The following is a 125,787-nucleotide window of genomic DNA, read 5'->3' on the forward strand; positions in this document are numbered from 1 at the left end:
ATTATTGGTGAGGACAAAACATCTTTTAGGATTTGTCTTCTGTGCCTTACCTGGCCCTATTTTTCTGTTGAATTGTTTTTCTTATTGATTTGTAATTCTTCCTAAATCACAGTGATTTCTTTTGATCAGTTATCTGTGTTACAAACATTTTCTCCCAGTGTGAGGCTTGTTTTTCATTTTGTTTTATGGTACTTTTTCATGAAAACTAGTTTTTTGGGTTTTTTTGTTTTTTTTTTAAAGGGTCGTTTTTGTGTGATTTTTTTTTCTAATATTTTATTGATTTTTTACAGAGAGGAAGGGAGAGAGATAGAGTCAGAAACATCGATGAGAGAGAAACATCGATCAGCTGCCTCCTGCACATCCCCCACCGGGGATGTGCCCGCAACCCAGGTACATGCCCTTGACCGGAATCGAACCTGGGACCTTTCAGTCCGCAGGCCGACCCTCTATCCACTGAGCCAAACCGGTTTCGGCTAGTTTTTAATGTTATTGCCAAATTTATCAATCTTTTATCATTTGCGCTTCTTTTGGTGTATATTGTCTTTAAAAAAAAAAAATCTTTCCTGCCAAAACCGGTTTGGCTCAGTGGATAGAGCGTCGGCCTGCGGACTGAGAGGTCCGGGTTCGATTCCGGTCAAGGGCATGTACCTGGGTTGCGGGCACATCCCCAGTGGGGGATGTGCAGGAGGCAGCTGATCGATGTTTCTCTCTCATCGATGTTTCTAACTCTATCTCTCTCCCTTCCTCTCTGTAAAAAATCAATAAAATATATATAAAAAAGAATAAAAAAAAATAAAAATCTTTCCTACCCAGAGATCACAAAGATAATCCATCTATACATTTTCCTGAAACATTTACAATTTTTCCTGTTGTATATGTCTGTTTGTGTTTGATTATATATATATATATATAATTTTTTTTAAGTTGATTTCAGAGAGGAAGGGAGAGGGAGAGAGAGATAGAAACATCAATGATGAGAATCATTGATTGGCTGCCTCCTGCATACCCTCGACTGGGGATGTGCCCGCAACCAAGGTACATGCCCTTGGCCAGAATCGAACCTGGGACTGTTCAGCCCGCAGGGTGACGCTCTATCCACTGAGCCAAACCGGTCAGGGCTGTGTTTGCTTTTTAAAGCACCAAAACTATCTCTGAAAGGACACATGGGAATGAGATTAACATCCGCTGTCTCCAGGCCATAGAGTTCGTGACTGAAGATCAGAGAGAGAGGAAGACTTTTTTCACTGCATACTTTTTGTTGCTTTTGAGTTTTGAACCATGTAAACATTAAGATCTATTCAAAATTACATAAATAAATTAAATAAAAATTCATTTAAAAGGGTTCTGTAAAACCAGAGATGGTTTTTCACATTTAAATATCTACTGTACCTAGAGTTCATTTTTGTGTACGGTGTGAGACAGGGATCCAATTTTAAGTTGTCTACTCAGACAGTCATGTCCTTTCTACCATTCTTCTTCTTTTTTTAATTTGTTTAAAATATATTTTTATTGATTTCAGAGAGAAAGGGAAAGGAAGAGAGAGAGAGAAACATCAATGATGAAAGAGAATCATTGATTGGCTGCCTCCTGCACGCCCCCCACTGGGGATCGAGCCCGCAACCCAGGCAGTCCTTGACTGGAATCGAACCCGGGACCTTTCAGTTCACAGGCCAACACTCTCTCCACTGAGCCAAACCAGTCAGGGCCTTCTTTTTTTTTTTTTTTTTTTATATATATATTTTATTGATTTTTTACAGAGAGGAAGGGAGAGAGATAGAGAGTTAGAAACATCGATGAGAGAGAAACATCAATCAGCTGCCTCCTGCACATCTCCTACTGGGGATGTGCCCGCAACCCAGGTACATGCCCCTGACCGGAATCGAACCTGGGACCTTTCAGTCCGCAGGCCGACGCTCTATCCACTGAGCCAAACCGGTTTCGGCAATATTTTTTTTTTTTTTAATATATTTTTTTTATTGATTTTTTACAGAGAGGAAGGGAGAGAGATAGAGAGTTAGGAACATCGATGAGAGAGAAACATCGATCAGCTGCCTCCTGCACATCTCCCACTGGGGATGTGCCCGCAACCCTGGTACATGCCCTTGACCGGAATCGAACCTGGGACCTTTCAGTCCGCAGGCCGACGCTCTATCCACTGAGCCAAACCGGTTTTGGCTTTTTTTTAAATATAAAAAATAGAGCCGAAACCGGTTTGGCTCAGTGGATAGAGCGTCGGCCTGCGGACTCGAGGGTCCCAGGTTCGATTCCGGTCAAGGGCATGTAACTTGGTTGCGGGCACATCCCCAGTGGGGAGTGTGCAGGAGGCAGCTGATCGATGTTTCTCTCTCATCGATGTTTCTGACTTTCTATCTCTCTCCCTTCCTCTCTGTAAAAAATCAATAAAATATATTTAAAAAAAAAAATAGAGAGGGAGAGAGAGACAGAAACATCAATGATGAGAGAGAACCATTGATCGGGAGCCTCCTGCATGCCCCTGCAGTGGGGATCGAGCCCGCAACCCGGGCATGTTCCCTGACCGGAATTGAACCCAGGACCCTTGAGTCCACAGGCCGACGCTCTGTACACTGAGCCAAACCAACCAGGGCTTTTTTTTTTTTTTTTTAAACTTCCTACTATTCTATGCTTAGCTTATTCTTATTCACGCTTCAAGATTCAGTTTAGATCCCTATATTCCAGCTCTGCTGCCACAATACCCCACAGAGCAGTGCTGTCCAATAGAAATACAAGACTTTCTAGCAGACACATTAAAAAAGAAATAGGTGAAGTTAATTTTAATAATATGTTTTATTTAACCCAACATGTGTAATCAGTATAAAATTATTGAGGTGTTTACAATTGTTTTTTCATACTAAGTATTCAAAATCTGGTGCGTATTTTACACTTACCGCAGATCACAGCTCAGACTAGCACATTCCAAGCGCTCATGGTCACTCTTGCTAGTGGCTTTTGTATTGGGCAACGCAGCTATAAGACTACGATCGCAGAATGTGTTGCATTATATTGAAATGATCTCTTCTCATATCAGCCTCTGTTATCAGTCAGGAAGTTTCTGGAGGGTGGGCCCTGAGTCTAATTCATCTCTGTATTCCTCCGTGTACCCAGCTAGTGTTGAGGTACTCAACTTTTTGTTGAATGGCGTGAACTCTGACTGTTGACACACTCTTCCTTATATAAAGCTGAACTTTGTCCACTGGAAAATTCTAACCAGGGGGCCTACCTCTGCTCCCAGGAACCTCACAGAAGTTGAGGTTCCCTGGTGTGGGGGGGAACAGGGGGATATAAGGACACATATGTAATACCTTAATCAATAAAGAAAAAAAAAAGAGTGTAAATTAGGCAGAATGGTTACTACTGATGGCTTGGGTCCTTGCCAACTAGCAAAAGGAACAGAGATCTTTAACACACATTTCGTGCCCAGGTGGGTCCCAGCCACACACTTGGCTCTGAGCTCTCAGGACTACTGTTTAGAATACATCTCCGTTTTTCCTTCTGTTCAGATATTTTCTCCACCGACCTTTCAAAACCATAGAATTTTAGGGCTTAAAAAGCAGAGATATTCCAGTTCCATCCCTTCGTTTTTTAATTGATTTTAGAGAAAGAGAGGAAGGGAGAGAGAAACATTGATTTGTTATGCCACTATTTATGCATTCATTGGTTGATTCTTGTATGTGCCTTGACTGGAGATCGAATCCGAAACCTTGGCATAGCAGGATGATGCTCTAACCAACTGAGCTACCTGGCCAGGTCTCAACCTTCATTTTTAAAATTTTATTTATATATATATATATTAAAATATATTTTATTGATTTTTTACAGAGAGGAAGGGAGAGGGATAGAGAGTCAGAAACATCGATGAGAGAGAAACATTTATCAGCCGCCTCCTGCACACTCCCCACTGGGGATGTGCCCTTGACCGGAATCGAACCTGGGACCCTTGAGTCCGCAGGCCGACGCTCTATCCACTGAGCCAAACTGGCCAGAGCTATTTATATATTTTTATTGATTTCAGAGAGGAAGGGAGAGGGAGAGATAGAAACATCAATGATGACAGAGAATCATCGATCGGCTGCCTCCTGCATGCCCCCTACTGGAATCAAGCCCACAACTCAGGCATGTGCCCTGACTGAGAATCAAACCGTGACCTCCTGGTTCATAGGTGGATGCTCAACCACTGAACCATACCAGCCAAGCTCATCCCTTCATTTAAAAAATTCTTCTTACTTATTGATTTTTTTTCAGAAGAGGGAAGGAGAGAGAGAGAGAGAGAGAGAGAGAGATATGGATTTGTTGTTCCACTTTTTTATGCATTCATTGGTTGCTTCTTGTAGGTGTCCTAACTGGGAATCAAACCTGCAACCTTGGCATATCAGGGTGATGCTCTAAGCAACTGAGATACCCAGCCAGACCATCCCTTCATTTTTCAGCTGAGAAAGGGAGGAACCATGAGAGTTGTCTTGCCCCAAATCCCAGTTAGTGTCCGAGCCAAGGACCAAGAAAAAACCAGAACCCCAGTATTGGGCCAGTGTTTTCTCCACTCCACTAGCCTGCCTCTGGGGCCTCCCCCTGCAAGACTCTTCCTCAGTCCTGACTCCCACCTGGGCTGGCCAGGGTGCCCTCTGGGGGTGAAACCTCAGGCAGGGAGGAAGGCCAGGGCCTGAGGGAAGGCCTGGTGGAGCAGGGTGTGTGTCGTAGGGGTGCATGGAGGAAGGGCAGCAGGGGGTTAAAGTTAACACCAGACAATGATGCAATCGCAGAATCTGAATTGAGTGCAGGTCGCTTTAAGACAGGAGTAGCTGTAATCTGAAGCCTGCTGGAAGCGGGATTGGGAGGCAACAGAAAAAGCTCCTGTGTTTGCAGGAGCCCCCTCAGTGTGCAGACTAGGCTGGGCACCGAGCTGCAGCGCACCCACAGGTAAAGCAGCCCTGTCCGGCCTTTGTGTCAGGAGAAGACAGGACAGGCTCCCGTGGGCTGCGGGGCTGGGGAGAGGCAGGGCACCCCAGGGAGTGGCAAAGAGAGGTGCCAGGGAGAGGAGGTGGGAAACTAGCCTCTGCAGCATGGGCATCAGGGCTAGTGGAGGAGAGAGGGCAGAGGGAGTTGGGGGTCAGAAGGCGGCAACCCAATCATCCCCGAACTCCGGGCGCCACTAGGAGAGGCTGGGAGAACTTGAACCAAGTGGGTGGGAAACAACGGAGAGGGCTGTGGGGGGGAGAAGCAGGGAGCTCAGCTGCAGGGTCAGGTCTGAGCAGCACCTCCAAGAGGCTCTGCAGCCCGGAGGGGAGGAGGCTGCCAGGAGCAGTGTTTCCACCAGGGCCGCTGGGGAGGCAGCCGATCCTGCAGCCCAGCCTGAGCTGGGCTCAGCTCGCTGCTGCTTTTCCAGGCAACTGGTGCTGATTTCAATGGTAACGTCCCAGCACTGCCAGGCAGCTGGGCTGTTAAGCGGTGCTGGAGGGCTGGGATGGAGGACAGCTGTGTCCTTCTCCCCTGTGCCCACACTTTTCTGTTGGCCAAGGGAGCTGCCAGGAAAAGCTGGCAGGTCAATGGGGTTCTGGCCTCTCACACACAGAGATTGTTATGGAGCCCAGCCAGTGTTTGGGGTTTGGGGGCTCAGCTGCCAGTGCTGGAGAGAATGCTGCCCGCACCCCTTCCGCTCCCTGAGGCATGCCACAGCAAGGCGTGGGTCCGGGCCAAAGGACAGCTGCAGGCTTCCCAGAAACCCCATCCCTGCCTGGCCCATGCCCATCTACTGGGAGTTCAGCCCCAGGCTGAGGGTGGGAGAGGCAGGGGCCGGGGAGTACTTGCCCAAGGCTGGTCCTTCTGAGGTGTGGGGAGGGGCAGCTCATGGGCACTCTGGTTCCTTAATCAGGTCTTCGTAGGAAACATTGACTGGGGACTGATGGAGTCACTGTAGGTGGGGTGGGCTGGGAGGGGACCCCCTGGAATCCCCCTCCCTGAGCCAGGGGAGAGGGTGTGCCCTTCCTTGCACTGCCCATGTGGTCCACCACCCTGTGGCTTGAAGGCTCTGTGGTTCTGGGAGGAGGAGGAGCGGGTAGGGGGAGGAAAGAGAGGGGGAAGAAGAGGAGGAGGGATGGTGTTTGTCTCACAATTGGGTTTAATTAGAAACACATGCATTGGCTCAAATGGCTCCTTCTAGCTTGAAGTCAAGATCATGAAACCCCAGTTCCTTGTGCCTTTTGATCTGGGCCATGTGGCAGGGAGTAAGGCCTGACCTTGGCCCAGCAGAGAGGTATCTGCTTCCTCCCCTGCCCTCCCCAACCTGGTAGGACAGGAATCTGGCTGGAATACTGCCCTTTGGACAGGATGGCATCGTTGTCCCTATGCCCCTGGCCAGGCAATGGCTGCCTGCCCCAGGCCATGAACGATCACCCTGGACAGGGCATCGAGTGTGCTCAGAGGGGCCCCCCATGCAGACCCTTACCCTTGTAGGGGGCTTTCAATAATCTCTCCACTTCCCTCATCCCCAGGGCTAAGGTGGAGGACTCAAAGAGGTGCTATTAATACTACACATCCCACTGCCTGGCCCTGGGCCAGCTGTGGAGCCACGTGCCTTATCCCACCAGGGTCCCTCACTTCGTCTTCAGTCCACAGCCCACCCACATGGTGATCGTGATCACGGGACTCGGGGCTTGGGCTCAGACTCTGTAGGGATCCCCACAGAGAAGGCCCCACCTTCACAGGGACTGGAATTGTGAACTTCGTTTGCTTAAACACTGTCCCAGGATGACCCCTATCCCTGGCTCCTATCGCAACTCCCTGCTGGCCAGAGCAATGAGAGCTAACAACTTTTCCTCTGGCCTCGCTGCCTGCCTGCGGATCTCACTGAATTTTCAGCCTCCAATAAACCAGTCCCCTGAGGCTCAGGCAAGGAGGGCTCCCGCCAGCTCTGGGTGGGGCTGGCTGGGTGGAGAGCGCAGCTGAAAGCTGGGTGGTGTTAGGTCTCTATCTGGCCTTGCAGAGAGCTTACCCCTTTGTCTCCCTGAGCGGCAAGGGCAGCCACGTGGAAGGGCAGCTGCTGAGGAGACAGGGCTCCTCACTGAGACGCGAGCTCCAGATCGGGGTTTACAGGGAAAGCGGGTTCCCACGGGCAGGCCAGCCAGAAGCTGGGCACTCAGGTGTTGCCTTTCATGCTCTATAACGTTGCCCGGTGGATTATCAGGCTCACTTTTAAGATCTTCAGCCAAAAGTCACACACTGCACTCCCAACTTTCCTCTTTGTTCTGAGAAGTCAGAAAAGTATGTGTTGTGTGTGGGGGGTGTGATTGGGTACATGAAAGGACAATGAGAGGTCTCGAGACCCTTGGCCCGTGTGTGTGTGTGTATGTGGGGTGTGATTGGGTACATGAAAGGACAATGAGAGGTCTTGAGACCCTTGGCCCGTGTGTGTGTGTGTGTATGTGGGGTGTGATTGGGTACATGAAAGGACAATGAGAGGTCTCGAGACCCTTGGCCCGTGTGTGTGTGTGTGTGTGTGTGTGTGTGTGTGTGTGTGTGTTGCAGGGGAGGGGAGGGGCAGGCAGGGAAGACAGACTGTAAATTCTTTTTTTTTTTTTTTTTTAATTAAATCTTTATTGTTCAGATTATTACATTTGTTCCTCTTTTTTTTTCCCCCCATAACTCCCCTCCTCCCAGTTCCCGCCCCACCCTCCGCACTCACTCCCCACCCACTGTCCTCATCCATAGGTGCACGATTTTTGTCCAGTCTCTTCCCGCATCTCCCACACCCCTTTCCCCCCCAGGGATAGTCAGTCCATTCCCTTTCTATGTCCCTGATTCTATTATAATCACCAGTTCATTCTGTTCATCAGATTATTTATTCACTTGATTCTTAGATTCACTTGTTGATAGATGCATATTTGTTGTTCATAATTTGTATCTTTACCTTTTTCTTCCTCTTCCTCTTCTTAAAGGATACCTTTCAGCATTTCATATAATCCAGGTTTGGTGGTGATGAACTCCTTTAGCTTTTCCTTATCTGTGAAGCTCTTTATCTGACCTTCAATTCTGAATGATAGCTTTGCTGGATAAAGTAATCTTGGTTGTAGGTTCTTGGTATTCATCACTTTGAATATTTCTTGCCACTCCCTTCTGGCCTGCAAAGTTTCTGTTGAGAAATCAGCTGACAGTCGTATGGGTATTCCCTTGTAGGTAACTGAGTTTCTTTCTCTTGCTGTTTTTAAGATTCTCTCTTTATCTTTTGCTCTTGGCATTTTAATTATGATGTGTCTTGGTGTGGTCCTCTTTGGATTCCTTTTGTTTGGGGTTCTCCGCGCTTCTTGGACCTGTAAGTCCATTTCTTTCACCAGGTGGGGGAAGTTTTCTGTCATTATTTCTTCAAATAGGTTTTCAATATCTTGCTCTCTCTCATCTTCTGGCACCCCTATAATTCTGATGTTGGTACGCTTGAAGCTGTCCCAGAGGCTCCTTACACTATCCTCGCATTTTTGGATTCTTTTTTCATTTTGCTTTTCTGGTTGGGTGTTTTTTGCTTCCTCGCATTTCAAATCATTGACTTGATTCTTGCGCTCCTCTGGTCTGCTGTCGGGAGTCTGTATAATATTCGTTATTTCAGTCCGTGTGTGCTTAATTTCTAGTTGGTTCCCCAATATAAAATCGAGGGTCTTATTAGTTTTCTTGTAGATCTCATTAAGTTTATCGGCGGCTTCTAAACAGTTCTTGAGAGACCTTAAAAGTGTGGTTCTGAACTCTATATCTTCCATTGACAATTTTGTCCTGTTTCTTTGTCTCCGCATTTTGTTATGCTTCCTTGGTCCACCCCCTAGTGGTCTTTGTTCGCAGTCTTATAGTTAAATCTTGATTGTTGTAGCTAATTCCAGGGAGGGTTTGACCTCCAGGCCAAGTGGCTATGAGAATCAGCTGTGTCAGCAGTGAGAGAACTTCTGTCCTCTAGGGAGGTGCTAATCTAGCCTTTGCCTGAGGCTATCCGGCAAAAGCCTCTGTGCAGGGCTTGGGCGGGGCGGGTCGCACAGGATCAACAGGGTGGGCCGGAGAGAGCAGTTATGGCGGCTCTCAGTCCTGTCCCCAGGGGCTCTGCCTCTCAGAGTCCCAGCACCCGCTGCAAAGCTCAGAGAGAAAGCTGCACTCGCTCTGACCGAAGCCAGACAGTCCCGCTTCTCCCGTTTGAGTCTGGGTTGCTAAAGACTCGCCCGGATCTGGAGCTCAGAGTCTGCGACTCCCTCCCGATTGAAAACGCCAACCCTGCCCTCCACCGCCAGCCCGCTCGCGCACTCCGCACCTCAGAATTTGACTTCAGCACTGAGCCTCCTCTGAGTGTCCGTATGCGTTTCTCTTTCCTCCTAGTTGTAGGACTTCCACTCAGCCAGCGTTCCTGTGGTTCTGGGTGATGTCCCTTCCGTTTTTTGGTTTCACTTTTGAAGTAGTTGTTCAAAGCAGCAAACTCCGGTGTTAACCTATGCCGCCATCTTGGTTCTCCCCAGACTGTAAATTCTTGACTTGACAGTGTGGATGGAGGGAGGACATGCACCAGACAAAGGTCCTGGTGGTCGAGACGTTGTCCCACTTTCTAACCAGAAGGCCTCTTGAAAGATCTGATTTGGGAACCCCCACCCGCAGCTGCCTCATCCTTTTCCCCCCACATCATGATCCCAGGGTTGAGCCCCGATGTACAGTGAATGCAGGAGGGTAAGGGATGGTGGAGCACCCAGAGCAAGCATGTCAAACTCAAAGGCGAACATGGGCCAAATAAAGGAGGCATGCTGCCTTCGGGGCGGAAAGTTTGATATGACTGACCTAGAGCCCTGGACCCTTTTCCCTTGTGGTCCAGGGGCCAGACCAGAGCCAGGTCAGAAGAGACCACGGCTGGGGAGTCGAAGGGACTTGGGTGGTCTTCCTAAGAGGGGTTTTGCTTAACCTGGAGGAAGGAAGGCTTCGGAGGAGTAAGAGCTATTCCGAGCTGGTAGGGGGAAGAAGACCTGGCTCCCCAGGGGAGAAGGCCCCCCCCCTCCAAATTGGAGGGACACGTTTTGACTCAGGGACCACTGGAACGCTCCCCCTGTCTCTGGAACTGGGAAGTGCGATGAAGGCATCACCTACTTTAATCCTCATCACAATAGTTAAGAACTACTTGATTTCCATTTCAGTAGAGAAGAGATTATGATTTAGAAAGCTATTAAGCCCTAGCCAGTTTGGCTCTGTGAACTGAAGGGTCCAGGGTTCGATTCTGGTCAAGGGCATGTACCTGGGTTGCAAGCTTAATCCTCCTGCCCCGGTCGGGACACATGAGGGAGGCAACCAATAGATGTGTCTCTCTCACATCGATGTTTCTCTCTCCATCTCTCCCCCTCCCTCCCATTCTCTCTAAAAATCAATGGAAAAAATATCCTCAGGTGAAAATTAGAAAAAAAAGAAAAAGGAAAAAAGCTATTAAGACACAGAATTGAAATTTGAGCCCAGGCTGTCCCACCCAAGGCCCAGCACTCCTAACCGTGAGAATCAGGGCTCTGTCTAGGAAGGAAATGAATCCCTTATGAGGCCACAGCTTCCAGGCCAGAGGAGTTCAATGAGTTTGAGAACTTCCTGGGGAGAGCAGGGGCTGGACCGGATGCCTCCATTCTCTGTATTCAGTGATTCTACTCATGAGGCCTAGATGTTGCCCCAATTATGTTACTAGACATTGCCCCAAATCCTGTATCATGAGCTGGCCCGGTGCCTCCAGGGGAAAACCTTGGTGTGCAACCCACACACGGGAGCCCACCGCTGGGTCTTCACTGTCCTGGGCTTTAGGCTCACAGGTGGGTCTCCTGACACAGACCATGGAGTGAGAGCCCAAGCTCACCTGGTGTGACTGTGGGCCCTGAGGCAGGTGAGGTGGGGAGTTGCTGAGAGGGAGGGATCTAGCTGAGCGCCCACTTCCAGCCTGGGGAGGCTGGAGGGGAAGGTGCCCAGGGTGGTGGGTGCAGGGTGGGGGTGAGGGACGCAGCCTGCCACTTCCCGCTTTCTTGCAGGCCCCGGGATGCAGGCCCTCATGCTACTCCTCTGGACTGGAGCCCTCCTCGGGAGCGGCAGCTGCCAGAACAACGCTGGCAGCCCGGAGGTGAGTGGTGGTGGGTGGGGGCGTGGGAAGTGGTGGTGGGTGGGGTGGGGGCCTCTCCTTTGCAGGCACCCAGGTTCCAGACCAGGCCGCTACACCTAGACATCAGCAAAACAGAGAAAATGTCTTGCCCCACCTTTCAGAGAACAGAATGGGGACAAAAATAAGATCCTCAAAAGTGAAAAGCAAAAGCACTCTCGCAAGCCTGGGGTGCCCCTTCAGTGCAGACCCTCGTATCGCGCCAGCATGGCCAAGGGTGACCCTGGGTGGGGGCGGCGAAGGATTTAGAAAAGACAAGAGAATAGAGCTGGGTCTGAGGGGGACGCTGCCCTCTCTGATGGAGAGACTGCACCGCAGCCTGTAAGCCGTGTCTTGATAGCCAGATTCCACGAGGCAAAGTAAGGGTGGGCGTGGTCAAGATGTTTACCACATTCTCATGGGTTTCAGAGTCCAGAGTGCTAACCATTACACAATGGAACCCCCATTCTCATGGGTTTCGAGCTTACTCAACTACATGCACCTGAACTCTATCAAGCCCACATCACTCAGACCACGTGTTCGGACCGTAGGTTCAAGCTTACAACCATAGCTGTTGGCTATAATTGTGCTGGGAGGGCTCTGCCCTCCAAGCTGGGACTTGCACGTGGCCACGAGAGGACTGTGCCCTCTCATTAGTCCGAGGCTTGAACCTGTCCAAACGCGGTAGCTGCTCTCCACAGACCCTCCCTCATTACCTGCGTTGCTGCGGGTCTCTTGAGTGGGTGCTTTTCTCAGATATCTGTTCCCGTGTAAAGCTGTGAAGAGGCCGCTTTCCTGTGCGGAGGGAGTGCATTTGGGTTGCAACGGCAGATGCTAGGAGGCCGATGCTATGTGACCACGAGGCGTTATGGCCACACGAGGGGCCAGGGCAGCCAGGGCACACTCACTGACTGCAGGCCTGGACTTTGTCGTGAGTTCGAGTTGAATTCTGGCTCTCCCTCTCACTAACTTGGTGACCTTAGACAAGTCACTTGTATCTATGAAATGGGATTTAAAAATACCCATCATTACAGGACCATGTGGCCTGACACTTATATCTCATCTATGAACACCTGCTCTGCAAAAGGCAGTTCTTGCCTTTAAGGGACTCCGTCTTTTGAGATATTAGTCTGGGGAGGTCATCAAATATGTCAACAAGCATGAGATGAAGCAACTCAAATGAAAAGAACTAGCACAGAGCCCAGTCAGTACAGGGCAGATGGTTAATATATGGTACTGAACTCTGAAAAAGGTCAGAAAACCAAAAGGTCCCTTCCGATTGGGGCAAACTGGGGAAGTCTGTGGTGGAGGAGGTGATGTCGGATCAGGGCCGTCAAAGACAGAGGTTTGATGGGTGGAGAGAGACCTGGGAGCAGTGAGTGAGGGAGAGCAGACAGGAATCTGGTCTGGCCTGAGAACAGCGTTTCTTGGGAGAGGAGGAGGCTCCTCTTCTCTCCTTGGATTTAAAATTTTTTTAAATTATTTTTTAAATTATTTTTATTGATTGCAGAGAGAGGAAGGGAGAGGGAGAAAGATAGAAACATCAGTGATGAGAATCATTCATCCGCTGTCTCCTACACGCCCCCTGCTGGGGATCGAGCCTGCAGCTGGGCATGTGCCCTGACTTCTATCACACAGGTTCATGGGTTGATGCTCCACCACTGAGCCACACCGGCTGGACTTTTTTTTTTTTTTTTTAAGTGTGTCACAGGCCTGAGGCTCGCAGGTCACTAGTGTTGAAACCTGGTCAGCTAGTCTCTCTTCTGGGCTGCCTCTCCCCAGCAGAGAGCTCCTGCATGGTCACTCCAGCGTTAGCCTAAAACACACCACAGTCAGGCGGGGGCCAGAACCACAGTCCCACCCAAAGCGCTGCGGAGGCCAGTCACCCACTGCTCATCTCCACTGGTCCTTGTACTCAAATCCAGGGCTCCCCAGACCACGAGACCACAGCGGGGTCTGTGGAGGAAGAGGATCCCTTTTTCAAGGTCCCGGTGAACAAGCTGGCAGCGGCCGTCTCCAACTTTGGCTACGACCTGTACCGCGTGAAATCCAGCACGAGCCCCACGGCCAATGTGCTCCTGTCTCCACTCAGCGTGGCCACGGCGCTCTCTGCCCTCTCGCTGGGTGAGTTCTCTGACCAGAAAGCCCCAGGGTCCCAGAGCTGCCATGGGGCCACCGCACATCTCTGGCTCTCCAAGCCCCAGAGCGCCTGCATCTCAGGGAGGGGCGTAGAGATGCTGAGACTAGTCCCAGCAGGTCCCAGCAGGCAAGTGCTGTGCACACACAGGTCCCTCGCTCCCCCGGAGGGTGCTGACACCGGTGTGCGGCTTCAGGACCACTTACTGACATGGGGACTTTGACGCTCATTAATTCCTTAAATGAGCTGCCACTACGTGCCAGACGTTAGGCTCAGTTCTGGGGATGTAACTGCACAAAAGTGGGCACAGTTTTTGCCTTCACTTGGGTCACGGGGAAATGAATAAGTGAGGCCCTGGTTGGGTAACTCGTTGGTTACAGCATTGTCCCAATATGCCAAGGTTGCGGGTTCAATCCTGGGTCAGGGCACATACAGGAAGCAACCAATGAATGCACAAGTAAGCAGAACAACAAATTGATGTCTGTCTCTCTCTTCCTCCCTTCCTCTCTCTAAAAATAAAAAATCAATAAAAATAAGTAAACAACAAACCGGCAACTACAGAACAGTCTGGTGAGGCTGTGATGGGAGAAGCACAGGGACCTGTACCCTCAGGCCCACCCTTATCTCTCTCTGGGCCTGAGGCCCTTAGTCTGCTCCAGGAAAACCTCTATTTCTTCTGTTGCCTTCAAAGTCCTTCCTACCTAAGAATGTCTCCGATATCGGGAGACAAAAGACTAAGGTACAGTGCTCCTCTCCTGTCCTGCCCTGGGAGCTGGCCTGAGCTGGCTGGTGCACAGTCATCGAGCCCACATCCTTGTCTCTCTGGCAGGAGCTGAACAGCGGACAGAATCCAGCATCCACCGGGCTCTCTACTATGATCTGATCACCAACCCAGACATCCACGGCACCTACAAGGAGCTCCTGGCCTCCGTCACTGCCCCCCAGAAAAACCTCAAGACTGCTTCCCGGATCGTCTTTGAGAAGAGTGAGTGGGCTCGCCTGAGCTGCGGAGGAGCAGCGTGGGGGGTTTCTTTGCATGTCTGCCCCGGCCAGGCCCAGCCCTGGTAGGCAGGAAGTGGCCCTGTGAGCCCAAAGGGGATCCGAAAGAGGAAGTGGGCTGAGGGAGGGTCAGGGGAGGGCAGTAACACGAAGAGAAACAGCAAGGAGCAGAATCTGTAGTTCCCTGCCCAGTGCCGCCTGGGGAAGCTGGCACGAGGTCCCAGCCAGTTACGGGAAGACACCGGGAGGGAAGTCAGGGCCCGAGTGTAAACTAGAACCTAAGCCTGGCATGCCTCCAAGGAGGGGATGCGGGTTTCGCTCTCAGACGACACTAACCCTGCGCGTCTCTCCCCAGAGCTGCGGATAAAATCCAGCTTTGTCGCACCACTGGAGAAGTCATATGGGACCAGGCCCAGAGTCCTGACCGGCAACTCCCGCATGGACCTTCAGGAGATTAACAACTGGGTGCAGGCCCAGACGAAAGGGAAAATCGCTAGGTCCACAAGGGACTTGCCCAGTGAAATCAGCATTCTCCTTCTGGGTGTGGCTTACTTCAAGGGTGAGGCCTTCTCCACTTCTCTGTAGGCCAAGGGTGGATGGTGGGCGTCAGACAGGACCAGGAAAGAGGGGAAGTCAAAGACCTAGTTCAATAACTACCCGGGGGCGAAGCCAGAGGAGGGCCTGAGAAACGCACTTGGCGGAGCGTTATCTGGTGTGGTAAGATTCCTGGCCTACGAAGTGTAAAAGGCTGTGAGGAAAGAACACATGACCACCTTGTGCCTGTGTGGGTTGGGCACTGCTCGGTTTCTGGCTGGGCCAGAGCCCGGCTCTGTCTTTTCTGGCTGCAGAGCCTTGCCGACCCTCCGTAGCCTCTCTGGGCCTATTTTCTCATCTCCAACATGGGGACTCTAGGTCCCTCCCATCCTCACATCAGCCCTAGCGCTGTGCCCAGGAGCAGGTACCAATAAGCCCCTGCTGGCTAACAGCATTCTTCCAGGCTGTGGTGATAGGCCCAAGACTTCCCCGGGCCCATGGGAGGCCAGCCCCATTCTGATAAGCCTCGGGTGGGTTTTCGGGCAACCTCCCCTTAAAATACTTTATAACCATCTATGGAGCAGTAGCAAGAATGGACCCCTAAACTCCCAGAAAAATGCTCAACCTGCAGCACTGATCCCCACGAAGCGAAAGAAGCAGTTCCAAACCAGCCTGTTAAAAGGCAACATTGAACGAAGGGAGCTGATCATCAACTCGCTGTGTGACTCTGGCAAGTCCCTTTGCCTCTCTGGGCTGCAGTGCTTTTCCAGCTGTGAGGGGTGATGAGAGGAGGTCCAGGCCCCTTCCAGCTCTGACCTGCTTTGATTCTGTCTCCCGGACACACCACTGTAGAAGCGTCGACCAGGTTACTGTTCTCCCCGGTGGTCATGGAACTTGTACCATCCATCCAGTCAAATGAATAAAATCGACGTATTTCCTTCTGAGCTTACGTATTCCCTGATGTGTCGGGGCCTTTGACACTGAGGTTCCCTTAGCTAGGCTTTGGTCTTAGCCTGGTCCTAGCCTTTCTGTCTCCTGGGACTTAGGGTGCTCCATGTGTTTCATTCCAGGGCAGTGGGTAACAAAGTTTGATCCCAAAAAGACTTCCCTCCAGGATTTCCACTTGGATGAGGAGAGGACTGTGAGAGTGCCCATGATGTCAGAGCCCACAGCTGTCTTACGCTACGGCTTGGATTCTGATCTGAACTGCAAGGTTTGTAGGTAGGGGTGGGGGTGGGGGGTGAACATCAGACGGCAATCTAAATTTTACCTACTGCGTGACTTTCCGCAGTAGCTTCTCTGTATCTTTTTTTTTTCTTCTTAAAATAAAAGTGGGTAGAAACTTACCTTCTCAGGGTTACGTGTAAGAGTTAATGAGGTAATGTGACATTACCTTCTTGTGAAATTAGGGCCCTCCAGATTGGGTGCTCAAATGTTGGTTTAAAAAACCTTTTCTTTCCTTTCTTCGATTTGTGTGTGTGTGGGGCGAGGGGGGTACTTTTATTTCTGGAATTCAAAGCCAAACTTTCAAAAACTGCCACAAACTCCAAATTGCTGACCTTCTAAGTCTTTCACATATACCTGACTTCTTTTCATTCTAAGTCAGTAGTTCTTAACCTTTTTCTTTGGGAATCTGACAAAGCACCTGAAATACTTGAAAGAAATGCCATGTATGCACACACACACACATTTCTGTATATAATTTCAGGGGCTACTGGGGCCTGGGATGCAATTTGTCACATGGATCTTGGGGTAAAAACCTCCGGTCAAAGGACCCACTTTATGGTGGCTTCTGTGTTCTGTACCCACTGCCCCCGTTCCTGGTCCAGGGCTCCCTGTGTAACAGATGATTAGTAACTGTTGGCAGATAAACCTTGGGAGAAGACAGAGACCTAGAGTTCAATCCCACCTCCTGAGAACCACAGGAGAAAATTCTTTCAGCAGATAATCAGTTGGTATTGGGCCAAGGTAAGAAAAGACGTCAACTTTTTGAAGGAACATTAGTAAACATCTTGCTGCATGAACGCAATAGCCTAGAGGGACAACTGTGAAATAGATTAGGGGCCGGGGAAAGCAGGCCCAGGGCCCCACTGTGTAAGCATGTGCGTGTGCATGTGTATCCCTAGGCTCCTAAGCTCTAAAGGACTAACTCATGTGGTCTCTTCCCTGTTGTTTCAGATTGCCCAGTTGCCCTTGACTGGAAGCATGAGTATCATCTTCTTCCTGCCCCTGAAAGTGACCCAGAACTTGACCATGATAGAAGAGAGCCTCACCTCTGAGTTCGTTCATGACATAGACAGAGAACTGAAGACGGTTCAAGCAGTCCTGTCCGTCCCCAAGCTGAAGCTGAGTTATGAAGGCGAAGTCACTAAGTCCCTGCAGGACATGAGTATGTTTGCAAGGCTCCTTTGCCTTGGGGGTGGGTGGGGTTGAGTCTTGGAGCCTTCTGACTCGCTAAGTAGAACTCCTTTGTAGGGAGACCCTAGATGATTCCTTAATTGTCAGACATGGTGCTGGAGAAGACTGAACTGCCTTCCTTATCAGACTCATTCTTAGCGCCATGACCCTACATCCTATAAAGCCCCATGACCATACATTCTATAACAGGCACTCAGAACATTGCCTCTCAAGACAGATCCGTAGATTTGGTTTCTAAGCTTAACCTCAATTGCTGTGTACTTTTGGGCAAATCACTCAGCCTTTCACTGGAGCCCTATCTATCTCACAAAAGGTCAAAAGAGCTGTTCCACTCCCCGCTTGCTTTCCTCTTTGAATCAGGATTTAGGAACTAGGCGGTATTCTTCCTTGGGGTGTTGGCTAATGGAAATCTCTCTCCATCTCTGCAGAGCTGCAATCCTTGTTTGATTCACCAGACTTCAGCAAGATCACGGGCAAATCTATCAAACTTACTCAAGTGGAACATCGCGCTGGCTTCGAGTGGAATGAGGATGGGGCAGGCACCACCCCTAGCGCAGAGCTCCAGCCTGCTCGCCTCACCTTCCCCCTGGACTATCACCTTAACCAGCCGTTCATCTTTGTACTGAGGGACACGGACACGGGGGCCCTTCTCTTCATAGGCAAAATTCTGGACCCCAGGGGCACTTAATGCTCCAGTTTAATCTTCCAGTTACCCCCCCCCCCAAAAAAAAAAACAACAACCCTAGCGGGATGGCAGATTACATATGACATGAAGGCTGCCCCAATGTTTCAATGTATACTTTGCAATAAAAGTGCTTTATCCTTAATTTTTGTTACCCTGTTCCTCTTCCTTTTTTGAGCCGTATTAAGTTTAATCTGAAGATAAATAGCCCTTTGGGAATTTATTGGTCCTGCACTTCTAGCCTGGGTCTCTCTAAGCTCTGCAGAAAGTTTCCATTTATAAGGACTTTCAGTTATCTGAGCTGTATAAGGCAGGGACTGATTCTCTGCTCTGGGAATTACGAATTCTCTACTAGGATTACGAATGCCCCCAGGAGGGCATTTCCTGGCTCCACAATCTTAAATAAACCAGACTTTTAGTTTTTTTAAAAACTGAGAGAGAGAGAGAGAAATATGGATTTTTTTTGTTTGTTTCAACCATCCATGCATTCATTGGTTGAGTCTTGAATGTGCCCTAAGGATTGAACCTGCAACCTTGGTGTATTGGAACAACGCTCTAATGAACTGAACCATCCAGACAGGGCCAGACTTTAGTTTTGTTTTTTTAATCCTTATCTGAGGATATGTTTTTATTGATTTTAGAGAGGGGGAGGGGGAAGAGAGAGAGAGAGAGAGAGAGAGAGAAACATCTATTGATTGCTTTCCACATTCACCCCAACTGGAGATTGAACCTGCAACCCTTTGGTGCATGGGATGACCCTCCAACCGAGCCACACCGGCCGGGAAGATTTTAGGTTTTAATGCAAGCCCAGGTCTCTTCCAGTCAAGTCAAGTCACCTGACAACAGGGGATAACATGGATAGGTAAGGAAGTAATTTGTAATGTCAAAAAATAATTCTTTATTTTATAAAGCATTTAAAGAAAGCTCTCAAGTACACGTAAAAATGGGACCTGATATGTAAAAATTCTAAACATATTCTTTTTCGGGAAGTATGCCTATTTTACAAAATACAACAGGAACATAAAACGTGCCAAATGTTTGAAACATTGTCCACAGATTTTCTTCTTGAAAAAGTTACCTCTACAGAAAACTCCCACTGGCCACTGCCTTGCCAGAGTGAGTTAGTAGAAAAGAAAAGAAACAGATTCTGCCTGCTCTTCGTTCAAATGTTTCAGTACGAACCATGTTCCAAACACTCCGCTTCCTGAGGAGCCTCTGCCAAGCATCTTCAGGGCTATTCATTTCCTGGTGATAGCGCCGTGGCAGCCAGAGGGCACTGCTGGGGCACGGCCAGGGTGAGCAGCTCTCACAGCTGCGTGGGCCTGGCATTCCTTCCCTCTCACTCATCCGCCCCACTTGGTCACCAGTGGTGACTCAGCCCCTGGGGTTCAGACCCAGGGAGACTCCAGCCTTCTTAATGGGCGTGGTCGAGACCATTGCTACACATCCAGGTAGAAGAGAGTTATCACCCCTACCTCTGTCTTTTTAAAAATTTACTTAAGATTTTTAATTGATTATTGACAGAGGAAGGGAGAGGAAGAGAAAGAGAAACATTGATATGAGAGAGCTATACATCGATTGGCTGCCTCCTGTACTCCCCCTACTGGGGATTGAACCCCTGACCGGGAATCAAACCAGAGACCTTTTCGGTGCAGGAGAAACACCCAAGCAACTGAGCCACACCAGCTAGAGCCCTGCTTCTGTCCCTTAAGTTTGAGACCACAAGCGGTAATGGCCACGTCCTCAGTATCTTCCGACGCTTTCCCCCTTCTCAGTACTTATGTAGTCCGTATTTCATTTGCCAGCTTGGGGAGGTCTGGTAGAAAATAAAAAGTCATCTCTTTGCAGACTTGCTAATCAACAGAACTCAGGAGGCACACGTGATACATAGTCATTGCTACAAGCCCGATTTTATTAGTATTTGGTCAGTGAGTCTGCCAAGACTATAAAATGAAAGCCAGATAATAAGGCCTAGAAAACTGGTAGGAAACAAATTTAGAATTGCCATCCTGGGAAGAAATTGCCCAATCATAAAACATTCCCATATTTATTTCTCTTTTCACAATTTATACTTTACCCGTTTTAACAAAGGATTTGAGGAATACCATAAATGAAGATGTCTCTAGAGGCAAGGAGCCTCCCTGATTTCTTGCTTTATAATTATTTTTCAATTATAATACAACTACTAAGAGTTTGAGTTCCCGCTGGAGTAGTATACAACATTCATGACTCCTACAAACCATAGGAATGTTCCAAGGAAACAGATTACCATCATTTAGGGAGGTGGCGCCTCGCCAAAACCCCAGGCCGACATCCAGATGCCTGTGGATCAGCTAAAATCCTTATAAAGGGTTTAGGCTCTCCGGATACTAGTTTTAAGTCTTTTATGGGAACTGGGAGCTTTTACTGAAGGGCCTTTAACAATTTCAAGAAACATTCATCACAATAGGTGAGCATCCCTCCAACTGCGATGCTTTCCAAGTCCTCCCCACGCCTCCTGCCCGAGGCTTGTGGCAGTCAGGCAAGTCCTGCATTCCCTGGTGCCAGCTCAGTGGCAACAGAACCTCTTTAGCTCACCCATGGGTCCCTTTCTGTGGGTCAAAGTCCCCTTGGGACCCTACACAGCAGGCCCCTCAGGGACGGGCGGCAAGTCCAATAAGCAGGATTTCATCTTTTGTAGCTCCTGGAGCTCGTCATTCCCACGGCCATAGTGCACCAGTAGAACCTTTTCTGCCTTTTGTATTGTGTTCAGAGCTTCGGGTATGGCGAACCTGAACCAAAGGAGGTGAGGGGAGGGAATCCACTCATTCAATCAAGCAAATTTTAATTGAGGGTCTACTCACACCCTGGGAAGAACATTAAGATCATTTTGCCCTCAAGGATCTTAGAATCTAGAAGGGCAGATCAGATAACTTTCACAAACACACTGCAAGGCAGAGTTGGAGAACAAAATACTATTTAGAAAAAAGTATAAGGTGTCTAGGATCCTGAGAAATAGGCAAATTTCAAAGCATTCATCTGATATTTACGCCAAGGTTTACTCAGGGTAATCAAGTCCACCCATGACATCAGTCTGTAGCCCCTTTCTCTCTCTCTGGCCACACGGACTGCCTCTGTGCCTCGGAAATCAGGCCTACCCACCACTCATAAGCCGGAGAATTCTTGGCTGTAGGGACTGTCCTATGCATACACAGGATGTTTAGCAGCAACTCTGAGTCATGACAATGCAGAATGTCTCTAGACACTGCCAAATGCCTGCTGGGAAATTACTCGTGGCTGAAAACAGCTGCTTTAAAAAGAATAGGACTAGGGAGAGGGAAGAGCCCCCTGGAGCTGAGGGTGTGGAGAATGAGCCCGGGGGAGGTGAGAGTAACAGGGAGGCCTGAGAAGAACGTCTGTGTCGGTGGGTGGGGGACTGCATGGCAGTTTTCCCTAGGAAACTCCCTCAGAGCTAAGATCTCTCAGGAGAAAATTATAAAACTTAATCAGCAAAACAGAAGGACAGGATCTCTCCTAATGGGGAAATAAAGAAGTTGCAACATGCTGAAAAGCACCACAGGAAAAAAGTAATATCTGGAAGAGCCCCATAAAAGCTAGAACAGCATGTGGTCTGGCCAAGTGCTAGGAAGCAAGAGAAAGACTTACCCATTGAAAAAGATCTGGGCCAGTTTGAAGAGCTCATGGCCCATTTCGACACTGGCTGGCCCGTGGCGAACCTCAACCACTCGAAGACTCTTCTGCAGGTGGGCAGCGGACTTGTGCCAGTCCCCTGGAAAGAAATAAACATCTGGATTCAGAAAAGAACCACAATCAACTGTGGATGAACACTTCTGGGGTCAGGAAAGCTAAGTGGAAGGGAGAGCAGCCTCAGTTGAAAGACTAAGAGATAACGAGCCAGATGAGGTGGGGTCATGGCCAAACGCACCAGGCCAACTTGTTCCCTGGAGCAGAAAATAAAGACACATGCCGTACCTAAAGCAGCATAGGCCTGGGCCAGGGCATCCTCGATTTCTCCCACCAGGCTGTGTTCCGCGGACAGGAAGCTCTCAGCATCACGCTGGCACCCCGACAGCAGCTGAATGGCTCGCTCTGTCAACTCAAAGGGAAGGGACCTCATTACAAATACCAACCCAGCCCTAGACACGCGAACCCAGCTCTTAAATGTTATGTTAGCTGGGCTAAATGTGGAAACCCCACCTTGTCTCCTTGTGACCAACCCACAGTGTTTGTTCCAATAAAGCTGTGTTCTCTTTTTTAAAAATACATTTTTATTGATTTCAGAGAGGAAAGGAGGAGAGATAGAAACATCGATGATAAGAGAGAATCACTGATTGGCTGCCTCCTGCAGGCCCCACACTGAGCCCACAACCCTACCATGTGTCCTGACAGGGAATCGGGAATCGAACCGTGACCTCCTAGTTCACAGGTCAATGCTCAACCACTGAGCCATACGGGCTGGGCAAGCTGTTGTTCTCTTATGCTTTCTCTTTCAGTAGAATAAGGTTTGGGGCGAGGCCTCCTCACATTTACTCTGCGTTTCCAACGTCAGTGTGAAGTGGAATAACACACCCACATATGGTCATTGTTTCTCTTGACTCAGAGATCTAAGCTGAAGGTCAAATTTCATAAACTAGGGTAAATAAATTCCCATGACATGGAGCTCTAAGGCAGAGCTTTCGAGGGTAATGAGGAGTTCCACAACTCCCTCTCCAAAAAAAGCAGGATACTTATATCCACCAGGCACTGGCCCCACTGGTCTTAGAACAGAGATGAGGCTCTGATGAGGGCAGAACAATTTCTCCAGGAAATTAGGTCATTAGGGCCTGGAATTAAAATGACACTGAACTTCTGGACTATGCGCAAAGATCATGGGTGTCAGGGATAACCCTTTAGTTGTCATGGGATACCTGAACTTAGCCTGCTGATGCATCAGAGAACTACAGCTTAAATCCTCTGGCCCCTGTTCCAGGACCACACAAATTGAACTGGTTGGGTTTTGGTCTCCTTGGCCGACACAGCCACCTTGTGGCTGGCATGGGGATAATTAAGTGCAAGTCTTCAATCATTACTGAGTATCCTTGAGTCATCTCAGAATGAAGAAAAAGGAAGAAGGGACCCAGCCTCACCTACTTTGCCATTCCTGAGAAGCTTTTGGGCCTTCCCGACCCGCTGCTGCAGGTCCTGGAGCCGAGACACGAGGCGGTCCCTGCTGGCCGATTCCGTACAGGATGCGCTGCCACAGTTCAGCACATCGTCTCCCTGTGGAAGTCAGCTTTGTCTTTATTCCTGTGCCAGAGTTGGTTAGCAAGACTGCATGTGCTTACGTTACAGGATCGCACCATAGCTTCTGACTGATGGGGGAGAGACTCCGGCAATAATACACCGTGACCGAACCCTGACTGAATTTGGCTGGACAGCAGCAATTCTAATGAAAGCGGTGACCAGTCCCTGCAACATGGCCCCTCCCCACCACGATGTAATTTACAATTAAATTGGTGAAGCCCACAATTTCTTTCCATCTTGGCACCCCCTCTCTCATGTCTCTTTGGGGCCAACACTGTGGATGACAGACACATTGCTAGTAGTTATAAAAAAAGCCGTAAGAAAAGGTGCTAGGTGAGGCCTCCCGACATTTGACCGTGAGTTTGTAACTTCAGCTTTCCGACACAAGCCACTTCCACTTCCATTTCCACTTCTACATTCCACTTCCTGTTCCCCTAACAATGCCTAATCCTCTGGCGGACGAGAAAATCTCAGAGGTGAACACTTGCTGTGTTTTTAGATGCCAGTACCGATGCCCACATTTGGCAACAGCAACCTGCCCCCTCCCGGGGATCCTCTCCCACCTCCCACAGTCAGCGCCCGGTAGCTGAGGGGTGTGCATATAGCTCCGATCTGGCCCTTCCTCTGGCCCAGGTGGCCGGAGGAAAATCATTTGACTCTGGTTTTCCTCCAGCCACAGGAACCGGGTCAATGAAACGCAAAGCAATTTTTGCCCAGCCCTCTGTTAGACCAGTGCATCGGGTCGTCTTGCCACCAGCAGAGGGAAGGCTGCCTGAGGCTGGGCGAACACAGACAAGGGAGCTGAGGGGGCACAGAGAAAAGTGGGTCTGGGTGACATTACTAAGCCCCTGGATCAAGATGTATCTGATGTGCCTCTACCTATGACGTTTTAGCGATTTACTTGAGCAAATAAATTCCCAGTGTCCCCTCCCGCCCCTTAGGCCAGTTTAGGAGGGATTTTCTGTTATTTGCTCTTGCAAAACTTTTTCTTGTAAGATGACTAAATCCGACCTTTCACTGTGGTTCCTGGGGGGTGGGGAAGGGGTGGGTGATCAATGTGTGGGGAGGATGCGCTGAAAGGGAAGAGAGTCCTGCTCTCGGCACCTGTAAGCCCCAATGGCTTCCTGGTAAAGTAAAGGTTTACGGCCTTTGGGCTGGATGACGGACCTCCAGGAGAAGTTGAGAAGAGGGGAGACCCACCTGCATGAGCTCTCCGCAGCGGTGACAGCAGAATGCTTCCCACCGGGGCCCTGCAGCCGCTCTGCGCTTTCCGTTCTGACAAGCCAGGCAGTCGCAGTCAAAGAAATACTGAGACCTCAGTTTCTGCTGCCTCTCAGCAACACCCATCCTGCTCTCGTGAGGCCCTGCAGAGAGATCACACGGGGCCAATATTTAAAGCAAGAGAGAGGCACTGCTTTATTATTATTATTTTTTACTTTATTTATTTATTTATTTATTTAATTTATTTATTTTTATTTATTTTTTACTTTTTGAGAGAGGCACCACTTTATTTTTTTTAAAAAAATATATTTTTATTGATTTTTTTACAGAGAGGAAGAGAGAGGGATAGAGAGTTAGAAACATCGATGAGAAAGAACAATCAGCTGCCTCCTGCACACTCCCCACGGGGGATGTGCCCGCAAGCAAGGTACATGTCCTTGACCGGAATCGAACCTGGGACCCTTGGGTCCGCAGGCCGACGCTCTATCCGCTGAGCCAAACCGGTCAGGGCAGAGAGGCACCACTTTAAAAACTTCGGCTTAGCAGAGGGTCTGGTCAATTATTCATCATGTGCCAGGTCCCCTTTACTCAAACATTTGTGGAACTAGATATAGAAATAAGCCTCCAACTTGTGGGGACAGGAGAAAAAAGCCAAAAAGTTGTTTCTAGCCCATTTTCAGAACAGGAAGTTAATGGGGATGAAGCAGTGAGATACGCGACAGTTTAGACACGACGGTGCCCAGTAGGAAGGCCCCCACCTGGCCTAAGTACGCACTATTTCTTCCAGGAAACAATCACTGGCCAGGAGAAGACACCTGCCCAGCGGTTTGCTAATTCCTTTTCTGCGGGACAAGGTAACAGGAGAGAGGAGGGAGGGCTCACCGTAACAGTGGAGAATCTCCTGCCCTTTCCCAATCTGCTGTGAGGCCCGAACGGTGGCCACCGTGCTAACGAAGGACACGCTGGTGTTGGGGCTGCAGGAATGGTTCAGGAGGCTGACCACGGGGAAGAGGCCTGTGGCAAGGCGGACCTGCGTGCTGTCGGTAACGATGTTCTCTTTAGATCCTGAAAGGCCAAGAGGAAACATGAAAAATGTGTCAGGACATTAGTCCTGGCCTCGCCATCCGTTTCTCAGAAGATGAGCTGGGCAGTTGGGCCTGACGCCCATCTGAGTCACAGCTCCACAGCCGGATCCAATATCAATCAGATGGAGCATGACTCACTCACAGCAAACTCTGGTCCCCAGGAAGCGAAGCAAATGAACACATGAAAAGTCCACCGGAATCCTGGGACCTAACCATTGTGTCTCAGTACCGCAAAAAGCCCAAAGATTAGAGTTTATAAAAAAATAGTAAAAAAGGAATTATCAGTAGGGAGCTGTCTAGGTGGATGTTCATGAGAACCCAGAAACCAGAGTTCCTGCTGAGTTTATTTCCCGAAGATTTTTATAGTCTAGTGCTTTTGTTTAACTGGTCTTTGGCTTGCTAAGTCTAATTGGTTAATACAACAAGTAACCTAATTACTATCTGAAACTAAACAGCCTTATCATCTATTTTTAAAAAGCCATAGTTCTGATGCTCTCCTGTTCATTCTGCCCTACGTCCCAACTTTATGGGAAATCAGTCAGCAGGTCTCACTGAAAAAATATTCTGGACGACGTCTATTCAAGATAGCCTCATGCCCCAAATAATGTATTTTTTTTCTTAACAATGTCTTCTTTGAAACACAATTAACCAGCAATTTAACTACATGACTGAAAATTAGGAAGGAAGGAAGAAAAGGGCCTCTCAGAGGTGGGGCTATTTCTGTGCTGAAGCTCATGCACTTATATTCATTCCTCTGTGAGTCTTTGTACTCTCGAGCAGGCCTACGTGCTCTTATTTTAGCCACAGTCCTAACCGGCTTCGTTATTCAGTTTCTCAGCCCACAACAGCCCAGAAACAGAGAACTAATAAGAGGCAGGTTTTGACAATGACCAAAGAGATAGGTGACAGACTGGAGGAGGAGGCAGAGAACTTATACAAGGATAACAGCCTTAGGGCAGACAGAAACACTGCACCACCGGGAGTTTTACTACAACTGCAACGTTTCACTTACCTGGAGGCTGACTGACAGCACGCCTGCGTGGGTTTTTGTCACAGCCATAGCTATCTCAGGAACAGGCACAACCTACAGGTAAGCTGGGGCATCCAGAAAAGGCCTTCGATTGTGTTCAGTGGCCTTGGTTTAAGTACGAGGAAATCATATTTCCAATGAAACTGGTTGCCATATGAAAGATATTGATACTTAAAGGGACACTTTCAGTTTTCTGGAAAACTGAAAAATCATCAGATAATTGTGGCATCACTGTCTATGCCAGGAATCTCAATATACCTATTTCCAAAGAAATAAAGTAGTCTAGGTACAAATGTAATGAAAAGAGAAAATATGAACCGTCATGTGAAAACGTTCTGGACAGGAAAACAGGGAATAGAGGAATAGAGTCTCTCTGAAGACCATCCTATTATCTGTTGTTACGGAGGACAAGAATGGGACAAATAAAATTCACAGAGAATCCAAATGATTCCATTTCAGTAAACAATTTTACTAACTGTATTGCCATCTTTCATCAGAGCTTCTCCTAAGTGCTTACTGAACTGTGGCTTCCCCTCCGCCCCTCGTCCAATGCCGCGCTCCGGGTGTACGCGCTAATGAGCAGCGAAAATGCTAAAAGGTAGGCGCAGCACAGGAAGGAGCCGTGCAGGGCAGGAGCCGTTTGTGGTCTGAATAATCAGCCTCTGCATAATTAAAAGTTGACTTGCATTCCCAACTACTGATAACTGGCAATCTATATTAGAACAGCTGCGAAGACTTTCCCAGAAAACATGATCACAATACAACGAGTAATGTCAGCTTCATGCATTATTTATAGGCTATCTTCGAACAGAAGTAGGCCCAGGAACTGGGTGGGGTGAGTATTTATGTCAGAGTTGAGTCTCTCTAATTATTTCTAAAAAATTAAGTATTGATTTAAAAAATTAGTCAATATTTTGAGTTAGTCATCTCTCAGTAGATAATAGAAAGTGAGAATATGTATGTACCTTATCAACCAAATAGAATATGTGACATTTTGTGCATAAAAGAAAAAAGAAGAATGATTTTTTATTTTACCAAAGTACATCTTGCTAATATCCTTATATTTATTTTTATTATTATTTTTTAAAGAATAGTGTATTGAGCCCTGGCTGGTTGGGCTCGGTGGATAGAATGTTGGCCTGCGGACTGAAGAGTCCCGGGTTTGATTCCGGTCAAGGGCACATGCCTGGGTTTGGGGCTCCATCCCCAGTGAGGAGTGTGCAGGAGGCAGCCAATTGATGATTCTCTCTCATCATTGGTGTTTCTATCTCTCTCTTCCTCTCCCTTCCTCTCTGAAATCAATAAAAAATACATTAAAAAAAAAAAGAATGGTGTATTGAGCCCGGCTGGTGTAGCTCTGTGATTGAGTGTGGAGCCAGGAACCAAGAGGCCACCAGTTTGATTCCCGGTCGGGCCACATGCCCAGGCTGCAACTCGATCCCCTGTGGGGGGCGTGCAGGAGGCAGCCGATCAATGATATTTCTCTCTCATCGATGTTTCTATCTCTTTCTCCCTCTCCCTTTCTCTCTAAAATCAATAAACATACACATGTATATATTAAAAAGAAGTAATCAAGGATCCCAACTGAAGGTAGATTCCTTGGTTGTTGACGAGTGGAAACAAAGGGCAGTGAATTGATCTAACTCAGCCGTGGGCAAACTACGGCCCTCGGGCTGGATCCGGCCCGTTTGAAATGAATAAAACTAAAAAAAAAAAAAGACCGTACCCTTTTATGTAATGATGTTTACTTTGAATTTATATTAGTTCACACAAACACTCCATCCATGCTTTTGTTCCGGCCCTCCGGTCCAGTTTAAGAACCCATTGTGGCCCTCGAGTCAAAAAGTTTGCCCACCCCTGATCTAACTCCTATAGAACCTCATTAAGCCTTGTTATGAAGGGAATTCATCTACATCTCCAATGTGCCATCCCACTGAGGTAGAACCACACTTACCAAAGTCTAGAACTTCATCAATGGTCAGTTCTCACCCTTAAGTACCAAAGAGAGGTTTCTGAGAAACTTTGATTAAATAGGATTTATGCAAAGATAAAAACATACATTTTTGTAGGTTTTTGTCAAAATCTATTCTAGTTAACACTTTAATCCTTCTTCTGTGCTACTAATAGAACAGCTGCTAATGAAATTCAATGAGAACACTAACTTGGGAGGTGCTAGAACCCCAAAGAAATAATAAAAAGGGATATAAGATTAGAAATATGAGCAGACTACAACAAAATTTGATTGACTTCAAAAATGAAAGTGAACATTGCTGGTGGGCGTGTAACTGGTCCAACTTTCCTGGAGAGCAATTTGGCAATACGTATCAAGTGCCTAAAAAATGTTCATATGAAACATATTTGAGCCCTGGCCGGGTGGCTCAATTAGTGGAGTGTCACCCTGGGCACCAAAAGGTCACTGGTTTGAATCCTGGTCAGAGCACATACCTAGGTTGTGGGTTCGATCCCCAGTAGGGGGTGTGCAGGAGGTAGCTGATCAATGTTTTTCTCTCTCTCTTCCTCTCCCTTTCTCTCTAAAACCAATAAAAACATATTTTAAAAAAAGAGCTGGTTACTTCCTGCCATTATAATCTGGAAGCCCATATACTATTTTTTATATTCAGAAGAACAAAACAAAATGTAAACAATGTTTTTTAAGATGCTAGTGAATGTACCCAAGGGAAAATTTAATTCTAGGAAAATACTCAAAAGACATATTCTAGAAGGTAGCAATGGCTCAAAGAAGCAAAAGAAGGCAGAGCAGAAAAGGGAGACTCGCTTGCCATGTGATTGGGTAGAACCATGGGATGAAGCCAGTGCTTTACTGGATGTCCATGTGCTACAGGACGGGGAAGAGAGTCTTACCCCAAAACACCTCTAGTGAAACGCCTATATGTCACATAATGTGACAGCTGAACTAAAATTAAAGATAAGATTCTATAAAAGTAAGGTTGACAAAATTCTATATGACCTAATATGAGGAGATCAAAGAGCTAAGCCACATTTAATACTAATCTGTCTATAAATCCTAGGTTTGGTTAATACCTAATTTGTCCCCTCAATAGTTAATCAGAAAATTCAGAAAAATGTAATAAACTGATTAAATCAAAAGACATTATCTGCTAAAATGGAGATCATATGATAGAAGTACTGGAAATAGCATTTCTTTTGTAATAATAGGTCTGTTGTCAGTACATTCATATTAGAGATGTCACTTATGATGCTGGGCACATCCAGCCTCCCCATCTACCTTAAACAGGCTTATCTATCCTGGTTCATAAAAGCAGGGCTGGGCTGGGCTGTGTCTAGAAGTGGCCCCTAGATTTGTGGCCATCTGACCAGTGGACACCCCAAACAGAGGCTGGCCAACAGCTTATGTTAGCATGTGTGAAAAGTTGTGCTCGGCCGGATTCCTCTCTTGAAAATTTAAAACAATTAGAAAATTTGTCCAGCCGTAGGCGGTTTGGCTCAGTGGATAGAGCGTCGGCCTGCGGACTGAAAGGTCCCGGGTTCGATTCCGGTCAAGGGCATGTACCTTGGTTGCAGGCACATCCCCAGTAGGGGGTGTGCAGGAGGCAGCTGATCGATGTTTCTCTCTCATTGATGTTTCTAACTCTCTATCCCTCTCCCTTCCTCTCTGTAAAAAATCAATTATTTTCATATATATATATATATATATATATATAAAATTTGTCCATTGGAAAGAGAAGAGCCAGAGTATCCGAGCCGCATGAGGAGCTAAGTTTCTGATACCTTAACTATAGGCCCCGTTCTTTCTGCAGTCTTGTTTCATGATTGTTTCAGTTTTCCTTCACAATAAAAAATAGAGTAACAGCGTTTTTAACTTTAAAGTATTTTTACAAACAAACATGTCACCTTCACAACTCTCAAAAGTGATGTGGGGCCGAAACCGGTTTGGCTCAGTGGATAGAGCGTCGGCCTGCGGACTGAAAGGTCCCAGGTTCGATTCCGGTCAAGGGCATGTATCTGGGTTGCGGGCACATCCCCAGTAGGAGATGTGCAGGAGGCAGCTGATCGATGTTTCTCTCTCATCGATGTTTCTGACTCTCTATCTCTGGCCCTTCCTCTCTGTGAAAAATCAATAAAATATTAAAAAAAAAAAAAAAGTGATGTGGGATTAACTCCCCCCGTTTAAAGATGAGAAAACTGAAGCAGAGTGGGATCAAATCATTTAAGGTCACATAACTCTCAATGGCATAATCATGACCATACAAGACAACTGTGTTTCCTCATGAAACTACCGGAGGTTTCTTTATAGTTATTTCTCCCCAGACAGCTACATCAAGAACAATACTGTGCCTGGCTGGAGGGGCTCCGGTGGTTGGAGCATTGACCCATGCACCCAAAGGTTGTTAGGTTGATTCCTGGTCAGGGCACATATCTGGGTTTCAGGTTCAATCCCTCGTCGGGGTGCATGTGGAAGGCAACTGATCGACCGCCACCCCTCCGCCCCGCCACCCTTCTACCCCTCCACCCCTCCGCTCTTGCTCGGCTTCCCTTCTCCTAGCATGTCCTCCGCTGAGGATTGGAGAAAAAAAAAAAAAAAGAACAATATAGTGAGCAGAAAAGTTTCCCTTACCTGTTTGCTGTATGGTAGTTATTGCCTGCGCATTACACTGTAGCTGTAACATGTGTCTCAGCATGGCCACTCCCCAAATATGCAATTCTTGACACATCGCAGGAACCACTGCTGCTTTGGGCTGAGAGGATTTCAGGTTTGTTGTGAGGGTCTGCAAACCGGCTGCTTCCAGCTGCCTGCACAGTGCAGCAACACTCAGAGCGCAGAGGAATTTGTGCTCTGGGCTGTGATTCCGAGTATGGGGCAAAAGGTGCAAGACAGCATTATAATTACTTTCATACTTCCCGTTAATATCACATCCAGAAACTGGGGGCTCATCTGTTTTGCTATTTTTCTCACTCTCCCCTCCCAGGTCATGACTGACAGTTTGCACCTGATTCTTGCTTTTAGGTAGACAGATGTCCCTGTTACTAATCTCCCCACAAAGCTTCCTTGTGACGTTGCCAACATCCTCACATCTAGCTAAGAGAGTTGCCCTCAGGGCAGTGTGGCAAAAGACCCCCAATGTGAGCAGCAGCCCGCCCAGAGAACACTCTGCACTATGGTAGAGATCCCAGGCCTGCTGCACACACTCTTGGCTGCAATACTTGGCATAGCTGCATCCATCGCAAGGAACCATGGCCACAGTGTGCTTCAAACACCGGTGACAGTAGAGATCCCCATTGGTAACTCTGGTATCCCACTTGCTCTCCAGGCCATCATGTCGCGGTGGCGTTTCTCCTGGGTTAAGGACACTCACGAAAGCCTCCTCTCTCACCAGGAGCTCTCCCGGGAGAATATCCTTTGTGGCAATCAGACTGCGGCCTTTTAAAGGGTTGGTGCATAAAGTGACAGATGATGATGCACAGGAAATCTGTTCATTCTCTTCCCTTAGGTTCATATCCTCAAAGCCAGTGGTTAGAGCTGCTGGGAAGGTTTCTGTGGGGTTGTCCTTTTCTTGTACCTTCCTTTTCAGACGACAGAGGGTACTCTGCAGAATTTGAAACTGGGAAGCTGCTACGGTTTGTCTGTCAGTGAAATGACTCTCAAGATCACTGATGATCTGGCTTGCCTCCTGTAGTTTCCCCAGAGTCACCAGACACTCTGCCTTACGTAACATCATCTTGAGTTGCAATCTTTCTGGATACCCATGCATCTGTGCTCTGGTGATGTCTTTAAGACATGTCTGAAAACAGAAAGGAAATCCCAAAATGATCTTTGGTCCCTACTCCTCAATATCTACTGAAAGTCTTAACAAAAATCTAGAGGAAAATGCAAGATTATTAAAAAGGGAGCAACTGCAAGCATATGCTTATTTCTTTAAATCATATTCTACCATGTGATCTTTTGAGTGATTAGAAATCCATGCTACAGAGATTATATTGAACCATCTTATTAAATATTTCTGCTTTTCAAGGAAAATAGTCTTACAGATAGAAGAATTATAGTATGGTGATTAAGAGGGCAGGGCCTGCATTCCAGTACCAACTCTGCTTCTTACTAGCTGTATGACTTTGTGCAAGTGACTTAATTTCTCAGTGTCTTAGTTTTCTCATCTGAAAAATAGGGAAAATAATCGCTCTGTCTCCTAGGGCTGAAATAAGGATAAAAATAAGGTAATCTATCTAAAGTGCTGAAAAGAGTGCCTGCAACATTGTATGTGCTCAATATATGGTAATCATTACTATAAGAAGGGAAATAGAAATAACCAATACAAGGAAGATAAAAAGGGTTAAATGTTTCACAAGTCCTTCCGATCACTGTCTTTAGTAGTCCAGGACTTCCTTACTTACGACCCAGAGTCTTGCTCTTCTTTTTTAGTCCAAAGGGCAATAAGTGTAAACTTGTAATTATTGAAATCATTCTTATTCTAGTGCATAATTTTTAAAAATATATATATTTTATTGATTTTTTATAGACAGGAAGGGAGAGGGATAGAGAGTTAGAAACATGGATGAGAGAGAAACATCCATCAGCTGCTTCCTGCACACTCCCTACTGAGGATGTGCCCGCAACCAAGGTAGATGCCCTTGACCGGAATCGAACCTGGGACCTTTGAGTCCGCAGGCCGGCTCTCAATCCATTGAGCCAAACCGGTTAGGGCTCTAGTGCATAATTTAAATTTCTGTGGAATTCTGAAATGGATGTACCAAAGTGGCAATTTAGAGCTTATCCTTGGATCTCAAGTATGGAATGAGAAGAAATCCACCCCCAGCCAAAGCTGATATACACAGGCATTTTGGTGACACTTTTATTTTCCCACTCGAAATGCATATTAAAGCTGAGCTGTTATTGCAGGAATCATCTTGAACACGCTCTACTTATTTTAAAAACACACACACACACACAAGTAAATAGTTTGCAAACACTTGGAACCTGAAGTATTATTAGCAACTTATCTCACAGCTGATCTCAACACTGAGAACTGCTGACCCAATGGATATAGTCCAATACCCTGTGGAATGTGCCATGATCTCTTATCAACCCATATAATCACCTCTGACAAGTAAAATGAATCAGGAGAAAGAACAAGTTTGGTAGGAGATCAATTTGCTTCCAATTCAACCAATTGCACCATGGCTCAATTTTATTTTTATTTACTTATTTTTAAATAGAATTTTATTGTTTTCAGAGAGAGGACAGGAGAAAGAAAGAGAGATAGAAACATCAATGATGAGAGAGAATCATTGATTGGCTACCTCTTGCACGCCCCCTACTGGGGATCAAAGCTGTAACCAGGGCATGTGTCCTGACCGGGAATTGAACCGTGGCCTCCTGCTTCATAGGTCCACGCTCAATCACTGAGCCACGCTGGCCAGGCTCAATTTTAGTGTTCTAAAGTAGAAGCAGAGACAAAAGTCTAGTCCTCCATCAAACCTCCTCCAGATCCTCTCCAATCACACCAGGCATCCCAATACTCACTTCATACTGACCCAGGCGGAAGAGGGCTGCAGAGCGATTGGCATAACACAATGAAATGTCGTCAGTGTTTGGCCTTGAATGCGATACTCCCTGCAAAACAATGAACCAGTTAAGGTATAAATGGAGAATAGCATCTTTAAAGTATTTTGTTTGCAGATAATAGGGGCTCTACTACTAAAGACTGTATGCAATTAGGAAATTTTAATGGATTTCTTTGTGCTTCACCTGCTTCAGCTTCATTTCTAACTACTTTTGAGCAAAGCTGCGAAGAGCAAGTGAAGAAATAAATATTTAAAGCACTTTGAAGATAACAGCATCAGACACAGCTTCTTCAGGCACAAACAATACTAAAGGTAAATGAAAAGCGAGGAGCATAATCCTGTACATAACAAAGAGTGAGTGGCACAAATAGAAATTCACAAAAGAAGAAGCACTAATGATACTTGGGAAACAAATGGGTAATTCATATAGAGATAGCCAAATATATGAAAATGAAAGCAAAGAAGGGCCACGTTTGTTCTACCACCAAGGATCTATACATATAAAAGCCTAAGTGACTGACCGGTCAACCCGTCGCTATGACGTGCACTGACCACCAGGGGGCAGACGCTCAATGCAAGAGTTGGCCCCTGGTGGTCAGTGCGCTCCCACAGCCAACCTCCCGCAGCCGGCCAAACTCCTTTGGTTTGCCACTGCCCGCCCCGCGCCTCCCCCCCCCCCCCCCCCCCCCAGACAGGCTGAGGGACTCCACTTATGCACGAATTTGTGCACTGGGCCTCTAGTTAATAATAAAAAGGGTAGCATCTCAAAGCACTGGAGAAAAGATGGGAATTATTCAGTAAAAACTATTGAGGAAAATAGGTAGCCACTGAGGAAAAATAAACTTGGTTCTCTATATATGATAAGACTTTCAATAGGATAAATTCCAAATGAATCAAAATCTTAATGTAAGAAATGAAACTATAAGAGCACTGGAAGAAACTACAGAAATAGTCTAACGGGATGTTGGAGTGAGGAATACCTTTCTATTTTTTTTTAAAAATATATTTTATTGATTTTTTACAGAGAGGAAGAGAGAGAGATAGAGAGCTAGAAACATCGATGAGAGAGAAACATCGATCAGCTGCCTCCTGCACATCCCCCACTGGGGAAGTGCCCACAACCCAGGTACATGCCCCTGACCGGAATCGAACCTGGGACCCCTCAGTCCGCAAGCCGACGCTCTATCCACTGAGCCGAACCGGTTTCGGCAGGAATACCTTTCTAATTATGACACAAAACCCAGAAGTCATAAAAGGTTAATAAATCTGACCACATAAAAATAACAAATTTCTTTACAGCAAAAACCGATAAAAGCAATATCAAAAGACAAACACTGAACTGGAAAAATATATCTGCAACTCATATTATAGGCAAAGGGCTCATTTCTTTACTTTATGAACAGTTCCTACAGATCAATAAGATGACAACCAATAACTCAAATGGAATATAAGCAAATTATATGAACAGTTCTAATGGGAAATATAAATGGCTCTTAAACATATAAAAAAATACTCAACCTCATTCATAATCAGCAAAATGCAAATTAAAACTTTACTGAGATTCCATTATTTTACCTATCAGTTTGGCAAAGAAAAATAAAATTGCTAGGACACTGAGGTGGTAAAGAAGTGGGATAGTAATTATTCTCATGTGCTGCTAGTGGGAGGGTAAACTGGTCTCATGATTATAGAGGCAATTTAACTATACGGATCCATTGACCCAGCAATTTCTCTTCTAGGAATTTATCCTACAGATATCTATTTATCCTATAGATATGTGCAAAATAACATACATACAAAGTTTCGCATCATAGAACTGTTTGAAATAGCAAGATAGAAAACGACAAATACTCATCTATAGGACATCAATTAAATGTAAAAATGATCTTTAAGATATTATTAAGTGGCAAAAGGACAGTGCTAAAGACTGTATAAAAAGAGTGTGGCCCTATCCAGGTAGCTCAGTTGGTTAGAGCATCGTCCCCATACACCAAGGTTGAGGGTTCGATTCCTGGTCAGGGCACATACAAGAATCAACCAATGAGTGCATAAATAAGTGGAACAACAAATTGATGTCTCCCCCCCCCCCCAAAAAAAAATAGAAATAATTTTTAAAAGTGTGTGTGTGCAGGAGTAGATTATTTGTATTATTTATAGAGGCCAAAGTAGCTCTAGAAAGATACATTTAATACTGTATCTTCTGGGCATAGGAAATGAGGTGGCTGGGGACAGAGGAAGTAGACTACACTGTATAATCTTGCACTTTTTGAATTCTAACTACATAAACACATTTCCTATTCAAAAGTAACTTGATAAAATAATAAAACCATAATAATCCAGTATTGCTTAGGATATAGAGATATGAGTATTCCCATAATCTGCTAAAGGGATGTTAACCAATTCTCTCCTGGAGAACAATTCAGCATCAAGTACCAAACGCCTTAAAAAACTGCACTCAACTGACCCAGCACCTGCTCTTCTGGGAACTTAATCATAAGGAAGTAAGCAGATGTGTACAAATATTTACATCGGAAGATGCTCCTTGCAGCTTTATGATACCAAACAATCTGCCAACATTAGATGTTAAATCAAGTGTAGTTCTCTGTAATGGAACACTAAGCCAGCCGTAAAAAATCATGTTCTAGTGGAAAATTTAATAACACGAGAAAATGGTCACCATAAATTGTGGCGAGGAAAAAGCAGGTTACAAAACACTAAGTACAGCATTATCCCAATTTTGTAAAAGAAAAATGTATTTTCAGAGGAAACAGTGGCTGGATGGATATAAGCAAAAATGTTAACGATGCCTATTATTGGCTATGGGATTTCTTTATTCTCTGTGCTTCTCTATATTTTCCAAGTAAACATATGTTGCACTTGCAATCAGACAAAAGCAACAACTATGGTTATAAAAAAGAAAGAAAATCACTTATTAAAAATTGCAAAGTATCATAGTCATCAAAATACCAGCTTCCTGAAATAGGAAGGTCCGTCTCCCTCCACATCCACTCTTTTTTTCAGTCTGATTTCACTTTTTAGTTTATGTTTTTTTTTTTAATATGTTTTTATTGAGATCAGAGAGGAAGGGAGAGAGAGAGAGAGAAACATCAATGATGAAAGAGAATCATGAATCAGCTGCCTCCTGCACGCCCCACACTGGAGCTCGAGCCCACAACCCGAGAATCGAACTGTGACCTCTTGGTTCATAGGTCATCACACTCAATCACTGAGCCACACAGGCTGGGCTTACATGTTTTTGTTGAACAACTTCCATGGGATCACATTTATGGTGCACACACATAAAGTGGAAGAGATTAGCTCTGAAGAAGAACTAAGCCATCTATCAGTGGATCATTACATCTAATGAGTTTTAATTCTTCAGCAATCACTAACACATTATTCAGCTAAATACTTGGTTACAATGTTACAAAGCAGGGCTTCTTAGCAATTATTGAAGCTGCTGCTGTAGGTCTGATTGTTTTTGGAAAAAAAATTCAAAACTTTAAACACAGGCCTGCTAAAGATTCACAGTAATAGTACACTTTCAAATATACACTCTTGCCCTAGCCGGTTTGGCTCGGTGGATAGAGCGTCGGCCTGCGGACTGAAGGGTCCTGGGTTCGATTCCGGTCAAGGGCATGTACCTGGGTTGCGGGCTCATCCCCAGTAGGGGGTGTGCAGGAGGCAGCTGATCGATGTTTCTCTCTCATCGATGTTTCTAACTCTCTATCCCTCTCCCTTCCTCTCTGTAAAAAATCAATAAAATATATTAAAAAAAATACACTCTTCTTTGTTTTTTTTTGTTTTGTTTTGTTTTGTTAATCCTCACCCAAGGATATTTTTCCATTGATTTTTAGGAAGAGTGGAAGAGAGGGCAAGACAGAGAGAAACATTGATGTGAGAGAAACACATTGATTGGTTGGCTCCTGCACGAGCCCTGACCAGGGCCCAGGCTAGGGAGGACCCGGCAGCCAAGGTTCGTGCCCTTGACCGAAATCAAACCCGGGACCCTTTGGTCTGCAGGCTGACACTCTATCCACTGAGCCAAACTGGCTAGGGCTACACTCATTCTTTTAATATACAAGATCACAGACCTGGTGCCAGGGAGTGATTCATCTTGCTTTAAATCTATATTTATCTTTTAAAAGTTATGGGAGGAAATCTTTGAGGGCTCTTGTTCCAGTTCCTACCATGAAGGAGGACAACAAGAGCAATAGGTTGATAAAAGCCAGTATTCCTCCTCAAAATCTAGATCATTGATGGTTAGTGTAATTTTCTATTTAAAAAAAATATATTTTATTGATTTTTTACAGAGAGGAAGGGAGAGAGATAGAGAGTTAGAAACATCGATGAGCGAGAAACACCGATCAGCTGCCTCCTGCACATCTCCTACTGGGGATGTGCCCGCAACCCAGGTACATGCCCTTGACCGGAACCGAACCTGGGACCTTTCAGTCCGCAGGCCGACGCTCTATCCACTGAGCCAAACCGGTTAGGGCGGTTAGTGTAATTTTTAAATATTTCTTGATAACCTTCAAAATGGAGTTCAACTGGGCTGTGGCAATGGAGCTTGTTTTCCTTTCTAACTTCATCTGAGTCACACTGTGGCTAACCAAAAATCTAGCTGCTCTCTAAACTGGGACTATCAAACAGCCTTATTTAGACAAAAATGGCATACAAGCCCATGGAAGGTGACAGACATGAAAAAGGTAGGGGTAAGGGTCCAATACTACTGCTACAGGGTGTACGAAGGAATACTGAATTCAGGACATATACTACAAACTACCCTTTGTTTCAGAATATAGCCAACAGTGGAATTCTGTCAGTTTTCGTTTTCAAATCCAACCCACAAATTATAGACAAAGCTACCACTGGCTACACAATTCGGCATTTGAAGAAATATGCCTAGTTAAATTGTTGAAACAGCCCCTTCCCATTGAGCTGGGAGTGTCTTACCTTGGTGTACAGCACTGTGGCTCCCATATAATCCTTCTCCTGAAATTTTTTGTTTCCTTCCTCTCTGTAGAAAAGGGGAGCACCGGGGTCCTTTCCCACCAGGTAACCTCTAGAAAGCTTTTTTAAAAACATCTCATCCTCAGGTCTTTATGGAGAAAGAAACAAAAAAACCACAACATATTTCAAGGAAGGCTTTGTTATTTCAAGGAAAACTTTTAACCATTGTGTTAGGGGCAGAAATAGAATATTGGGGATCAGCTCAATGATAAGAAACATTAATCATGCCCTGTTAACCAGGATGGTTTTGCTCTGCTTAGAGAAAGCACATTCTAACCTGGCTGAGAGCTGTACGCCCTGAGACCTGGGAGCAAACATCGGAATGCAGTCCAGCCAGCCTCCTTTTGAGAGAACTGGCTTTATGGAAAGATTTACAACCTTGTGGCTGAAACAGTCTAGTCCCGGAGGCACCCGCCCTTTACAACCCCAGCCCTATTGCCTGTACCCATTATCCCGTGCCTGCTTTCCCATGCCTGTAATTCTTACTTTCTTATGTAACTTTTGCCTTTCAACCCAATATAAGCAGCTGGTTTATAGGAAGGGTTAGAGCAGTTTTTGTGGATGACCTGCTGCTCTCCCCTACTGCCAGCATTACTGGAATAGACACTCATATCTGATTCAACCCTGTCTCTGCTCAATTGGCTCAAGGCGTGACAGGCAGCCCAGACCCCTTGGTTGTCTGGTTACAGTTGCACTTGAAAATGATGATCTGCAAATCACTGGGACACATGAGGTTTTATTATGTAATGTGATGGGAGTGGCAGGGGGGTGGGGATCTTGTGGTCTCAGAGACTTAGGGACTGGAATTTCTATTTAGAGGATGGAGGGCTAAATTTTTATTCTTTTAAAAATATATTTTTACTAATTTCAGAGAGAGGGAGGGAGAGGGAGAGAGAGAAACATCAATGATGAGAGAGAATCATCGATCAGCTGCCTCTCGCATGCACTTTACTAGGGATCAAGCCCCTAACCTGGGCATGTGCCCTGACCAGGAATTGAACCGTGACCTCCTGGTTCATGGGTTGATGCTCAATCACTGAGTCATGCCAGCCAGGCAGAAATTTAATTTTTAATAAATGTAGCATTTTGAAGCAATGGGGAAAGGATGAGCTGACTATTCAATAAATACTGTGAAAAAATTATCTGGAAAAATACATCCAGTACTCTCTCATGTCATACAGAAAAATAAGTTCCAGATGGATTAGAGAACTAAAACAAAAACACACAACTAAAAAAACATGTTAGAAAAAAAAAAGGGGGTATTTTTTTTTCATTTTTTTAAATATATTTTTTATTGATTAAGATATTACATATGTGTCCTTATCCCCACGTTACCCCCTACCTCCCCCCCGCTCATGCCCTCCTCCCCCCCCCCCCCCCCGTTGTCCGTGTCCATTGGTTAGGCCTATATGCTTGCATATAAGTCCTTTGGTTGATCTTTCCCCTTTACCCTCACCCTCCCCTACCTTCCCTCCAAGGCCCGACAGTCCAATCAATGCCTCTCCGTCTCTGGATCAGTCCTTGTTCATAAGTTTATGTTGTTCATTATATTCCACAAATGAGTGAGATCATGTGGTATTTATCCGCTCTCCAGTTCCATCCATGCTGTGGCAAATGGTAAGAGTTCCTTTTTCTTCTTCCTCTTCTTAAAGAATACCTTTCAGCATTTCATATAATGCTGGTTTGGTGGTGATGAACTCCTTTAGCTTTTTCTTATCTGTGAAGCTCTTTATCTGACCCTCAATTCTGAATGATAGCTTTGCTGGATAAAGTAATCTTGGTTGTAGGTTCTTGCTATTCATCACTTTGAATATTTCTTGCCACTCTCTTCTGGCCTGCATGGTTTCTGTTGAGAAATCAGCTGACAGTCGTATGGGTACTCCCTTGTAGGTAACTGACTGTCTTTCTCTTGCTGCTTTTAAGATTCTCTCTTTGTCTTTTGCTCTTGGCATTTTAATTATGATGTGTCTTGGTGTGGTCCTCTTTGGGTTCCTTTTGTTTGGGGTTCTCTGTGCCTCCTGGACTTGTAAGTCTATTTCTTGCACCAGGTAGGGGAAGTTTTCTGTCATTATTTCTTCAAATAGGTTTTCAATATCTTGCCCTCTCTCTTCTTCTGGTACCCGTATAATTCTGATGTTGGTACGCTTGAAGTTGTCCCAGAGGCTCCTTACACTATCTTCATATTTTCGGAATCTCTTTTCTTTTTTCTTTTTCGGTTGGGTATTTTTTGTTTCTTTGTATTTCAAATCTTTGACTTGATTTTTGGGATCCTCTTGTCTGCTGTTGGATCTCTGTATATTATTCTTTATTTCAGTCAGTGTATGCTTGATTTCTAGTTGGTCTTTTTTCATATCCTCCAGGGTCTCACTAAATTTATCGGCAGTTTCCATAAAATTCTTGAAAAACCTTATAAACGTGGTTTTGAACTCTATATCCAGTCGTTTGCTTTCCTCCATTTCTGTCATTTGTGACCTGTTTCTTTGTCTCTGCATTTTTTATGCTTCCGTGTTGGTAGAGTGGTTTTGTGTGCTAGGTGTCCTGTAGGGCCCAGTGGCTCAGCCTCCCCAGTTACCTGAGGTGGACACTCTTGGTGCACCCCCTTGTGGGCTTTGTGCACAGTCTTGTTGTAGTTATGCCTTGATTGTCGTAGGATCACTGGAAGGAATTGACCTCCAGGCCAATTGGCAGTGAGAATCAGCTGTGTCTGCAGTGGGAGAACGTCTGTGCTGAAGACACCCTTCTGGGGCAAGACTTGCTTCAGTGGGGCTTTGGTGCTCACTGAGTCTGCCCCCTGAGTGTGTCCCTTATGGACCTGAGGAGTTGTAATCCGGATGGTCCCCCTCTGACAACTGGGTACACTGGCTCTTGGATCTAAGGAGGTGCTAATTTAGCCTCGGCCTGAGGTTACCCGGCAGGAGCTACGAAGAGAACTGCAGATTCCCCTTCCTTTTTTGGAGTTTGGAGGTGCCCTGATGAGGCCCAGCTGTGAAGCAATGCAAGCTGCTGTGGGGCCTTGGGCCTTCTCTTGGAAGTTCTGGGTCTGTCTGGCCCAGCTGCAATTTTTTAGGTAATTTTCAGGTTGCAAAGGGCCGGGGCATTCATATGCAAAAGCCTCTGCTGCAGCCTGGGTGGGGCGGGGTCTCAGGGAATCAAAGGGCGGAGCAAGCAGCTATGGCGGATCCTCAGCCCTGCCCTAAGGGGCTGCGTGTCTCAGTGTCCCGGTAATTGCTGCAAGCACCTCTGAAGGAAAGCCGCCCTCAAGTTCAGAGTTCTGCCTGCTGCCAGACAGTCCAGTTTCTCCCCGTATGAGTCCTGGGTCCCCAGAGACTTCCCGGAACCAGAGTTCAGGGCAGTCGGGAGCTTGTGACTCCCTCCCAATTCAAAAAAGACAGCGGCGTCCTCAGGTGCCAGCCCCTTTCCGCGCACACAAGCTTCCGTACCTCTGCACTTTACTTCCACAGCTCCTCTGGCTCTCAGCGTGCTTTTCTTTCCTTCTAGTTGTAGAATGTCCACTCAGCCAGCCTTCCTGTAGTTCTGGATGATGTCCGTTTTGTCTTTTCATTGTATTTTTGAAGTTGTTGTGGGAGGCAGCAATTTCCCGGTATTTACCTATGCTGCCATCTTAGTTTCTCAAAATAAAGGATATTTTTATAATCTTTGAGTATAGTAGACTATCCTAACTAAGACACATAACCCAGAAGCCAAAAAGAAAATGACAGACATGGCTGTATAGAAGTTAAAACATATGCACACAATTTATACATAATGCAAGACACCATAAGTAAAATAGATAAATAATAGACTAAAAGAAAAATTTGTAGTATATATAACAAAGAATTACACAGCCAGATTTACAAATTAATAAGAGAAAGACAGATAACCCACTAGAAAAATGGGCAAAAGACAGAAATGAACAATTCACAGTTGATATATTAATGGGTAGTAATACTGGAAATGGTGAATTACTTGAGTAGTAATCAGAAAAATGAAAATTAAACAAGATTATTTTGTCCTTGTGGTTGGCAAAATTAAAGACTGTTGCTTTTAATGTTGGTGAGGACATGGGGAAGTGATTTTCATATGCTATTTGTGGTAAACTGGTAAAGCGTCTTTGGAAGACAATTTTGCAGTATTAATTTAATTTTAAATGCTCATAACCATTGATGCAACAATTCCTCTTCTCAGGTCCTATGTTAAGTTCTAAATGTATGTACAAAAACATATATAAAAGTTGTTCACTGCAGCACTGTTTGTAACAGTAAAAAAAAAGAAAAACAACATAGAAATAACTAATTACCCAACAACAGGGAAAACAATAACTAAATTTGCCATATTACACTAGCAATACCATGTAGTTGCTAAAAAAGATTAAGGTGTGATGTTGGAAAAAACCTCACAGAACAAACCACATAATATAATTTAACAGAGAATAAAAGAGATATGTGCATATTCATCTACAAATGAATGAGAATACATAAAAAGAACTAGAAAGACACTGTTTTAGTTGCTGGCACAAAGATGAAATGTGCACCTTGAACTTGAACCATACGTGTTTATGTGTCTGCTCAGATGAGGTCCTCATTTATGTGTCATATTTAGCATTAATATTGTCAGTCACTGAACTAAGAGCTTTATACACATTATCAAACTGTCATTCAATCAGTATTTGAGTACCTGTGTTTTTGACACTGCACTGCTCTTGTCTAAAGAAAGACAAACAAATACTGACAAGGTCCTTGCCCTTATGGAGTTTATAGTCTAGTAGTGAAGACAGATACTAATCAAATGATTACACAAATATAAAAAGGAAAGGTATGCAGTGTTGTAAATGTATAAAAAATGAACATGTCTTAGCTGGTTTGGCTCAGTGGATAGAGCGTCAGCCTGTGGACTGAAGGGTCCCGGGTTCGATTCCGGTAAAGGGCACATGCCTGGGCTACGGGCTCCATCCTCAGTAGGGGGTGTGCAAGAGGCAGCCAATCAGTGTTTCTAGCTCTACCTCCCTCTTCCTTCCTCTCTGAAATCAATAAAATATATTAAAAAAAAAAAAGAACATGACCCAGCTGGGATCCAAGGAAAGCTTTCCTGAGGAAAGATTTATATGATTCTGAAGGAGGAGCAGAAGTTAATTAGTTCTTAGGGCATGGTGGAATAGAAATGAGACAGAAAAAGAATTTCAGGCAGAAAAAATGTAAGTGGAGGCCATGTGGTATAAAGAAGCATAATGCATATCAAGAATTGAAATAAGGGGAGGAGGCGGGAACAGAGGGAGGGAGTCAATGAGGAAAATAAAGGGGGACGTCTATAATACTTTCAAAAAGAAAGATAAATTTAAACAAACAAACAAACAAAAGAATTGAAAGAAGGCCAATATGTCTGAAAGGGGAGTGTGATGAAAGAGGAGGCCAGAGGATAGGCAATGGTTAGGTTGCAATGTCTTTACTGACTATCTATATGAAGAATTTTAGTCTTTATTATAAGAGCAAAAGCAACTCCTGAAAGGTATTAAGTGAGATCAATAAAATTGATTTGTGTCCTGGGTGGTATGGCTCAGTTGGTTGAGCATCCCCCCCGTGCACCCCAAGAAGTGGTTAGTACTTTTACCACTTCCCAAGTTTTGAAAGGTATTTTCATTAGGTAGAGAGTTCTAGATTGGCAAGTTTTATTTTGCGTTGTTTTCCTTTTAGCATTTTATATGTGCCATTTAATTGTCTTTTGGCTTCCATAGTTTTACTGGAAAAAAGTCAGCCATTGTCTTATTTTTACTTGCATATGGGTAACATCTTTTTTTTCTTCTTTGGTTGTTTTTAAGATTTTCTCTTTTCCTTTCTTTCTTTCTTTCTTTCTTTTTTTTTTTTTTTTTAGAATTTTATGGTTTTCCTAACACAAATACAATGTATATACAATCTGTCTATTCATTTTCTTCGCTGTGCAGCCTGGCATTGGAATTAGTGACTCTGATGGCCAGCGGGGCTGCTCTTTCCACAATAGCTTTGTGGTTCTTTGAGGATACATTGTGTGCAATCTCAGCACACACAGTAAGAGTTGTTACACATCAGCAGCACATCAAGTTCCTTGAAGTTGTGGACCAGAAACTTCCAAAAGCCACTGGGCGGCATGTGTTTTTTTTCTGGTTGCTCCCATAACCAAGGCTGGGCATCAAGATCTGGCCCTTGACCTTCTGCACATCCTATTGTCAATGCCTCTAGGCTTTCACCAGTTCCGCTTAATTCTGACATATGGGTTTGACTGCAGATGAACCTCGTGGTCCTCTTTTTGATAATCTTGGTTTCATAAGGGTCTGAGGGCAGCCATGGTGCCAAGCAGGAGATGGCTGCCACCTACGATTTCTTCTTTTTTCTTTAGTTTTTGGCAGTTTGAGTCTGCTGTCCCTAGGTGTGAAATTATTTATGTTTACACTGTTTGGGATTTGCTAAGCTTGTGGAATCTGCGGGTTGACGTCTTTTTATCAGGTTTAGAGAATTTGTGGCGCAAAATAGGTGATCCATAAAAATGCACTGAACTTGTAGGAAACTCTGGTTTCAGTTTTTCTCTCTCTATATGTGTATGTGTACTACGGTGGGACGTAAAATATTTCTTACTGAAGAGAGTAGTCAAGAGAGTTTGAAAAATACTGGAGTTAATCCTCTAAGGTCCTTTCTGAATTTGAGCACTTAGCAATTTCTATGTACAGCTGGTAAATCTCCACTACAACCTCTGGGAAATGGTAATGTTCACAGCCTAGTGACGATATAGCAAGGCACTGATTATTGAAACATAACATTGATACCGAAAAAGCTACATAGCATCCCTACCTTTTCTATGATAGTAGGTTAGGAAACACTGGAAATAGCAAGAACTGCGGAATGTCCCAAAATATAAAAATCTGAATTTAATCCTTCCATCAAAAAGTTAACTTAAGAGCAAATGACAAACGGGAACATTTTCCAGATCAAAATTTCCCTGGTTGAAGCTTCCATTTACTTACTGAAGAAGCGAAGAGGAGTGAAGAAAGATATCGCTCAAAGTCTCTGCTGTACAAATTGTGACCTGAATGGATTTTGGGAGCAAAGACCACTTCTGAAGTACGTATGATTTCCACTCATCCACAGGCAGATCCATGGTACTTTAGATCTACAAAATGAGTAAGAAAATAAGGAGCCCAGATTTCTACTGATGTGTAGTTCTAGCAAATCAAGATTTCATTCCAGCAAGCATGAAGCCACAAAATCAATTCTTGTGATCTTTTTCTTTTAGTCCTCACCTGAGGAAATGCATTGAGAGAGGATGGGAGGGCGAGAGGGAGAGAGAGAGAAGGAGGGAGAGTGAGAGGAAGTAGAAAAAGGAGAGGGAGAGGGTGAGGGAGGGGGAGTGGGAGGGGAATGAGAGAAAGAGACATTGGTGTAAGAGAGAAACACTGATTGACAGCCTCAGTGCATACCCCCTACTGGGGATGGAGCTCCCAACCCAGGCATGTTCCCTGACAGGGAATCACACCAGCAACCTTTCTGTGCACAGAACTATGCTCAACCAACCAAGCCAATCCAGCCGGGCTATTCTTGTGAACTTTTTCAATAGTTATTTATATGCTGAAGAAGGATCTAGATTCTCTCACACCAGTTCACTCAACTGTCCTTTCACTTAGAAATGTTTAGCCCTGGTTGGCGTGGCTCAGTGCATGGAAAGGCTGCTGGTTGGATTCTTGGTCGGTGCACATGCCCAGGTTGCAGGCTCCATACCATTAGGGGGGGCCTGTGGAAGGCAGCTAATGGATATTCCCTTCTCATATCTATGTTTCTCTCTCTGTCTCTCTCCTTTTTCTTCCTCTAAAAAATTCTTTAAAAAAAGAAATGTTTATGAAAAGCCTCCTCTGTTCCAGGCACTATGCTAGGTGACTAGACAGCCACCATTCCTGTCCCCTTAGACCAGCAGTTCTCAAACTGTGGGTCGCGACCCCTTTGGGTGTCGAACGACCCTTTCACAGGGGTCGCCTAAGACCATCGGAAAACACATATATAATTACATATTGTTTTTGTGATTAATCACTATGCTTTAATTATGTTCAATTTGTAACAATGAAATTGGGGGTCACCACAACATGAGGAACTGTATTAAAGGGTCGCAGCATTAGGAAGGTTGAGAACCACTGCCTTAGACCTTCATCTATCCCAGTTGCTTAAGCCAGAAACCTGAGGGATATCCGAGATTTTTCTCTCTTTCTTTATTTTATTATTATTATTTTTTTAAATCTTCACCCGAGGATATTTTTCCCATTGATTTTTAGAGAGAATGGAAGCGAGAGGGAGAGACATACAGAAACACTGATGTGAGAGACATCAATTGTTTGCCTCCCACATGCCCCCGACCAGGACCAGAAGCCTGCAACGGAGGTCCGTGCCCTTGATCAGAATTGAACCTGGGACCCTTCAGTCCGCAGGCTGACGCTCTATCCACTGAGCCAAACCGGGTAGGGCCACCTTACTAGTTTTTGCATAGATTACTCATTTTCCTGGGTGCATCCCTACTCTCACTTGAAGCGCACAAGGCAAATGTCCACACACCCTTCAAGATTCAGTTCAAGTGGCACCTCCTCCGGGAAGCCTTCCCTGATTTCCCATCTGTGTGATTCCGGCACACTTGTCTCTTTCCGGGGGCCGATACCATGTCTACCTGGAGTTAGGGCTACTCACAGTGGAAGCTCCCTCGACAGACGGCTCGCCTCTGAGGTCAGGAACCGGGTCTAATTTACATTCAGAAACTCCCACTGTGCTAAGCTCAGGATCCACACACAGCTTTTACTACATTTAGCAGCGGGGCATCCGCTCTAACTCTGCTCTGGGTTACCAGGCTGTCTGCCCGCTCCAGGCCGAGCCGGGCATGTTCCCGAGAGCCCGCCAGCAAAGTTCCCGGAACTGGTCCCCGGGGCCAGTAGCGGCGTTCGCGTCACCCTTGGCGCGCCCGGCAGTTTAGCTCCCCGCCTTGCGGGCCCAGATTTCCCGGGAAGCGGCCCGGAACCTGGGCTCCGGAGGGTCACGTGGGCCTCCCGCCCTGCCTCGGCCAATGCGGTGGCTGCTCAGCTCCTAGGCCCGCCCCCGCGCCGTGCGCACGTCAGGAGGCGGAAGTGGCGTACGCGGCTTCTCGGGCCAATTGCTTTAGAGCGCGCCGGACCCGGGGCGTGAAGCCGGTGCATCCGAGGATCAGAAACGCGGGAGTTGGCGCGGCGGAGTCATGGGGGGCCACCTGAGCGAAGGGGCCATTGCGGTGAGGAGACGCCTGCGAGCCGGGCTGGCGGGCCCGGGTGGCGTGGGTCTTGGGGCTGTGCGTAGTGGAGAAGGGGGAGAGGAGCTGGGGGCGATGGGGAGAGAACGCGGGAGGAGGAGATAGCGGGAACGGGGGGAACCGCCGGGTCATTCCCTAGAGTCATCACCCTTTCTTGGGAGAATTTTTCCTATCTTTTAAACATGCTTACGTTTTCCTGCTTAAGAATACGAAACAAAATAAGCTGTGGATTCCACCCCCTCCCGTCCACGGCCACTCTCCGCCCCTTCATCCACAGCCAGACTTCTACAGAGTTGCCTGTTTTCAGCTATTTCATTATCAGCCCTTTAACCCACTCCAATCAGTCACCCCCTTGATCACTGTAGAGATAACCGTGGCTGAAATTACCAGTGCCTCCAAGTCGCTAAATCCAACGGACACTTTTTAGTTTTCAGTTTAGTAGAGTTCTCCCGAGTGTTTGAGTCCCTGGAGTATTGCTTCCTTCTGGTGACACTCTTTCCTTTTGGCTCTTGTAGCTCCTTTGGCTGGTCTTTCCCCAACTTACTTGCATTCCCGCTTTGTAAGTGTTTGTTGACACTAGGCTGGGCTCTAGGCCCTCTTCTCCCCCAAACAACCTTTTGTTAATTGCTCACAGATTTCTTTGTCGGGAGGACCTTAACGATGAAAGACAACCTCTATAATCTCCCTGCCCACCTGGTATCTCCAAGGCATTTTAAATTCAGCACGTCCCCAAGCAGATCCATTATCTTCCCAAATCAGGGCCTCCTCGCGTTCTCTATCTGGATGAATTGTGCCTATGCCCTTTTCATTATGCCAGCCAGAAACTGAGGAATCATGCTTCCTACATCACCCTGAATGTCCAGTCCATCACCAAGTCACATGCACTTTTCTTCCATATATATCTCTTACCTCCATCTAGCTCTCTCCACCCACACTGGCACACTGGATCACTCAGTGGTTGAGCGGCAACCTATGAAACAGGAGGTCATGGTTAGATTCACAGTTAGGGCACATGCTGGGGTTTCAGGCTCGATTTCCAGTAGGGGGGTGCAGGAGGCATCTGATCAATGGTTCTCTCTCATCATTGATGTTTCTTTCTATCTCTCCCTCTCCCTTCCTCTCTGAAATCAATAAAAATACATATTTTTAAAAATGTGTATTCTGAAGCAACGGTCTGCTAGCATGCCCCATGGCCTATGGCCCGGGCCTGAGCTACCTGCCTTCTGTGTCCAGCCTACTAGTAGATAGGAAGGCCAGTTTTGGTGAGAAAGTGTCTGCCAACAATGACTGGTTTCAGAGCTCCCAGGTCTCTAGCTTTGCTCAGATGCTGCAAAATAACTTGCCAGTTCAGCCATTAGCACATTCCTTGGGAAGTTGCAGCCTGTTGAATATGGCATCCAAGGTTATACAAGTGACTGATAATTTTCCAGAACCCTTGTTTTCCGAAGGTCTTTCATCTATTTCAAATCCTGTTCTTCCTCCAAAACCAAAATACGTAGACATTTACAATGAATTACCAATGTGGAGAGATAAACGTGTAAGTCTTGCACCAGTGTGCACAAATGCAGCAGGTTCAGCTTGACCTTAAAGCAACTGTAACAATATTTAATGCTATAGGACCACATTTTGCCTTTTGTGCTGTGGTGGATGGTATTCAATAAATGAATGTCTCGTAATTTTTGACTAGATACTAGACGTTATGACTATTACATTTAGTGTCTGGATTATGTATATTTTTTTTAGATAATATGGAGTTGTCTAGCAGGCTGTTAATTTACTTGCAGATCATCTGATCCTTTTGAGATGGAGTGGGTCTGGAGTAGATTTTACTCTGAACTTAGTTTAGTCCTGTTTCTATATTATGGCCTTTCTGAGGTGTCTACTGAATGCACCATGTTCATTGAGTTCTTTCCACTCCGTCTGGTTGGAACACAAATGTATGATAGCCTTTGTGGGCTCCAGTAATTTTTCAGCATATAGCTCTCTGAATGCTTATTCTTTGCCTGGCCTTGTGGAGTCTCGCTTTATATATGCATAATTACAATTCAGCCGGGAAGGTTATTGAAGCTTCTCTGTGTACTAGTAGCTCCTCCCTCCGGTATTCCGCATCCACGAAGTCCAGCTAACTCACCTCCCTGAACTCTGATCTATACTCAGTAGGGCTTCCATGTTCTTCTCGGGTTCCCTTCCCTGCACGATCGTCCCCAAAGTGCAGATAGAAAGCCTGAGTGATCATAGGGCTCACCCCATTGGTCTCTCCTTTTTCAAGGATCAGTTTTGCTTTCCCTGTTGTTGGCATTGAGAACAGTTTATATACTTTTGCCCAGTGTTTTAGCTTATGTTTGAAGAGCTAATCTGGTATCATTTATTTCAGTATGGGCAGAAGCAAAGGTCAGAAAACCGATCGTTAGTTTTTCTTATGGTTATCTTTACGTGATGGCTTTTTAAAAACAAACTAAAACTTGCTTGATAGTTTTTTCTACAGAAATTATTATTATTTATGTTTAGAGAGAGAATAAGGGAGAGAGAGAGAAAGAGAAAGAAAGAGAAACAATGTGAAAGTGAAACACTGATTGGCTGCCTCCTGCATGCTCCCTGCTGGGGATCGAGCCTGCAACCCGGGAATATGCCCTGACCAGGAATCATACCGGCAACCTTTTGGTGTATACCCGGGTAACACCCAACCAACAGCCACGCTGACCAGAGCTGTTGAAATAATTTTTATAATTGCTAATAGAGCCGTGAGATTTAAAATTCAAAAGGTATAAAGGAGGATTCAGTGCAGTCTGCCTCACAATGTCTCCCCACTCACCTAGTTCCTCTTACAGGAGGCACCCAACAAAATAGGAAGAGACTCATTCATAGAGAACAGACTGACAGCTGTCAGAGGGGAAGGGGTTGTGGGACTTAGTGAAAAAGGTAAAGGAGCCCTAACCTGTTTGGCTCAGCCTGCGGACTGAAGGGTCCCAGGTTCGATTCCGGTCAAGGGCATGTACCCCGGTTGCGGGCACATCCCCAGTAGGGGGCGTGCAAGAGGCAGCTGAATCGATGTTTCTCATCGATGTTTCTAACTATCCCTCTCCTTCTCCCGTCCTCTCTGTAAAAAATCAATAACGTATATATTAAAAAAAAAGAAAAAGGTAAAGGAATTAGACAAAAAAAACCAAACAAAACCTTCATAGACATAGACAACAGCATGGTGATTACCTGAGGGAAAAGGGGGTGGAGGGAAATAGAAGGTAAAAAGGGAATAAATGGTGATGGAAGGAGACTTGACTTGTGGTGAACACACAATGCAATGTACAGATGATGTGGTGTAGAGTTGTTCATCTTAAACCTATATAATTTTGTTAACCAATGTCACCCCAATAAATTTAATTAAAAAAAAAAGAGGCAGATCAACCGAAGGACTTGTATACATGTATATAAGCCAAACCAATGGACATGGACAACGGGGGGATGGGAGCATGAGTTTGTGTGTGGGGGGGAGGTTGGGGGTTAATGGGGGGGATGAGGACACATTTGTAATACCTTAACTAATAAAAAAAAAAAAAAAAAGAGGCAACCAGCCCTAGCCAGTTAGCTCAGTGGATAGAGCATCAGCTTGCAGACTGAAAGGTCACAGGTTCGATTCTGGTCAAGGGCACATGCCCAGGTTGTGGGCTCAATCCCCAGTGGAGGGCATGCAGGAAGCAGCCAATCAATGGTTCTCTTTCATCATTGATGTTTCTATCTCTCCCTTTCCCTTCCTCTCTGAAATCAATAAAAATATATATATATTTTAAAAAGAGGCAACCAGTATTATATAAGTAACTTCTCTTTAAGTGTTTATAATACTTTTTTAAGATTTTAGCATATTTATTTAATTCCCTAGTAATGGGCACTATAGAGAATTAATGTGTTGTTATGTGATGCTGGTATTTTAGATGTAGTGAGTGCATCCTTGTTGTTAAGTATGTATCTCACTTTTATAATTTTATAATTTGTCCAGAGTGATAAAACTTAACCTAGATTTTCAAATGATAAGCCCCCAAAAGGCTCTTTTGACAATGTTATGTATAGTTTATTACAAATGCTAAACTGTAAAAATATGTCCAGTTTTGTTTTTTTAGGGTGTTCAGCAGCTTGAGTCTTTTTCTTTTTTTAAAAAAAAAATTATTTATTTTTTCTTTATTGATTAAGGTATTACATATGTGTCCTTACCTCCCCATTGTCCCCCCACCCCCCCCACTCATGCCCTCACCCCCATGGTGTCTGTGTCCATTGGTTAGGCTTATATGCATGCATACAAGTCCTTTGGTTGATCTCTCCCCCTAACCCCCACCCTCCCCTGCCTTCCCTCTGAGGTTTGACGGTCTGATAGGTGTTTCTCTGTCTCTGGATCTGTTTTTGTTCATCAGTTTATGTTGTTCATAAAATATGTCCAGTTTTAATCATGATTTGAGCTCATATCTCACAAAAATCTGTTTTTACTCTTTTAGGCCATAATGCAACAGGGAGAGACATCCATAAAACCCATCCTCCAAGTCATTGTAAGTAACTATATATATTTTATGTCAAGCAGTTTTTAAATTTACATGTAATCGTAAATTACATTCGATGAAGGACATAAAGATTTGTTCACTTTAGGAAATTCTTTCCATCACAAAAAATAGACCAGTTCATGTTATAACCCTGAGAAAGGAACCAGGCTTTTAAAAATATACATATTAGTGCCGAAACCGGTTTGGCTCAGTGGATAGAGCGTCAGCCTGCGGACTGAAAGGTCCCGGGTTCGATTCCGGTCAAGGGCATGTACCTGGGTTGCGGCCACATCCCCAGTGGGAGATGTGCAGGAGGCAGCTGATCGATGTTTCTCTCTCATCGATGTTTCTGGCTCTCTATCTCTCTCCCTTCCTCTCTGTGAAAAATCAATAAAATATATTTTTAAAAAAAATGGTAACATCAAAAAAAAATAAATAAATAAAAATAAAAATATACATATTAGTTTAGCCAGAGGGAGACCTTTGGAGATTCAACTCTGAGATTTTGCCCCTCATTTCTTTCCACAATTAATGGATGCTGTAGTGCTGCACATCATTATAACTGCCTCCTTATCTTTCTGCCCTTAGGTTTGTCTTGCTCAAATCTGCTTACATATTGCCTCTCTGTAAAATGAACTTGTCTGCTTAAAATTCTTCATCAGCCCTGGCTGGTTTGGCTCAGTAGAAGGGCCGCAGGTTCGATTCAGGTCAAGGGCACAATCTCAATTGAAGGCTGGATCCCCAGCCCAGGTCAGAGCATTTGCAGGAGGCAACCAATCCATGTGTCTCTCTCGCATCAATGTTTCTCTCTCTGTCTTTTCCTCTCCCTTCCACTCTCTCTAAAAATCAATGCAAATAATATCCTCAGGTGAGGATTAACAAAACAAAAAAAAACTCAACCAAACAAAAACATTCTTTGTTAACCCTATCATTTAAGGGGTTCTCAAATTTTCGTGGGAATTTAGAAAATCAATAGAAGCAGAATCATGGATTATACCTGCAGATTCTGTCTGTTAGCCAGTTGTCTCAAGGCTTATTTGATCGTAAGGCTCTGTTTACATATTTCACTTAAAGCTTCCTCTGATTTCCTTCCAGTTGGAATAAATGTCTCAGTTCTGCCCCATGTCATTATGTGCACACTTCCCTTATGTCTCTCAGCCTCCATCTCTACCCTCATTATAAGCCCCTTCAGGGTACGAAATTTTTTTTTCCTTCATTTTGTATTTTTAGCACATTTCCTACACAGTACCTTGCATATATTAGGTACTTTGTTATATTTTTTTTTAGAGTTGGTTTTCAACAAATTGGAGTTAGGGAAGAGAACACAAGAGTATTGGCAACATTTTATTCTCATCTATGTTTGTTTCATAATATTAGTGGAAAGAGGTTGGTGGGACAGTCATCAAAGCCGGTTTTCTTTTACTTGGATTTAAATGTTGAGAGAATGAGCAGGCAGTTCAGTTTGTGTTAATCTAATGGCAGGCCTACTCTCCTGCCACTTAGGTTTACTTATCCCTGGGACTGGGCAGACAACCCGGCTAATGAACCGAGTTTTCTCTTCTAGAACATCCGTCCCATCACTACAGGGAACAGTCCGCCCCGTTATCGACTGCTTATGAGTGATGGGGTGAACACTCTATCCTGTAAGTATGATGTATAAATCTCGGAATTTGTATTTAAGTAATGAAAGCATACCCACCATTACGATTGCAGTAATTTGGGGCATTCTAGAAGTCTGCATTTGCTTGGCTGTGTAATTCATTCAGACAGAATTGCACCTGGCAGAGAGCGTCTAACAATAGACTGGATCTAGTGGAAAGCTGCCACTTGGCTTAATTAATTCTCTCTAACTGGTGCTCTATGCTTTCTTTGATTAATTTCCCTCAGGATAATATTGACATTTAGTGAATATGATGGGTTAGCTGTCCTCTACTTGCCTTTATGGGTTTTTATTTCCGTGTTGGAAGCTTTACCTGGGAGAAAGGAGAGAATTTGCAGAATATATGCTTGCTATCTCTAGTCACAATGTGAAGGACCTAGAAAAGATTTTTTAGTCTTTGTCATGAGACCTGAATGATGTAAAAAAATGACTTGGGTTGCTTTAAGAAATCCATACATTTCAGAGTAGCAGCAGCTGTTTAATGCACAGCAAATTATACTGTTTTCACTGTGCAGAGTCAGTCTGCCTAGTTTTAATTTCAGGAACATATTTAAGGCATGATTCTTTGCTAGTATAGGTGTGACCAGCTTTCAGATTGTCATGGCTAAAATGTTTTGGAGACTAAAGTAATCTCTGTTTTTCAGCTTTTATGTTGGCAACACAGTTGAACACTCTTGTTGAAGGTGAACGATTGTCTAGCAACTGTATTTGCCAGATTAACCGATTTATTGTTAACACGCTGAAAGATGGCAGGTATGTGGTGTGTTTTTTCTCTTTGATTGTGTTATAGAACGGGGGCTAATTTTTGAACAGTTCATTGGATGCCAGAATTCAATTTGGAATCCAAAAGGCAATGATGAGCTTTCAGCTAAGAATGTACAGCTATTGATTTCTCTACTCAGGTGACTAAATCCTGGCACCAAAGGGAGAGAAATATGGAAACGTTGGGAATTTCAGAGCAGGGGATTAAAGCAGAATGCAGTGCTGGGTTGAACACTATTCTTCTAACCCGTCATATTCACTACATGTCTGTTTCTAATCTCTTCAGAAGCACTGTTTTTAGGATTCTCTCTCAAAATATCTCAATAAAAAGGGGCCACTTATCAGTGCAAAAAAAGATATAATAAATTATGTAATGCAGCCCTGTTTTTGCATTCTTGAGTCTTTCATAGTAAAAACGTTATATCCAGCCAATATAGAGAATGTTGAGTAACTACAGATGCTACGTTCTAGAGACACAGTGATGAACAGAACTGTTATTCACTCATGAGTAACCATTGATAAAATAAGGCATTTTTTGGGGGGAGTGGCTTTACATTTATTTTCTCAAGTTTTTAGTTTTTAATTACAAAACACAACCAGAACACATGAGAAGCAAATATGGCAAGCATTCCCACCTTAATAAGGGTATGTTAATGTATGTTACATTATTAGCTGTCATTTCCAAATAACTTTTTTTTACTTATATTTGTTTTATATATCTTTATTCTTTCAACCTTGATATTATTAGTTTTGGATGTCTTTATAGATAGCATATAGTGAGTTTATTTAATTAGTGAGTTTATTCTGCTTAATTTATTATTGATTTTTCCCCCTAAATTTTGTGTCTTTACTGTGTTTTTGCTTTACCGTTTTCTCTTGCTGCCTTGGATTGATTGAGTTTTTTTTTTTAAATATATATATTTTATTGACTTTTTTACAGAGAAGAAGGGAGAGGGATAGAGAGTTAGAAACATCGATGAGAGAGAAACATCGATCAGCTGCCTCCTGCACACTCCCTACTGGGAATGTGCCTGCAACCAAGGTACATGCCCCTGACCGGAATCGAACCTGGGACCCTTGAGTCCACAGGCCGACTCCCTATCCACTGAGCCAAACCAGTTTGGGCTGATTGAGTTTTTTAATTCTCTTTTTTTCTTCTGGTTTTGAAATTATACATTCTATTTGTGTTTTCTTTGTGGTTACTCCTACATTAAAAAAAAAAAAATCCATATATCATGTAGTCGATCTTCACCCTGATAGAATTTTGTGTTCTTGTCATTATATTTTGCAAAACAACTTTTGCAATACAAGTTATCTATCTATCTATATAAAAGGCTAATATACAAAGTGTCCCCTTGGGAGTTTGACCGGGAGTTCAGTCGCTCACTATGACATGGGCTGACCACCAGGGGGCGACATGGAACGAAGGAAGGCCCTGGCCGGCAACCGGGAAGGAAGGCCCCAAGGCCCTGGCTGGCAGCTGGCAGTCAGAGAAGGAAGGCCCCGGCCAGCAGCCCAAAAGCCCTGATCAGTCCTGATCACCGGCCAGGCCTAGGGACCCTACCTGTGCACGAATTTTGTGCACCGGGCCTCTAGTGTGTATATATATAAGTTACAAGACTCACATAAACATAAAGAAAAATAACTGTAATTCCATTGCCTAGAAATAGCTATGATTAACATTTTGTTGTCTATCCTTCCAGTTTTTTTCTATGAATATAAATACTTAATGAATCTATATTTTCTTTTTAAAATACTTCATAACCACTATGGTTGTATAATACCCTTTTTTAACTTGATAGTGATCATTATTTTTACATGTCCCTAGGTATACCTCTATGTTATGTTACTTAGTATGCAACTGTATGGATTTACCATATCTAAACTAAAATCTAAATTGTATATAGTATTTTACTATTGAAAAATGTTTACCAATGTTTCCTTAAATATATCTGTGGCTCTATCTTTATATGTGTATTCAATTTTTTAAGAAAAATGTCTACTTTAATAAAAAATGACATAAAGTATAATCTAAGAAATACAGAAAAAGGTACAAAGAAGGAAGAAATTATCTAAAATTTGTACAGCCTAGAAATAAACATCATTTAGTGAGCATCATTCCAAATATCTCAGTGCATATTTATCAGTGATTGGTGGATAGGTAGAAATATATTTGAGATTAGAATGATAATATAAATACAGCCATGCACCGCATAATGTTTTAGTCAATAACGGATCACATATACAAGTGGTCCCATAAGATTACAATGGAGCTGAAAAATTTCTGTCTCCTAGTGACATTGTAGCCATGGTAACATCATTGTGCAATACATTACTCACGTGTTTGTGGTGATGCTGGTGTAAAAAACCTCTTCTGGTTTTATAAAAGCAAAGCACATACAATTATGTACAGTATATAATACTTGATAATAAATGACTGTTACTTGTTAATGTATTTATTATACTACTAGAGGCCCGGTGCACAAATTCGTGCACAGGTGGGGTCCTTATGCCTGGCCAGTGATCAGGGCCGATCGGGGCCTGCCGGCTTGGGGTAGGGACTGTGGGAGGTTGGCCACCGGCCCCAGGAGGGAGCCTGCCCTTGGCCCCCTGGGAAAGGGTCCGCATCTGCCGCCACCCACCCCCAGTTCCCTGTCTCAGCCCGGGGCCCAAAGGCCCCAGCGGGGTCAGGAGAGGGGGTGACAGTTGCTGGGCTGGGTGCAGAAGGAACGGACACTGCCGTCTGCACCCCGCCACCGTGTGGTTCCCTGCCTCCCCCCTTCCTCCTTCCCTCACCACCGCGCCACCACTGTGGTGGGTGGACGGCCCCCGGGGAAGGGAGAGGATGGGAGCGAGACAAACCCTTGTGTCAAGCGCTGACTTTCAATAGATTGCAGCGAGGGAGCTGCTCTGCTATGTACGAAACCCCGACCCAAAAGCAGGTCGTCTACGAATGGTTTAGCACCAGGGGCTGATGTGGGCGGGCTGGCTGGGGGGCGGGACTGCAGGTGGTTGGCTGGCTGTGGGAGGTTGGCTGTGGGAGCTCACTGACCACCAGGGGGCAGCTCCAGCGTTGAGCGCCTGCCCTTGGTGGTCAGTGCTTGTCATAGCGACTGAGCGACTGGTCGTTCTGGTCATTTGGTCATAAAGGCCGCTTAGACTTCTATATATATAGATACTTTTTAATCATTTTGGAGTGTACTTATACAAGAAGTTTGCTGTAAAACAAACTTCTCAGGATTGCTTTGGCTCTTGATTGCATTATTTTTTCCTGTGCTTGACTTGTGTTTGTTTGTTTGTTTTTTTCCAATTGCTTTTCAGAGAGTGGAAGAGGGAGAAACATCGATGTGAAAGAGACACATCGACTGGTTGCCTCCGGAACGAGCCCAATGGGGGTGGGGGCGTGAGCGAACCCATAACCTATAACCCTTGACTGGGAATCAAACCGAGGTCCTTCTTGTGTGGGCTGACATTCTAACCACTGAGAAACACTGGCCAGGTCTACCTTGTGCTGTTTTAAGTTTGGCCCCTAAACATAGAAAATCCATGCTAATGTCAGCAGAGACCACATCGAGTGATTGACCTGGAAACAATTAAAATTCATTAAGGACTATGAAGGTGGAAAATCAGGATGGTATTGCTCACCAGTTAGGCATGTGTCATTCCACCATATCTGTGATCTTGAAGAAGAATAAAGGGATGGAAGCTAAAGGATCTGCTTTGTTGAAGGCAACAGGATTAACAAAAATTAGAGAAGGGCCTATAAAAGATATGAAGAAATTTCTAATGACTTAGATTGATGACCAGACATACAAGTGTATTCCCATCAGCACCATGACGATCAGCCAAAGCAAAAAGTTTGTTTGCAACGTTAAAGGACAAGATTAGGCCTACAGAGCCAACATGGCAGTGTAAGTAAACTCGCTGCCTCTCACAACAACCTAAGAATTACAAGTAAAATTCAGAACAACCATCATCAGAACCACGTGAAATTTGTCTGAATGGAAGTCCTACAACTAGAGAAGTAAAGAAAGTACATTGAGATTGGTAGGAGGGGTGGAGGCACAGAACAGGCTGGTCTGACACCCACGTGTGGTGTTTTTTTGGGTTGGATATCTAGGCTTTGGAGCTCCCCCTTGAGAAACAAGGGGTCCCAGTCCCACACCCGACATCCAGCCCAGGATTCCAGAGCGAAGAGAAGTCCTGTAACTTTGGGCTGTGAAAACCAGTGGGGGATTGTGGCTAAGTGACAGAGGCTACAGGAGACTCTTTAGGAGGACTTATTCGGACTCGATCCTTCTGGCTCCAGCACTGGGGTGGCAGCTTTGGGGAACCCAGAGACATATGGGGAGGACCTGGATTGTCTGGCATCGGGGCAGGAACTCGGGGGCAGCTTCCTCCCAGATGGGGGTGTTCGCAGGGGTCATTGAGACCTCCTTATTAGAAACAAATGCCTGGAAGTACTTTCATCCATAAGGAGGCCAAGTCAATACCAGCTAGGTTTGAAATCTTTTAAGGACAGAATAATAGTTTTGCTTGTGAGCAGCATTGCAGGCCACACATTGAAGCCCTTTGGGGCACAGTGAGAACCTCAGAGCCTTCAAGCATATCAGTAAGTGCACACTGCCAATAAGAAGCTGACTGGGGGCAGCTCCTGCATTGAGCGTCTTCCCCCTGGTAGTCAGTGCACGTCATAGTGACTGTTCGTTCTGCTGTTCGGTCGATTTGCATATTAGAATTTTATTATATAGGATGCTCCTGAATATCCTTTCATTGGTAATCTTTTTTTTTTTTCCTCTAAGAGAACATTTATTGGATAAATTACAGATTTAGGAAAAGTAATTCCTGGAAGAAATGGACTTAGGAAATGAGTTAAGGAGCTAAAGGAAGGGCCCTTGGATCTTGGGAGCGAGGAAGCTAATGGTAAGGTGCCTGGGGCTGGAATGGGGAGGGGAAAAGGGGAAGGGAAAGGCACGGGCATGCTCCCAGGGAGAGCTTTATTGGTGGCATCGATACAACATCAAAGCGGTGTTGCTCCCTCCAAATTCCAACTCAGACCCAAGGAATGAGTTATAGCAGCCTTTAAGGCCTACTGCCTGAGGAGGACCTTTGCCCAGGCTGTTGCTACAACTGAGGAAGACACTGCTGCGGTTTTGGAAGGAAGGATTGCACATCTCATGGCTGCATCAGGAACCTTGCTTGGGCTTGCGGTGATGTCACCAAGCAGTGTATAAATGGCATCTGGAAGAAGACACTCAAGAGGTTCATTTATGACTTCAAAGAATTTGCCAAGGATGAGAAGGCTGCAAAAATCAACGATGCTGTGGTTGAGATGGCAAACAGCTTGAACCTGTGTGATGAGGATGAAGTGGAGGAACTTCTAGAGATGGTTCCTGAGGAACTGACTAATGAGTTGTTAGAACAGAAATGCATAGCGGAAGAAGAGGCAAGGGAAAGGAAACTGCAGGAGAAAAAGAAGAACCCCCAAGAAAATGTAGTGAAGCCCTGGCTGCTGTGGCTCAGTTGGTTGGGCGTCAGTCAACCTGTGCACCATCCCATGCACCGTGAGGTTGTCGGTTCAATTACCGGTCAGGGCACATGCCCGGGTTGTGGGCTCCATTCCTGGTAGGAACATGCAAGAGGCAGCCAATCAATGTTTCTCTTTCTTAAAATCAACAAACTATTCTTAACATAGAAAAAAACTTAGTGAAGGGTTTAGCAGAAGCTTTTGTAGATTTCAGTAAGCTCCTTAAAAAATTTGAAAACATGGACTCAAACACCGAAAGGTTTTTGTTAATAGAGAGGAATGTTCATGGTGCATTACCTGCTTACAGCAATTCTGTGATGAAAAAAACAAGCCACATGGACATAGTCTGAAGAGTGACGCCTCTTCAAGAAGAGCCTCAGGCAGGTCCTTCAGGAGGGCTCCCAGAATACCAGAATAAGGCATTGTTCTCATGGGAGGTGACAGCTCCCCGCCCCCCTCATGGTCCCGAAGACCTCCCAGTGGGACAAGATATGGAGGGGGAGACAGCAAGATTGATGATCCTGACCCTTTGTAGGCGTAGGCTACTGTGTGTGTTTGTGTCTGAATTTTTAACCAAAAGTTTAAAGTTAAAAACAAAATTTTAAAAATAGAAAATAGCTTATAGAGTAAGGCTTTAAAGAAAGAATATTGAGTGTGGAGAGATAGAAGAGGTTATAGGGGGGATAAATGGTGGTAGAAGGAAACTTGACCTGGAGTGGTGAACACATAGTACAGTGTACAGATGATGTGTTATAGAATTGTACACCTGAAGCCTATATACTTTTATTAATCAGTCACCCCAATAAATTCAGTCAATAAATAAGAATAAAACAGTAAGTACCATAAAATATACACATACTAGATTCAGAGAGAGTTTCAACTATTTTCCACATGCCTTCACTAATATATAAAGGGTAAGTGGAGACTGTAGCTGCCAGTGCTTAAAATTATAATGTGCCAACATGAAAACGCTCATTATAAGGTCCCAATCTGCATATATCTGCCAAATTTGTTATTGATTGCATTTCTGTTCCCATGATGATGTCTCTTTAGCTCTCTTTAAAAGTGAGGTGCTTGTTTAATTAAGGGATAATCATTTCCCCGTGTGAATTACTCACACATGATATAATTTTTATCAATCCATGATGTACCTCACCATATGCACAGGGACCAAAAGTGACTGTTGAGTCCTGAGCCAGGGACCAAAGGTGACTGGGTTAAATGGAAACATTGACTTGATTAAATGATGGGATTATAGACTAATTTTGCCCTTGTTTCTTGCTAATTGTTTATAATAAAGTAAAATGAATATATTTTTTAAAAATTCAAAGCCTGGAGAATTATTCATAATTTGATCATATTTATATATTCTAAGAAACATTTTGCTGTGATGATGGTAAATAATAAATATTAAATAATAATGGAGAAAAGAGAAAAATATTTTTGTACAACTATACAATGAGTTTGTGTTTTAAACTGTTACCACAAAATAGAATTGAAAAATAAAAGTTTTAAGTTTATGAAGTAAAAAGACAGGTGTGTAGTAAGCTATACAATCTAGGTTTATGTAAGTGCATGCTATGATGTTGGCACAACACTGAAATGACCTATCAGTGCATTTCTCAGCACATAGCCCTTGGATAAGCCACGCATGACTGTTCTTGCTTTCTTTCTGAATAATTCTGTCCAAAAGCCATTAGGTGAGGCCAAGCAAGGTAGATGTGTACAGGGGAGGGGTGGTGGTGGCGGCCTGGAACCAGGTGTCAGCACAGAGGGAGGAAGGGGTCTTGTGGGTTGGCACAGGATGATGGAGCATGAGCAGGTAATAACACACATGGAGAGAGGGTGGCTGCAGCCCAGTATGGGTTGTCAGAGCCTGAGTAGGGTGAGGAAGAGTCTGAGTGGCCATTGAGTCCTGAACCAGTGAAGAGGGCATTTAAGGATGTGGGGATGGAGGGACAGCAGCAGGTTGTTGAGACAGTGGAGTGAGGAGGGAGTCTGAGCAGGATAAGGAAGGTGACTGCAGGGAGTGGTGACAGCCCAGCTTGAGATGATAGAATCCAAGTGGGGAGAGGAGGGTGCTTGTTTTTAATTGGGTGGAGGTGGCCTAGAGCCACAGATGAGAACACCGACATGGTGAGGAAGGTAGTAGCCATGCGTGCAGTAGTGGGGGTGGTGGCAGGAGATTGGTTTTGTATGGGGGAAATTGATCTAATAAATAAATACATTATGGACAATGGAAGCCAGTCAAGGGAGAGAAAGCTGTGATGTTGGATTGAAATTGGAGGTATTGGTAAGCCCGAGGTTTTCAGTATACTGTCAGACCTCTGTTCTCCCATCTCAAACAATTCTGACCTCTGATCTTTATTTATGGGGGCGGGGTTGGGGGATGTCTGTTTAACTTAACCCTTTCATGCCAATACACTAGCTATCATGACAAAAACAGTCTTCAAGGCCACAAAGGAGAGAATGGGCCAGTAAAGTCAGTTTACAGCTCTACCTTGCCTTCCGAACATCTCAGTAAATTGTTCTATGAATATTTTTCTATGTTTGTTTTGAATTTTAAAACAAAGGCCATCAAGAATGCTAATGTTGCTAAGGTGTGAAAGAAGCAGTGTTCGCAAGAGGTAGGAAACTTGTTGGATAAAGGAAAAGCAGTTAGCTGGTGACAGAAAAGTGAAAAAGCAAAGATGCCAGAGATGCCGCATGCGCGCTGAGAGACACCCCTGTAACCAGTGCTGACAGATTAGTTTAAGGCCAGTTGGGGAGGTTGGATAAATTTAAGAAAAGTGTTTGTTTATAGGTGAAACAGTACATTACACATGTACGGCATATAAGAAAGGTTAAAACGGAATCATTTGGGGTCTGGAATGAATTAATTCAATTTACATTATTTCTAATGGGAAAAAATAATTCTGTTTTTGAACAGATTGTTTCTCGAACAACCTTCTGGAATGAATTAAGCTTGAGAACTGAGTTGAATCCTGAGGTTCCACTGTATATTGATAGATATAGAAAGTTATAAACGTTTAGTTTTCATGTGTATATCGTATATATGTGTATATGTAGTGTGTGTGTATTTCTAGATCTATTGAGAGGTTTTGGAGCAACAATACCCTCCTAGCTAAGAGCCCACTTAGCACTCAGATCTTGGTTTCTGAATGTCATTTTATACAAAAGGAATCAGGGCTTCTAGGAGGATGTCTTATTACAGGCTTGGAAATTACAAGATGAGCCTGAAATATCTTATTGTGCCAGAGAGTAAGATGGGGCCATCAAAAGGACAGAGAAACTAGCTTGCAGGGTCTTAACACTTGCCAAATCTAGGACAATTTAAAAAAAAAAATAAGTATAGTAATAGATTACAACTTATTGAATCAAATAGGAAGGAATTTCTAAATCCATATTGAATAAATGAATATATGGCTGGAATAGAAAGCTTTTTCTTACAACAAGGCCATTTAACAAATGTAGAAGGAATAATGGAATTGGAGTATCATAGTTTGGCAACCATCATGGTAATAATTCAGGGAACAGCAATAGGTGCTGTCTAAGCTTCCTGTGGCTGCTGTGGCAAATTACCACAAGGTTGGAGGTTTAAAACAACAGAAATTTATTCTTCCTGGAAGTCAGAAGTTGAATCCGTTTTACTGAGCTGAAATCACAGTGTCGGCAGGGCCACACGCTCTCTGGGAGTCCTGTGGGAGAACCCATTCTTCGCCCCTTCCACTCCTGGTGGTTTCGAGCATTGGCTTAGGGCTGCATCACTCCATTCTCAGCTTCCCAGGTTACATGGCCTTCTCTTCTGTCTGTGTTACATGTGCTTCTGCCTCCCTCTTATAAGGATACATGTGATCGCGTTAGGGTTCATCGATGATCCAGGATAATTTCACCATGTCAATCCTTAACTTAATCACACCTGCAAGGTCTTTTCTTTGCCATGTAAGTTGACAGTTACAAGTTCCAGGGATCACGAGATGGCTGGCTGTCTTTTGGGTGGTGCATCATCGTTCAGCCTGCCACAGGTGCTGAAACAATGAGTGAAAGTGTGCTTTGTTTTGTCTTGTTTTTTATTAATTTCGGAGAGGAAGGGAGAAGGATAGATAGAAACATCAGTGTTGAGAGCGAATCATTGGTCGGCTGACTCCTGCATGCTCCACACTGGGGATCGAGCCCACAACCCGGGCATGTGCCCTGGTTCATAGGTCCACACTAACCACTGAGCCACTCTCGGCCAGGCAAAAGTGTATTTCTTTTAATTGATTTTACAGAGAGACAAACTGATTTGCTGTCCACTTTTACATTCATTGGTTGATTCTTATATGTGCCTTAACTGGGGATCAAACTCAAAACCTTTGGGTATTGGGACGATGCTCTAACCAACTGAACTACCCGGTCAGGGCTAAAACAATGGGTGGAAGTTTGATGAGGAGCAACTTATTTAGGGTTAAAGTACCTCCCCACACATAATTATGAATTGTAAAAGGAAAAGTGGCACCTTTACAGTGGGGAAACCTGGCAAGACAGCATCTTATTCCAATGATTAATGTTAACATTACCAGTAACAGGACAATCCTGTAGGAATCGTGTGTTACCTGATAGGATGCAATGAGAAAACACAGCTTCACTGCTATCATTCTTGCCAAGGATGCATAATCTGTAGCTAATCCTGAAGAAGCCTTAGGTACATTGAGGGACATTCTGCAGAAATAACTGGCCTCTCATCTTCACAATCTTAAGCATGAAAATAAAAGAAAGACTGAGAAACTGTTTCAGGTTGAAGGAGTCTAAAGAGAGATGATAATGAAATATAACAAGTGATCCCAGGTTGGATCCTTTTGCTTTTAAGGATATCATTGAGACAATCGATGAAACCTGAATGGGTTCTATATTCAGTGTTAACTGAAAGAATCGTTTGTTTCCAGTTCAATAAATTAACAATCTGTCTCTCAGTGTCAATTGTTCTTATTTTTTCCCCTTTCAGTCTGCAGATTCATTTCTTTTCGATGAAATTTTTCTGTGTGTTATCCCTTAATTTTTATTTCACTTGAGTTCCAGTTTTTATTTATGTTGTGGATAACTTTTGTCTTTTTTTTTTTTCTGCTGCATGCATTCGATAACCTCAAGATTTTCCAACATATTAGTACAGTTTTTAGCTTTCTTCTGTTCCTTGTTTATAATTTAAATATTATATATAGAATTGCATTACTTTTGTTCTTAGTTTTTTTTCCTTAGCTTTTCAAGCTCTACCTTTTTTTCTGAATCTTTTGTTTCATCTCATCTTTTGACTTCTTATATTGACTTTTTAGTCTTTATTTTGCAAACCACTCTTGAGAAGTATTATTCACTTTCTTGGCCTACGTTCTAGACTGGATTCTTTGTCTCTGCTTCCTCTGCTCCTTTAATTTTTATACATTGTGGTGTGTTGCATTGTTGCAATGTCATTTCTTTTTATCTTGTTTATGCTTAATATGGACAGTTCTGTCCAGACTTCATGTTTTCTCTGACTTGTCTAGGGTAGGCATAGCTCCTTGCCAACCTTCCCACTTGGGACCTTTTATCTTCCACTCCAGGCTACTTTTGAGTGCTTGAGTCTGCTTTCTATCCACTTCTCTGTCCTCTAGGTTGTAGGAGAGGAGGGAGAGCTTTGCTGGGGTTGAGTACAAAAACTCAGGCTTCATTCTCTCCAGTCAGGGATGGCATTCCATTCCCATGGGCTTTGCCTTATTCCACCCGCCTCAGCACGGTGGCATGCCTTGTATTCTCTCCTGCCTATGCGGGGGCCTGTGCGCGCACGTCGTGGTTTATTTACTCCTTAAGTTTTTTTTTTTTTTTAATATATTTTATTGATTTTTTTACAGAGAGGAAGAGAGAGAGAGAGAGAGTTAGAAACATCAATGAGAGAGAAACATCGATCAGCTGCCTCCTGCACATCCCCCACTGGGGAAGTGCCCACAACCCAGGTACATGCCCTTGACCAGGATCGAACCTGGGACCCTTCAGTCCGCAGGCCGACGCTCTATCCACTGAGCCAAACCGGTTTCTGCACTCCTTAACTTTTTGATGGTCATTTAGGCTTATTCCAGGCAGAGCTTTAACAATCATCCTTGTATATTACGTGCTCATGCTATTACAGTGGGGCCTTGACTTACGAGTTTAATTCGTTCCGTGACGGAGCTCGTACTCAAATTACTCGTCTGTCAAATCAATTTTCACCATTACAATGACACGTGATGCTGGGCTGATGTTGTGGCGTTCACTGTGACGTTCGCTGCGCCAACTAGCGGTGGGGTATCTGAAGCTGGCTCGTAACCCGAATTTTAGCTCGCAACTCAAAGCAAAAAAATCGGCCGAGATGGCTCGTATCTCGAAAAACTCGTTAGTCGGGACACTCATAAGTCAAGGTCCCACTGTATTTCTGAGTAGATGATACTGGGAATTAATATTGTGGGGCCAAAGAACATCTGTTGTTGAGAGTACACCAATTAACATACTCATAACATGTACGCGTTTCTATTTCTGAATAGGCAACTCCATAGATACAAAAGTTAGGTTAGTGGTACCCAAGGGCGGGGGATGGAGCCACATGATTTCTTTTGGGGGTGAAGTTAGGTACTGTTGATGCTTGTACAACTCTGAGTATACTAAAAACCATTGAATTATACTTTTAAAAGGTGAATTTTATGGTATATCTTTATTTTTAAAATGTTTTTGTTGGTTTCAGAGAGAAGGGAGAGGGAGTGAGAGATAGAAACATCAATGATGAGGGAGAATCATTGATCAGCTGCCTCCTGTATGCGCCCTGCAACCCAGGCATGTGCCCTTGATCGGAATTGAACTTGGGACCCTTCAGTCCACAGGCTAACACTCTATCCACTGAGCCAAACCGGCTAGGGCTGGTATGATATCTTTAAAACTTTTATTTAAAAAATGAATACCCGTTTCCCTTTAACCCTGTCAATATATTAGGTAGGTATTTCTAATTTTTAAAAATATTGCTAATCATTTTTAAAATTTAAATTTTTATTAATGAGATCAAGCATCTTTTCATGTATTTATTGACTATTTGTAGTTCTTCTCTGAATAGCATTTTATTATATACTTTGTTCATGTTTTTTTGTGGCGGGGGGGAGGAACTCTTTTTAAACCTGTGATACTGATTAATTTTTTGTTAACAGTTTCAAATATTTTATCCCTGCTTTATTATAGTTTGTTTATGGTACCTTGTGACATGGAATTAAATACTTCACCTGTGACTTATTTTTACCTGGGATATGAAGGAGGAATTAGCTTAATTTTTTTCTAAATGGATAGCCCATATCATGAAGTGCCTATAGACCCTAGTAAAGAGTTTAGGTTTTATTCTAAGTGTGATGGGAAGCTGTGGGGTGTTGAGAAGGGTAGCAGTGCTATGATCTGATTTAAGTTTTAAAAAAGTTTCCAAAAGGTTATTCTGATAGCTTTGTAGAGAATTGATGGTTGGTGGCAGAAGTAGATACAGAGAGACTGGTATTTCATTTATTTAATTTATTCTGAGTTTGCCATCTTTTCCATTGATCTATTTGTCGATTCTGTGTCAGTGCCGTGGAGGTTATATGTCCTTTTTATCCTCTTTTTGTGGTAACAGATGTGGTGAAAATGTGGGGTGTCTGCCAAGCTTGCTCTCACTCCCCCTGCTGCCCTCCTCCGGGATGCCAGGGCTTGATGGGCGGCTGCGAGGAGCCTGCCCTGCACCCGCGCGGCCTCTTCTGGGTGAGCCCGGGGCCACAGCTACCAGGACCGCAGGGGCTGGACCCGCAGGGGCCAGTCGGGCTCCCCGTGGGTTCACGCAGGAGTGGGTCTGCAAGGCTGTCTGGGAGAGAGCGCACTGCCCGCCCAGCTTCCGTGTAGCGCAGTTGGGCCACCCAGAGGCCCATGCTGCACCCTGGCCCACAGCATCCGGCAGTGCTCACTGCATCTCCGCATGGGGACTTGGGCGCCGTGACTCAGTCGGAGGGGGCTGCGCGGGGGCCTAGTTGCTGCCTAGGGCCCAGAGGTCAGCTGGGACCTGTCCTTCCACACCAGATGCTCGTGCTTCTATTGCTGGCCAGGCCTAGGGACCACACCCGTGCACGAATTTCATGCACCAGGCCTCTAGTGTAACATAGGAAGCCCTGGCCCGTGTGGCTCAGTTTATTGAGTGTAGTCCTGTGCACCGAGAGGTCACCAGTTCGATTCCTGGTTGGGGCACATGCCCAGGTTTTGGGCTTGATCCTGGGTAGGGGACGTGCAGGAGGCAGCCTAAGATGTTTCTCTCTCTCTCCCCCTCTTCCTTCCTCTCTCTAAAATTAATAAAAACATATTTAATAAAAAGAATGTAGTATATGAATACCCATATGTTCCATCATACAGCTTCAAATTATACCACCTGATAGTCAGTCTAGTTTTGTCTTGTCCCTTCCACATTTATTCTCCTCTATAATTTTGAAACAAATCTCACATGTATTATTTCATCCATAAATACCTTAGCATATATCTTTGAAAGACAAGAACCCTTTTTTGTTGCTATTGTTAATCCTCACCTAAGGATATTTTTTCCATTGCTTTTTAGAGAGAGTGGAAGGGAGCGGGGAGAAAGAGAGAGAAACAACTATTCATGTCTGTGTTTGTATAAATAATTTATCTGAATCAGGATCCAAAGTAAAGTTCACACTACGGTAGGACGCTAGTTCTTTTAAGTTTCTGAATCTGTAGGTTCCTCCTCCATAAATTTTGCCCCCTTACTGTTTTAGTTGTTGAAGAAACCAGGCAATTCATTCTTTTTGTGTGTTTGTTTTATTTTTGTTAATCCTCACCAGAGGATATTTTCCCCTTTGTTCTTTGTTTTAAGAGAGTGGAAGGGAAAGAGTGAGGCGGGTGGGGGAGGGGGGAGAGAAACATCAATGTGATGGAGACATATCGATGGTTGCCTCCTGCATGTGCCCCGACTGGGATGGAACCTGCAACCTAGGTATGTGCCCTTGTCTGGAAATCGAACCCACAACCCTTCTGTGTGCAGACCGACGCCCCCACCACTGAGTCACACCTGCCAGGGCAATATAATTCGTTCTTTATCCTCATGCAGTTTCTCACTCACTGGATGTTGCTGGTTATATCCCTATAAAGTCGTAATGTGTTTTTATCTGTGTTTTCTGTACATTTGGATTGGTGTGTGCTTGTGATATGCTGCTGGATTCATCTTGCTAACATTTTATTTAGGTTGTATGTATATTATAAAACACGTTTTGGGGTTTTTTTAGTGTGTTTTCTCTAAGGTTTTAGTATTAGGGTAATGCTAAGTGATTGATAAACCTTCCTTTTTTTCTTTTTCTTTTAGAAACTAATTTGTATAATTTTGGAGGGGAATATCCACCACTAAATATCTATCTGATAGTTTTTATAGAGAACCTGTATCTGATTTTCAGGAATAGGTAGTTTCAAACTTCTTTATTGAAATAATATAACCTTGATATGAAAACCTGATATAAACTTGATATGAAAACCTGATAAAAAGTAGCACAAACTGACCATTTGTATGTAAAAATTCAAAATAATGGCCATCAGATGCAACATGAAGTTGAGTTTATAACTCCTTAAATATTGCTTCAACCTATCCACCTTTTAAAAGTTTTTATCAGTATTGCCACTACCATCAATTCTTTTCTGTTGGTCTCTCTGCCTCCACTTGTGTTTCCCTAAAATTCCTTTTTCATGTTGTGTTTTCTTTAAAATACAGATATGATCATGATGTTCTTACAAGTTTGTATTGAGCAACAACTGTGGACCAGTTGTGCATTAAGCACAAGAGGATACCTGCCCTCATCGAAAGTATAGTCTAATAGGAGAAATAGATGACCAAATCATGAATATGCAAATATGTATACAGCGGTGGGCAAAAGTAGATTTACAGTTGTGAATGCAAAACAGAGTTTATTCTTGTATCATTAATTATTGTATTTTCCATACGAACAACTCTAAACCTACTTTGGCCCACCCCTGCATGCATGAATAAATAAATAATGAACATATATACTATCCTATATAATAAAAGCATAATGTGCAAGTTGACTGAATGGCGAATGACCGGTTGGCCCAGCGAGCAGGCGGCACCAGGCCAGCCAAGGCGCTTGCCAGCCGGCAGAGGGAGGGGACGGTGATGGGGGGGCAGGGCTGGCCAGCACCGTCCCCTGACTGGCCCACCAGTTGCCTCCTGCAGAGGGAGGCCAGACTGCGGCTTAGGCCCGCTCCCCATGGAGCAGGCCTAAGCCGTCAGTTGGACATCCCCTGAGGGCTCCCGGGCTACAAGAGGGCACAGGCCAGGCTGAAGGACCCCCCGTCCCACTCCCATTGCACAGGGCATCTAGTATAGTAATAATTTTATGTTCATATATGTTAATTAAACCCCATAGTAGTGAGCTGAAGGAAAGCAATCATGGCTATAGAAAAGAGGATAACAGAAACCTGATCTAAGCTAATGTTTAGGGAAGTGTCTCTTAAAGAAGTGATATGAGATGAAAGCCAAAAAATGAGTATTAGAAGAGACAGAATAAGAGAGGGCCACCCCATCAGAATGGCATATGCAAAGGCCCTGTGGCAGGAGAGAGCATAGCATATACCAGAAGCTGGAAGAAAACAGTGTGCCTATAGAGTAGGGATCCTTGGGGAACTAGTGTGAGATGAGCTGGAGTTTAGCAAGGCCAGACCATACAGAGCCTGAAGGCCACATGAAATGGATTTTTTGGCCTGTGGCCCTTGGGAAGTTATTGCTGGGTTTTAATCAGAGTTAAAAATAGGTCAAAGAACTGTATATTCTTAGGTGATAATTACTTAAAAAGAAACCTAGTCATATTGGTTTTCACTGGGAAAGGTAATTGTTTAGATAAGTGTTATGTTTCTAAAAACAGATAATCTCTTGTTGTGCCACATATTCTTGTGCTTATCAATCTAAATTCTTATCATATCATTTGCTCCTTGAAGATACGGTACATCATAAGGACACCGCATTTTAATTAAGGGACGAGATGAGAAATGCAAACCCTGTGATCATAAAAAGCCTTGATATTGATGCAGTGAAAGATTAAGGGAAATACTTATGTAGGAATTGCCATCATATATTTCTCAAGTTATTCAGTAAGGAAAACCAGCTGACAAAGGGAAATAGTTTTTATCAAAATGATTATTGGGGGAAAGCTTTTTAAGGAGCTTGTCATGTGAAGGGCTTCTGAATTTATTTTTTTCTAACTTGATTCTCTTTCTTTGCCTTTCTAGGAGAGTAGTTATTTTGATGGAGTTAGAGGTTTTGAAATCAGCGGAAGCAGTTGGAGTAAAGATTGGCAATCCAGTGCCCTATAATGAAGGTAAAATGCTTTTTATAGGTTGTAGCACTCAAATGAATACCTCTCTATAGATCTGGAATTCTACCTTTTGGATTCAGTTTGATTTGTTAGTCTTAATAAAACTAGTGATTTGGGGGCCTGGGACCCAGGTTCTTTCAGTTTTCTTCAGGACTGAAGAAATGATGATTAGATTTTGTAAAGGAAAAATCTCTCCTCTGTTTTTCTCTTTACTCAACACTCACATTTCCAGCACTTCAGTGACTAGATGTAGGCAGAGTTTTCCCGCACTAACCAGTTCTTGAATTCTCTGTGGACACCAGCTGGGAGTCCTATAATTCAATTCAGTTCAGTTCTGATACTGCCTGCTCGGAGTTAGCATCAGATCCCACAGGCTGACGGCTCAATCCCATAGGACTGCTTCCTCCGAAACAGTGATAGCAGACAGATTCTGCCAGTGCAATTGTAGCTTAGGTTGGGAGATAGGTTACTGGTGCTTCCTGTGCTTGCCATTTTCCCAGTGTCCTCCCAACAGTGATTATCTCTCTCTCTCTCTTTTTTAATTTATTGATATCAGAGAGAAAGGGGGAGCGAGAGAAGCATTGATTTGTTCCACTTATTTATGCATTCATTTGTTACTTCTTGTATGTGCCCTGACGGGGGATTAAGCCCGCATTCTTGGCGTATTGGGATGATGTTCTAACCATCTGAATCACCTGGCCAGGGCAACAGTGATAATCTTTTTTTAAATATGTTTTTATTGCTTTTAGAGAGAGGGGAAGGGAACGGGAGAAAGAGAGAGAAACATTGATTGGCTGCCTCCTGCATGCCTCCTCTGGGGATCGAGCCCGAAACCCAGGCATGTGACCCAATGGGACCGGTGACCTCTTCGTTCATGGATTGACACTCAACCACTTTGCCACACTGGCTGGGCAGTGATTATCTCTTGATGGATAGGAACAGTGTGGCAGGAGACAGGGTGGGGAGTAAAATTTCTTTGAATACGTACTTTTGTAGTTTTGACTTGAAGCATGTAACTATATTAATCTATTCAACAGTTAATGTTTCTTTTAAAAGCTATCTGAATATCTTCAATTTTTAAAAATTATATAAGTTTTAATGAATGAATATGTACAAAAGGCAGGATACTATGTACACTATGTTGTCTTTAAAAAAAAAAATCCTCACCCGAGGACATTTTCATTGATTTTGAGAGAGAGAGGAAGGAGGGAGACAGAGAGAGAGAGAGAAGAAAACATCAGTTGTTTGCCTCTTGCATGTGCCCGGACTGTGGCCAAGGACGGAACCCACAACCTAGGTATGTGCCCTGACTGGGCATCAAACCCGGGACCTTTTGGTGTACGGATGACATTCCTATGGACTGAGCCACACTGGCCAGGGCTATTTTTTATTCTGCTTTTTAAAAAACTTTCAGCTTAAAGATAGTTCCATATGTATATACACTTGGAGATCTTCCTTAAAATAAATATAATTTTTATTTATTTCAGAGAGGAAGGGAATAGGAGAGACAGAAATATCAATGATGAGAGAGAATCATTGATCAATCGGCTGCCTCCAGCACACCCCACACTGGGGATCGAGCCCACAGCCCGGGCATGTGCCCTGACCAGGAATCGAACCACGACCCCCTGGTTCATAGGTCTACGCTCAACCACGCCAGTTGGACCTCCCTCCCCCCCCCTTTTTTTTTTATGGTTATAGAGTGTTCTGTTGTGTGGCTGCTCCATAATATAACTAGCCCTTTATTGATGGATACTTGAGTTGTTTTCATATTGTTACAATATTACTGCAGTGAATAACTTTGTATATATGCAGGTCTATGAGCAGATGGGGTTTTATTGCCAGAAATGAGATTGCTGGATCAGTGGGTAAATGCATCTGTGGTAGAAAGGTAGTGGGTATGGTTGGAGCCCCCTCCATGGAATGTTATCATTTTGCATTCCCACCAGCAAGGCATGAAAATACTGGTTTCTTCACAAGTGTGTGAAGAAGCTATGTGAATATTAATAGCATCCTCTCGTTAAAGTTCTGAATATTTGCCAATCTGATAGATGAAAACTGGCATCTCCATGTAGGTAGCTGCATTCTGAGCAAGGTGAGCATCCCTTTAAGCACTTAAGGGCCTTTTATTCCTTGTGAACTAACTTTTGTATTATTTATTTGTCTTTTGGATTATTTGTCTCTTTTTTTCTCAATTTTTAAGAGTTCTTTAAAAAGTAGAGAGAGGGGGCGGCAAGTATGTCCCTGTGGTTGAGCATTGACCCATGAACCAGAAAGCCAGGATTTGATTCCGGTCAGGGCAAATGCCTGGGTTACGGGCTCGATCCCCAGTAGGGGGCATGCAGGATGCAGCCGATCGATGATTCTCTCTCATCATTGATGTTTCTTCCTCTCTCTCCTCCCTTCCTTTCTCTGAAATCAATTAAAACAACAACAACAAAAAAACATACTTAAAAGTAGAGGGAGAGCAATCCATTTTCTCCGATATGAGTTACAAAGTCTTTTTTATTCTGCTTCTGGTGTTTCTGCTATGCAGCTGTGTTTTTGTTTTTAGAAGTTGACTTTTCCAATTATTTTATTATGACTTTGGGATTTGAAGCTGTAGTTAGAAAGGTCTTCCTTGCTCCAAAGTTAAGACATTCACCCATGTTCTATACTAGTACCTGCAAGATTTTATTTTTTACATTTAAATAATTTATCCTGCTTTTGTCTTACCATTGTGGTTTCTTGGTTTGTAATGTTTGGGGCTTCACTTTCACATAATTTATAATTTGTGGGTTTTCTTAGTTCCCTAGTTTCATTAAAGATGTAGTCTGTATACGGGTGTTTGGGTCTAGAGTGAGTATTTATTCTCTTTGTTGCTCTATGTAATTTTTAGGAGAAGTGGGCAGATTTGGGACTAGGTCATTACCATGCTTCTTCCAGAAATGGAACCTCTAGGTTTTATTTTATTGTATTTTTTATTCCTCACCCAAGGACATGCTTAGAGAGAGGAATGGGGGAGAGAGAAAGAGAAACATCAACCCTTTCATAGGCTCCCCGACTAGGGATCAAACCTGCACCCCAGGTGTGTGCCTGAGCAGGAGTTGGCTTAGCTTACTCTCAGCTTTCAGGAAGGACAGCTAAGACAGCGTTTCTCAGCATCTCCAGGATATCTTTGGATGCTGTAGAGGTGAGGGAGAGATGATGGTGCCCAATTTTATCACCTTTGGCCATATTTCTAATGTGGTGTTGTGTTTTTTTTTATGTTGACTTTAATTGAATGATTGTTTGGACATTTTGTGTTTCAAGGGCAAAAGCATTTGGAATAAAGATAAAGGGTTAAAAGTTAATTACCGCTTGGGGTTAGAACTATAGAGCTATGGGGAAAACTCCTTTGTTTCAGTATCCATTTCCACTGGTTCTTCCCTTTCTTCAGGATCTAAGTGCAGGGGGAATGAGAGAAAAATTTTCTGTTTAGAGTTATTTGCTTTTGAATGTCTTTGTAACTAGGTCAATAACCGGTGTTACTTGGGCCATGATAGAAATGGCTTTGTCACAATGATGGCTACCAATTTCACAGAAATGTTTGCTAATTGTCTGTTGTGAGAGCAAGGGAACTGCTACTAGTGGGTAGAGAAGGAAAGTTAGGTTTGTATCCTCCCATCACCTAACCCAGAACCTCTGACATATCAGATGATCAGTAAAATGATCGACTAACTCCAGCCCAGAAATAGGCAGAAGAATTCCAAAATGTGCACTGAAATTGTTCTATGGTACTAGTACTGACTACATCACATAAATACAGGATTTTCAGAATGTGAGAAATGAAACTTCAAACATAATTCCTGTTTCTTACAATACTGGATTGGATGATTTTAAGTCTCCCATATTAACCACTATATATTTTTGTCAATATGTATATCAGTTCTATATACCTACACCATTTCTAACTATAATATTTTACTTAGACTTAAATTTCTTACATGCTACTTCATAGTATTGCTTATTATTACTAGTTGGATTTTTTTTCAGCCCAATTCTGTTTCTGCCAGCAGGAAATTATAACTATTGGATTGACTCTTTATAGTCTTTGTGCCTGTTGTTAAGAAAGCACTTGTTAGTAGAAATTGAGTTTTTGTCACTCTGTACTCCATCATGCGTTACCTAATTTTTATCTGCTGGTGGCTCACTTGCCATTATAATGATAATAAAAATGATAGACCAGTGGTTCTCAACCTTCCTAATGCCATGACCCTTTAATACAGTTCCTCATGTTGTGGTGACCCCCCAACCATAAAATTATTTTCGTTGCTACTTCATAACTGTAATGTTGCTACTGTTATGAATTGTAATGTAAATATCTGATATGCAGGATGTATTTTCATTGTTACAAATTGAACATGATTAAAGCATAGTGATTAATCACAAAAACAATATGTAATTATATATGTGTTTTCCGATGGTCTTAGGTGACCCCTGTGAAAGGGTCATTCGACCCATAAAGGGGTCGCGACCCACAGGTTGAGAACCGCTGTGATAGACCCTGGTTGGTTTGGCTCAGTGGATAGAGGGTCGGCCCAAGGTCTGAAGGGTCCCGGGTTTGATTCCTGTCAAGGGCAAGTACCTCAGTTGCAGGCTTGATCCCTGGCCCTGGTCAGGGCATGTGTGGGAGGCAAACAATTGATGTGTCTTTCTCACATTGATGTTTTTCTTTCTCGCTCTCTGTTTCTCCCCCTCTCTCCCACTTTCTCTAAAAATCAATGAAAAAATATTCTCAGCTGAGGATTAACAATAACAACAAAAAGATAGGTGTGAGTGCAAGTAACTTTAGAGTCTACTTTAAAAAAAAATTTTTTTTTATTGATTTCAGAGAGGAAGGGAGAGGGAGAGAGAGAAACATCAATGATGAGACAGAATCATTGATTGGCTGCCTCCTGCACGCCTTCTACTGGGGATCGAGCCCACAACCCAGGCATGTGCCCTTGACTGGAATCAAACCTGGGACCCTTCAGTCTGCAGGCCGACACTCTCTTCATTGAGCCAAACCAGCGAGGGCTAGAGTCTACTTTTAAATATCCCATTTTCCTCCTGGGTCAGAGCCAGTTATATGAAGCCAGCGTAGAACAAAAGAGTCTACGAATTACAATCTTGATCCTTCCTACTGAAATGGTTTGATTTGCGGGTGGCACAAAACAGATTATCAGAAGTTGAGCCTATGCACTTCTGTTTTGGGGTATAATTTTATATTTTAGAAAGATGTTTATTTAGCTGTAGACTAATTTCTTTCAGGTCTGTGGCCAGTGGCTGTGTTGCAGTGCATTAAATCGAAGAGCGGGGGCTGCTCTTTAGGGTGCACCAGGGTCCGTGCCATCCAGTTGCTTTGAGACTGCCTCTTGTGTCCTGTGCCAGATTTGCAGATGGAGTCCAAAGCAGGAGTTGATGATTGCTCTGATAAGTAGATTAGTAGCTTTTCCTAGCTACCAGATATTAGGGTGATTAGTTATGTTCTATGTAATTAGAATTTTAGCTGCCAGAATTGGTTGCTTACAATTAAAAATTAACTGCATAGTGAAGCAGATGGATCTAACCAGACAAATCTGGGTTCAAGATGACGTTTTGCCTCTTCCTCTCTGTGTGACTTTGGGCAAGTTACTTGTGACCTCTGTAACCCAGTTTTCTCATCTGTTAAATGGGTATAATAATGCTATCTATATCATAGAGTTAAAGATTAAATGGAACAGTGCACTTAATTTTATACCTGGTGCATAGTAAGCACTCAAAATATGGTAGCTATTATCAATGCCTACTTTCTCAAAACTCAACAATCAATTAAAAATAAATAAAAATTGTGGTAAAGTATACATAACAAAATTTATACCATAACCATTTTTTAAAAAATCCTTACCGAAGGATATTTTTTCATTGGTATGTGTGAGAGAGAGATTGATGCAAGAGAGAAACATCGATCGGCTGCCTCCTGTTTACGCCCCGACTGGGAATAGAACCTGAGACCCTATGGCGCACAGGATGATGCTCCAGCCAACCGAGGCACTGGCCAAGGCACCTTCACCGCCTTTTCAGTGTACAGTTTAGAGGCATTTCAGTAATTCTTGTTTTTAGGCAGCCATCCCCACTTCAGAACTCTTTCATCATCCCAGATTGAAAATCTGTACCCGTGAAACCATCACTCCCCATTTTCCATTCCGTTGTTCTACTTTCTTTCTCAGAATTTGACTACTCTAGGTACCTCATAAAGGTTGATTACTTTTTTAAAAAATTTTATTGATTTCACAGAGGAAGGGAGAGGGAGAGAGAGATAGAAACATCAGTGGTGATAGAGAACCATGGATCGGTTGCCTCCATGCCCCCAACTGGGGATCGAGCCCACAACTTGTGCCCTTTACTGGAATTGAACCTGGGACCCTTCAGTCTGCAGGCTGATGCTTTATCTACTGAGCCAAACCAGCTAGGGCAAGGTTGGTTATGTTTTTGTTGTTGTTTTTTGTTTTTCAATTTAAATTTTTTATTGTTTAAAGTATTACATGAGTCTCCTTTTCCCCCCATTGACCTCTCCCTGGCTACTCCTCCCCCAGCACATGCCCTTACCCTCCTACTGTGTGTGTCCATTGGTTATGCTCAGATGCATGCATACAAGTTCTTTGGTTGATCTCTTATGGTTACGTTTTGCTAGAAACTAAAGGTAAGCGATCAGCATGGTCCCATGACCATGTTCTGTTTAACAAGCTATTTGAAGAAGCGGGCATGGTAATAAGAAAAGGACTTGAGAGTTTGTACATATTTGAGACAATGGAAGAGAGAGAAGAACTAGGGTGGAGTAGAGCAGGGCTTTGTGTATTTTTATGGTAATGTCTTTGAATGTTTAAATCTTTCCGTTCTTTTTAATATATTTCATGAAGCAGGGGGGAAATGCATTCTCCCCTCTCCCCCCATTAGCTCCTAATACTTTTACTGAGCAACTCATGTTTTCCCTACTGATGTAAAAAAAAAAAAGGTTCACTGTAAAATCTCAAAATGTTCCTTCATAAGACACATTATCAAAGAAGAGTAATTCTCCCATTCAATTTCTGTGACACTTTGTAAATTCAAGATAGTGGAAAAGCTAACAGTATTATCAAGAATCTAGACTCTTTCTATGTAAATAAGGACAATTTTTCTCTCCATAGGAAGAAGTAAAGAATAAACAATTCTGTTTAACCTATTTAATTTTATGCTAAATTAATTTTACTCTAATGGCACAGCTAACTCTCATTTAGTTGTACCAGTGAAGAGTAACATTGGCAGGAGGAAATGACATCAGTGTGTAATGTGCCCATTTGAGTGAGGGCCTTGGAGCCCCAGACACAGGAGTAAGCCCAGCGGTTGGAGGAGGCCGAGGCGAGGCGGCAGGTGGGGAGCTGTCGGCTGTGCTCACCATCTTTGTTCTTAGGGCTCTCTAGGAAATTTTTTTTGAGCTATACTTGTGTGCTGCAAGCACTCTTGGTGAGAGCAGCCCAGATTAGGTTGACTTGTACTTTTAGTGCCAATTAGGCGAGTCAAATTCCACAAATCTATCTCTCTCTCTTTTTTTTTCCAATTAGGTGTATTTTGCCATTTTAACATTTTCAACTTCATAAACATTTGTAGGAAGGATGCGGGCATTTCTTATTTTCTGCTTGAGAGACATGTTCATCTCCCCTCCTTTCCTTTTAATCTTCCTGTTTCCTTGACATACCTGCTTCTGAACTCCGCTGGCATCTCTCCCTGCTGTGACGGTTCTCCAGCACCTCATGGTACCTAAGCCTCTTTCAACTCTCATTTTCCACCACTGTCAGTTGCAAAATAAGGCGGCTTTGTTTGGGAGGGAAGGGGTAGAATCCTTTCTGAATGCCTGCTTTCCTTTGAAGCTGGAGCACTTCAGAGACAATTGAACTGCTCTTAGGTTTTTCCTACCACCCAGTCTTTTCTTCTAATAGAGCCTGCCGTGAACACAGAGTTCTGTTGATGACATCGATTTGTTGCTATGGAAATAGTGGTATTGTCACAGATCCAGCCCAGTGACTTTACCTCAGGTTCATGCAAGAGAAATGGGCAAGGCTTTAGGGGAGAACCTCATTAAAACCGAAAGCTATCAATTATAAGCAGGTGAAAGGTAAATGGCGCCAACCTTTTATGTAATGAAAACAAAAGTGAACCGCCTAGCAAATTCACTGCATGCTACCGACGGCCCCAGCATGAATTCTGAACCATGAGAGTCTGACAAAATCTGAATGTTCTGATTTTGTCAGACTCTCATGGTTCAGAATTCATGAGACTCTGACAAAATCTGAATGTTCTGATTTTGTCAGAGTATTTCTTCTGCTTAAGTTTAAATCTTCTAACCCAAATTATTTGCACCAAACGGTCTTTCTCTTTTGATCCTCAGGACACGGGCAGCAGCAGGTAGTTCCTTCTCCAGTCTCAGCAACCAGTCCACCAACCAGCAAGCCCCAGCCACAGAATGGGAGCTCGGGAATGGGTAAGGCCCGCCACAGGAGGCTGCGTGCTGATTATAAGTGTCAGGCTTTTGAATAATGTTTTGAAATTCAATCTGGGACTAAAGGGAATGTTCAGAATGCCATTCGTGACAAAGAATAAGTCTAGTTTTTATTACAAAGCATATGATTGAAAAATGATTAAAGATAGTATTTTAAAGATACTTAATATGCCATTTTTTATCGGTATGATACATGGTTCTCTATTAATAGTATGTCTGGTAGTTTCTCACATCTTGGAGTTTTACACCCTCTTGACTTTGTGAATTTACATAGCTTTTAAATTCTAGCCTTTTAACTATTTAGGATCCGCTTATTAAATGTGGCTTGTCTCTCTCCAAGTTTCCCATTTTGGGCTCTTGGGTATTTATCTTAGCTTGAAGACAGTGTCATTTATATTGGTCGTAGATTTGCTTCTCAGTCTTATGGATGAGAAATGGTTTCTTCTTTTAACTTTCTCCGCAGCTGGTCCTCGGAGGCTGTGATGGAATCATTTTGGTTCCTCCTGGCCTTTACTTCAGGAACCACCACTGAAAATGATGATTTGTAGAATTTGGTTGGATTCCTCTTTAGAGGCGCTTTTTTTCTGTTCAGCTTCACATACACCATATCCTCTCCTCTCAACTGGTTTCTATTGTTCAATGCTAAGAGTCTAAAAAAGGCAAAGTTAGCACATCAGTAATGTTTCTGTGAAACTGTCAAGACATGTGACTTTTTCCCCATTGGTCTTGACGTTTTCATCTACCTTACAAAATCTGTCTACCTGCTTTCTATCTCTCTCTAAGTGCGTCTATTCATACACAACTGTCAAATTACCTACTGTGAAAGGGAGGTGGTAGAATGGATGATCTGAAATGGCAAATAACTGCCCAGCTGGTGTGGTTCAGTGGTTGAGTGTCGACTGTGAACCAGGAGGTCATGATGATTCACTCTCATCATTGATGTTTCTCTCTCTCCCTCTCTCTCTGAAATCAATACAAAAATCTATTTTTAAAATAAATAAATAAATGGTAAATAACCAAAAAGTCCCTTTCTTATGCTGAAATACAGATAGGAGTATGCTATTCTAATCTCTCCTCCCACAGACTGACTTTTTCTGTTGTCTGTCTTTGGCTTATATTAATATTTAATTTTTAAAATCTGTTCTCTAAACACACATCGGCTGGGTGGTAAAAGAAAAAAGACTGGATATGTTTTGAGGGGAAGCTATGAAAACTGGATGTGTTTGTGTATTTTACATAATTGTATATTATGTATTAGGTATATATACATACACACGTATTCTACAGAGCACATGTGCTTCTTTGCATAATCATTATTGTGCATGTAGCCATCTCTCAAATCTGCAGTTAAAATAGAAAATTTTAAAATCTGGGACAGTCTCTGTATATTTTTTTACTAAGTGCTACAAATACCTAGAATAGTGTGGTGCCTGCTGTGGAAACTCAATAAGTGCTGAATAATGGTAGATTTATACTTCTAGCCAAATTCCATCATGAAGAAATGTTTTGATATAGAAGATATGAAATCATTGGACTAAAATATATTTTCTGAATTTGGAGGTTGAAGCTTTACAGAAACAGTGTGCAAAGGAGTTCATGTGCTTAGAAGCTCTAAGTACCTATTCTTTTCCAGTGGAGGCAGCTGCGTGGGCTTGGATTAAGGAGGCAGAAGGGATCCTGGTGGCCGGCCACCTCCTTGTCCTGGACCAACAGCTGATTCTTGCCCCTTGCTCCCAACTAAACCCAATCCCATAAGCTGTTCTGCACTGGTCAGTCCTGTAGACCAGTGGAGGGTTGGGAGTTTTCTGGGGGTGTTTTGAGGTGATATAATTGTGACAGGCATCCTTCACCTTGGATGGCTCATCCATGATGACCCCTACTTCTTAGCCCTTTTTTTTTGCTCTTTTTCTTATGCAGCTAGTGACTTCCATCAGTTTTACCAGTCAAGGAGGTTGGTTTTCTTTTTCTGACCCATGATCTTGCCCACTGATACAAGAGAAAAGGTTAAGAAGGGTGGATCAGGATCTGGATTCATTACCATCATTATCTTGACCTCAGGATTTAAGTCAGCAAATGTACAGTGAACTTCTGTGTGCCCAGTCCGCTCTATAAATTGTTTTTTTAACCTCTTGTTTGTTACGATTTCACCAGTGACAACTTAGTGATTGAGAGTTAATTTAAATAGAATAATGATTCTATTTAATGATTCTTTTTGTTTTTAAAGGTTCCACTGTATCTAAGGCTTATGGTGCCTCGAAGATATTTGGGAAAACTGGAGGTGCCAGCCTAGTGAACAGTTCCGGGGCATCACAGGCCAAAGTGGTACCCATTGCCAGCCTCACCCCTTACCAATCCAAGTGAGTGACTCCGTAGAATAAGTTCAGAATGTACTTACAAAACAGTATAAGAGGCCTGAGCCAGTTTGGCTCAGTGGATAAAGCTTTGGTCTGTGGACTAAAGGGGGTCCCAGGTTCGATTCCCGTCAGGGGCATGTACCTTGCAGGCTCCTCCCGTGGCCTGGGCCCTGGTCAGGATGTGTGCAGGAGGCAACCAATTGATGTGTTTCTCTGACATTGATGTTTCTCTGTCTTTCCCCCTCTCTTCCACTCCCCCTAAAAATCAATGGAAAAATATCCTTGGATTAACAAAAAACAAAAACAGTATAAGAGGTTATTATGGGCTCTTGTCTTATTTATGAGTGAACTGCTACCACACATAAAATAGGTTTCCTCTTTTTTGTTTTTTTCCTGAGGGGCAGGAGAGTACAAATTGTTGCATCCTTTAACACTCTTATCAGACAAGAATGGCCAAAAGAGCAGTCTGCCATAGCATATTGGGCTTCATTCAGTTTGAAATTTAAAATATTTAATGCTTTAAGAATCATTTGATAGCCTGGCTGATGTGGCTTAGTGATTGAGCATTGACCCATGAACCAAGAGGTCATTGGTTCGATTCCCAGTCAGAGCACATGCCTGGGTTGCAGGCTTGATCTCCGATAGGGGGCGTGGAGGAGGCAGCGATTGATGTTTCTCTGTCATTGCTGTTTCTATCTCTCTACCCCTCTCTCTTCCTCTCTCTAAAATCAATAAAGAATATTTTTTATGGTAGACATGTCTCAAAAAAAAAAAAAAAGAATTTGTTGATAATCTTGTGAGTAAAACTAAATATTCTAATTCAGAAGGTGTTTATCTTCTCATCATATAAACAGCTGACTTTTAGTCTAAAAAATGTTACCCTGATATAGTTGGCTAAAAGAATCTGTCCTATTTGTATTAGCCACATTAACATACCCTGAAGAGATGTTTCTTTTATATTACTTTGTTCCATTAAAAATTAATCTTAGCAGTTGCCTTCTTCAGTTCTTTGCAATGCAGGGAAGATACGTTTCCCTGTGAAATTATAAGTGAAGAACTAATGTACCCAACGCCCACGTTCAGGATGGGCACCAGGACTGCATGTCAGATCCTGTGCCTCCTGTTTCGTGGCTTCTGAGTTCATACTGCTTTGCTTTGGTGACTTACCAACACCATGTTCCACAGCCTTGTGTTTCTCTTCAGTGTGTGTGAGAAATGAGACAGAAGTTTGACACCAGCTGTGTCGGTTCCCATAATGAAAATAGTGGCAAAATATAATTGCTGGTATTACTGCATTTTCTAGCTTCAAACCTTTCATTAAGGGGATATTGTTGCCTTGGTGATGCTTTTTGGAGAAGGGAGAGAGTTTGTAAATTTACTTATTTGACAGAAGAATGAGTTAGTGTTAAATCACCTGTATGTTTTACTATTTGCTTATTCTATAAACTGTCAAACCTTTGTGTCATCTTCGGGTTTAATTAGGTGGATTAAAATACAGCTAATATTGAAAAATGGAGTGTGTATAAGATAAGAAAGGCTGCAGGAAGATGTTAGGGAACCTTTCAGATCTTTCCCAAGTAAGACTTGGAATACTAATGTACTCCGTTTGATTTTTTAGGTGGACTATTTGTGCTCGTGTTACCAACAAAAGTCAGATCCGGACCTGGAGCAACTCCCGAGGGGAAGGGAAGCTGTTCTCCATAGAACTAGTCGATGAAAGTGTGAGTATTTGTGGTGGTCTACTCCGAGGAACAGAAGGCTCACTCTGTACAGCCCTGTGGGGTGGAAAACCATAGTAGGCCAAAAAGAGCCATAATTGTTACTGTTGTTTTTCCTCTACTGTAGTCTTTTGATGCTATCTGAGGGCAAAGGTCATAAATAAAATCCTTGACCTTAAACGGCAGCATTTGTAGCAGTGGAAATTAGTTTCCTAAATGTATAAGTAGCCTCATGGGCAGGAGAAAGCAGAGGTGCTCTCTCTGACTTGCTGGAGGCTTAGTTGAAGCCATACGAGGTGATGTGTGCTCGGGAGCAAAGTGGAGCTTTGAGTCACAGTGAAAGGCATGCAGTAGCCACCGTGATAAGTGAATGGTTTTGTGGGAGATGGATTCTGACTATTCAGACTACATGGATTCCTTAAACATAACCATGATGAGGAGACAAAAAATCCAAGTTGTGAAATCTTCACAGTCTTCTGTCCATTAGTTCCATTTATACTTCCTAATACTGTATGTACTTGAAGCATTCTTGTTTGTTTTGTTAATCTTCCCCTGAAGGTATTTTTCCATTGATTTTTTTTAGGGAGAGTGGAAAAGAAAGGGAAAGAGAGAAATATTGATGTGAGAGAAACACATTTATTGGCTGCCTCCTGCATGCGCCCCACCAGGGCCCAGGCTGGGGAGGAACCTGCAACCAAGTTACGTGCCCTTGACTGAAATTGAACCCGTGACCTTTTGGTCCACAGGCTGATGCTCTGTCCACTGAGCTACACTGACTAGGGATGAAGCATTCTTTTCAAACAGATTTCCTATTTGTTAAAGCCTCTAAGAGCAGATAAAAAATAGGTAGGTAGTTTTTGTTTTTGGAAGATGGGATGACACCCCAAACTTCCTTACTGACTGTGATGTCTGAATCAATATCAGAACTTAATTTTTTATCAAATTATTGGCCTATTCTGTCAGTTGGCAAAAGTTCCCAGTCACTTAAGTTTATTTTATCCATCTGTAGCATTTGGACTGATGCAAAGCAAAAGTGAAAATCAAATCACGAGCAACTTGAAAAACATGTTTTACTGTAACGTTTTTGGCAGTGACTCCTGCATGTGGACTCATTCCTTGCTTCATGCGAATGCGAGGGAAGCTGGTGAGTCACCGTGGCTCAGCTGGCCTCGCGTGGGCTGCGGCGTGTCACTCCGTGTTCAGAGTTGTTTTATTTTTGTTGTCAGAATATCCAACTCACCATTGGGTTAGTGGTTGTTGTTTTTATTTCCTTTTTTTAGGTTCTAACTCGAGGTTGATAAAGTGTGACGACAGTGTCGGCTGGCTCAGCTTACATTGTTTCATGGGTTAATAACTTGAATATGTGACCATAGGACGTGTGTTTCCTTAAACTTGATGATCACCACAGTCCTAACCTCTTGTGTGCGTCCACAGGGTGAAATCAGAGCTACTGCTTTCAACGAGCAAGTGGACAAGTTCTTTCCCCTCCTCGACGTGAACAAGGTATGTAGTGCTGAGTCCAGAGCTGAAATAGTCGAGGATAAGGGATCTCCCATCCCTTAGAGAGCTGTGTGGCGGTAAAGGGTCTTTACGTCTGACTTGATGGACTGTCCCACGTTCTGTGGCTTGCACTCTTGCAGGTCTATTATTTCACTAAAGGCACTCTGAAGATTGCCAACAAACAGTTCTCAGCAGTTAAAAACGACTATGAGATGACCTTCAATAATGAGACTTCTGTCATGCCCTGCGAGGACGGTCATAATTTACCTACAGTTCAGTTTGATTTCACAAAGATCGATGACCTGGAGAGCAAACCCAAGGACTCCCTTATCGGTAAGCCTGTGTCTGAGCGCAGAGAGAGGGGTCATTATCACATAGGGGAGGCGGGAGGCTTACCTGCTTGCGTGTCACCCTTTGGTCCTGCTGTCATGGGAGTGTGGAGCATCTCCAGCTAAAACACTGTGCCTGTGTTTTAGACATAATTGGGATCTGCAAGAGCTATGAAGATGCCATTAAAATCACAGTGAAGTCTAACAACCGAGAAGTTTCTAAGAGAAATATCTATTTGATGGACATGTCAGGGAAAGTGGTGTCTGCTACTCTGTGGGGAGAAGATGTAAGTACTCGTGTTCAGCAGCCAGAGCACGTGCAGAAGGGGGTGACTTGTCCTGGAGACCTTCCTAATGAAGGATCGGGCTGTGCACGGACTGTAGGAAATCCTTCATTTGATTTACTTCTGTGAGATTGGAATGGTTTAGGTTTTATATAGTGAAATGCTATTTCTTCTACATTAGCTTTGATGCATCTCTAAGCAGATTCTTGTGTGTGACGTTCCCTTGTATAGATTCCATGTACCATTTATTGCATTCACTCTGCTGTTGACTGTTATCCTTGTTTTCTATAAAAATGTTCTGTGTGTTCTTCCTGCCAGTGACAGCTGTTTGTGTCTGTTTGGGATTTTTGTTGTGATGCAGGCTGATAAGTTTGATGGTTCTAGACAACCCGTGATGGCTATCAAAGGAGCCAGAGTCTCTGATTTTGGTGGACGGAGCCTCTCTGTACTGTCTTCAAGCACAATCATTTTGAATCCTGACATCCCAGAGGCCTATAAGCTTCGTGGATGGTAAGTGCTATGGGGCCAAACAAGGGGACTGTTTGAGCCTGAGCTTTGAGAAGAGCTGGTTCTTTTGGTTCTTACGGTCAGCGTGTGAGCTGCCCGCCTGCCAGAGGACTTGGTTACTGAGTGGAGCAGTGCCTATATTTCTTGGTGGCATTACACCTTCTGAGAGGATGGCTTTCAAGCCCTTAAACTGACAAACCTATAATCCCATGACAAACCTGGAGAGTTGGAGCAGGAGGCAATTAGAATGGAAGTGCTGCATGCCAACCCCAATCCTGCCAAAGCAGGATGAGGCCAGCTTCAGCAGCTGCGGGCTGAAGGCATCTCTCTCTCCTGGGTTTAAAGCCCTGGGCTACTATGTGGGGGGAGAAAGTGCTTTCTTGTTCGGTCCAGTCTTTGGTGCCGACGGCATCTTCTAGTGTATATTCACTGGACTCTGATAAAGTGCCCGTGAGAACAGTGGGCTTTTGTTGGCATGTTATTGTTATTCCCAAAGCACACAAGGGATGAGGGGAGCCTATTAAAATCTCCTTGCTGTATCTAGCTTTTTAGGGTGTTAAAACTCTGCCTCAGAAGAGCACTTCACACTGAAACATGCTATGCAGGAATTGATGTGGTCAGGGAGAACCCGTTAGCTTGAGCTTAAATAATTTGTATGGCTGTAGTCATGGGGAGGGGGTCGGTCTCCAGCTGTGTTAGTGCTTCAAGGACTAAAGAATTAGCTCACATTGCATACTCCCTGCTTTTGTTTGGAGTCTAATGCAGTAGTACTAGCATTTGAATAGTTTCATGAAACATCAACTGGAGTGTTCATGTCACATAAGCCAGCCTCATGAGTGTGGGCCACATGTGTCTGTATTTAACTATTCTGGTAGCTGGCGTTGTATTCTAAGACAGGGGCCTGTTGGTAGTCTGACCAGAAATAACCACTGCTTAGATCCTTATTGCTTTATTTATTTATTTATTTATTTATTTTCAGGCTCTGGGGCTTGACCCCAGGTTAATGGCATACTCACATTAAGGTCTTTATATTTTACTTGTCAATAACCATCATCCCGGTCAGCATAAAAAGACATGCCTGTCTCCAAAATAAAATCACTGGACATTGATCTAAGAGGTTCAGTGCACACAATCCAACTCGGCAAGGATTGGAGATGTTTAGATCTCGGTTATAACAATGTGTAATTTTTATTGTAAGAAGGGCTGCCTCTCTCCTTGCTCTGTTGACTCCTGATGAGCTGTCTTTGATGGCAAGTGTCTCCTTGGAGTTTTTGAAATCGTAAACTTGTGTAGCTAGTCGTGGCAAACAGATTTATGGGCCTTGCTGTGCCTCTGTGACGGATTTAGGCGCTTACCTCACAGAATGAGAAGGCAGTTGTCTGCGGCTTCGGGCAGCGGCCATGGCAGTAGATGGTCTCTTTCTAAGGAGTGTGCTCTGGATGTGGCTGGTCCTGACCCTCCCTTTGGATGCCAGTGGCATGCTTTTAATCTCGGGGTCATGCTTCCCTGCCACAAACATGTGTCTGAGCCATTTTCTCCCTGGTCCCCTTCCCTTCATCTTGGCTGATTGATAATCGATCAAGAAGTAGAATCAATTTTAATAATAATTCAGTGCCAATTAATTATAACTTTAATATTGGCATAAGTAAAAATCTCACTAAGAAAGTCAGTCTATAAGAAAACATCATACCTTCCGATCAGTTGCTTTGGGTTATATAATCTTTTGGACTCTGTATCAGGTTTAAAAGCTCTTTCCCCATGGGAACATTTTTTTGCTACCGTTGCAGTATGTTGGCTGTCACTTTCTGTACTGATACATTTCAATGATGGTAAAAATGTAGCTGCGGATGGAGAATGAGCATCAGTAGCCCAAAGAACTATACCAGAGCTGTACGTTATTGCCTTTCTGTTGCTGATTTTCCGGGTTACTGTTTCTTTGGCCTCGGGCCCTGGGGCCAATGTTGATAGGAAGGCTAATTTAAGAAAAGCTTCTGTGGTACTTTGGCACTGTCTGTCTTGACCACTGGGGGGCATCAAAGCAATTGAGATAAAAAGAGGTCATTCCTTTCTTCAGTAGGCTACAGATACAACGAGGAAGACATGCATTGCAGCCCACGTGACCGTGACCTGTGAAAGTCGGGTGGGGGTGGATAGCCTGTATTTGGCATAAAGAAATGACTGGCATATTCAATAAGCACATAGTCTGCCATTTGTTTGTTTCTCAGGTTTGACTCGGAAGGACAAGCCTTAGATGGTGTTTCCATCTCAGATCTAAAGGGTGGAGGATCAGCAGGAAGCAACACCAACTGGAAAACTTTGTATGAGGTGAAATCGGAGAACCTGGGCCACGGCGACAAGGTACCCTGCGTTCCTAACTTTCTTCACAAAAGCACATGCAGTGTGCAGAGGGAAGCGTTTTCAAATCTGATTTCTGGTACCAGCTGTCAGACATTAATCTGGCTGGGGCTCCGGCCAGAGCGTGACCTGATGGTTGGGAATCACTGCCAGGGAGCAGTAGCCGTGCTTCCTCAAGGAATAGTTGTATCCCTCAGGCCCTGGAGGCAGAAAATGTTAAGAACTCTGACTTAGTTGTTTGATTCTTAGAGGGATCTGAACAAAGTGGTCATAACCACAGTATTACGCTGTAAACTGCCTTCCGCTCCATATTTCTTTTCCGTGACTGTTCCTGCAGATGGACATGCCCATATGCCAAGAGAGGTTTTGAGGTTCTGTATCCACCTCCATGGAGCATCGGTCGGGCCCAGTGACAGACGTCAGGCACTTCGCCTGTTCTTTCACTGGCTGTAGAGTATGAACCCCTCCTGGGCTGAGAGTCGCCAGTGTCTGACAAGAATTGGCTCTAGCATTTGCCTTTAGATGCAGCTTCCCTTTCAGTGTTTGTAGAGAATGACCCTCTCCCATCTTGATCTAAACCTGTATTCTGTCCACAGTTTAATATTAAATTATCTCTCCATTATGCTTCCCCAAAACAGCAATTCCTGCTTTATTGTCTCCATATTATACAATATGGTTTTCACTCCTTACTGTCTCATTTTGCTGTATTCCCTTACCCATCGTTGTCATCAGCTGCAACTTACAATGCACTGTTGTTACACTGCACCTTGAGAGCTAAGCATTAGACAGATCTGTTTGTCTGTTTGGGTTCCCATCATCCAGTTTCTCTCTAAGATCGAAAGATAGACAGTCTGTAATAAGAAATCAGACCTAGAGAGTCCCTGTTTGTACACAGACTTTCAATGATGCTTTGAATCTGGACCTTACCTGGAAATACAGAAAATCTCGCCCAGCCAGAGTGGCTCAGTTGGTTAGGCGTCATCCAGTGCACCAGAAGGTCACGGTTCAGTTCCTGGTCAGGGCACATACCTGGGTTGCAGGTTTGATCCCCAGTTGGGGAGTATGCATAGGGCAGCCAACGGTGTTTCTCACATCAACGTGTCTCTCTCTCTTTCTCTCTCTCGCTTTCTCTCCCCCTTCCTCTCTCTAAGTGTCCTCAGATGAGGATTTAAAAAAAATTTAGAAATACAGACAAACTCTAGGCATTCTCCTAGGAGACATTACTTTCCTCTTGAGCTTTCTAGAGTGAGGACTCATCCAAGCCCTTTAAACATCCACATGATTGTTTTGGTCTGAAACATTGGAAAGCCCCAGAATTGCGGACTTGGCTCTGAACTCAGAGTATACCCAGAGGGACCTGTTCACCCCCCATAAAGGATCCATCCCATATCCTTTCAATGAGAGTTAAAAAGCAAAACAAAGAGCGACAACATAAAGCCCCGCACGTGACTTAGTCCTCACCACGTTTACTTATCAGTGATTTCCCCATTTTGAATGCCCTTGCTCAGTTATTGTTGGATTCTACTGAATCTGATGACAGACTGGGGCTTGTCAGCCAGCCCACAGGCCACATCCAGCCTGCTGTCTGGTGTTAATAACGTTTTGCTGGCACACAGCCACATGTTTTGTTTACATATTGTCTGTGGATGCTTTGCCCACAATAACAGACTATGACCGAATGGCTTGTGAAGCCTGAAATATTTACTGTGTGGCTTTTTACAGAAAAAAAGTTTGCTGACCCCTAGCCTAGAAAAGATAAAGGTGACTCTGAGCCCTAGAATTCACTGCTGTTGTGTTTTCTTTTTTTGTTTGTTTGTTTAAATATATGTTTTTATTGATTTCAGAGAGGGAGAGATAGAAACATCAGTGATGAGAGAGAATCATTGATTGGCTGCCTCCTTCACCCTCTTTCTGGGGATGGAGCCCGCAACCCAGGCACGTGCCCTTGACCGGAATCGAGCCTTGACCCCTCAGTCTGCAGGTCGACGCTCTATCCACTGCGCCAAACCAGCTAGGGTGTCTGCTGTTGTTTTTAATGTGGGGGGATGGTTGGACGTAGGTGTATTAGGTTTACTGCCTTACTCAGTATTTCCTAGTCTGTTACTTCAGAGGTCAGAGGAGCAGGAAAGTTAGTCTTTTGTGTCTTGAAGTCTTTATCTTTCATATACTCTATTTCCGTTTTACTTAATTAGTTTAACTTATAATTAGCTCTTTTATTGTTAAGGAATCATATGCATGGTTTATTACCTTTCTATGGATTTTGTGGTTAGCACAAGTGATTTGTAAAGCTACACAATGCCTTACTCCCTGCAGTCACATTGTGATAAAAACACTTGCACTTCTGGGTAAGGGCCCGCCTTGGGCTGCCCCTAAGTCCAGTCCTGAGTTAGGCCTGGTTGCTCAGTGTCTCGTGTCGCTCTTCTCTTGAAGGCAGACTATTTTAGCGCTGTGGCGACGGTGGTGTATCTTCGCAAAGAGAACTCTATGTATCAGGCCTGCCCAAGTCAGGACTGCAATAAGAAAGTGATCGATCAACAGAACGGATTATACCGCTGCGAGAAGTGTGACCGTGAATTTCCCAATTTCAAGTACCGCATGATCCTGTCGGTAAGTAGAATGGGTAGATGCGAACCACTGTGGTATTTGAGTCTCTACCGAAGGCCAGGCACTGTAGAAACAGCAAAAACGATCGCTCGTGGTAGGAAGCCTGCAGATGAGTAAGTGCTGACGAGCTTATTGTTCCATAAATACAAAAGCCAGGGCCTTGCCATTGAGCAGCAGTCCGTCTGCTCCCAATGAAGCATTTTTTCCTACCAGAAAGTTGCGTTGAGCTCCCCAGCTGATTTCAGTCTGCTGCGCATGTAGTGCAATTACAGCATGGGTGGCACTTGCCCGCTAACTGTTACGAAGATAAATTAATTTGCAGTGGCATTTCTGGAGAGCAGTAATTATACTTATGCAGCCGGTGCCTATATTTAGTTATTTTTCTTGTGGATAATCTCTTCCTCTTGCCTCAGTAGAGCTGACTTCAGAGGAATGTGACTGCATGCTGATGTGGGATTGTGGCTTCTTTGCATTGTCAGAACTTCTATGAAGGTTTTAACAACCTTTAAAACAAAGGGTGTGTGTTTTCTTAAAAGTTATACTAAGTGATGATAAAGGTACACAAAAAAAACAGGCACTCGTTTTTCTAGAGGATGATTTGGTGGTAATGTATCGGAAGCCTTAAAAATATTTATGTTTTCTGATATAGTAAGCACTGAAGGGAATTTCTTCTAGAGAAATAATTGGAGATCTTACATTTCTATAAAGTTGTCTATTGCCCTGTTACTTGTTTTGAAAACTTGGATACAATTTAAATGTCCTTCATAGTCTACTGGTTAATTCCTTTATTGAATATCTGTAGAGCGGAATACCATGAAGACATTAGAATATGCTGTTTGATAGTTTCCACAGTTAAAATATTTGAAAAGCAATGCTAACGAAGACTATTACATGACATAAATAGCCCTGGCTGGTTTGTTCAGTGGTTAGAGTGGGTCACAGGTTTGATTCCGGTCAAGAACACGTACCTGGGTTATGGGTTTGATCCCCAGCCCCGGTTTGGTGGTTGAGGGAGGCTACTGGTCAATGTGTCCCTCACATTGATATTTCTCTCTCGCTCGCTCCCTCCCACCACTCTAAAAAAAAAAAAAAAATCAATGGGGAAAAAACAATATCCTCTGGTGAGGATTAACAAAAAAATACATAAATAAATGTTCAGGCTTTATTACTTAAAAATGGCAAATTTTAAATGGTATGTTTTATAGTCTTGAGTTATGTAAACCAAGTACGGGTGCAAATACCAGACTCTGAATAATGCTTATTTTGATTGATTTTTCTTTTTTTTTTATAATATATTTTTATTGATTTCAAAGAGGAAGGGAGAGGGAGAGAGAGGTAGAAACATCAACGATGAGAGAGAATGATTGATCGGCTGCCTCCTTCATGCCCGCTACTGGAATCGAGCCCACAATCTGGGCTTGTGCCCTTGACTGGAATCAGACCCGGGACCCTTCAGTCCACAAACTGACACTCTATCCACTAAGCCAAACCAGCTAGAGCTGGCTAATTTTTTGCATTCTCCCCCCCCCCCCCCCCCCCCGCAGAGAATACTCTTATAATAGGAATTTTTTTAAAAAAATCTTTTTAGATAAAAAATAAGGCATCCCAGCCCTGGCCATTGTGGCTCAGTTGGTTGAACATCGACCTGTACATCCAAAGGTCATCAGTTCGATACCCGGTCAGGGCACATCCCCAGGTTGTGGGTTCAATCACCGGTCGGGGTTGGGGTGCATACAGGAAGCAAACGATCGATGTTTCTTTCTTCCCTTCTCCCTTCTCCTCTCTCTAAAAAAAAAAATTAGTAAAAATATATTTTAAAAAAAGTAAGGCATTCCATCATCCTTTCAATATTCTAATTGCCCCTTAAAATGTTAATTCAGGAGGAAAGTTATATATTTAAAATTCTTATATTCTTTAAACTACATACTTCAGTTGAACTGAAGTGAAGGAAATTGTTTCATGTAGTTTATTTCATTAGTCTTTCTGTTAGATGCTCCTTCTAAGTGGAGTCTCTGGCATCTGGTTTCACGTGACGCGTACACCTGTGTCTGTTGTTGATGTTCTCACCCTGGAAAGTGGGTGCCCTTTGCCTCTAGGAGGATAGCATGGGTTGAACTGTAGGTGTGAGCCCCAGTATGTGATATGCCCTTACATTTCTGAATGTTTTATCTTCTTGTTTCCTTATTTTTCATCATAACTTTATATATTAGCCCATGTATGTGCAAAGTGAATATGTGAAATCATCAAAATGATAACCTTTATAAAAAAATTTTGGGCCTAATTTTTGTTTCTTTTTAAAATTTTATTTATTGAGTTGAGAGAGAGGGAGGCATTGATTTGTTGTTCCACTTAATTACCCATTCATTGGTTGATTCTGACCTGGGATCAAACCCGCAACCTTGGCGTATTTGGACCACTCTCTGAGCTACCCAGCAGGGCCCTCTTATTTCTACTAAGCGTTTTACTTACTTTTCCCTTTTAGCAACTGGATTCTTTGTGACCCACTTTCTTCCTTGACTCCCCTATTTAATTTTACACCATGGTCCAACTGGAGACACTTGATTGCTCATTTCAGTTGCTAGGTAAATTTGGTGACTGACCATAGGCTCTTAGCTCAGGCTTTTAAATTGTCTGGGATGCTCAGCAGTGACTGAGCTGCCCCACGGATCTCCTCCTAGTGACTGAAGGTCACACTGTTTAAAATGCGGCGAACCTGCCCTGACTATTGGAAGCTTATTCAAACCTTTAGTCCAGAAGCCATTGCAGCTGGAGGGGAGCTGAGTCCAGTGTGCCTGGATTCTACGTCTGAAGGAGAGTTTGGGTCAGGCTGTATCTGCATTGAGGCCTGAATCCACACATCCATAGCGTATTGTATTTGTGCTGTGATACTTACATTTTTTTTTTTAAATGTTTTTATTGGTTATGGAGAGAGAGGAAGGGAGGGAGAGAGAGAGAAAACATCGATGTAAGAGAGACATCGATTGGTTGCCTCCCAAATGCACCTGGACCGAACCAGTGACCTTTCAGTGCACTGGAGGGTGCTCAACCCGCAGAACCACACTGGCCAGGGCCACACTTACATTTTAAACTCTTTTTGTATGATACTGTTCACATCCTTGGAAAGAATATACATGGTGGTATAGTTTCCCCCCTGGTGATTGTTTTAATGAGTGGAAAAAGTTAATCTCCCATCTGCTGAATGTGTCTCCCTTTTGTGATTTCTTTGCTGAACTAATAGAGTTGTATTTTGTAGGTAAATATTGCCGATTATCAAGAGAATCAGTGGGTCACTTGTTTCCAGGAGTCTGCAGAGGCTATCCTTGGACAAAGCACTGCTTACCTTGGAGAGCTAAAGGAGAAGGTCGGCATGTCTTTTATCATCACTGCAGTAGTTCCTGTGCGGGAAGGTGGCCCTTTAATATCCTGGTGTTTGTTTCTTTTGGGTGTTGTACACAGTTTCTCAGTCTGATGATCATTTGAGGCGCTCATCTGATTTGATCTGTTTTTGTCCGTCTTGGATTTGCTAACAATGGGGTGATGAAGTCACATAGACAAGCGTGCCTCAAAGGAGCGCCGTTTCTCCTGTTACAGTGAGCACACCAGAGTCGGGTGCTTGTGGTCACTTGGCGTGGCAGGTATCTCCTGAAATACACGTGTGCTTTTCAGCATAATGAACACCTTCCTGAAAAGTCAAGTCAAATCCTGGTTTAAAATCACAGATAAAGTACTTGCTGTTTTAGGTCATCAGATGCGATTTTTTTTTTATGTAGTAACTTTCTTTCATACATCAACTTTATTTCACTTTTGTAAATTTGAATTTTTACATTTTAGGTTTATTTAATGCAGGGAACAGATGACTAATTATGTTAAACTTAGGAAAGATATTTGCTCAAAACGTGTAAAAAAAAACCAGTAAGACTATTTTCTGGGTCACAAATTGGCATCTATCTCTTGATTCCGCCTCCCCACCATTTCCACGAAGTCAGTTAGAATACTTGGAAAAGCATAAGAAAAAGGGATTTGACATTTGTTTGGTGTGTTTTTCGTACTCTCTTCTGTGCCTCTGCCCCCACATTTTTTTGAAATTTTGTCTCTGAGGTCCCTGGAAGTAATCCCAACAAGCCCTTTTATAGAAATAACTGGAGTTGACTTTAAAGTATGATGGTCTCTTTTATCTGTTTTGCCTGGTCCTCTATTTTCATATCAGATTTTAAGGCTCCAAGCAGCCTTTCAGGGCTTTTTATGAGCTTATTTCATTTGACTGTTTTTACTGCTGGTGAATGAGGACATAGAGAAACTCTTCCCTCAGGAACCGGGATATTCCTGGAGCATGCGCTCCATGCTTTCCCTGATCATGAAAGAATAATGGCCTCTGGTATAATTTTCTGAAGATGTAACACACTGTTTTAGTTACAAATCTGAAAGCCCAGAGGATTGTTGTGTGTGTGAAGTAACCTTTACACCAGAGTTTACGAAACAAAGCCATTTTCATGTTCCATGTGGCTTGCAAAGATAACACTTAGCTGATCTGAACTATTAATTTTATGTAGTTTCTAGAGGCCCGATGCACGAAATCCATACAGGAGGCTTGGCCCCCGCGGCTCCTCGGCCCCCCGCCCACCACGGAGGCCGGGGGCCCCTGTCACCGCAGCTTAGTCCGGAAGGACATCTGGTCTAATTAGCAGATTATGCTTTTATTGTTATAGATCATAAATTTACTTTATGTATATTTATGTAAAATGCTTTCTCTAGTCCTGCTGTTAACCAGACTTTTTTTTTTTTTTTTTAACAAAGAAGTTTAATCCAATAGTATTTGAGGAGCAAGAGAAAGGGGGAAAGGGCTGCGTTTTCAGGCTTTCCTCAGCCTTGCCCACTTCACTGTCCTCTTCACCTGCTCATCAAATCAGTAGTTGAAAATACAGAGATTGAAATAGTGTGTATGATGACTTGGACCTCTTTCTGAATGTTTGTTTTAATCTCAGTTTATAAGGAAGATGCTGGGCCTCAGATCTATTTCATCACAAACTTTAGAAATGTTTCAATTTATTTATTGTAGTAAAATATACATAAAATTTATCATTTTAACCATTTTTAAGTTGTACAACTTATTAAGTACGTTTGCATTGTTGTACGCCCATCACCACCATCTAGCTCCAGAACTTTTTCACTCCCCAAACGGAAGTTCTGTTCCCATCAAACACTAGTTCCCCTTTCCCACCTGAACCTCCCACCCCCTACCCCTGTCAGCCACCATTCTGTTTTCTGTCTTTATGAAATGGAATACTCTAGATAAAGTATTTTAATTTTAAATACAATTCTACTTAAACAAATTTACATAATGAATTGTGATCTGTAGATTAGTCATTGCTGAGTAATTTCAAACCACTAGGGTGATAATTTTCTCAGAGATGTTTCTTAAAGTCTTTTAAAAACTCTAATAGATATTATCAGATGGTTCAGTAGTGTTCAAGCCTAAAGTTTCCTTATTTCTTTTTGCAGAATGAGCAGGCGTTTGAGGAAATTTTCCAGAATGCCAACTTTCGATCTTTTGTGTTCAAGATCAGAGTCAAACTAGAGACCTACAATGTAAGTAAGGTCACCAGGCTGCAGAAGGGTTAGTGTGGGAACTGCTGTGTGCCCCCCACCCACATGTTACAGTGTTAGTTGTCACTTCATTGCTTGCTGTGTGCCAGACCTAAGCTAAGCACCCTGCGTGTGGCACTCATGGAGTCTTCCCAACACTGAGGTACCATGATCATCCCTGTGGTAAGATGAGGAAGTGGACTTAGAGATTAAGTTCCCTGTCCAGTGTTGGGCATCTAGGGGGGAAAATGCTATATGGCCTTTTCAGTTAAAACCTGGGGCTTTTTGTTGTTATGCTGACCAAGAATGATAATATGTCTAGTGGACTCGTATCTTCCACAAGATTTGGGTTCTGAAGTCGGTATATGAAACAAGGACCACATGTAGTTAAAATTACCTTGAAAATTCCTTTTAATTACCCACGACATCAAATAATTGTATAGTCAGAATAAAACAGCATGTATTAAGCATTTACTTTCCGACAGATACTGTTCTTCACCTTTTCTTTTCCATAGATCATCTCACTAGATCCTGACAGTAACCCTATGTGTAGGAACGATTGTTATCTCCATTTTACCAATGAAACATGTTGCCTGCAGAGAATAAGTAACTTGCCTAAAGTCATATCCTAATGAGTGGCAGAGCTAAGGTTCCAACCCAGGCAGTCCACGTTCAGAGCTTTGCTCTTAACCATGCCTAGAAACATGGCTGTGTTGAGTAATTACTGAGCACGCTAAAGGGTGGGAGCCCTGGAGCTAGACTCTGCCACCTTTGTGGGCATCACCCCATTCTGCCTCTAAAGGGACTGTTCCATTCTAATGGATGGTCCGGGGGGAACTTTGAGAACATCTCTGTTTGTTTCAGGGTTAACACGTTCCATTTTGTTATTAGACTCCATCTTCCTACCTGGTGGTAGTCGTGTTTGTTCTTATGAGCATTAAATGAGACAGGGAGTCGGTGTCTGAGATGTGATGTCTGAGTGAGGAGGGGTCAGGAGGGATTGGAGGGTCATTCAGTGCCTCCCTGGTAAGGACGGGGAAGCTGAGGTGCAGGGAGCTGCCCCTCTGGCAGAGCTGAGATGAGACCTAAGCCAGGTCCCCCTCCTCTGCCACAGGTGCTTTTCGATCACACCACACTCAGCCTTCAGAGCTAGGGTGTGGCTTTAGGCAAGTGACTGGCCTTCTCCGGGTTCTTATCTCCCCTCTATAAAGAAAATACATTGAACTTGGCAAGCCCTCGAAGGTCCATCCCATGTGGATCCAAGGTTTCTGAGTGTTGGGAGCGTGAGGAAAGGATGAAAGGGCCTGTGTTGCGGGGAGGCTTCTTTCCAGCCCCTGAAAGTCTGGACTCGGCTCTCACGATTTTTTCCTTATTGGAATGACTGACCTCTGGATCCAGCCTGTGTCTGTGTTTCCTGCTGCTGGGATCATTGAAACCGTTGAAGCAAAGGGGGCTGTCACCACAGCTCCATGCCATGGGCTTCCCTTTGTTCACAAACTGCTTTTCTCTTCTCAAAGGATGAGTCTCGAATTAAGGCCACTGTGATGGACGTGAAGCCCGTGGACTACAGAGAATACTGCAGAAGGCTGATCATGAACATCAGGAGACATGCAGCCATGTGAGAAGAGCAGTGCTGATTGGGCCGAAGTTTGGAAATAAAGAGTCGAAATGAAATTGATTTCTTCACACCCCCTGTGCGATGATTTCACATTAGCTTCACAGTGGCTAGAGCCTCTTTATGGTGGACTAAGCAATTTCCTCTTTTATGTGCATCTCAAAACCTGTTGGTAGGCAAGGGAAAACACGGTCAGATGGCTGTGATGTAACTGTCAGACCCAGGGGTCGGCTGGCGGGCAGTGTAGTACCAGCCACTCCCTCTTCAGGCTTTTGTCCTTTTTATTGAGACTTCATTATCTTCAAACAGGAATATGTCACATGTAATTGACCCTAATTCTGCAGAAGGTGAAATAAATCGTAGAACTAGAGCTTCTGCTCCTCCAGTGGGGACACCTTCACAGCTGGGAGGTGAGCGCGAGGGGTGGTTGTGTGGAACCTGGGTGTTTAGTAAGCGCGTCTTCCCAGAATTCAGAGGCCCTCCTTGCAGAGGTGCCACATCGTCAATGCCCGGAATGGCGATAGGGTAGAATTATTAATCAAAGACCTATCTCTGTATCTGAAGAATATCCTTCCTTTAGGGCTCAATAGACCAAGTCAGATGGGTCTGATGTTAATCAAAATTGTCTCTTCTGAGGAAGGCTGATAAGCATTGGCTTGCCGTCCCCTGGGGGCATCCAGGCACCTACAAAGCTTTGCTTTCGTTTTCACTTCAGTTAATATTGCATTTCGGAGGGTGAACCCACACCGACGTGTACATATTTCGTGAGTTTGTGTTTCATTTCTTGATTAAAACTGTTAAATAGGTGATATGTTGCCTTGCTTTAATAAACAGTGTATTCTTTGCTTGTGAATCCTACTTTCTCTGAATGCAAAGGGTTCTTGTAACTAGAAAGCAATTAATTAGCCTTCCTAATAAATGCTCACTTGGGGACGACGTTAACTCACTGCAAACTCGAAGATTAGTCCAAGGCGCGGAGATCATTCTTCCTAAGGTTTGCAACCCTGAAATGCATCTTTAAAAGAATGAAAGCACTAAAAACAAAAAGCCGTTGTACCCGAGAATGCCGACGATAAGACACTTTGGGGTTTTATTGATGTTTACACAGCAGTCTAACACCAACCAGGCTTTGAAATGTGTACAGACGGTGAGCTGGTAAGAAAACAGTAATTACGCTACTGGGTTTTTCAGTCAGCAAGAGCATGCTTGCTCTGTGTGTTCCTAATCATACTAATTACCTATCTGGTTGCTGCAGCCCACCGCTTGGCATTTGCTGCACATCTCTCCCCGAGTACCCAGGCAGCACTGCAGTCGGCCCAGAGGTAGGACCTGGGTTTTGATTGGGGCAAGTGCAGCCGGTGGAGGCCCTCTGTGGAGCTTTAGTGGTGCTGTCCGGTCGGTTTCATCCTTAGCTGCCCTCTTAGGAGGAACCAGCGGCTCCAGGCAGGATGGCTCCCGCAGTTCAGAACAGACAGAGGGTCTTTGTCTCAGGCCCGCTAATTGGACACATTCTAGTCTCAGAAGATGGTCACTGAGCTGCACTTGATTCTCTGGCCGAGGCCTCAACAATTCTCGTGGAAGTTCTTTTCTGTCTGACCTGGCTTGTAAAGCGCTGGCTAGAAAATTAAGTCTTGAGCACTCTTCTGGATTGACAAATTGTGGGTTGGAAGTGATAAAGTAGCTTCCATTCCAGTGACCAGTCTTCGATACATACCACACCCAGCATCCCTGCCCCGCCCCCCCCCGCCCCCCACTTCTGTCTACTGGCAGTGTTGCCCTGACATGTCTCAAGAGTGTGCCAGTCACCGTGTGTTCTCAATGACTGTGATGAAACCAGCGTTCCTACATGGGTGTGATGAGAAATCCACCAGGTGGTTCTGGGGTGGTGGGCGGCTCCCTCTGGGGAGGGTGGTTAGCAGGTTTTCCTACCAAAACTCAGATCACTGGTCGAGGAGCATCAGAAATTGGCTCCACTTTAGGCTTTTAAGAGATTGAGGTCCCTGAGGGTTGCCTAAATAGATTCTGGCCCACAGTTCTTAGAATTGTCTTGGATATAGTTTACTCTGAAGGCTGTTCATGTTGTTCTATTTCTCATCTTTCACTTAGAGATCGATGCTTATTTTGCGTACGCCATGACATCAGCGTTAAGCAATTAGGGGGGAAATCTAATCATTTCGCCTTTATTTTAAATGGTTCTTGGATTCCCTCCAGTGTCATTGTGAAGGAGGCAGGAAAAGAAAGTAAAAGGGTAATAATCTGATTTCTGCCCATATTTTTAGTGTTTTATGCTTCCCATTAAAGCCTTGCTAGTCTCTAGTGTGCTGTCCTGACCTTTTGGAACGGCAGGGTCAAAAATTTCCCCTCCCCTTGCTTCTCCCCCCCCCCTCCCCTCCGAGTGGCCTGTCTTCGAAAAGGATAAATAATATTGATCGTGGTATTTAATACACCAATGAAACCCATGGTTATTGACTACATAATTAATATACTGTCTAAAAGTGAAGTTTGGCAGCCCAGTATATAAAGGTTTATATTGACTTGCATTTCTTTGGCGATATGCCTTCCAAGTTTTTATTTATAGAGAAAACAGGTTGTTCAGTCTCTTTTCACTTGTTAGAAGGCCGCTGCTCGCCTGGTAGATTGATTGTTTCCTTATCTCAGAGAGGATTTCTTCCCTACTCCCCACCCCCACCCCTGCCATCTTTTTATGTGGTTGGTTAGCTCTTAGATGTATAACCCACTCTGTTGGTAGAGTTCTGGCTTTTATAAACATTTTTACTGAGTGTGTGTGTGTGTGTGTGTGTGTGTGTATCCTATATAATAAAAGCCCAGTGACCATAACGGCTGAACGACCAGAATGACCGCTTAACCCGTCACTATGAGGTGCACTGACCACTTCTTGGTTCTTGTCCCTGGCCGGCAGGCTCTATAGCCAATGGCGAACATGGACCTGGGGTGGGTGGCGGGGAATGCGGGCGGAGTGGGGCAACCAGCAGCAGGGATGGGGCCGACTTCTCAGTCCCTCCCCTGGCTGTCAGGCTCCCATCACTGGATGGCAAACGGGGAACCGGGGTGGGTGGTGGCAGGGGGTGGGGCCGGCTGCCGGCAGCCAGGGAAGATGGCTCTGGTCACAGGCTAGGCCTAGGGACCGTACCTGTGCATGATTTTGTGCACTGGGCCTCTAGTGTATATCTATATAAATAAAACCCTAATATGCAAATAGACTTAACAGCGGAACAACTGAACAACCAGTCGCTATGACATGCACTGACCACCAGGGGGCACGCGTGGAACATGGCGGGCCTGGGCAGCAGGTATCAGAGCACAGAATATGGCAGGCGTCAGCCATGGCAGGATGGAGCAGGTGAATGGGGGCGCCAGACTAAGGTGGGGTGCCGGTCACTGTCATGGGGATGAGCCTCTTGTGGTTACTGAAAATTCTTTGCTCCCGTGCGTGTGGTCCCACCTGGCACTCACACCTGCTGCTGCTGCTGGCCCCACTCACAACCGCTGCTGGCACCGGCCACAATCATTCCGTGCTGTCAGTGGGTGCGAGTGGGGCCAGTGCCGTCAGCACATGGGAACAGCAGGGGCTGGAGCGGGGCTGCCAGCAGACAGGGGACCAGGGGCCACAGTGGCAGGGGCTGGGCGGGGGCACGGATGGTGGGCCAAGACCTGCCCCTGTGCCCACCACAGCCTCGCAGCCCACAGTTCCTTTCAAGGTGCACGAATTTGTGCACTGGGCCCCTAGTATGTGTGTATGTGTATATATATTGTTAATCCTCATCTGAGGATATTTTGCCATTGATTTTTAGAGAGTGGAAGGGAGGGGGAGAGACACATCAATTAGTTGCCTCCTGCGCGTGCCCTGATCTGGGGCTGGAGGTCAAGCCTGCAACTATAGTACGTGTCCTTGCCTGGAATCGAGCCCAGTGCTCTATCCACTGAGCCAAACCGGCTAAGGCAAGTAAATTTTTTTTTTAAGCCAAAGCCAATGTTAAGTATTGTTAAAGAAAAAAAGGAGTCCTAGCCAGTTTGGCTAAGTGGATAGAGTGTCAGCCTACAGACTGAAGGATCCCAGATTCAATTCCGGTCAAGGTTATATGCTGGGGTTGCAGGCTCTATTCCCAGTAGGGGACATGCAGGAGGCAGCCGATCAATGATTCTCTCTCATCATTAATGTTTCTCTCTCTCTCTCTCTCTCTCTCTCTCTCTCTCTCTCTCTCTCTCTCTCTCTCTTTTCCTCTCTCCCTCTCTGAAATCAACAAAAATATATTTAAAATAAAAAGATACACACTGTTTAAAAGAAAAAAAAGGAAAGGAATAGGGACTATTTGGATCATTATTTCTTATGCAAGTAATTCGTGTTCATTGTAGAAAAAAACCTGCAGATAAGAACAAATTTACCCATAATTCCACCAGTCAGCAAGAATCACCTGTATAGCTGACTACTTTTTACTAAGCATACTTTACTCCTAGCATGGACATTCTATTTCAATAAAAATAGACCTGCACAATTTGAGCTGGTATTTGGCTATATGGATGTGTAAATGTATTGAGCCAATTCACTGTCGCTGGATGCTTATACTTCCTGATTGTTATCCTAAGCACTCAGCCTTTGATGGGCCCGAGCATGTATCCTTTGTGGGGCTGTGAAAATGTACGCCTTCTTTTCTTGTTCTCTTCGGTTCTCTGGTTGCTTTTCCTTTGCCTTAGTCTAGTGACAACTCCTGTAACCTGTATAACATGAAGGGTGGCAGGTGATTTGAGCAGGTCCTAGGATCCACTGAAGCAGAAGCAGATAGACTGATGGAGGGAGGAGAGGAGACAGAAGGCTGTGGAGCCATCGTGGTTCATCCCACCTACCACACGAGGGGGTGGTATCTGCAAAGAGGCCCCCCCTCCCCCCGATTTCTGCTAGTGCGGCAGAAATGGCCTCTTGCTTTAGAAATCAACCTGATTCTTTAAATCTATTCGTCAATGATTACTAAATCTCTTAATTACATTTGTGATGGTGGGTTTTTGCTAAGTCGTTGAGAAAAGTATGTAGCACTTGTCTTCATTGACTGCCTGTTCCACCCTCTGTGTAGGTGATTTTAAATCCAGATACCTTGTCCCCAAGAACTGTGGTCTATTTGGAGCAAGGCTTGGAGCTAAGTAGCAATATCACAAGTCAAATTAAAACCCAATAAACGGGGAGATCACTGGAGACTAGCGTCACCAGGAAAGATTTCACAAAGAATTGGGTGATTTGAAACACGCACACATTGTAGCCTTCATGTAGGTCAAGGGCTGTCTGATACGGAAGGATGTGTGCAGCACCTGATAATACTCATCCTGTGTTCAGCCCTGGCACCTGAAGCTGTATAATGCCATGGGAGTTAGGTAGACGACACCAAAGAAAACTGGGTTCCTTATGGAGGTCCCTTGTTTGTGTTCTCTATGGCCAGACCCCTAACTCTTTTTTTTTAAAAAAATATATTTTTATTGATTTCAGAGAGGAAGGGAGGATAGAGAGATAGAAACATCAATGATGAGAGAGAATCACTCACTGATTGGCTGCCTCCTGCATGCTCCCCACTGGGGATTGAGCCCACAACCCAGGCATGTGCCCTTGGCCGGAATCGAACCTGGGACCCTTGAGTCCGCAGGCTGATGCTCTATCCACTGAGCCAAACCAGTTAGGGCCAGACCCCTAACTCTTGCATTCTGAGTTGCCAGTGAACCTGTGGGTGTACTTGAGACTTTAAACCAACCCCCTGGCCATTTTCACAACCTTCCAGCTTCTCCCCGGGCTCTTAATGGCTGTCACCTCGACTCCACTGCTTAGCTGTTGATAAATCTGGAAACAAAAGATTTTGAAGAAAACAATCTTTTTTTTTTTTCCAGCCTTGACTATAGACCCCTTGAAAAACTTCATGCCACCTGCCTCGGGAGAAATATTTATATCCAATTCCAAAGAAACCATGTAAACTTTTAATAATTGTGAGCCATTCTTATGAAATCATCCCTGCTCCCGAGTGTATTGCCCAGGTGGTAATTGGAAGTTTGTGCTGTCATTATAAATGACAGCTTCCTCAGATAACATTCCTGGTGCTTGTAAAATGCAGATGACTCGGCCTATATTTAACTCGTGTGTGGTGCTGCTTCCTCTGGGTGGTTAGGTAACCGACGGGGGCTGGCGCCTGGTAAAGCCGGGGGCTCGCTGCGGGGAGCAGCCGCTTTGTGCCCATGAATGCTCTCCCCGCCCCCGCCCCCCCCCCCCCCCCCCCGCCTGAAACGGAGTCAGAACAACCTGGACTTTTGAAAAAATAAGCCCCAATTGGACTCTCATCTCTCCTGCACAGTTGACACTGCTGTTCATGTTGAAGTGTATTTATATCTTCAGTCAGCCATGGCATAGAGGTCATTGCTCTTGGCCTAAAATTTTAGAGGCTTCTGTGTTTGCCGATCTCCCCGGCCTGGGCTTGGAACGCAGAGGTTGCCTTTTGTAGACGCTTTTCTGCCTCCATAGCACCCCTGCTCCCACCTCTACCCCGTTTCCTTCTCCTCTATTTACTTAAAATTCCAATAGCTTTCGAAGGTGCATCTCTGTAAATGAGCTCTCCTCCTCTAATGGGTTCTCTCCAGGCAGCAGCCCTTCCATACAGGAGCCACTAATTAAGCAGAAAACGGTTTGTCTTGCTTAGCCACGATCCATGAATCCGGCAGTCAATTTAGAAGACAGCAACATCCTTCTTTGTAGCTATGATTTTAATAATATTCTTTTGTCTTTCAGGCAGCGTGGAAGGTGTGGTGTGTGTGTGTGTTGGGGGGGCGGGGGGCGCAGGGGGGTGGGTTCCTGCTGTCTTCCCCTCCATCTTTAAGAGGCACATGTGTTTCCGTGGACTTTTATTTTTGTGAAAACCCTGATTAACGTTCCTCTTTAAGGATCAAACCCTCTCCGACCCCGCCTGTTGGAGAGCAGTGCTGTGGGAAGGCGGGTCCATTTGCAGTGGAGGCATGCACAGGTGTTGGGGGAAGATGCCTGTCAGTCAGAGGGGCCTTGCGTTGTGAGGCGCCCGAACAGCTCTCTTCCCTGCTCGTCTGAAGGCGAATTGAAGGTCTTAGCAGGCTTACCCGGGCGGCATCACTCACGGCCGATGCGCATGCCACAGCCTCGTGCTGCACATGCCTGCTAATAGAACCCTCAGCTCCCGGAGCCAAGCCTCGTTCTGCGTGCGCTATTACAGCCCGGCGGCGAGGAAAAGCAGAACCCTCTTAATTAGGGCGCGACACTCGTGCATAGTCATAGTGCTCCCTTCGCGGCGTAATTGTCACAGCAAATTACCGGTTAGGTTAAATATTGAGCTGGTAGTTCTCGGAGCTTCAATTATTGGCTCCACCCCGCCCTCCCCACCCCCTCCTACCCTCGCCATCACCTGCTATCCTACACTTCCAGCTTGATCTTCTGCCAAGTGGTAGCTTTTAAGTGAGGCTTAGAGAAGATACACTTTACAGCGGGAGCCATAAATCTGGCTTTGGGCAAGTTATAGGATGCCAGGACCATCTGAATGAGGGGTGCAATTTTTGCTCCGTGTGTGGGTGGGGGTGGGGGTGGGGAGATGCTGGGTCATTTACGGATCTTCTAACTCCAGCTATAAAACTACCAGGTCAGTCGGTATATCTAACCCGGGTGTCTCTAACGTGAAAATCCTATTTGAGATGCCACAAGAAATGCAAAGGAAATATAAGACTTCCTCCCTTCCCTAAATTTTAATCCGAGAGGGGAAGGCCCACAGAATGCAAGAACACTCTGTAGACAAGCAAAGTGATATAGAGCAGATGGCGTGTGTGGTGGAGAGGAGGGGACGGAGTCTGGTGGAGGCAGTCTCGAAACTAGTGCCTTGCGATGGCAAAGGTGAGAAAAGTAGATTGGCAGGGAGAAGGGCCATTTCAAGCTGAGGGAATGGCACACAGTGTAGGCACAGGGGAAGAGGCACGGGGTGCGGTGATACCCAGGGAACTGCCTGGGTCCAAGGAGTAGATTTTATATTCATTTATTTAGTTTTATTTTTTGAATATGTTTTTATTGATTTCAGAGAGGGAGAGGGAGAGAGAGATAGAAACATCAATGATGAGAGAGAATCATTAATCGACTGCCTCCTGCACGCCCCACACTGGAGATCGAGCCCGCAACCCAGGCATGTGCCCTTGACTGGAATCAAACCTGGTGCCCTTCAGTCCGCAGGCAGAGGCTCTATCCACTGAGCCAAACCAGCTAGGGCCAAGGAGTAGATTTTAAAATGAGGTTTCTGAACATCAGGGGAGCGGCCTGGCTTTGATTTTCTTGGGCCTTAATACGTAAGCCCTTAGGAATGCAGTCTCAGCATGTGTTTTTGGTCTTTTTAAAAAAAATATATATTTTATTGATTTTTTACAGAGAGAAGGGAGAGAGATAGAGAGTTAGAAACATCGATGAGAGAGAAACATTGATCAGCTGCCTCCTGCACATCCCCCACTGGGGAAGTGCCCGCAACCCAGGTACATGCCCTTGACCGGAATCGAACCTGGGACCCTTCAGTCCGCAGGCCGACGCTCTGTCCACTGAGCCAAACCGGTTTCGGCATGTTTTTGGTCTTTAACTGACCTTTCGGTTGCTCCTAGAGTGGGCGTCCTGGTAAGCCAGGCACCCAGGAAGATCGCTCCAGTGCAGCCCGCTCTGCTTAGCCAACGAAATCGCTGAGGAAATCCTGCCGGGATGTTATTGGAGTGTTGTACACTCAATTCCTCACTAGCTTCATGCTGGGCTGCTCATTTTCTTTGGACAAAGATAGACTGGCTCCCTCTCTTGTTGATGGAATGAAATTCTCTCTTGCATTATGGCTCATGTGATAACTCTGGTCATGGTGGTGTGGGGATAATGAAGAGTCTCTTAATGGCTCGAGTTAAACCCGGTAATATCACTCTATCAGCCTTCAGCCGGCTGTGGGAATCTAACCCAGTTTCCTATCCCTAAACGTCTGAAACCTGCCGCCGGCATCTTCAAGGAGCTAATAAGGAGGCAGCTTTCACTCCTCTGTTTCCTGGAGCATATTTAGAAGCCATGGCTAATTTCTTGACTCCAGAATTGTGTCTCTTGCAATTCCAGCTCCCCAGCCTGAGGTCAGTTGTCTCTGGATAAACTTGGGAAGTTGAAGTTATTTCAGCCACAGCACCATCCTTCTCTTAGCCATTGGCATGCTGGTTTAGTGCCCCCAAAGGAAGAGGACTCATTTTATTCTGGAAAATGGGGAAAGGAATTTGCCTCAGGACCCGCCCATGTCTAATTCATCCAGGCTATAAGCAGAGTTTCCTCCACATACAAAGAGTGTGTGTACGTGTATGGCGTGTGTGCGCACATGCATGTGCCATGTGCATATGCGTGCCCTTCGCCAGGATAATATGCTCAGGAATGGCTGCTGTCCACTCAGGCCGGCCCACTTTCAGTTCTGTCCTCAAGAGAGCTGATGGGTGTGGCCACCCTACAACCCCTTTGTCTTTTTGAAAATTTCCCATATTCACTCCTAAATGGAGAAGTGACCGGGTGCGATATGAACGTCAAAGCAATTTTGTTTGTTGGTTAATCCTCACCGGAGGATATTTTCCCATTGAATTTTTTAGACGGAGTGGAAGGGAGAGAGGGAGGTGGAGAGAGAGAGAAACATCAATGCGAGAACGACACATCGATTGGTTGCCTCCCACACATGCCCCGACTGGGGCCAGGGATCGAACCTGCAACCGATGTGTGTGCCCTTGACTGGGAAACTGAACCCGTGACCCCTTCGGTCTATGAGCCGACACGCTAACCACTTAGCAACACCAGCCGGGTTGAGGCAACTTTTTGATGTGCCTGAATGAATTTAGAAATGAGGCCACCAGCTGAGACAGAGGAAGGGGAAATGGGAGGGACTAGGAGAAAAAGCATAGGAGGGGATAGAGGTGATTTTAACCTAAATTAACTAATGGAAATGACGATTATGAACAGTGGTGAGCGCAATCATTCGCAGCCAGAACTACATGACCATGACAAACGGCTCTCCGGGGAAACACGGTGCAGCCGCCTGTCCTGGGAGTGGGGGAGGGCTCTCCGCCAACCAGGGGCGGCGGGCAGGGCGGCGGCTGCCTGACTCCGCCTGGAAGTTGAAATCGCTGGAGCGGTTTACAGAAGCGCCCGAGGGGGCCGTGGTGCACAATCTGTGGGCAGGGTCCAGAGGCGCTGGCGTAAATGTCGCGAATGCACTCAGGGTAATCGGCTTTGAATTACCATGTGCGCATGTTAAACATTTAAATGGTCATCCCAGGTTTTCAAAACCAGTTTCACACGGCTTCATGTCACCGCCCCTCCTGGCCTGGCCTCCCCACCGCAAAGCAGCCGGCGTGGCCGCCCCGGATGGAGCCAGGTGGAGCACAGCCACTTTGCGGCTTCAGCGAAGGCGACAGAAGCCGCACTAAACCCCCGGATAAAGGGGGATTAGGCCGTAGCCCCGGGTCTTGGCGCAGCCGGCTCGCCCAGGACTTTCCTTCCTCCAAGCCAATGTCGGTCGTGCCCAAACGATTTGTTCAGCTTTTAAGTTTTCCATTGTGCATGAAAATGCAATTCCGTCTGGGTAGCTTTTTATTTTTTCACACCCCCCGCCTTTTATTTTATGAAGACCTGGACAGCTGGGACACTTGAAAGATGACCAGCCAGGTAGAGTGGCACGTGGTGTTTTAAACCAGTGACCATGTCCCCAGTCGTTCAGGGCAAACTTCCCTCCTGCAACTTCAGTCTCCCCCAAGTTTGGCCCAGAATGCAAATGGCAGTTTCTAAAACCCCAAGTCAGTACACAGCGGAAAGGGCAAAGGTGTTCATGCTACACCCCCTCCGAGCCCCCCTGCCTCCTGCAAGAGTTGTTCGAGGGCGTTCCCTCTGGTATCTTACAGAGGAACCTTCGGCTTTGGGAGGTGTGTGTGTGTGTGTGTGTGTGTGTGTGTGTGTGTGTCCCCGCTCGCGTGTGCAGTCGGGTCTCTAACTTTATGGATCTAAATTTAAAGTAATGGCTTGGGAAAGATGCCCTGCACCCTTGCCTCCCTGTTAAGCGCTGTTTCTCCAGCAGGGGGAGCCGGGAGAATGAAAACTCGGAGGCAGTGCCCAGGACCCCGGAGTGGGAGCTATCTGTGCTGAGATCCTGATTGAATGAAAACGGTTCATTAAGCAGACTGTCTGGTTCAATGCACAGAGGCGGCCCCCAGGCACAAGTCCCAAGTCGTTGCTTATTCTCTCCCCAGATTAAAACATAGGAATTGCTTTGATGTGATCTTATAACAAAGGCTAATAGAAATTTTATTTCCTCTGAAGTTGCCTGTCATTTCTTGTTGCCCCCCTTCTCTGGTCCCATTAATGCCCTTATAGTCAGGGAGATGCAGCTCAGCTTGGACTGTATCTGCGGAGGAGAAGAGTGTGTTTTTCTCGGCAGTGGCCCAGGTTATTTCAATACAGTTACACTGCTTGCAATCTGTTTAATCGCTTGGTTCTCTCCCCGCCCCCCCCCCCCAACACACGCTGCTATTTGTCATTTTAATGGAATGCTACAGAATATCACATTATGCAATGTGTTTAAATTGATAAATTATATTAGAAAAATATTAGGAATTTTTAATGGTAAGTGGGTTTTCAGAGGAATATTTTCTCATTAGTAGATCAGCGGCTTGCAAGGATTTGGGAATAAGCTATATTTATGACCTATTTGGCTAATTAAAATTAAAGCATAATTTTAGCATGAAGTTCCTGCAAGACTTTGCGGAGACGGCGGAGGGAGAAACTTGCCCAAATCCAGTTACTTTTAAATGTCAGTTGCCATAACAACTTCGCATGAGCCATATTTTTACTTGAAAATTCCTGTTAGGATTCAGTTGCTATAATAATTTCCTCCGCTCTCTTTAGGAGGCATATTTTCCTTCCTTTTGTGATCATTTCAGGGCTTTTATTACCGTAACAAAAATGACCATGTGAAGATCAACTCTTCCTTTTTTTAGACAAATTTTTCCTTTATTGATTTTTAGAGGGAAAGGGAAAGGAATAGAGAGATGGAAACATCCCGCACGCCCCCTACTGGGGATCGAGCCCGAAACCGGGGGCAGGTGCCCCGGCTGGGAATGGGGAATTGAACCGGTGATCTCTTGGTTCCTGGGTTGATGCTGGGCCACTGAGCCACACCGGCCAGACTCCACTCTCCCTTTTACCATGTGCAGGAGCAGAGTGCACCCCCCCACACACAATAGAAGTGTGGGCTACGGGAAGTCTTCTGCTTGGAGGACTCGCCCAGGACATGGGGGAAAGGGCCAACTTCTAGACGTCCTTCGCTGAAGGAGCCAGGACTTTTCTGGGTGGGAATTATTAAGCCAACAGAAAATTTTGAGTGTAATTGTTCGGTTTTCTTTGTCCTGGGACCTTGGATAAGCATCGATTTTCAACCAGTGTGCCACGGCACCCCGCAATAACTTTTAATACATGCGATACCTGACTATTTAGGCAGGGGCACTGGCCTCTTGTCCCTCAGATTGTCAAATAAAAAATGACAACAGCCAACACAACAATAGCCATCTGGTGTGAATGAATCAAAACCATGCCCTTTTTTGTTTGGGTCAGGTGGGCAAAAAGTACATATTTTGGTGTGCCGCCGAATTTCACTAACTAGCGTGTGTGTGCCTCGCTGAGCAAGGTGGAAAACCCCGGCATAAGGCAGGGGCCGGCCTGGCCCTCCGCAGGCTGCGCGGTCCGCTCCTGTATTCCGGAGGCCTCTCCGCTGCCATCACTTGTCATTCACCGGGACTCCTGGCATTTGAGGCTGAGTGAGGCAATCCCCAAAGCATTTAGTTCGAAGCGAAGTGGCAGCGGAGTAAAGTTCAGTGCCCTTTCTGTCTGTTTGGCTGTTCACCTTCATTCATCAGACAACATGGCCTCGGAGAAGCCACCTGCATCTGAGATCTCTCTGGTCACACGCCCACCAGCTGGGACCTGCGGCTCAGCGGCTCTGGCGCCCACGTCGCTGGGGGCCAGCTCATGCCCTGAGGCAAAGCGCCTGCAGGTGGGAAGAACATTTCATTTCAAGAGACTTGGGGTCCCATCGCCTCGAAGGAGCCGGGTGTCCTTGCTCATCTCCGCGTCCCCGGTGGAAGCTGTAACCAAATCTCCGATGACTCCAGCTGGGGGTCCTTTCAGTGACCACATCTCCTCTTCCTGGTCTTGCCACGCCCTTCCTCTCCCTCCCCCATCTGTCCTCCCCCACCCAACTCTTTGGTGGGATTTCAAATGGTCCCATCTTCCCTGGGACTCTGAAGTTCCCAGTGGGGCTCCTGCCAGAAGGATAATAGAGAAAGAGGGGACCCGGCTATGCCCTGCTTCCTGGGGGCTCCTCACTGGGAAGCCCACTTCACCTCCTGATGCCCTGACCTTTGCAGTGAGGGTAATGCCTGCCCCCCGCTACCTCCTAGGGCAGACATGAGGACCCAATGCAACGATCAGTGGGAAAGAGAACACGTACAGATTCCATAAGCGTGCGAGGAGTAATTGTGTTTCCTCCTCCCGTGAACCAGCCTTTGGAGGTAGACACTTACACTCGAGAAGAATCAGCCGGGCTGGCAACACGAGCTGCTCTTTTCAAATCTCAGCGATGCGCCTGCGGAAGAGGCAGTGGTAAAGGTTTGCATCTGTTTGGGGATGTTCGGCATTTTGATTGTTCTGTACACGTCCGCTGAAATGGAATACCTGACATTTCTCAAGCGCCAGTTGTGTTTTTTTCTTTTTTTTCCTTAACCGAGTGTGCCTGAACTATACGTTCAGGGAAATGGAAATAAAACATTATTGCTTGGTTTAAATGGGAAGCTGGCGTTTCTATTTCATCCTCACCCTCCTTTGAGGATTTCATCCTTTCCCCACTTTCCGGCCCCCAGGCCCAGGAAGCGGACTGTTTGTTCACCCGGGAGAGAGGCAATGTGGAGGGGAGGCGATATGGCAACTCTGTGGTCAGACAGATCTCGGTTTGAATCTCACATCTTCCACTTCTCGGCCTCAGAATCCATTCCCTCGTAGGTGAAGCACGGATGGCAATGATGCATGCCTCTCAGGCCTCTTGTGAGAATCCTCTTATCTAATAATAGACAAACATGGTAATTGACTGTACCTTTGCTACGCCTCCCATTGGCTAATCAGCGAGATATGCAAATTAACTGCCAATAAAGATGGCGGTTAATTTGCATACGTAGGCACGAAGCGGTGGAGCGAAGACTGATGGCGGCTCTGGCCGGAGCGAAGGCCTGGGTCCCGGGTGCCGGAGGAAAACCGGTGCCGGCAGCCAGGGAAGGGAAGGCCTATTGCACGAATCTTTTCGTGCAACAGGCCTCTAGTTAGCAATAATATGCATAAAGCATCTAGCCTATAACGGGCTACACTTTTAAAATCTCAGTGATAGTTGCTGTCCATTTTTGTAGAAAGCCTGAAACTCCTTTGGCCCAGCTGCCAGTACCCTGTGACCTGAGACGGGGGAGGGCGCGGTATTTTTACCACCTCAACTGATTAGGATGAGGCACCCTTCTGGGAGCCCAGTGGTGCTCTCATTTCTAGATCTCCCAACGGCCGATGTGGGCCAGTGAGTGGCCAGCATTATCGGCAGGTCAGTTTTGACTCCACCAAAGCAAGTGTTTTCTAGTGATCGGAACGACCAATGACGTAATAGGTCACTTTAGAATACAATGAGCCTCCATCCTTCTCCCACTATGGAAAGGCTGGTAAGCATCTGCCAAGCTTGGAAGGAGAGGAGCCTGCGCTTGGTCCTTGCAGCTCAGAGCCCAGGGCGAGGACAGACCTGGGCGAGGAATATCCCGGCTTCAGCGTTCACTTAGCACTTGCCTTTGATTCCCTCGGATGCCTTGTGGGCAGACGCTCTGCCTGGCCTGCCGTCTTAGAAACGGCCTCAGAGAGCAGGTTGCCAGGGCGGAGGGATGCTCGGAGGTGGGGACGCGGTTGTGAAAGGTGTGGCTGACTTTGAGGAAAGTGCAGTGTCCCTGTGGCTTTGAGACACAGCCCAAGACACAGGAGCCCCCAGGCAGGCGAGCGTCCAGTGGAGGAGGCTTTGCCTGGGAGCAGCTCTCCAGGTGGCGTTGGCTGTCACAGTGGGTTGAATGGTGACTCCCCAAGAGAACCTGTAACTGTGACCTTACTTGGAAAGGTCTTTGCAGATGTAATTATGTCAAAGGTCTCAAGATGAGATCATCCTGAATTAGGGTGGGCCCTGAGTCCAATGACCAGTGTCCTGAGAAGAGAGGAGAAGGCGGTGTGAAGACAGAAGCAGGGATTGGAGTGACGCATTTTGTTGTTGTTGTTAATCTTCACCTGATGATAATTTTCCATTGATTTTTAGGGAGAGTGGAAGAGACGGGGAAAGACAGAGAGAAACATCTATGTCAGCGGTTCTCAACCTGTGGGTCGCGACCCCTTTGGGGGTCGAACGACCCTTTCACAGGGGTCGCCTAAGACCATCGGAAAACACATATATAATTACATATTGTTTTTGTGATTAATCACTATGCTTTAATTATGTTCAATTTGTAACAATGAAAATATGTCCTGCATATCTGATATTTACATCACGATTCATAACAGTAGCAACATTACAGTTATGAAGTAGCAACGAAAAAAATTTTATGGTTGGGGGTCACCACAACATGAGGAACTGTATTAAAGGGTCGCGGCATGAGGAAGGTTGAGAACCACTGATCTCTGTGCAAGAAACACATCGGTCGGTTGCCTCCTACAGGAGCCCTGACCAGGGCCTGGGCTGGGGAGGAGCCTGCAACTGAGGTATGTGCCCTTTACCGGAATCAAACCCGGGACCCTTTGGTCCGCAAGCTGACGCGCTATCCACCGAGCCAAACCAGCTAGGGCTGGAGTGATGTGTCTGGAGGCCAGGGAAGGCCAGGCTGGCTGGCAGCTCCCAGAAACTAGGCGAGGCCTGGACGGATTTTCCCTGCGAGCCTCCAGGAGAAAACAACCCTGTCGATGCCTTGATTTCAGATTTCTGGCCCCCGGACCTGGAGCAAACGCATTTCTATTGTTTCAGCCGCCCAGGTTGTGGCCGTTTGCTCCGGCGGCCCCGGGAAGCACGCACAGCTGTGGTCCTGCCATCCTGAATCCTCTCCTGCCCTTCCAGCCCGGGCAGCGGGAGCCAGCGGCTCACCCACCCCAGGTTCCATGCGATTCCATGAAGACCGGGATGTTGCGCTCCGGGGTTCATCCGTGAGGCTGCCCGGCTCAGCACTCACTCGCCTCTGTCCCCACGGGCTTCCTGGCATCTGCTGTCTTCCGCGTCGGGCACACTTGTGCCGTATTCTCAGTGGCGGGGGTTTTATTGCTTCAGTCGTCTAGGCCACAGCACGAAGACACGGGGCCAGCGGCCCGAGGCCCACGCCCCGGGCCAAGAAAGCACCGCACGCACAGGAAGAACATGTTGGAAATCACCGGAGAGAAGAAGTAGCACCAAGCACGCGACAAACCCTCTCGGCCGGCCGGCCAGCCGTAAACGTAATCAGTTCTGACCTGGACACAGCTGTTTCCCCCTCCGCTCTCCAGCCTCTTATTCTGAAGCCGCGGTGGCCAAGTGCCCACTGTCACGAGTTTTCATGTTGAAAAACACTTTAATGAGGGAACGGGCACCACCTTCTGCACCTCAGTGGGCAGTGTTCCCTCGGCACAGTTTCCAGTTAAGGAGTTTAGGGGTTTTGATCTCGAAAGCACTAGGGAGATAAACTGGAGGCCCCGCCGTGAGTCCATTGGAAACAAGCCTGAGGCAAGGCCGGTTTCCAGAAGTAGCCGGAGCAGGAGGGTGGGAGGGCTGGGTTACGTCCTCCCACCCACGGCAGCCCCAGCCCAGCCCCGCTCTCCCCAGGGAGAGCGCCTGTACCCCTGGGTGTGCTTCTTGGAGCTGTGGTGGCCCATCCGCTTTTCAGAAAGACACCTTTCTTCTCTGCGCGGCCCAGGATTAGCATGGAAATGGAGACATCATTCTTTAGGGGACCTCTGTGGACGTCTCCCTCACACGTCGGTATCGGGGAATCGGTCCCTGGGCCGTGCTCGGCGGAGAGAAGATCCATCCATCCTGCCTCCTCGCAGGTGGCACCCAGGGGCTCAGGCACAGGCCTTGCCACCACAGGAGGCAAACCTCCCGGGTTCTGGCCGTCAGGGGCTCCCAGCCAGGCTCGGATGTCTCGCGAGCAGCAGGCTTCCTAATTCTTGGGGCTAATGAGAACTTTTCAAAAATGTCCCTCTCTGTCTTTCTTCTCCACCCCCAGAGGAAGGGGGGGGGGGCGGTAGAGAGAGAAACGTCGATGTGAGTGCCTAACATTGGTCAGCTAGCTGCCTCCTGCACGCCCCCTGCCAGGGATCAGCCCGAAACCTCAGACAGGTGCCCTGACCAGGGATCGAACTGGCAACCCTTTGGTGCATGGGTCAATGCCCAACCCACTGAGCCGCACCAGCCAGGGCTTTCTTCTCCTCTTTTAATATCCTTTTTCTCTCTGTGTGAAAGCACCGAGTGCCGAATGCTGCTGGAAATGAAAGGAGTTGTCCAAAGCCAGGAAGCAAAGGGAAAATCCAGCGTGACCCCCGACGACAACCGCTGAAAGGCCGTGCGTCGTGACCGTCTCCGCCCCCCAGGGGTGCAGTGCCCATGCCAGCCTCCCTGCCGCCGCTCTGCAGCCCTGCTGGTCACGAGGAACCCACGCACCAGGGCCATCTCCCGATGACGCCACATTTAAACGAAAGCCTTTACCTGTCAGGCCCCTCTGCTTGGCTTCTCAGTTCTCAGCAGAGTCTGACTTCCAAGGAAGCCTCCTGCGCCCGTGGAATCCATTTCCTCCTGCCCCTGGAGAGGCTGTGGTCTCACGTGCACAGTGGGGGGCGCGTTTTGTGGCAACACACTGTGATCTGGGGACCACGGCTGGATTCCTAAGGCAGGAGAGCTGCTGGGGGAGGGGGGTCGCTCTGCGGGAAGGCAGCGCCTGCCGTGGAGTCCTCCGTGGGAGCAGGGAGGGGCGCTGGAGGGGAGGCAGGAAGCTGCTGCACGGAGTGCAAATATGATGATTGCTGTCTCTTTCCCGGGAAGTAAATAAATCGGCTGGGTGTCGATTCGAGAGGTGGCTGGCGAGGCTGTGTACTTACACGGCGTCCTGAACCTGGGTTCTTCCGAGCGCTTCAGCCGTTGGTTCATTGCGGCCTCCACCAGCCCACGGAGGGCGGGAGGTGGGGAGGGTGACTGGCTCCCCTCGAAACCAAGGGAGTGGAAGGCGTCAGTCCCTGCAGCCCATCCGGTGCTTCTGCCACTAGACCTTGCTCCACTTAGAAGCGAGAAAGTGTCAGGTGACCTACTTTGGGGGGCTGATTGCAGTGTCTGAGGGCTTTGTCTCCTTGGTATATTTCTCTACCTGAAAGATGGATGCGCTTATGGAGCAGGAAAGAACGGCTCTAGTCACGTGTCACACCTGTCTGGGGGTCAAAGGCCGAGGGAGAGAGAGCAGGAGGATGGGACCCGCCCCAGGCACCAGCCCCACCGGAGTGGAGCCCCTTTGGCACATGGAGGCAGCCTTGGAAGGGGAAACGCGTTATGTCTGTGGAATCAGGAGGCTTATGGCCTCAGGTTTCGTGGACCTGGAATCGTTTTTTCATTAAGAGTCTGTTGACCGAGTGTCATGAGGAAGGCACGGCCTTGGGTTCCGCTCAGCAGCCCTGCGGAGACAATCGAGCAGCAGCTGGGGTTGTCAAAGGCGGGGAAGTGCATGGGTCTTTGTCACCCTCGATCTGGAGTTCAACCCTAACTACAGGATGGAAACGCCAGGAAGTGAGTCAGGGATGAGCTTCAGAACCCAGAAGGGCAGCACCTTGGGAAGTTTCTCTCCGGTCCTAGCGCCCCACACGGACAATGCAGGGGGTCCTCATCCCCAGCCCTGCCGGCCTCCCAGGCGCCTGAGGGCGCGAGGTGAGAGCAGGGAGTGCCTACTGCACTCTGTCATGTGCGTCACCAAGGAGAGGCGGACACAGGAAACTGCCTTCCGTGTCCCCGAAGGCCAAGTTCCTCCAGCCCAGCAGCGCTCAAGCCTGCACCCCGTCCCCCAGGGCAGGGTGGCCGCTCGCAGCTTGGCAGCTGGATGCAAACCCAGCACCTGCAGGCACCCGGGGAGAGCGCATGGCTCCTTCTCCCAAGGGAGGCACATCTGGGCCTGCCTGCCTGGGCGTCACCTCTGCCCAGTGAGGAAGCTGCAGGAAGCCTGGTCCCTGACTCCTCAGCCCAACGCTGCCCGGCCCAGGCTGTGGGGAGGGAATAGTGTGTGGTTAGCAGTGGCGCAGGTACCTGCTCCATTACAGCCATCCGGCATGTGCGCGCCCGGCTCCCTCTCCCATTTATTCTCTCCCTTCTCCTCCTCCCCCTACTCTCTTTCTTTCTCACTCAGCCTCTCGGCTGAATTCCGCATTGACATCAGCACTTCCAAAAACAACAACAAAGGAAAGTAGGTCACTGGCAGCTCCAGGTTGGAGCTGGGCCCTGGTGACAGCTGAGTCAGGGGTGCGGCCCATCTCACAGAGCACAGAGGGACGCCCCAAATTCTGTGCCCACGGCCTTACCAATGCAGCTTGGCTCGCCCCACTGTATTCTCGAGGGGGAGGGCAGTTGTGTGCACATGTACTGTGTGCTCGCACACTGGCTCGTGGACGGGGCAAGGTCGGCGTTCCTGCACCGAGGGAATGTGTGTTCCTGCCCCACATGTTTTCTCTGCTTCCGGTCCTGGTCCAGTGTTGGGGTTCCAGGGACGTGGGCTGCACACACCCAGTCCTGGGAGTGGGAAGCCAGCGTGCAAATGCATGTGTATTCACACACGTGTGCACAGGCCCAATGGCTTTGGCTTCCCTGCCCTGCTTCTGGGGCGGGGAGGGGGGCGGGGGCTTCACGCATATTTCCTCTGCTCTCTGCGGCCATGGAGCTCCCAGTTCTACTTGAAAGATTACCCAACATGCTAATTGGGACTCCTGCTATGATTAAAAAGAAATTTCAGATTAGAGCCACCATGCCACAGAGCTCAGGAAGAAAACAGCTCTTTAGAAACCCAGCAGGGGCAGGCTTTCAGGGCTGCTTTCCCCTCCTAATTTTGAAAGTAACTGCATCTAACTGTTGTTTTGCCCACGACCAGTCAAGTACAAATAGCCAGCAGGCAGGGCCCAAACCATAAAGGCAGGGGCACTTGCGAGGAGATAAAAATGTTAGCTTTCCCCTCTTTTCAATACAACCGTCGTAATGGAGTGATGTCTGTGAGCCAGGCCTCTGCCTCGGCACCTTTGGCCTCCTGACTCGCACGCTGCCTCCATTCATTCCGGGTCAGCCTCTGCCCGGGATAAAGCTTTTATGAGCAGCCGGGGCTGAGGAGCACATTTCAATCAAGCTCCCTGAAGCGATGAGCTCTGGAGGTCCCCGGAGTGGCTGGGAGGGGAGATGGCAGCTGTGGTCAGTAAGAGGCCGGCCCAGCAGCGAGGGCAGCGCTTCTGAATGACTTCGCTTGCAGGGCTGAGCTCATCCCGTTGATCCTTTTAGGCTCATTAGCTTGGGGCGGGCAGGTGCGCACGGTACCAGGTCCCCTGGGCTTCCTACCCTTTACCGCAGCTCCTCTTGTTTCAAGAAGGAAGAAGTCCTCCCAGCTCCTTTTCTACCCCGACCATCCGCCCCAAGCACCAGCCCCTCGGTTAAGATATTTAAACTTTAGCATTGAATCCGAACCCTCCTCAGAAGGAGCCATTTGGCTTTTAGGTAAAGTGTCTCCTTAAGACCCGGCTCATTAAAAGACCCACGAACATCAGTGTTTGCTGATGGAAGTGTATAGTTGTCTTTAAGAACCATTGCCTAATTATTGCAGATAATTGTCGACAAATATCAGAGAGGCAGGTAATAAAGAAAAAGGATGGTGTGTGAAAGGCGATGGCGCAGGTCCGCGGGCCCCTGGGCCTGGGTGGGGGTGGGGCCAGGCGGATACAAGGCAAGGACTTCACTGCCCAACTTCTCCAAAACCACTGATCCCGGAGTTATGGGACTCCCCAGAGCAATAAAATTCCAAACATAGTTTGGGTGGCCTTCCTGGGGCGGCCAACATCTTATTCGGCCAATGAGAGACAACAAGCAGCTGTGCACCCATACATTCATTCAGTTCATTAAAAAAAAAACACACACACAAAAAAACCTTTTTAGGAAATCCCTCTCCTAACCAAAAATAGGGACACAACTTCAGAATAAAGGATTATCTTTACATTGAATAAATTTGGCTCAGTGAGAAGCTCCTCACATTAATGTTTCATTGCAAATCGGTAAAATCTCAATTACAGGCCCCTCTGATCGTCCAGCGGCCGGTTGGAAACCGCTGTTCCCGGAAAGCTTTGCTTCAGTCAGTGGCCATAGCTTTTGGAATGACGAGGACGCAGGAGGGCCTGGGTTTAAAATGCTGTTGCCATCTTCTTCTCCGTTTTCCTTGTGTGAGAGAGCGGGGAAGTAGGCACATTGGTCACAGGCAGGTTGGTCGAGAATGACTATTTCTACCGCAGACTTTGTCACTTTTCCTGCCAGTGCGGCCCTTGCAGCCGGCCAATGGTGTCAGCCCAGAGGCAGGACGCCACCTATGGGTCAGGGTGAGGAGGTGCGGCAATGCCTGGGATCACCCGAAGGTTCCCTTAGCGCAGTGGTTCTCAACCTTAGCTGCACATTAGAATCACCTAGGAGTCTTTTTCAATTCACCCCATAACAGAGAAACAGAATTTCCGGAGGATGAGGCCCAGAAATCAGGATTTTAAAAAGATTCCCAGGTCGCCCTAACCGGTTTGGCTCAGTGGATAGAGTGTCGGCCTGCAGACTGAAAGGTCCCAGGTTCGATTCCGGTCAAGGGCATGTGGTTGCGGGCACATCCCGAGTAGGAGGTGTACAGGAGGCAGCTGATTGATGTTTCTCTCTCATCGATGTTTCTAACTCTCTATTCCTCTCCTTCCCTCTCTGTGTAAAAAAAAAAAACAAAAACCAATAAAATATATTAAAAAAATAAAAATAAAATAATTCCCAGGTGATTCTAATGTGCAGCCAAGGTTGAGGACCACTGCCTTAGCGTGAATATACACAACACCCGAACTGATGGAACACACCTTAAACTCGTGAGGATGGGAGGGAACGCTCTCTCTGGAAACCTGCACATTCCCAGAAGGCCTGGCATCAAACTTCCGGAGGCTGATGGGCACACTCCTTCATTCCCCTGCCCCCAACTCTGGTGTGGACCCTGGTGAAAATCCCTGACTCTGGGCAAACGTTTCTCATCTCCCATTTCTCCGTCCGGTGATAAATTTACACTAAAAATCCTAATGTTTCATTCAGAAATACCCAAGCAAAAGCGTGACCATTCATATCTCTGTCCCTGTTGGGAGCTTTATTTTTTCTTATGAAAGTTGTTTAAATATAAGAAAACCTTACCTAAATAAGTAAAGAAAATGCCATGAACTGAAAATAAATTTAGAATTGAAAAGGCAAAATAACAAGATGTTACCGTGGGGGGAACTGGATGAGGGTATACAGCACCTCACTCTACCTTTTTTTTTTTTTTTGGAGGGGGGTTAACTTTTTATGAACCTCTATTATTTCCAAATAAAAAATTTTTAATGGAAAATTTTCAATTAAGATAAATTGTAAAAAGTTATAACACCACCTAGACTAGATTAATACATGAACTAGTGGTTGCCTGATTAATTTTTAAGACTATGTTCTTATTGATTTCAGAGAGAGGGAGAGAGAGAGAGAAACATTGATGAGAGAGAAACATCAATCAGCTGCCTCCTGCACGCCCCCTACTGGGGATCAAGCCTAACCAGCAACCTCCTGGTGCATGGGACGGATGCTCAACCGACTGAGCCACACCTGCCAGGTGCCTGTTGACTTTTAAAAGCCAATTTGCTATTCGACAACTTAAAGTTGGAAACAGAATGTAAAAATGGGTGAAAATAATCCAAACAAGCAAGGCAGGCATATTTGCCTGGAAATGATTACGACGATTTTAAGTGAATTTTCCAAATGAACAAAACCAACAGAAAGAAAATACAGATTCCCAGCATAGTCTCAAGGTTCACAAACAGCTCTGAGGGGAGGCCAAATGCTTGAAGCTCAAAGACTTGTAAAGATAAGCCACGCACGGGGGGCAGCTGGGAAGGTACCCCCGTTACGTTTGTACACAGGAACCCCCCCACGGGGTTCTCACAGGCCTGATCGTCAACTCTGACTCCCCCTTTGCCCACTGTCTCCCTTTCCTATGGAGGAAGGACCCTCACGGTGCCCCCAGGAGGAAGGACCAAGGGCCGGGCCTTCTTTCCCATCTCACTACTGGAGTCCACTGCACTTTATGTGAGGTCTTTTCAGAAATGGGGATCCAGCTGACAGCTGTCAGGAACCTGGGAAAATACCCCTGGCCAGCTGGGAGTTCCTGCTTCTACTAGTACACACCTGTTCTTTTAAAAAATATATATATTTTTATTGATTTCAGAGAGGAAGGGAAAGGGAGAGAGAGATAGAAACATCAATGAAGAGAATCATTGATCAGCTGCCGCCTGCACACCCCACACTAGGGATCGAGCCCACAACCCGGGCATGTGCCCTGACAGGGAATCGAACCGTGACCTCCCACTAGCCACGCCGGCCGGGCTGCGCACCTGTTCTTGGTGGGAAGCAAAGCAGAGAGCAGGGCTCTGCCAGCTCCTTTAGTCACCATGTTGGTGACTCCCGGGACCTCGTCTGGGAAAGCTTGAGTAAGGGGCCAGGAGAGCAGAGAGACCTGTAGGAAAAGCTTCTGACTTCTTCTCCAGGGCTTTTGCAAGTCGAGTCTTCTAAGCTTGAAATCCCTGGGCGTGGGAAAGAGGGTTGGGTCCCTGGGGTGGACCCACTCTTAGCCACGGGTGGTGTGGGATGGGGTCTCCACTAGCGACAGCCTGAGCCTGGGACTGCCCAGAGCCTCTGGTCCCTGCCCCTCTGGGACGGAGCACGGGGCTGTGTTGGGGAGGAGCCCCTGTCCTGAACTCAGCAGCTTGGGTTTGAACAACCTGGAGGTCCATTAAGCGGGAATTATAGTCAAGTCTCTTCATAGGTGACACTTCCCAGTTTCACACGAGGTTGTATCTATGAGGGGACCTTCAAAACTTGAAATACTGCCCAATTCTAAGTTGCTTTTTCATTTTCACTGGTCACTGACCTTATGAGAGGAAATGGATGAGGAGCAAAGATCTGTAAGAAGATGGGGCGTGGCCTGGCTGAAGCCTGTCCCGGGGGCCGAAGTGGGTCAGCGACTCAGAGATGAAGCTGTGAGCGGGAGGCCACGGAGGCCACGTGGGCCAGAGGAGGCAGCTCCTGAGCTCCTGGTGGTGGGCGCTGGGGAGGCCAGGCCAGCGCTGGGCCAGCGTGAGGGCGGTGGGGGAGGAGAGAGGAGCTACTAAGGCAGCAAGAGTGAGTGCAGGGAGAACAGGCCTGAAACTGGGGGGGCAGCTCGCAGGCGTGGCCCTCACAGCAGCTGTGCCCACAGCACCTTCCAAGCAGAGCACCTGGTGCCCACCTGTCTCCCCTCTGCGGGCATTGAGCTGAGAGTGAAGTAGGACCATCAGGGGTGGCCTAAGCCGCTTCCCTGACGGGCGCTGGTGGCAGCCACAGAGGCGCGGGCAGGGGAGTGAGCCTGGGGGCAACTCCTGGAGAGGGGGCTGGTGTGGAAAGTCAGTGGAGCCTGCACCTCAGACTTGCCAAGTGCCAGACACTCGATGACACTTTAAATGCACAGATACAACAGTGAGAGACTCCCCAGGCGGCAGGCGAGACAAGAGGTCCCTCGAGACAAGAGGTCAGGGACCTCGGGGCCTCTGAGGCTCAGACAAAGACTAAACCCCCTCGGACACCCTGTGGCTGGGAGCTTAGGGGAGAATGACCCTGCGGCCTCGCTGGGCCTGAGGCACATGACCCAGGGGCCGTGCCAGGGGTTAAGGGCTGGAGGTCTCTTGGCGCCTCCACGTTGCTGGGAGCTGGACAAACCCTGTCAGGGTCAAGGTTCAGAGGGAAACGCTGAGGCCCAGGCTCAGACAGGACTGTGCCCCTCCTCACACACAGGGGCTGGGCGGTCACCCGCCTGTGGGGAGGGCAGGACGTCCCTCTCCCTGGGGGAGGCGGGGTATCTGTGTGACAGAGCCCCTGTCCCTCTCCTGACCCCGCCTTTGTGGTCAAATCAAGGGGCTGAGCTTGGCTGGCAGGTTAGCTGCTCAAAGAGAGACACGTGCTCACCACGGCATTCAGGGCCGGCCGGGGCCTTGCCCATGACGGGCGGACTGCGTCTGGGGGCTGCGTGAATGCCCCACACCCACACGTGAAGGACAGGACACAGCGCCTGAGAGACGTGTGTGCGCATGTGTGCACATGTGTGCAAAATGGCTCTCACTCCTCATTGCACCCTCCTGTCTGCGTCTCTCCCTGCCTCTGTCGCTGGCTGGGAGACTGCCCGCCCAGGGGGGCTGCGCCTCCTCTCCGAGGGGACTGTATGGGTGCCTTCTTCGGGGTCTCGTCTACACTCCCCCTTGCCTTACCTACCCATCCATGCTTGCCCCTGCCCATCCTGCTCTTTCTCTACAGGTGTGTCTGCCTGGCCCCTCATCACTGCGAAAGGCTTGCAGTGGTTCTCAACCTTCTGGCCCTTTAAATACAGTTCCTTTTGTTGTGAACCAACCATAAAATTATTTTCATTGCTACTTCATAACTGTAATGTTGCTACTGTTATGGATCATAATGTAAATACCTGATATGCAGGATGGTCTTAGGCGACCCCTGTGAAAGGGTTGTTCGACCGCCAAAGGGGTCACGACTCACAGGTTGAGAACCGCTGGCCTACTGGGTGACTGGGTGGTGTGCAGCCACCTGGATTTCTCAATCTCCAGTCAGCTGCCCTTCCTCGGGCACCATGTCTTGCCCCTGATGGTCCCTGAACTCTGTGTGTGTGCGCGCGTGTGCGTGTGCATGTGTGTGTGTGCATGTGTGTGCATATGTGCATGTGCGTGTGCGTGCGTGTGTGTACATGTGTGCGCGGGTGTGTGTGTGTGTGTGTGCGTGTGTGTGTGTGTGTGTGTGTGTGTGCAGGGGAGATGGAGCTGGTTG

General features: G+C 45.5%; 3 protein-coding genes across 10 annotated transcripts; 2 read left to right on the plus strand and 1 right to left on the minus strand.

The window, feature by feature from the left end:
* The first annotated feature begins 4,776 nt into the window (after positions 1-4,776).
* Positions 4,777-17,947, plus strand: SERPINF1 (serpin family F member 1). Its single transcript, XM_036341914.1, has 8 exons — positions 4,777-4,932; positions 11,022-11,110; positions 13,051-13,249; positions 14,092-14,247; positions 14,617-14,820; positions 15,866-16,008; positions 16,974-17,184; positions 17,642-17,947. Exons 2-8 carry the CDS (start codon positions 11,030-11,032, stop codon positions 17,899-17,901), a joined length of 1,254 nt encoding a protein of 417 aa, XP_036197807.1. The 5' UTR covers positions 4,777-4,932; positions 11,022-11,029; the 3' UTR covers positions 17,902-17,947.
* Positions 17,948-18,773: 826 nt separating this feature from the next.
* Positions 18,774-48,092, minus strand: SMYD4 (SET and MYND domain containing 4). Of its 2 annotated transcripts, none has more exons than XM_036341007.1 (11): positions 47,757-48,091; positions 46,055-46,200; positions 39,010-39,154; positions 34,013-34,102; positions 31,112-32,276; positions 25,282-25,464; positions 24,379-24,542; positions 23,026-23,154; positions 21,868-21,991; positions 21,541-21,664; positions 18,774-20,666 (listed from the first exon to the last, which is right to left on the minus strand). In XM_036341007.1, exons 2-11 carry the CDS (start codon positions 46,186-46,188, stop codon positions 20,513-20,515), a joined length of 2,412 nt encoding a protein of 803 aa, XP_036196900.1. In that variant the 5' UTR covers positions 46,189-46,200; positions 47,757-48,091; the 3' UTR covers positions 18,774-20,512. The 2 variants fall into 2 exon arrangements, with proteins under 2 accessions (XP_036196900.1, XP_036196901.1); XM_036341008.1 differs by having other exon boundaries at positions 20,513-20,666; positions 21,868-21,984; positions 23,022-23,154; positions 47,757-48,092.
* An 87-nt stretch (positions 48,093-48,179) lies between these two features.
* RPA1 (replication protein A1) lies at positions 48,180-100,406 on the plus strand. 7 transcript variants are annotated; one of them, XM_036341009.1, is made up of 17 exons: positions 48,180-48,327; positions 52,827-52,877; positions 54,433-54,511; positions 55,173-55,281; positions 72,104-72,192; positions 80,594-80,686; positions 82,929-83,061; positions 84,677-84,779; positions 86,211-86,279; positions 86,417-86,609; positions 86,753-86,892; positions 87,251-87,399; positions 89,622-89,754; positions 92,182-92,358; positions 95,609-95,716; positions 97,855-97,941; positions 99,456-100,406. In XM_036341009.1, exons 1-17 carry the CDS (start codon positions 48,295-48,297, stop codon positions 99,558-99,560), a joined length of 1,851 nt encoding a protein of 616 aa, XP_036196902.1. In that variant the 5' UTR covers positions 48,180-48,294; the 3' UTR covers positions 99,561-100,406. The 7 variants fall into 7 exon arrangements, with proteins under 7 accessions (XP_036196902.1, XP_036196904.1, XP_036196903.1 ...); XM_036341011.1 differs by lacking the exon at positions 92,182-92,358; XM_036341010.1 differs by lacking the exon at positions 80,594-80,686.
* The last annotated feature ends 25,381 nt before the right edge of the window (positions 100,407-125,787 follow it).

The sequence above is a fragment of the Myotis myotis genome, unplaced genomic scaffold (assembly GCF_014108235.1).
Source record: "Myotis myotis isolate mMyoMyo1 unplaced genomic scaffold, mMyoMyo1.p scaffold_m19_p_17, whole genome shotgun sequence".
NCBI lineage: Eukaryota > Metazoa > Chordata > Mammalia > Chiroptera > Vespertilionidae > Myotis > Myotis myotis.

Coding starts and splice junctions, on each gene's coding strand:
- SERPINF1 (XM_036341914.1), top strand. CDS start 11,030: ATGCAGGCCCTCATGCTACTCCTCTGGACTGGAGCCCTCCTCGGGAGC. Junction 11,111..13,050: donor ACAACGCTGGCAGCCCGGAG/GTGAGTGGTGGT, acceptor ACTCAAATCCAG/GGCTCCCCAGACCACGAGAC. Junction 16,009..16,973: donor ATTCTGATCTGAACTGCAAG/GTTTGTAGGTAG, acceptor CTGTTGTTTCAG/ATTGCCCAGTTGCCCTTGAC.
- SMYD4 (XM_036341007.1), bottom strand. CDS start 46,188: ATGGATCTGCCTGTGGATGAGTGGAAATCATACGTACTTCAGAAGTGG. Junction 32,277..34,012: donor TCCGCCTGGGTCAGTATGAA/GTGAGTATTGGG, acceptor TTCTGTTTTCAG/ACATGTCTTAAAGACATCAC. Junction 24,543..25,281: donor GGAGATTCTCCACTGTTACG/GTGAGCCCTCCC, acceptor ATCTCTCTGCAG/GGCCTCACGAGAGCAGGATG.
- RPA1 (XM_036341009.1), top strand. CDS start 48,295: ATGGGGGGCCACCTGAGCGAAGGGGCCATTGCG. Junction 92,359..95,608: donor AGTACCGCATGATCCTGTCG/GTAAGTAGAATG, acceptor TGTATTTTGTAG/GTAAATATTGCCGATTATCA. Junction 97,942..99,455: donor TCAAACTAGAGACCTACAAT/GTAAGTAAGGTC, acceptor CTCTTCTCAAAG/GATGAGTCTCGAATTAAGGC.